The 144,179-nt window shown below is 42.4% G+C and overlaps 2 protein-coding genes, 1 non-coding gene and 1 pseudogene across 11 annotated transcripts in view; 2 read left to right on the forward strand and 2 right to left on the reverse strand.

Moving 5' to 3' along the window:
* The first annotated feature begins 450 nt into the window (after positions 1–450).
* Positions 451–19,215, forward strand: LOC129859849 (uncharacterized; annotated as a pseudogene).
* Positions 19,216–32,964: 13,749 nt separating this feature from the next.
* On the forward strand, positions 32,965–112,819 carry LOC129859847 (carcinoembryonic antigen-related cell adhesion molecule 5-like). Of its 9 annotated transcripts, none has more exons than XM_055930020.1 (12): positions 32,984–33,162; positions 71,050–71,337; positions 71,797–72,063; positions 72,613–72,879; positions 108,479–108,748; positions 109,112–109,210; positions 109,303–109,323; positions 109,437–109,457; positions 109,732–109,764; positions 109,854–109,889; positions 110,258–110,311; positions 110,427–112,819. In XM_055930020.1, the coding sequence occupies exons 1-11, from the start codon at positions 33,096–33,098 to the stop codon at positions 110,305–110,307; spliced, it is 1,419 nt and encodes a 472-aa protein (XP_055785995.1). In that variant the 5' UTR covers positions 32,984–33,095; the 3' UTR covers positions 110,308–110,311; positions 110,427–112,819. The 9 variants fall into 9 exon arrangements, with proteins under 9 accessions (XP_055786002.1, XP_055786003.1, XP_055786000.1 ...); XM_055930019.1 differs by lacking the exon at positions 32,984–33,162 and adding an exon at positions 63,314–63,473; XM_055930021.1 differs by lacking the exons at positions 32,984–33,162; positions 108,479–108,748; positions 109,112–109,210; ... (4 more) ...; positions 110,258–110,311; positions 110,427–112,819 and adding exons at positions 63,302–63,473; positions 73,388–73,456; positions 75,879–75,905; ... (3 more) ...; positions 86,247–86,330; positions 86,471–90,886.
* On the reverse strand, positions 98,606–98,681 carry trnaa-ugc (transfer RNA alanine (anticodon UGC)). The gene has a single exon. It is a non-coding gene; the product is annotated as a tRNA-Ala (tRNA).
* Positions 112,820–140,458: 27,639 nt separating the features above from the next.
* Positions 140,459–144,179, reverse strand: part of LOC129859852 (sodium/potassium-transporting ATPase subunit alpha-1-like) — a 14,170-nt gene continuing 10,449 nt past the window's right edge. The window contains exons 13-22 of the mRNA XM_055930030.1: positions 143,960–144,096; positions 143,601–143,751; positions 143,274–143,442; positions 143,029–143,183; positions 142,802–142,925; positions 141,943–142,088; positions 141,695–141,825; positions 141,497–141,598; positions 141,199–141,290; positions 140,459–140,696 (exon numbers count right to left, since the gene is read on the reverse strand). Of these exons, the coding sequence (XP_055786005.1) occupies positions 140,668–140,696; positions 141,199–141,290; positions 141,497–141,598; positions 141,695–141,825; positions 141,943–142,088; positions 142,802–142,925; positions 143,029–143,183; positions 143,274–143,442; positions 143,601–143,751; positions 143,960–144,096 (1,236 nt within the window). The 3' untranslated portion in view covers positions 140,459–140,667. The remainder of the gene's footprint in view (positions 140,697–141,198; positions 141,291–141,496; positions 141,599–141,694; positions 141,826–141,942; positions 142,089–142,801; positions 142,926–143,028; positions 143,184–143,273; positions 143,443–143,600; positions 143,752–143,959; positions 144,097–144,179) is intronic.

Below are 144,179 nucleotides of genomic sequence, written 5' to 3' on the forward strand. Positions count from 1 at the left end.
AATGTTTTAGTCTGCATGCCATATAGGCATATGGATGAATGGCTATATGCTGTTGATTAAAAATATCTCTTACACTCAGTGGACAGGAGGAAAATTAAATAAACAATAGTTATTCATTTACCTTTAAATATTTCAGTATTGCCAAGTTTTGTTACATTATAGCAGAGATTCTATCAATTCTAAATTCTATATATGTAATTCTGTGCGTAGTAGCCAAATATACACACAGGGAGGCGCCAAAGACCAGGTATGAGTAGGATTACAGGAATGAATATTCCAGAAGGGGTTAGAAAAAATGCTTATTAAAGTTATTATAACATATAAACATAATGCAATGTGTTTGTATACCATATGATTCCATTGCAGCTATTAAACATAATTTACAAGTTAAATTAAACTTTATTTTATTTTCCACCAAGAGGTAATGAATAGGGAGGAACTAAACCACATTTTACTTTCACTTTCACAGCCTCATGAAATACAATATCAGACGTAGTTTAGGCTATAAACCACATAATTGTTTAGCATATCTCATTTGAACTTTTATTTATTATCTAAACAAACTAATTAGCAAATATGTCCAAACTAACGCTCATCGGATTGTGCTTCTGGCTTTATGTGGCGCAAAAGTTCGTTTCCGGAGGTAAATTTAATCGACCCGCAGGGTCGAACGTAGATTTAGGTCTACCTAATATTTGAAGAATGGTTTTAAACGACGTATATGTGGGTTACGTTACGGACCGCACCCTTCATATTCGGTTTAGCTACACACAGAGCCAACTTCAGGAAGTTATCAGATGTTGAATCATGGCCTAACCAAGGCTAAAACCTACAGAAGGGTCTGCGTGATCATGGCAGGCCCGGCGTTATGAGCGAGCCTTAGGGGGGCCCATCCAAATAAAATATTGAAATATTGATCATTTATTTGACTGAGACGCACGCCGACAGAAAGACCCATCAATCTCAGATAAAGAATCCGAGCGAGCGAAACAGCGCCCCTCTGTCTCTGTAGGTGTAAACAATGTATCGGATTCTGTCTGGACCAAAAGAGTATGGCATGTTATACTATTTCTGTCCAGACAGCGTCAGATCCATAGGCTAGATATAGGAGGCTGGCTTCCCCTAAAGTATTTACTAGGCAGCAGCAGCTCTTCCTGGGGTCCAAACACATTAAGGCACTTACATTACACAAACAACAAAGATAAAACAGTACATCATATAACATTATTACACCACTACAATACAAAATGTATAATACCACCATACAACAATATTACAATGTACATCTGTGTAGAGTGTGTGTGCTAACATTTGTGTGTGTATGTGTGTGTCTGTACCTGTGTGTGTGTCTCTCTACGGTACCTGCTGTTCCATAAGGGGTATTTTTATCTGTTTAAAAAAATCTGATTCTACTACTTGCATCAGTTACCTGATGTGGAATAGAGTACCATGTGGTCAAGGCTCTATGTAGTACTGTGCGCCTCCCATAGTCTGTTCTGTACTAGGGGATTGTGAAGAGACCTCTCGTGGCATGTCTTGTGGGTTATGCATGGGTATCTGAGCTGTGAGCTGGTAGTTTAAACAGACAGCTCAGTACATTCAGCTTGTCAACACTTCTTACAAAAACAAGTATTGACGAAGTCAATCTCTCCTCCACTTTGAGCCAGGAGAGATTGACATGCATATCATTAATGTTAGCTCTCCGTGTACATTTAAGGGCCAGCCATGCTGCCCTGTTCTGAGCCAATTTTAATTTTCCAAAGTCCCTCTTTGTGGCACCTGATCACACGACTGAACAGATTGTTTTGCCACAGTTATATAATTACTCCTGTTTAAATAAGAACATTCAAAATACTTCACCAGAGAGCATGACTTAGCCACAGAGGATCATTAAAATACTTTACCAGAGAGCATGACTTAGTAACAGAGGGTCATTAGCTTCTTTAAAAAAAATAGCTGTAGATTGTTTCAAATCACAAGTGAATAAGTGTATGCCTATTTTGGAATCCCACAATTTGGGCAGCGGGCGTGGCAATATGTCTGGGGCGGTAGGTAGCCTAGTGGTTAGAGCGTTGGGCCATTAACCGAAAGGTTGCTGGATTGAATCCCTGAGCTGTCAAGGAAAAAATCTGTCGTTCCGCCCCTGAAAAAGGCAGTTAACCCACTGTTGCCCGGTAGGCCGTCTTTGTAAATAAGAATTGGTTCTTAACTGACTTGCCTAGTTAAATTAAGGTAAAATAAATAAATATAAAGACTGTAAACTCTCCTTCCAGACTCACATTAAGCATCTCCAATCCAAAGTTAAATCTAGAATCGGCTTCCTATTTCGCAACAAAGCCTCCTTCACTCATGCTGCCAAACATACCCTCGTAAAACTGACTATCCTACCGATCCTTGACTTCGGCGATGTCATTTACAAAATAGCCTCCAACACTCTACTCAGCAAATTGGATGCAGTCTATCACAGTGCCATCCGTTTTGTCACCAAAGCCCCATATACTACCCACCACTGCGACCTGTATGCTCTCGTTGGCTGGTCCTCGCTACATATTCGCTGCCAAACCCACTAGCTCCAGGTCATCTATAAGTCTTTGCTAGGTAAAGCTCCGCCTTATCTCAGCTCACTGGTCACCATAGCAGCACCTACCCGTGGCACGTGCTCCAGCAGGTATATTTCACTGGTCATCCCCAAAGCCAACACCTCTTTGGCCGCCTTTTCTTCCAGTCCTCTGCTGCCTATGACTGGAACGAATTGCAAAAATCGCTGAAGTTGGAGACTTATATCTCCCTCACTAACTTTAAGCGTCAGCTGTCAGAGCAGCTTACCGATCGCTGCAGCTGTACACAGCCCATCTGTAAATATCCCATCCAACAAACTACCTACCTCATCCCCATATTTGTTTTTGTTTTTCTGCTCTTTTGCACACCAGTATTTCTACTTGCACATCCTCATCTGCACATATACACTCCAGTGTAAATTGTTAAATTGTAATTACTTCGCCACCATTGGCTTATTTATTGCCTTACCTCCAAACTTCATTTGCACACACTGTATACAGATTTTTCTATTGTGTTATTGACTGTACATTTGTTTATTCCATGTGTAACTCTGTGTTGTTGATTTTTTTCGCACTGCTTTGCTTTATCTTGGCCAGGTCGCAGTTGTAAATGAGAACTTGTTTTCAACTGGCCTACCTGGTTAAATAAAGGTGAAATAAAAAAATATATATAACCCACAACAGTCTATATAACACAACAGACAGCAGTCTTTATACCGCAACAGTCTGTATACCGCGACAGTCTGTATACCGCAACAGTCTTTATACCGCAACAGTCTGTATACCGCAACAGTCTGTATACCGCAACAGTCTGTATACCGCAACAGTCTTTATACCGCAACAGTCTGTATACCGCAACAGTCTGTATACCGCAACAGTCTGTATACCGCAACAGTCTGTATACCGCAACAGTCTGTATACCGCAACAGTCTTTATACCGCAACAGTCTTTATACCGCAACAGTCTTTATACCGCAACAGTCTGTATACCGCAACAGTCTGTATACCGCAACAGTCTGTATACCGCAACAGTCTGTATACCGCAACAGTCTATATAACACAACAGACAGCAGTCTGTATACCGCAACAGTCTGTATACCGCAACAGTCTGTATACCGCAACAGTCTGTATACCGCAACAGTCTTTATACCGCAACAGTCTATATACCGCAACAGTCTGTATACCGCAACAGTCTTTATACCGCAACAGTCTATATACCGCAACAGTCTGTATACCGCAACAGTCTGTATACCGCAACAGTCTATATACCGCAACAGTCTGTATACCGCAACAGTCTGTATACCGCAACAGTCTGTATACCGCAACAGTCTGTATACCGCAACAGTCTGTATACCGCAACAGTCTTTATACCGCAACAGTCTGTATACCGCAACAGTCTGTATACCGCAACAGTCTGTATACCGCAACAGTCTGTATACCGCAACAGTCTGTATACCGCAACAGTCTGTATACTGCACAACAGTCTATATAACGCACAACAGTCTATATAACGCACAACAGTCTATATAACGCACAATAGTCGATATAACACAACAGTCTATATAACGTAGCAATTTGTGACAAACCATCAGTAGAGTTGAAAATGTGATGGAACCCATTTAAATTTGTATTTTTCATTTGGTACATGGGAATTTATCTGCAACAGTTATTTTAATGTAAAGTGAAAGGGAAGGGGGATACCTAGTCAGTTGTACAATTGAATGTATTCAACTGAAATGTGTCTTCCGTATTTAACCCAACCCCTCTGAATCAGAGAGGTATGGAGGGCTATGTACACTACCTCATCACTCAAAGACTTTTATCAGCAAAAAGTCAGTCTGATGGAAACATATCTCTGGTGGGAAAATGTGATTATTGTTTCATGCAGACTTTAGAATAATATCATGAAAATCTGTCGCAGATTGGATGGAAACCTAGCTAGTGATATGATAGTGAACAGGGTGTAGACAAAGTCTTTATTCTGTAGTGTAGTCTAGATACATTTCTGCTCTAGTGGTGGTGGTGAGGGGGGACATACTAGTCAACGTGGCCAGACTACATAGACCAGATATACCCAGCAAGCAGAATTCAAGATATAAACAGTAAAGGTTGATAATAATGTCAGTTCAATGCCAATAGGGTTAGGACTACATATTTATACCCTAACCATAATGTATTACCCTGGATACATTGATACTCTGATACATGTATGAAATGTCTGCTTTTCCAGAGGATCTTTATCATAAAGTGGGAGGTGAGATCCTGTTGACACCGGACAAATCCACAGTGCCTGACCCCATCACAAGCATCCTATGGAAGCATGGGAGGAACAAGGTGGCAGAGTGGGACAAGGGTTTTGGTGGTCTGGACATCTATGGTGCCTTCAAAGAGCGTACAACCCTGAACCAGAATACTGGAGAGCTGAGAATCAGTGGATTGATGAAAACAGACAGTGGAGTTTATTCTGTGGAGTTCAACAGCAAACTGCTTGACAAGAGATATAAACTATCTGTTATCAGTAAGTGTTTCTATGTGTGTCTGTGTCTGTGTCTGTGTGTGTGTGTGTGTATGTGTGTGTGTGGTCATGTAGAAACAGCAGGTTATGTATTGTAGTGCCTCACAAACATTTTCCCAAATTATTCCTGTTTCTTTCCTCTATTTACAGAGTCAGTCCCCAAACCCACAATCACTTCTTCCTGTAACGCCAACAAAACCTCCTGCACTCTGACCTGTGAGGGCGACACCACTGATGCTGAACCAGTCACCTACAGCTGGAAGTGGGGGAGGGGGCATGGGAGGTTGTAGACAAACAGCTGATTGTTTCTAAGAGCGACACTGGAAAATCAGCCAATGGTTACAAATACACCTGCAAGCTGAAGAATGTTGTTAGTGAGGAAGTCAGTGAGGTGTTTGGTCCAGGTGAGTGGACACTCATATATTTAACCTTTATTTAACTAGGCAAGTCAGTTAAGAACAAATTCTTATTTTTAATGACAGCCTAGGAACAGTGCCTTGTTCCTGCCTTGTTCAGGGGCAGAACGACAGATTTTTACCTTGTCAGCTCAGGGATTCGACCTTGCAACCTTTCGGTTCCTAGTCCAACACTCTAACCGCTATGCTACCCTGCCGCCTCATAAGTGTGTTACAATCTTATGTATTGATATGTCAGTAACACTGCTAGTGTTGTAGGACATTTTGAATGCTGCACCATGTTGAATTCCTGATCAACTCCTGTCAAAGTATCAATACAAAATGTGTTTTCATTTCAGAGTCTTCCAGTATCGGTGCTGTTGTTGCTCTGGTTGTCTGTCTCATTGTAGCATTTGCTGTCTTAACAGGTAAGAACAGCACATCTATAGTAACAGAGCACTGTACATGTACATATTTCTGAATCACAGATTGACATAACAGCAGCAACATCAGTGAGCTATACCCCCTGAAGGGGATACCTGTTGTACCTGTATTTACAGTACTGTTCAGGCTACTGCTACAGTCAAGACAAGGGGTTAGATGCACCACCTGCTGTAGGGCACAGTCTTCATAATGTGTCACAGGGAGGCACCAATTTGGACAGTGCACAGTATGGATTAGTCTAATCTGAATTAATCAGCAAAAAGTATGGTAATTACTTTGTGTTAACCTAAAAGTATGTTTATCGTACTGTTAGGTTCTAATTCTCAGAGAAAAAACTTGACGGACACTATGAAAGCTTAAACCAAGTTTATTCATCCCAGAGGATCAATACAGCTGCATTAGACAAAAACATATTCACACAAGCACGGATATTTAATCCTTTCTCCTATGCTGAGTCTCCTCCTACACTTCTGAACAGCCAATGCATCTCTGTTGCCAGACAGAACCTTAGTGATATCTGTTCTTCCTCACTTCATCTGACCTGACCTCTGCCCCAAAGTGCTCACTCCTCCCCAACTTACAGCTGTCATGGTGACTGGTACCAGACTGTGTCTCTTTTCCTCCCATAGGATCCCTGATGACTAACAATAACAACCTGACATAATGTAAATGTTACCCTCTCTCCTTCAGTGACATGAATAAGAATATTTCATATTCTCAGAACCCAACAGTACAATGGATATTGCATAGATGTGAAATCGCTGGCTAGGTTATTTTACCTTTGTTATAAGCTCCATCCATCCTGTTTTTTTTCAATCGAGTGGCTCAACAGGCAACTTTTACTTTCACAGAAAGCTCATGTCTGCTATGAAGGCTGAATACATAGCCACAGTCAACATACTACAAAACTGTTTGTTTCAAACAAACTAGAAAAATGACTTCAAATAAACGGCTCACAGTGCCTCAATGAAGATAATGTGGGCCATGAAACCACAGATAGCCATTCATTTCCGATGGAAGAGAAGCGACATGTGCGAGGGACAGTTGGTAGCATGGCCGAGGGTCGTGAACAGGGCGGGACCAAAGTTGGGAAAGCTGAACTTTATGCAAATACTTCCCACCATCGCGGCGTGCTTGAAGTACATCACAACACACACAAGTCAATAAAACATCATGTTAGAAAACTGCTAATAATAAGTAATGGGTAGAATCTGAATTGTTTACTCCTTGCATCCTCTCTCCTCGCTTCCTTCTCAAAACCCATTGGAGGAGAAGGTCAGAGGGGAGGGACCTCTGGCTTTCTCATCCAATGGGTTTTGAGAAGTAGGAGAGAGGATGCAAGGAGTATGCCATTGAGATTCTCCCCTAGTCGCACCAGTATGCTACATTTTTGATACCATATCGACCCATCCACTAGAACTGTAATATGTGACTGTGCCTAAGGCCTATCTGCAGGTCCATAAAAGGATGGTTCATTTTGGCTGTGTGTGGCTTTACCATAAGAAGTAGGGAGGTTCCAGGGTTGGGTAGGTTACATGTAATCAGTTACTCCCTCCACTTGGTATAGCAGGGTAGCTCAAGAACAATCATTTAAAGTACGTAAATAAGTAGACAAATCATTCACATCCTGATTAAAATACAACATCTGTTTAGAGTATTAGATGGCATGGCTCTGAGAGCAGCTGCCAGCATGGTGCCTCTTCTTTCACTTTTAGAAAGCAGAGAACAGAGAGTGACAGTTTGTTTTGCCGGTCAGCAGTTTAGGCTGGTCGCCGATTGCTTTGAATCTGTTGTAATCTGATAGCCAGGGAATTGGGAGGTGCGGGAGCCCTCCTATTTGGTGACCATTCGAAACCAAAAGCTATTTTATAGCTATTAAAATAGGTTTTGATAGCTGTTGCCTAATTGGTATCTTCATTCATTCGGCCCAGGAGGCTAATACATAAGTATTCAGATCAGTGCTTTGTTGAAGCATTTTTGGCATTGATTACAGCCTTAAGTCTTCTTGGTTATGATGCTACAAACTAGAGGTCGACCGATTATGATTTTTCAACGCCGATACCGAACGAAGGAGTGGCTTCGTAAGAAGCATTTCAAGGTCCTGGAGTGGCCTAGACAGTCTCCAGATCTCAACCCCATAGAAAATCTTTGGAGGGAGTAGAAAGTCCGTGTTGCCCAGCAACAGCCCCAAAACATCACTGCTCTAGAGGAGATCTGCATGGAGAAATGGGCCAAAATACCAGCAACAGTGTGTGAAAACCTTGTGAAGACTTACAGAAAACGTTTGACCTCTGTCATTGCCAACAAAGGGTATATAACAAAGTATTGAGATAAACTTTTGTTATTGACCAAATACTTATTTTCCACCATAATTTGCAAATAAATTCATTAAAAATCCTACAATGTGATTTTCTGGATATTTTTTTCTAATTTTGTCTGTCATAGTTGAAGTGTACCTATGATGAAAATTACAGGCCTCTCTCATCTTGGTAAGTGGGAGAACTTGCATAATTGGTGGCTGACTAAATACTTTTTTGCCCCACTGTATATACACTGCTCAAAAAAATAAAGGGAACACTTAAACAACACAATGTAAATCCAAGTCAATCACACTTCTGTGAAATCAAACTGTCCACTTAGGAAGCAACACTGATTGACAATAAATTTCACATGCTGTTGTGCAAATGGAATAGACAAAAGGTGGAAATTATAGGCAATTAGCAAGACACCCCCAAAAAAGGAGTGATTCTGCAGGTGGTGACCACAGACCACTTCTCAGTTCCTATGCTTCCTGGCTGATGTTTTGGTCACTTTTGAATGCTGGCGGTGCTCTCACTCTAGTGGTAGCATGAGACGGAGTCTACAACCCACACAAGTGGCTCAGGTAGTGCAGTTCATCCAGGATGGCACATCAATGCGAGCTGTGGCAAAAAGGTTTGCTGTGTCTGTCAGCGTAGTGTCCAGAACATGGAGGCGCTACCAGGAGACAGGCCAGTACATCAGGAGACGTGGAGGAGACCGTAGGAGGGCAACAACCCAGCAGCAGGACCGCTACTTCCGCCTTTGTGCAAGGAGGTGCACTGCCAGCGCCCTGCAAAATGACCTCCAGCAGGCCACAAATGTGCATGTGTCTGCTCAAACGGTCAGAAACAGACTCCATGAGGGTGGTATGAGGGCCCGACGTCCACAGGTGGGGGTTATCCTTACAGCCCAACACCGTGCAGGACGTTTGGCATTTGCCAGAGAACACCAAGATTGGCAAATTCGCCACTGGCACCCTGTGCTCTTCACAGATGAAAGCAGGTTCACACTGAGCACATGAGCACATGTGACAGACGTGACAGGGTCTGGAGACGCCGTGGAGAACGTTCTGCTGCCTGCAACATCCTCCAGCATGACCGGTTTGGCGATGGGTCAGTCATGGTGTGGGGTGGCATTTCTTTGTGGGGCCGCACAGCCCTCCATGTGCTCGCCAGAGGTAGCCTGACTGCCAGAAGGTACCGAGATGAGATCCTCAGACCCCTTGTGAGACCATATGCTGACACATGCACATTTGTGGCCTGCTGGAGGTCATTTTGCAGGGCGCTGGCAGTGCACCTCCTTGCACAAAGGCGGAGGTAGCGGTCCTGCTGCTGGGTTGTTGCCCTCCTACGGCCTCCTCCACGTCTCCTGATGTACTGGCCTGTCTCCTGGTAGCGCCTCCATGCTCTGGACACTACGCTGACAGACACAGCAAACCTTTTTGCCACAGCTCGCATTGATGTGCCATCCTGGATGAGCTGCACTACCTGAGCCACTTGTGTGGGTTGTAGACTCCGTCTCATGCTACCACTAGAGTGAGAGCACCGCCAGCATTCAAAAGTGACCAAAACATCAGCCAGGAAGCATAGGAACTGAGAAGTGGTCTGTGGTCACCACCTGCAGAATCACTCCTTTTTTGGGGGTGTCTTGCTAATTGCCTATAATTTCCACCTTTTGTCTATTCCATTTGCACAACAGCATGTGAAATTTATTGTCAATCAGTGTTGCTTCCAGGGCCTCCCGGGTGGCGCAGTGGCCTAGGGAGAGTCTTTGGGTTCGCGCCCAGGCTCTGTCGCAGCCGGCCGCGACCGGGAGGTCCGTGGGGCGACGCACAATTGGGCTAGCGTCGTCCGGGTTACGGTGGGTTTGGCCGGTAGGGATATCCTTGTCTCATCGCACTCCAGCGACTCCTGTGGCGGGCCGGGCGCAGTGCGCGCTAACCAAGGGGGACAGGTACACGGTGTTTCCTCCGACACATTGGTGCGGCTGGCTTCCGGGTTGGAGGCGCGCTGTGTTAAAGAAGCAGTGCGGCTACGTTGGGTTGTGCTTCGGAGGACGCATGGCTTTCGACCTTCGTCTCTCCCGAGCCCGTACGGGAGTTGTAGCGATGAGACAAGATAGTAATTACTAGCGATTGGATACCATGAAAATTGGGTAGAAAAGGGGCTAAAATAAAAAAATAATAATAATAATAATAAAAAAAAAATCAGTGTTGCTTCCTAAGTGGACAGTTTGATTTCACAGAAGTTTGATTGACTTGGAGTTACATTGTGTTGTTTAAGTGTTCCCTTTATTTTTTTGAGCAGTGTATATATCATACACACACACACACATTTTTGTAATAATAACAATTGCAACAATACTGAATGAACAATGAACACTTTTATTTTAACTTAATATAATACATAAATAAAATCAATTTAGTCTCAAATAACATGAGAACATATGTTAAAACGAACCACCAGCTTTCATGGGTCTTCAATATTCCCAGTTAAGAAGTTTTGGGTTGTAGTGCAGAAAGCAGAGCTTGTCTGCATGTTCCCCTGTCAGTCTGCTCCTCCGCGAAACACAGACCTTATTTGAAGTAGATCAATACATTCTCTGGAAGACATGAACGGTAAAATAACGAAGGAACCCCTTTCAAATTCAGCCGCAAGTTATTACAGGAATTATAACGCGTCGACTATTTCTCTCTAAACCATATACCTTTAACTAATCCGGAAACTATCACCTCGAAAACAAAACGTTTATTCCGTTCCGTATTTTATCTAACGGGTGGCATCCATGAGTCTAAATATTCCTGTTACATTGCACAACCTTCGATGTTATGTCATAATTACGTAAAATTCTGGCAAATTAGTTTGCAAAGAACCAGGTAGCCCAAACTGTTGCATATACCCTGATTCTGCGTGCAATGAACGCAAGAGAAATGACACAATTTCACCTGGTTAATATTGCCTGCTAACCTGTATTTCTTTTAGCTAAATATGCAGGTTTAAAAATATATACTTGTGTATTGATTTTAAGAATGGCATTGATGTTTATGGTTAAGTACACATTGGAGCAATGACAGTCATTGATTGATAGTTTTTTATAAGATAAGTTTAATGCTAGCTAGCAATTTACCTTAGCTTACTGCATTCGCGTAACAGGCAGGCTCCTTGTGAAGTGCAATGTAATCAGGTGTTAGAGCATTGGAATAGTTAACTGTAATGTTGCAAGATTGGATCCCCCGAGCGGACAAGGTTAAAAATCTGTCGTTCTGCCCCTGAAGGCAGTACTGAATGGAGAGGCAGAACGTTCCTAGGCCGTCATTGAAAATAAGAATGTTTTCTTAACTGACTTGCCTAGTTAAATAAAGATTAAATAAAGGTGTAAAAAAAAATACTGATTTCCGATTGTAATGAAAACTTGAAATTGGTCGACCTCTACTACAAACTGGGCACACCTGTATTTGGGGAGTTTCTCCCATTCTTCTCTGCAGATCCTCTCAAGCTCTGTCAGGTTGGATGGGGAGCGTTACTGCACAGCTATTTTCAGGCCTCTCCAGAGATGTTCGATTGGGTTCAAGTCCAGGCTTGGGCTGGGCCACTCAAGGACATTGAGACATGTCCCGAATTCACTCCTCCATTGTCTTGGCTGTGTGCTTAGGGTCGTTGTCCTGTTGGAAGGAGAACCTTCGCCCTAGTCTGAGGTCCTGAGCAGTCTGAAGTGGGTTTTCATCAAGGGTCTCTCTGTACTTTGCGCCGTTAATCTTTCCCTCGATCCTGACCAGTCCCCTAAGTTCCTGCTGCTGAAAAACATCCCCACAGCATGATGCTGCGACCACCATGTTTCACCGTAGGGATGGTGCCAGGTTTCCTCCAGACTCGACGCTTGGCAGTCAGGCCAAAGAGTTCAGTTTTGATTTCATCAGACCAGAGAATCTTATTTCTCTGGTCTGAGAATCCTTTAGGTGCCTTTTGGCAAACTCCAAGCGGGCTGTCATGTGCATTTTATTAAGGAGTGGCTTCCGTCTCGCCACTCTATCATAAAGGCCTAATTGATGGAGTGCTGAAGAGATGGTTGTCTTTCTGGAAGGTTCTCCCATCTCCACAGAGGAACTCTGGAGCTCTGTCAGAGTGACCATTGGGTTCTTGGTCACTTCCCTGACCAAGGCCCTTCTCCCCTGATTGCTCAGTTTGGCCGGGCAGCCGGCCATTCTTAAATTTGTTCCATTTAAGAATGATGGAGGCCACTATGTTTTTGGGGACCTTCAATGCTGCTGAATTTCTTTGGTACACTTCCCCAGATCTGTGCTTCGACACAATCATGTCTCGGAGCTCTACAGACAAATCCTTCTACCTCATGGCTTGGTTTTCCCTCTGACATGCACTGTCAACTGTGAGACCGTATATAGACAGGTGTGTGCCTTTCCAAATCATGTCCAACCTATTGAATATACCACAGGTAGACTCCAATCAAGTTGTAGAAACATCTCAAGGATGATCAATGGAAACAGGATGCACCTGAGCTCAATTTCGAGTCTCATAGCAAAGGGTCTGAATACCTATGTAAATAAGGTATTTCTGTTTTTATTTTATTATAAATTTGCAAACATTTCTAAACCTGTTTTCACTTTTGTATTATGGTGTATTGTGTGTAGATTGATGAGGACATTTTTTTATTTAAACAATTTTAGAATATGGGTATAATGTAAGAAAATCTGGAAAAAGGAGACGGGGTCTGAATACTTTCTGAATGCATAGTATGTGTACATTTATTTTGCAACATCAGCGGAGTGGTCAGCATGTTAGCTCCCTTTAAAAAAGCATGTATATATTTTGTGATTCTTGTCATTCTTTGAGTTTGTCTTCATGCGTTCTTGTTGATTGTAGGCCTGGGTAAGATCTTTGATGTATGCCTTTTACTTCAATGCATGTGTAGGATTTATCGAGCATAGTTTGCATTCGTCGTCATCTGTTTAATTCACTGGTTACTTTCACATTGATTTGAAGTCGGCCTGGTGCAGGTACTGTATGCAGGTTGTTTATTGGTGCTCTCAGAAATGATGTCTTCTTATTGCAGCTTAAACATGTAAATGTGGGTGAAGTCACACTCAATAGCGGACAGAATGGTTAATACACAGACTTGTACTTTAAGAGGGGTTATTTCTCACTCTGTTAAACCTAACACATAAGATACAGAACCATGGATCAACTTGAAAAATACAATTATAATTTTTTTACTCCTCAGGAATTTGGTTGTGGAAGAAAAAGAAAGGTAGGCTAATTCTCTCTTCCTGTCTCAATTCTTCATACTCACTGCTTCACAGAAAATTCAGAACATTTGGATTCCAGTGAAAGCAAAGCACAATTTGAATGAAAATGTTAATAATGGCTTACATTTTTGAGTTCCTATTTCATCTCAGGATATCCCCAAGACACCTGGATCAACTTTTTGAGAAAGTATTTTGGTAGAATGTTTGGTAAGTGTTACCTTAATTAGACTGATCCATATTCAACCTGCTGACAGGGTTCCCAAAGTAATACACACACAACATTATTCATGTACTGTACTATATACACTATATTCACAACCTTCCATGCACTACACACATACCTCATCTCAGCACAGAACAGTAGTGTTGTTTTTGTCCCGTTCCAGAAAACTGTTTTAAACTAGGTGTGTGTGAGAGAGAGAGAGACAGAGAGAGAGTCCACAGCTGTAATCCCACAACCCAGAATATGTCCAAGTTTTCTCATCATAACCTTATGCAAACTTTAAAGGACAAATACCTCCTAAATTCAAGGAACCTCTTCTACTCTATTTGCTGTAAACAATGTTAATGGATGGTGTAACTTTACAAGGGATGCAGGCAACAATCAGAATTAATACTTATTTTCCACCATAATTTGCAAATAAATTCATTAATAATCCTACAATGTGATTTTCTGGATTTTTTTTTCTCATTTTGTCTGTCATAGTTGAAGTGTACCTATGATGAAAATTACAGGCCTCTCATCTTTTTAAGTGGGAGAACTTGCACAATTGGTGGCTGACTAAATACTTTTTTGCCCCATTGATTGCAATTTTATTTTAATTCTGTTGATGACTGATGGTAAGACACAGTGGAATGACTTGAATTCTGCCACTGAGCATCCTTTTCATTGTCATCCAGAAGTGAACACAACAAATACTAATATGGTTTGTGTATGAGAATGCTAATCTCAACTTTTCTCTCTTGTCTTCTCAGTTAAATGCAGTGACGGAGTCCAGCCAGAACAAGGCAAGTCATCCAGTTCATTTAAGACTGTATAAACAGAAGTAACTTCTTAAGTAGCATTTGATGCAATAAGAGAAGCTGTAGTAGATGTTTAACAAAACAGGGGAAGAGAACACAGACAAAACTGAAAAAGGGCAGGAGAATGGAGGTGCGTATGAAGCTTAAGTGGATAGTTTACCCGGTAACAGATCTGGAATCAGTGCTCCTGCAGTTACAGTGAACTCCAACCATATTTGTCCTGATGATTTGATTCCTGTAACTGACTGATCCTGAAAAGCTAAATACATTATATTTTGTTGTATTATAAGTATAGAGGGAACTGGGGTGTCAAACTCATTCCATTAAGGGCTTAGGTTTTTGTTTTTTCCTTTCAATTAAGACCTAGACAACCAGGTGAGGGGAGTTATTTACTAATTAGTGACCTTAATTAATCAATCCAAGTGCAAGGGAGGAGTGAAAATCTGCAGACACTTGGCCCTCTGCGGAATGAGTCTGACACATGAAGTGGAAGTATTGTGTTATTCTCTTGGCGCGACTACAGTTGGGGAGAATGAGTGGACAATGGTGAAGAAGAGTGGAGTAGAAAAGGCTGAAGTTGGAAATGAACAGCAGTTGATGGTTGGAGTGTGATTCACAAGCAAGGATGTTTTTTTGTTGGGGTGACCCGTTTGCGGTCTCAGAGATTGTGAAGGACGAATTGTTTAAAGTGGAATCGGTCAGAGTGACCAGGAGCGGTATGATGTTGATTTCGCATTTCAAAAGCACAAAAGGAGAAGCCTCTGTGGCTCTACAAGATGTCGATGTATGATGTGGAAAGCTAGGGTTTTCAGAGTTGGGCTCTGGTTAAAGGTGTCATCTCTGGTGTCTCGTTGGACATAGAAGCTGTGTGGTTTAGGGATAACATTCCAGGAGTGGTAGACGAATGTCGCTTGAATCGAATGATAGACAAAAAGAAGGCGCAAAGCCTATCGGTTTGATTGGCGTTTGATGAAGTGGTTCTCCCGACTTATGTAAAACCTGATTATGTGAGTTGTGCGGTGAGACGCAGTAGTTAGAATCAGGGCTATCCAGCAGGTCTCCTATGTGGAGGCAGTGAAAATAGCTGAATGAGTAAGTAGAGAAGAGGTGGTAGTGGATGTCCGACAGTCTGCAGTGAATGCCATGCAGGAGAAGGATCCCGACACACAAACAGTGAAGGTGGACTTTATTGCATTTATAGCGCAAGTGATGAATTGCACTAGTCAAGTGAAGAATAAAATCAAAGCAGTTAGACATTGTGAAGGGGGCAAATAGATTTCTAGATCTCCAGGACTTTACAGCCAAAATTTTACAGGGAGTACTGAATGGAGAGGTCCCCCCCCCCCCCCCCCCTCCCAGGTTCCCCAGCCTGTGTAGGGATCTGAATAGACATTTAAATCTGACTGAAGGTGTACAGTTTTTTGTTTGAAATTCAGGGTAGTAGTGTGAATTCGGGGAAATGTCTTTTGGTAATTAGTATGAATTTGTTAATGCAAAAAATATTTTGAGTTTATTTTTTACTACCCTGTACAGTAGGTGGCGGCAATACACCTTATGAGTGTATTCTTTCAGAAGAAGAAGAGTTTGTCCCTGTGTCCTCATTGGCAGATAAACCTAGCGGATCCAATAGTCTTAAATATGAGTCAAAGCCTGATGGTAAGAAGACAGTGGTATTCTCCTGGAATTCTGACACTCAGCATCCTTTTCATTGTTATCCAGAAGTGAACACAACAAATAAGTATATGGTCTGTGTATGAGAATGCTAAACTCAACTTTTCTCTCTTGTCTTCTCCTCAGCTAAAGGCAGTTCATTTAAGACTGTATAAAGCAGAAGTAACTTCTTAAGTAGCATTTGATGCAGTAGGAGAGGCTGTAGTTGTTTTCCTTCTGTGTGATTCTGCTGAGGGGTTTTGCTACTGTCCTCTAAAACAGGGGACAACATTGCTGACAAATTACAGGGGAATGGAGGTGTGTATGAGACTTAAGCAGACAGTTTACCCGGTAACAGAGTGCTCTGGCAGTTACAGTACACTCCAACCATATTTGTCCTGATTCCTATAACTGACAGATTCTTAAAAGCCAGATACATTATACTTTGTTGTATTACAAGTATATAGGGTTCATCTAGATCTGGGGTGGCAAACCCATTCCATGAAGGGCTTAGTGTCTGCAGGTTTTTTGTTAAGATCTAGGCAACTAGGTGAGGGGAGTTGTTTACTAATTGGTGACCTTATTTCATCAATCGAGTGAAGACCCGCAGACACTCGGCCCTCCGTGGAATGAGTTTGACACATGTTCTAGAGGGTTACTAGATATTATCTGATTAAGGAAGTTTGTCCTTCTATTAGCAGCTCATTAGCAGCTGAAGCCAGCAGATCCAACAGTCCTAAAGATGAGTCCAAGCCTGAGTAAGAAACAGTGGCGTTCACCTGGAATTCTGCCATCTACTATGTTGTTGATTACCTTGAGAATTGTTAAAGCAAGTGTGTGTTCCAGAAAAGACAAACTAGGAAATCCCTGTACTGTTTGAGTGTTGTAGCTTATGAGGGTGTGAAGGGAGACCAGGGATGTGTGTGATTTAAGTCTAACTCTTCTGGAAGAACACCTGTTGCATATATAACATAAGACCAAGAGTTTTTCCAGACCATGTGACCTGACCAGGAAAAACTCCTGCCCCTAGTCATTAGTAATGTTTTGTCTCATGAGCTCTTTCCTCTGTTGCTTCCTTCCAGCTGGTGGTCTTCCTGGTGGGGTAACTGAGGACCAGAAACATGGGGTTTGAAGGCTCTCACTACATAACTCCATATCTGTTACATTGAGACAAACGACCAAGAAGAGGAACATGTTTGAACTGTTGGAGACGTTTTTAATGAAATGTAAAATGAAGGAAAACAACGGGTGAACATTGCACAAAGTAACATGCAATCAGATGAAGTACAGTGAGCTACAAAGTATTGTCAGTGACATATTTTGTTGTTTTGCCTCTGTACTCCAGCACTTTGGGTTTGAAATTAGATAATGACTATGAGGTTAAAGTGCAGACTGTCAGCTTTAACCCGATATGGATGAGAATACCCTCAAATTAAAGCTGACAGTTTGCACTTTAACCTCATTTGTTGGATCATTTCAAATCCAAAGTGCTGGAGTACAGAGCCAAAACAACCAAAAAGCATGTAACCGTCTCAATACTTTTGGAGCTCACTGTACTTCATCAGATTGAATGCAAGTTACTATGTGCAATGTTTGCCTGTTTTCCGCTCACTGTATAATGTGATGAACAGTGTACTTTATGAACTTACAGTACTTCAGAAATATGAGGGCAATATTTGTATTTCAGAACATTTTGATGATGGACCAAAAAGTATCTTATACTTTGTGGTAAATAACTTTGTAGATTCTTATCCTTTCTCAGTATTCATGCCTCGTCTTTACAAATCTCAATCCATTTGTGCAGGTTGTTTGAAGCCATAGTATCAACCATTTTGTGGCTGTATGATACCTTTTCAGGTATTTTCTCCAGAGTGCTTTATGCCAATCCACTGCACTTTCTGTTTTAAATCACAGCTTGTGAATGTCTTATCATTTCATAATTTACTAATTCTTAAAGCCTTCACTTGACTTATGTCAAGGAATTTGTACAGGTTGTTATTGTTTTAATTATAAGGGCGAGAGCCCCGCAATACTGAGATGTATTACTAACAAGTTTTAATGCCTTAATATTTTAATGTTGTCTTCATCAAATTACAATCTGGTAAATATCTGTTTTCACAATAGAATTTTGTCACTAGGATTTTAAGATATATATTTTTTTCTCTATCTGTACATCAGTCTGTGATGGACCAATTACAGACCATAGTAAGGGGTAACACTAGTTGCCACCAGATTGTTGAGAACATTTGTTGGGCAAGACCACTAACCTGGTATATCCCAGGTTTTAGTTCTGTTACTGGTATGTCTCATGTAGTTCTGTTACAGAAGATGTTATGAATTAAGACCAGCCACATTGCTTTCTTTTAGGACTGGACTGTTCTAAAATGGAGTCCTGGCACATGCAAAAACCTGTACTTGTACAATCATTGTATGTATCGCTGTTTAAACTCCAGACCTCACACCGTAGTGATGTGTTGATGACTGAATGATTGTGTTGTACACAACATCTGAACACCAATTCTGTTTCAGCACTTTGTCTTAAGATTGGGAAAAAATACAAACTTGATTGGTGAAAGCAATACAGAGGAAGGTCCATATAGGGCTGGGCTGAACCATCACCAACATGCATATCCCTATCTGAACCCTTCAGATCTGTGAATACGGAGTTGGGGAAAGGGACTAGTTGACACTAGACTTAGAGATCAGTCTCGTTGCAAGTACTGGAGGACTTCTCAGCCAGGTTCACCAAACGGATCACACAACAGGACTGACGATTCCGAAATCAAGTGTCCACTCCTTCCTCATGAAACATGTTGCTGTGAAAAACAAATGCACATTAAAGCGCAGTGTGTTTATTTTATCTGCAACAATTGAATTCCACCCTGTATGTCCTGCCAATCCTTTGTGAATTTGAGGTGTTTGATATTTATATTTTTCAATGAAGGAGTTGATGAGTTCTATGTTTGATTTTATTAATTTGACCTCTGACATTGATCAAATTTTTTTCAAACCTAAATGTGTGTGTTTGTGTGTCGGTCTGTGTGCCTCTATATTAAACAGCAGTCTGTGATGCAGTGCCTCACCAGCATTTTTTTTCCTGCTTTGTCTTAGTCTCTCTCCTGGATTTACAGAAGCAGTCCTTAAACCCACAATCACTTTTGCCTGTAACTCCAACAAAACCCTGTGCCTTACCTGTGAAGGCACCACCACTGATGCTGAACCCATCACATACAGCTGGAGAGGGGTTGTGGGAGGTCTTAGACAAACAGCTGATTGTCTCTAAGAGTGACACTGGCAAATCAACCAACGTTTAAAAGTACAGCTGCAAGCTGAAGAAGTCAGCGAGCCAGTTGGACAGGTGTTTGGCTCAGGTGAGTGGTAATGATAGGCCAGGGTGGTAGGTGTCCTAGTCATTAAGATCGTTTGGCCAGTCACTGAAAGGTCACTTGTTCGAATCCCTGAGCCGACGAGGTCAAAAATGTCTGTGCCCTTTAGCAAGGCACTTAGCCCTAATCACTCTGGATAGGAGTATCTACTAAAGGACTAAAATGTAAATAGGCCTGATTATCAATACTGATTATTACATATAATAAAAATAGTTTTAATCTGTATTAACTTCAGAGTCAGTGTTGCTACTGCCATTTGAATTGCTGTCGGTGACCGTACACTACTTGGTTTGACCACGTGCATTGGTGTTCATAGACATTTGACCAGTAAGGACAATACATTCTTAGTATTTAGTAACAGAGCACTTGCTCATAGAAACTACTGTAGTTCGATGATTTGAGGTGGTGCAGGTGAACATAACAGTAATAACAGTAACATTCACCCTCTTGCTCGTTAGTAGGCTATCTTAATGATGTGGTATTGGGTAGATTAGATTTGTGTTTTGGGATTTTCGATGGCTACAAGAGTCACAGTGCTCAAGTGAAACATCTTATTGTCAAAATGTGGGGTTAGTAAGTGCTAAGTTATAGGTGAGGGGGAGGGAGCAAGTAGTACTACCAATGTCTACATTTAGCTGACAACCAGTAATTCTGAAGGTGATACTGGTTCTACCTGTATTTACAGTAGTGTTTTTTATTTCACCTTTGTTTCACCAGGTAGACTAGTTGAGAACAAGTTCCCATTTGCAACTGGGATCTGGCCAAGATAAAGCATAGCAATTTGACACATACAACAACACAGAGTTACACATGGAATAAACAAACATACAATCAATAATACAGTTGAACAAAAGAAAACAAAAAGTCTCTATACAGTGAGTGCAAATAAGGTGAGATAAGGGAGTTAAGGCAATAAATAGGCCATGCTGGCGAAGTAATTACAATATAGCAATTAAACACTGGAATGGTAGATGTGCAGAAGATTAATGTGCAAGTAGAGATACTGGGGTGCAAAGGAGCAAGATAAATAAATAAATACAGTATGGGGATGAGGTAGGTAAATAGATGGGCTGTTTACAGATGGGCTATGTACAGGTGCAGTGATCTGTGAGCTGATCTGACAGCTGATGTTTAAAGCTAGTGAGGGAGATATGAGTCTCCAGCTTCAGAGATTTTTGCAGTTCGTTCCAGTCATTGGCAGCAGAGAACTGGAAGGAAAGATGACCAAAGGAGGAATTGGCTTTGGGGGTGACCAGTGAGATGTACCTGCTGAAGCGCGTGCTACGAGTGGGTTCTGCTATGGTGACCAGTGATCTGAGATAAGGCGGGGCTTTACCTAGCAGAGACTTGTAGATAACATGTAGCCAGTGGGTTTGGCGACGAGTATGAAGCGAGGGCCAACCAACGAGAGCGTGCAGGTCGCAGTGGTGGGTAGTGTATGGGGCTTTGGTGACAAAATGGATGGCACTGTGATAGACTGCATCCAATTTGTTGAGTAGAGTGTTGGAGGCTATTTTATAGATGACATCACCGAAGTCGAGGATCGGTAGGATGGTCAGTTTTACGAGGGTATGTTTGGCAGCATGAGTGAAGGATGCTTTGTTGCGATATAGGAAGCCGATTCTAGATTTAATTTTGGATTGGAGATGCTTAATGTGTGTCTGGAAGGAGAGTTTACAGTCTAACCAGACACCAAGGTATTTGTAGTTGTCCACGTATTCTAAGTCGGAGCTGTCCAGAGTAGTGATGCTGGACGGGTGAGCAGGTGCGGGCAGTGACCGATTGAATACCATGCATTTAGTTTTACTTGCGTTTGAAGCTCGTCTGGAGGTTAGTTAACACAAAGAAGGGCCAGAAGTATACAGAATGGTGTCATCTGCGTAGAGGTGGCTCAGAGAATCACCAGCAGCAAGAGCGACATCACTGATTGATACAGAGAAGAGAGTCGGCCCGAGAATAGAACCCTGTGGCATCCCCATACAGACTACCAGAGGTCCGGACAACAGGCCCTCCAATTTGACACACTGAACTCTATCAGTGTCAAGCCCTGACCATAGAGAGCCCTTGTTTCTCTATGGTGTAGTAGGTCAGGGCATGACTGGGGGTATTCTAGTTTAAAATGTCTATGTTGTGTTCTAGTTTATATTTTCTATGTTGGTGTTTTGTATGGTTCCCAATTAGAGGCAGCTGGTAATTGTTGTCTCAAATTGGGGATCATATTTAAGTTGCAATTTTCCCACCTGTGTTTGTGGGATATTGTTTTGTGTTTGTGCATGTGCACCACGTAGTCACGTTTCATTGTTCGTTTATTGGTTTATTGTTTTTGCTTAAAGGTTCACTTTGAAATAAATATGTGAAACTCAACATCCGCTGCACTTTGGTCCCTTTCTTACGACAACCGTGATAGAATATCCCACCAACAAAGGACCAAGCAGCGTGAACATGAGGTATGGGAGTTTTGGACTTGGGAGGACATGAGAGGACACGAGACCCTTCCTTGGCGGGAGTCGCCAAGGAGCATAGGGGGACAGCGACAACGCCGGGGACCGGGGCCACAGAAACACCAAGATTTTTTTTTTTTGGGGGGGGGGGTGGGGGGGGACATGGAGCTGGCAGCTGTGCAGAGGGAAGAGCCAGAGACCATCAGGGAGGCGATAGAGAAGTGGTCGATCGACCCAAGGAGAGTACCAGAGCCTGGGAATCGATGGAACAGTGTGAGGAAGGATACTGGAGAATGGAGTTAGCTCGGAGTATGTGGCAACCCAGGCGTTTGGAGGAGCGGCTCCACACATCAGATCTCCAGTGCGCCTCTCCAGCCCGGTACGTCCTGTGCCCCTGCTCCCCGCACTCGCCCTGAAGAGCCAGAGACCGTCAGGGAGGCAATGGGGAAGTTGAGAGAAAGAGATGAGAGAGATGTTGTGCAAGTGTGTTCTGCTCAACATCCGACCAGAGGATCCGGTTAGCAGTCTGGTGCAACCTGGGCCGGCTCCACGCTTCTGGCCTCCAGTGTGCCTCCCCAGTCCGGTCCGTCCTGTGCCTCCTCCTTGCACTCACCCTGAAGTGCGTGTCACCAATCCGGTGCCACCTGTGCCGGCCCCACGCATCAGGCCTCCAGTGCGCCTCCCCAGTCCGGTACGTCCTGTGCCTGCTCCTCGCACTCGCCCTGAAGTGTGTGTAACCAGTCCAGTGCCACCTGTACCGGCTCCACGCACTAGGCCTCCAGTGCGCATTCACAGTCCAGAGCTTCCGGCGACGGTTCACAGTCCGGAACTTCCGGCGACGGTTCACAGTCCGGAGCTTCAGGCGACGGTACACAGTCCGGAGCTTCCGGCGACGGTACACAGTCCGGAGATTCCGGCGACGGTACACAGTCCGGAGCTTCCGGCGACGGTACACAGTCCGGAGCTTCCGGCGACGGTACACAGTCTGGAGCTTCCGGCGACGGTACACAGTACGGAACCTCCGGTGACGGTCAACGGTCCGGAAAGTCCAGGCACGGCGTCCAGTCCCGCTCCATGGCCGGAGCCTTCTTCTGCGCCGGTGCTCAGTCCAGGCACGGCGTCCAGTCCAGCTCCAAAGCCGGAGCCTTCCTTTGTGCCGGTGCCCAGTCCAGGCACGTCGTCCAACCCGGCTCCATGGCCGGAGTCCTCCTTTGTGCCGATGCCCAGTCCAGGCACGGCGTTCAGCCCGGCGCAATGACCGGATCCGGGGTCTGGGCGGGGGCTACGACCTACACCGGAGCCGCTACCGACACTAATCACCCCCCCTACCCTCCCCATTTGGTTTCAGGTGGGGGGGGGGGGGGGGGGGGTACTGTCACGCCCTGACCATAGAGAGCCCTTGTTTCTCTATAGTGTGGTAGGTCAGGGCTAGGGGGTATTCTAGTTTAAAATTTCTATGTTGTGTTCTAGTTTATATTTTCTATGTTTCTATGTGTTTTGTATGGTTCCCAATTAGAGGCAGCTGGTAATTGTTGTCTCTAATTGGGGATCATATTTAAGTAGCTATTTTTCCCACCTGTGGTTGTAGGATATTGTTTTGTGTTTGTGCATGTGCACTACGTAGTCACGTTTCGTTGTTCGCATATTAATTCATTGTTTTTGCTTATGGTTTCACTTTGAAATAAATAGTGGAACTCAACATCTGCTGCGCCTTGGTCCCGTTCTTATGACAACCGTGACAATCAGAGAAGTATTTCAGGTGTGCATGTTGCTTATTGGTGCTATCTGATGTGTCCTCATTATTGAAGTACCTGGTTTGAGCCAAGGTAGGGGCTCGGAGAGGGACAGAAGCTATACTGTTACATTGATGCTGTTGACCCGGATCAATGGTTGCTGCGGAAAAGGAGGAGGCCAAAAGGGGGGTGAGTGTAACCGATGTGAAATGGCTAGCTAGTTAGCGGTGGTGCGCACTAATAGCGTTTCAATTAGTGACGTCACTCGCTTTGAGACCTTGAAGTAGTTGTTCCCCTTGCTCTGCAAGGGCCTTGGCTTTTGTGGCGCGTTGGGTAACGATGCTTCGAGAGTGACTGTTGATGTGTGCAGAGGGTCCCTGGTTCGGGGCGAGGGACGGAAACTATACTTACATTGATGCTGTTGACCCGGATCCCTGGTTGCTGCGGAAAAGGAGGAGGTCAAAAGGGGGGTCAGTGTAACCGATGTGAAATGGCTAGATAGTTAGCGAGGTGCACGCTAATTGCGTTTCAATCGGTGACGTCCCTCACGTCACTAACGATGCTTTGTGGGTGTCAGTTGTCTATGTGTGCAGAGGGTCCCTGTGCATGAGCATGCTTAGAAGTAGGCCTACCTGGCCTGCTGCACGGAACTGGAGGAAAGTGCCCATTTGGCAATGTCTGATTTCTGATTGTGTTAATTCACCATGTCCACCACTAATAAGCTGAGCTTCATTTTTTCTTCACCTCATACATTGTAAATTGTCTGTTTTTTTAACATCCATTGGAAATGATAGTTCCTCAGTACCTGATTTTTTTTCCAACACTCGATTATCAAAATATCATGATCTGATGATTCTGTATATCCAGCAGAAACGTCTGTTCTGAGCTCACTGGTGCGGGAAACTGGGCCCGGAATAGGCTTGTTGATACAATGGTACAAGTTCGCTAGAGACAGCCAGTTGGTGATTTGATACAATGTTGCGCTTCACAAGCAGTAGCTCAATAGACAGATAGAAAGGAAGGCAGACAGGCGGAGTAGAGAGATGAATGTGATTGAAAGAACCAACATTTTCATCAGGATATTTTCCACTGTTTTAATTGTCGGTTTAGGTCTATCTATCTTACTTAGTGTAAGAAATTGTAATAGATATTGGTAACTTGTTTTAACAACTTCTCAACACTAGCTATACTTGACACAACATGCACCCATCCCCCACTATACCCCCACTCTTCGTACCCTTATAATAACCACAGACCCACACACACTCCCCTCCCCCATGAACAGGCACCTGTTAAAACAAACGCACATGCATTCTGCTCGAGGTTGAGACTCTAAGACAAAGAACTGTGTTAAGAGCCAATGGAACGTCGACATCAGGCCCGGACAGGACTACCCACGACCCAGATCGACCAATCGGAAGGCCAGACTACAAGATCAACCTACTTTACTTGTTGCATATATAATCAGCACAACATGTTTAGAGGTCTCTTCTCCGACGATTCCATAAGAATCAGACAGAAAGGGGCCGTGCTGCACGCTTTGCCAAATATCTTTACCTTGAATAAATTGCCTTAATTAAACCATAATCCACCTCGTCCTATGTCTCAACTTGATCTCCTGTCTCCAGTAAATGTTTTATCAACATTAGTTGATGATGGACGTTATAGGCCTGCTGCTGCATTGTCCAAAAGATTGAGTTCTATGCGCTCATTTCTTTAGCAGCCAATGGACCACAGTGTCTCAATGGACAGAGCTGGGGCCATTTAAAGTCCTGAGGAGAGTGAACGAGGTATGTTACAGGTTACAGCTTCCCCCCCGATTACTGCATTAACCCCTCATTCCATGTGTTTCTCCTCAGGCCGGTGGTGGCTGGCCCGCTCCAGGAGTCTGAGTTACGGGAGGTTCCTCCGCCTCCTCTGGACATCGAGAGGGCCCCGGCGTACTCCGTTCGTTCCATACTGGATTCGAGACGTCGGGCAAGGGGCCTTCAGTACCTCGTGGACTGGGAGGGGTATGGCCCGGAGGAGAGATGCTGGGTTCCGGTGGAGGACGTGTTGGCGCGCCGCTGGAGCCACGCGTCATGGGGGGGGCACCGTCACGACTTCCGCCGAAGTCGGCTCCTCTCCTTGTTCGGGCGGCCATCGACGTCACCGGCTTTTTATCCATCGCCGCTCCATTTCTCATATGTCCATTTGTTTTGTCTTGTTCCATACACACCTGGTTTTCATTCCATAATCAGACTGCATGTATTTAGTCCTCTGTTCCCCTCCATGTCTGTGTGTGTAATTGTTTATTGTTATGTGGAAATTGTCAGGCGCCATACTTTTTTTAATGTTCCGTGTTTTTTGGCACGTTATGTTATATGTGCTGTCATTTTGGACCGGACTTAAAGTGCGCCTGTTTACTACACTCTGCTCTCCTGCACCTGACTTCGCCTCCCGTACACACCCCCTAACACTCACCCCCTCCAAAGCCCCACCAGATGTCACTTGCCAACAATGGAAACAGCTTGAGTGTCACGGCCGTCGTCTAGGTGGAAATGACTGGACCAAAGCGCAGCACGATGAGCGTACATTTCTTTTTATTTGAAATGAATGTCGCCAACAAAACAACAAAACAAGGAAAAAAACGTGAAGCTTAACTTGGGCAATAGTGCCACTAACAAAGATAACTACCTGTTAAAATATTTTTATCATGGATTAAGATAAATGATTCAATAATTCTACCCAGAAACTTAACCATTAGGATTAGAGGTTATGTAGCATGGACAAGGGGTAATTAAAAATGATAACCATTGTGGAAGGAATGTATGTGTGTGCCGAAAGAAAGCAAAGAGACTCCTTTACCTATGTTTGAACCGACCCAGCTATAACTCTGTAGAGATAAGATAAGACAGGGAGAGCCCCTCCAGGTTTTCCGTATCTGGGGGGGACTGGAACTGTCAGCTGAGTGGTAATAAACTGTGGTGAGACTTCAGGGGATAATCCAAATATAGTGTGTATGTATGTGCGTAGTTTAAGGAAAGGTATAAAAGGAACGTTTTTGTAGATGCACGTCAGAGCTCTCGCCAATAAAATTGTTTGACTAATTTTGAGATGGGAATTCTTTCTGTTTCATTTAAACTACAACTTTACAACCTCTGGGGTTCAGACCTAAAAGGATAATTGCAATTTATGAACATTAATTACAAAATTATATAACACTACCCACAAATGCGAAAGGAAAAAAGGCTGCCTGAGTACGATTCCCAATCAGAGACAACGATAGACAGCTGCCTCTGATTGAGAACCACACCCGGCCAAACACAAAGAAATAGAAAACATAGAAATAAAGAAATTAGAATGCCCACCCTAGTCACACCCTGGCCTAACCAAAATAGAGAATAAAAGCCTCTCTATGGCGTGACATTGAGGAGCTAAACCACATTTTACTTTCACTTTCACAGCCTCAGGAAATAAAATATCAGAAGTAGGCTATGAACTGAAAAGATGGCGGAGGCGGACATTGATGTGGAGCGTGAACATAATGGCGTTGGAGTCAAGGAGATTTGGAATATTGTCCAAAAGAATGGAAAAGTAGCTAAGTAGCATACAGTGATAAGAAGGTCCCTTCTCATCCTGTAGAAGTACAGTTTGTAAATGAGGAGCAGCTGATTGGATTACCAATTTTGAAGAATCCATTTGATTGATGCTTGTTGGATGAATCGTATGGTGAATGAAGAAAAAGTGAAGTCTATCTATTCTTTTGTTTTTTGATATGGAGTCTCTCACTACTCAAGTGCAGTTAGGATATATCAACTACAGAGTCAGAGCATTTATCCCAAGACCAAGTGTTTACAGAAGGGAGAAGCCGAGATGTTCAAGTTGTGGAAAAGATAATATCATGTGTTTTTAAAGTGATGAAAATTGGTGGTTCGCACTGGTGTTACAGGGCGAGTACGGGGAGAAGGAACAGTGCGTACAGGGCTCTGGAGACACACAGGAGGCTTGGTGCGTGGTGTAGGCACTGGTGGTACTGGGCTGGAGACACGCACCATAGGGCTAGTGCGTGGAGGAGGAACAGGGCTCTGGAGACGCACTGGAAGCCTGGTGCGTGGTGTAGGCACTGGTGGTACTGGCCTGGAGCGGGGAGGTGGCGCCGGAAATACCGGATCGTGCAGGCGTACTGGCTCCCTTGAACACTGAGCCTGCCCAACCTTACCTGGTTGTATGCTCCCCGTCGCCCGACCAGTGCGGGGAGGTGGAATAACCCTCACCGGGCTATGTAGGCGAACCGGGGACACCATGCGTAAGGCTGGTGCCATGTAAGCCGTCCCGAGGAGACGCACTGGTGGCCAGATGCGTTGGGCCGGCTTCATGACATCCGGCTCAACGCTCAATCGACACCATGCGCTCTACTGCGTAACAGGTGTCTGCCCGTACTCTCGCTCTCCACGGTAAGTACAGGGAGTAGGCGCAGGTCTCCTACCTGACTTTGCCACTCTCCCTCCCTCTCCCTTTTGGGGTTTACTCACAGGCTTCCTTGCTTGTCGCGTACCCTCATAACTCCGGTTCCTCTCTCCGGTTGCCTCTGCTCTCCTAATCACCTCCAGCTGTTCCCATGGGAGGCGATCTCTTCCAGCCAGAATCTCCTCCCATGTGTAGCAACCCTTGCCGTCAAAAACATCCTCCCATGTCCACGAGTCCTGTTTTTTTCCCGCTGTTGCTGGTTCCTCTCACGCTGCTTGATCCATGGTTGGTGGGTGATTCTGTAACGGCTGTCCTCCTCCTCTTCGGAAGAAGAGGAGAAGTAGGGATTGGACCAAAGCTCAGCGAGGAAAGTGGACATAATGAAGTTTATTAAAGAAAAGATGAAAACCGAAAACACTTCAACAAACTACAAAATAACAAACGAACGTAGACAGACCTGAACTATGAGAACTTACAAATAACACGAAGAACGCACGAACAGGTACAGACTACAACAAACGAATGAACAAACAAACCGAAACAGTCCCGTGTGGTGCAACATACACAGACACGGAAGACAATCACCCACAAACAAACAGTGTGAACAGCCTACCTTTATATGGTTCTCAATCAGAGGAAACGTCAAACACCTGTCCCTGATTGAGAACCATATAAGGCTAATTACCACTAACCTAAACATAGAAACACAAAACATAGAATGCCCACCCAAACTCACGCCCTGACCAACTAAACACATACAAAAATAACAGAAAACAGGTCAGGAACGTGACACTAGTGGACTATACCGATATGACGGCTTGATAGACAATGGAAAGGGTGGGGACAGATAAAAAGCGGAAAGACTAAATGAACCCACTACACACAGTTGATAGTTAAATTTATTGAAATGCTATTACTTTGCACATGAACGGCCGCTCATTCAAAAGGAATTGCAATGTACATATTTACGCTTTTATGCCATTGTTGTCTCTCTGTTGAAATCACCTGTCCGTCTGCTGGAGAGTAAGTCGATAGAAAGTCTCGGGTTGTGTTAAAAAGGATACATCAGGCATACCAATGGGTATCGCATAGAATAGACGCTTCCGCGGTTGTCTGTATTCTTGTCTTCGGCTACGCATATTTCCAGCTGCAGACTGGTAAAAGCGTTGTCTAGGATGTGCTCCTTCTGTAGCAATGTTTTAGAGTTGAACAATTTCTCGCTGTGTAGCCAACACTACACACTGTCTGATCTCCTTGGCCGATATAGTGGTAGCCATTTCAACGTTGGGACTTCGTTCCGGCGTTCTCTGACTCAATGTAAAATTTGTAGGAAGTGGGTTTTATACACTTCTGGAAAAGGGCGGTCCATGACGCCGACATAATGTCTGGGCTCACGTGGGCGTGGCAACTGACTTGGTTAATACTTCACATGAAAAACAATTCCCTCATTTAGAAGGGTACCATCACATTACATCATCTCACAAATAGTTTCATATTTAATCATTAATTTTATACAACATTCAGGTAGAAAACGAATAACTGAGGGATGTACACTTCCAGAGATACCGTTATATTGTCCTACTGCCTTTCCTGATGTCACAAAATAAAACAATTTCGACAGGATTGTTCTTTAAATACCCACGGACAATTCCTACATTCTCAAAAATAGAAATATTGTTTAATTCTCCAATTTTGGTGATGAAGAGTTTTGGCAAGAGAAGATACTTTTGTCACTCCCTGATCTGTTTCACCTGTCCTTCCTTGTGATTGTCTCCACCCCCTCCAGGTGTCGCTTATTTCCCCCAGTGTATTTATCCCTGTGTTTCCTGTCTCTCTGTGCCAGTTTGTCTTGTATGTTTCCAAGTCAACCAGCGGTTTTCCCGTTCTCCTGCTTTTTGCATTCTCCTTTTTCTAGTCCTCCCAGTTTTGACCCTTGCCTGTTTCTGGACTTTGTACCCGCTTGCCTGACCATTCTGCCTGCCTTGACCACTCTGCACCGTCTCCTCTGAACAGTTGATGTTTCTGAGGCTGGTAACTCTAATGAACTTATTCTCTGCAGCAGAGGTAACTCTAGGTCTTCCTTTCTGGTGGCGGTCTTCATTAGAGCCAGTTTCATCATAGCGTTTGATGGTTTTTGCGACTGCACTTCAAGAAACGTTCAAAGCTCTTTACATTTTCCGAATTGACTGACATTCATGTCTTAAAGTAATGATGGACTGTCGTTTCTCTTTGCTAATTTGAGCTGTTCTTGCCGTAATATGGACTTGGTCTTTTACCAAATAGGGCTATCTTCTGTGTACCATCCCTACCTTGTCACAACACAACTGATTGGCTTAAATGCATTAAGAAGGACAGAAATTCCACAAATTGACTTTAACCTGTCTAGGATCAGCGTGGCGCTTGCGGCACCCCCCCCCCCCCCCCACTGAAAAACCAGTGCCGCGAAATTCAAAAAAAATATTTTTTTTAAATATTTAACTTTCACACATTAAAGTCCAATACAGCTAATGAAAGACACAGATCTTATGAATCCAGTCAACATTTCCGATTTTTAAAATGTTTTACAGGGAAGACACAATATGTAAAGATGTACATCTATTACCTAAAAACACATTAGCATAATCCACCATCTTTTATTTGTCCACCAACACCAGTAGCCATCACCAATTCGGCTAAACTAAGATATTTATAGCCCCTAACCAACAAAAAAACTCATTAGATGACAGTCTGATAACATATTTATGGTATGGGATAGGTTTTGTTAGAAAAAAGTGCATATTTCAGGTATATGGCATAGTTTACAATTGCACCCACCATCACAAATGGACTAGAATAATTACAATGAGCAACGTGTTTACCTAACTACTAATCATCAAACATTTCGTAAAAATACACAGCATACACGAATCGAAAGACACAGATCCTGTGAATACAGACAATATTTCAGATTTTCTAAGTGTCTTACAGCGAAAACACAATAAATCGTTATATTAGCTTAGCACATAGCAATTAGCAGCCCAGCATTGATTCTAGCCAAAGTGAGCGATAAAAGTCAACATCGCCAAAAGATATTAATTTTTTCACTAACCTTCTCAGAATTCTTCCGATGACACTCCTGTAACATCACATTACAACATGCATATACAGTTTGATCGAAAATGTTTATATTTAGCCACCAAAATCATGGTTAGACAATGTGAAATGTAGACAAGCTGGTAAAGAAAACGTCCTTGCGCCACTTAGACAGTGATCTACTCTTATACATAAATACTCATAAACGTGACTAAAAAATATAGGGTGGACAGGGATTGATAGACAATTTAATTCTTAATACAATTGCGTTATTACATTTTTTAATTTATCCTTACTTTTCAATACAGTTTGCGCCAAGCGAAGCTACGTCAAAAAACATGGCGTCCTAAGCCACTAAAATGTTTCGACAGAAACACGATTTATCATAATAAAAATGTCCTACCTTGAGCTGTTCTTCCATCAGTATCTTGGGCAAAGGATCCTTTCTTGGGAGAAATCGTCTTTTGGTGGAAAGCTGTCCTCTTGCCATGTGGAAATGTCAACTACGTTCGGGATGAACTGAAAAGCGTGCCCAACTTTTCACATCGTTGCAAAAATAAATGTCCCAAAATCGCACTAAACGGATATAAATTGCTATAAAACGCTTTAAATTAACTACTTTGTGATGTTTGTAACTCCTATAACGAGTGAAAAGATGACCGGAGAAATATAACAGGCTAAACTAACGCTTGGAACAGGAGAGGGTCGGTGTCTTCCACGCGCGTTACGCAGCAAGAAAAGACTTGCTAGCTAAAGGTTTTTTTCATTTGTAGGGCCTGTGAACGAGCAATCGAGCCCGTTGGAATCGTCATCACGTAAAGGCATCCAGGGGAAGACGTAAGAAGTGTCCGTATAGTCATAGCAACGACAGAGCCCTTTTAAATGACTTCAGAAAAGTGGCCAACGTTTCTCAAATCTGACTCCATGTCAGGGAAATTGCTGTAGAATGGGCTCTGTTCCACTTAGAGACAAAATTTCAACTCCTATAGAAACTATAGACTGTTTTCTATCCAATAATAATAATAATATGCATATTGTACGATCAAGGATTTTGTGGGAAGCCGTTTAAAAAATTAGCCACATTAGCATAAATAGTCTAAACAGCGCCCCCATCCCCAACAGGTTAACAAGGCACACCTGTTAGTAGAATTGCATTCCAGGTGACTACCTCATGAAGCTGGTTGAGAGAATGCCAAAAGTGTGCAAAGCTGTCATCAAGGCAAGGGTGGCTACTTTGATGAATCTCAAATATAAAATATATTTTGATTTATTTAACACCTTTTTGGTTACTACATGATTCCATATGTGTTATTTCATAGTTTTGATGTCATCACTATTATTCTACAATGTAGAAAATAGTAAAAATAAAGAGGTGTGTCCAAACTTTTGACTGGTTCTGTATGTTTCAGTAGGATTGGATTTTGGGCATTTATAGTAATGATTATCAGTGGTACTGCAGGGATGGAAAGTAAGTCGCAGAAAATAGAGGTTGTGGTGACAACTGCAGAGAGGCATTTGGGTCTGCGAGACTTTACATCAGAAGAGTTACAGGGTGTGTTAAGTGGTAGTGTCCTATCCTTTCAGGCTGTTGGCCTGAAGTAGGACTAAATATATTTAAATAGGTGAGTGTGGTATTTTAGTGTGAGTGTAGTGTTAGATTAGGGGGAATTTTGTTATTTATTTGAGCAAAGTTTAAGGAAGTTATACCCCAGTCTAGTAGGTGGCGGTAATGCAACATGTTTTTGTTTTTTTGGATGCCAACCGCCATTAAACCTCAGCGAAGAAGAAGGCAATGACTGGCACAGTTTTTTTAGCACATCTCATTTTAACTTAATTTGTTTACATATTAAATAAAAGTAACTAGCAAATATGCTCAAACTAACGTTCCTTGGATTGTGCTTCTGCTTTCGTCTGGCGCAAAAGGTGGTTTCCGGAGGTAAGTTGAACCGACCGGCCTACGTAATATGTGTGCTATAGCTAGTGTGCTTATTGTATAGCCTAGCCTACAACATTATCACATGTTTGATTGTCATGTACAATAGGTATAGGATATGTATCAATGTGCCTTATGAACACAATATGCGTTGCAAATTAAAGAACAAGCGCAGCCGCCGGGGTCGGGAATCAATTCAATGAAAAAAACACATGGCTATCTGAACTCAAAAGCTTGTATAGAGATTTTCAACATGGACAGTCAGAATGGTTGTAAAAAAGCCATGTGGGTTTGTATGAGTACAGCACTCTTCTTATTCCGTTTAGCTACGCACAGACCAATTTGGCCAAGGCGTAAGCCTACAGAAGGAACTGGGTATGCATGGATGTGTGTATACTGTAAATAATTTCTCAACTTGTTGCCTTAAAAGCATTTAATACAAGGGGTCCTCAAATGGCAGTCTTTAAAGCATATACCTATTCTCACAGAGTTTGGATGCCCTGCAGTGAAGGCTGAGTTTTCTGTGCTATTATTGTCACAGTAATATAATCATGAGATTAGACTACTAGAATGGTCCTGAACGTTCTTATGATGGTCCATGTTGGTCAGGGTGTTGGTCAACCATGGTTTTGCCTTTTCTGTGATATTGTGTAAAACAATAAATGTGAAAAATGTATGTGTGTTAGCTTAGCTAGCCAGACAGTTTTAGAGGAATGACTCCATACATTTTTCTAATTTACTGCCAATTACCATTAAAATAATGCAGTCAATCCACAGCCATACACCAGCTGGAATCAGTTGATGATAGGACTTAGACAAGTTGTAAATGCAACAAGTACTGATATTGTATCATATAATATATATACTACCGTTCAGAAGTTTGGGGTCACTTAGAAATATCCTTGTTTTTGAAATTAAAGCAATTTTTTTGTCCATTAAAGTTACATACAGTGTAGACATTGTTAATGTTGTAAATGACTATTGTAGCTGGAAACGGCAGATGTTTTAATGGATTATCTACAGAGGCCCATTTATCATCTGAAACTCGTCAGCCTTCATTTCTCAGAACAAGAATAGACTATTTCATTTGAGAAATTGCCAAGAAACTGAAGATCTTGTACAACGCTGTGTCCTACTCCCTTCACAGAACAGCGCAAACTGGCTCTAACCAGAGTAGAAAGAGGAGTGGGAGGCCCCGGTGCACAACTGAGCAAGAGGACAAGTACATTAGTGTCTAGTTTGAGAAACAGATGCCTCACAAATGAAGCATTCAATTCTCTGGCAACAGCTCTTATTGGACATTCCTGCAGTCAGCATCCCAATTGAATGCTCCCTTACAACTTGAGAGATCTGTGGCATTGTGTTGTGACAACTGCACATTTTAGTGGCCTTTTATTGTCCACAGCACGAGGTGCACCTGTGTAATGATTCTGTAACTTTGAGGGATTATGACTAGAGGTCGACCGATTATGATTTTTCAACACCGATACCAATTATTGGAGGACCAAAAGAAGTCTTCTTTTTTTAAATATTTATTTTATTTATGTATTTGTAATAATGACAATTACAACAATACTGAATGAACACTAACTTAATATAATACATCAATAAATTCAATTTAGCCTCAAATAATGATACATGTTGAATTTGGTTTAAATAATACAAAAACAAAGTGTTGGAGAAGAAAGTAAAAGTGCAATATGTGCCTTGTAAAAAAAGCTAACATTTAAGTTCCTTGCTCAGAACATGAGAACATCTGAAAGCTGGTGGTTCCTTTTAACATGTCTTCAATATTCCCAGGTAAGAAGTTTTAGGTTGTAGTTATTATAGGACTATTTCTCTCTATACCATTTGCATTTCATATACCTTTGACTCAGTCAGACTGCTCTATCAAGTATCAAATCATAGACTTAATTATAACATAACACACAGAAATACGAGCCTTAGGTCATTAATATGGTCAAATCCAGAAACTATAATTTCGAAAACAAAACGTTTATTCTTTCAGTGAAATACGGAACCGTTCCGTATTTTATCTAACGGGTGGCATCCCTAAGTCTAAATATTGCTGTTACATTGTACAACTTTCAATGTTATGTCATAATTATGTACAATTCTGGCAAATTAATTACGTTCTTTGTTAGGAATAAATGGTCTTCACACATTTCGCAACGAGCCAGGCGGCCCGAACCCTGCATATACCCTGACTGCTTGCACGGAACGCAAGAGAAGTGACACAATTTCCCTAGTTAAAAGAAATGCATGTTAGCAGACAATATTAACTAAATATGCAGGTTTAAAATAATATACTTGTGTATTGATTTTAAAGAAAGGCGTTGATGTTTATGGTTAGGTACACATTGGTGCAACGAGAGTGCTTTTTTCACGAATGCGCTTGTTATAAATCATCACCCGTTTGGCAAAGTGGGCTGTGATTCGATAAGAAATGAACAGGCACCGCATCGATTATATGCAACGCAGGACAAGCTAGATAAACTAGTAATATCATCAACCATGTGTAGTTAACTAGTGATTATGTTTGATTGTTTTTTATAAGATAAGTTTAATGCTAGCAAGCAACTTACCTTGGCTTCTTGCTGCACTCGCGTAACAGGTGAGTGCAGGCTCCTCGTGGAGTGCAATGTAAGGCAGGTGGTTAGAGTGTTGGACAAGCAACCGTAAGGTTGCAAGATTGAATCCCTGAGCTGACAAGGTACAAATCTGTCGTTCTGTCCCTGAACAAGGCAGTTAACCCATAGTTCCTAGGCTGTTTATTGAAAATAAGAATGTGTTCTTAACTGACTTGCCTAGTTAAATAAAGGTTTAAAAAAAAAAGGTCCACAATCGGTGTCCAAAAATGACGATTACCGATTGTTATGAATAATTAGGGCCGATGTCAAGTTATCGGCCATTCCGATTAATCGGTCGACCTCTAATTATGACATAGCTCCTCTAGTAGTTTAATAGGATCTCTAATATAATTAAGTGATGATGCCAGAGAAGCCGGTGTTTGGAAGATATTTTGGCACGCGTGTCGAGGTCCAGCAAACTGTGCCAATAAATCCTCAACACATGCTTCGAGGGCATTATCACTTTAATACAACAGGTTACCAAGATATTCAAATAATGATTGACATATTTTCATTGACTTTATTTTGATTGATTTCTTAATACTATTTCACCCTTCCACAAGAGAAAGTCCTGAAACAAATCTAGGGTGTCTACCCAAGCCGGCTGGTCATTCGTTCTATTTGTTCGGTTGCCAGAGACGCGACCCAGTCGCTCAATCTTTTTGTTCTGTAGCTATGGACATACATTCGTTCTAAATGTTCCATTGCCACACTGGCTGGCAACGTTCTTATTCTTTGCTTGCTAGCTAGCCAACTACGGCTAACTTAGTCACGTCAAACAGTGCAGACAGAAAAAAACAGTAGCTGCATTTGTTTAAGCTGTTTTCTAGTGACATTTATTTGGATATATCCATAACAATGATGTAATGATGCAGGATTTTGCCTGGCATAGAAAATGTACTCTCTTGTTACTGTTGTACTGTTGTTCAAAAGAGCTAGCCAACAACACAGCTCACACAATAACTTCAAACTGAAGCTGGAAAGACTGCAAACTAGCCTCACTTTGTTTCGTTATACCTTTTTTAAATGTACATTTCTTTGTATATATTCATAAAAATGATGCCAGCTGATTCATGATTTTGACTGTCTGAGAAACACTGCCTGCCTCTCTCTCGTCCCGACCCCTACACGTTCATTACTATGGTACAGTTGGAGATCACTTTTGAATATTGAAACAATGTTGCAAATGTCAGAGAGATGGACAGTAAGGTTTATACAAATCTGAGATAATGTCTACATGCTTTTTATAGTGGGGATCAAGTGTATATCTTCCCTCCCTGGGATGAGGAGACAGTGGATTGCGCAGTCAGATGGAACAGAGTAAATAGGCATTTTAATATCATAGATTTAGCCGATGGTAACTTGTGCAATAGACACCGTCTGGAATGTGCTTTTAACCAATCAGCATTCAGGATTGGACCCACCCTTTGTATAATAGTGGACAGCCTCAGAGGCAGGGTTTACCCAAAGATTTTAATCTGTGGTGTAGTCTAGATCAATTTCCACTCCAGTGGTGTTACTGAGGGGGAAAATGCTGGTAAAATGGTCAGACTACATAGACTAGATACACCCAGCAAGCAGAATTCTAGATATAAACAGTAAAGGTTGATAATAATGTCAGATCAATGCCAATAGGGTTAGGACTACATATTTATACCCTAACCATAATGTATTACCCTGGATACTCTGATACATGTATGAAATGTCTGCTTCTCCAGAGGATCTTTATCAAGTGGGAGGTGAGCTGGTGTTGACACCGGACAAATCCACAGTGCCTGACCCCATCACAAGCATCCTATGGAAGCATGGGAGGAACAAGGTGGCAGAGTGGGACAAGGGTTTCGGTCTGGACATCTATGGTACCTTCAAAGAGCGTACAACCCTGGACCAGACTACTGGAGAACTGACAATCAGTGGATTGATGAAAACAGACAGTGGAGTTTATTCTGTGGAGTTTAACAGCAAACTGCTTGACAAGACATATACACTGTCTGTTATCAGTAAGTGTCTCTGTGTGTGTGTGCCACTATATGAAACAGCAGCTACTGCAGTGCCTCACAAGCATATCCCCAAATGATTCCTGTTTCTTTCCTCTATTTACAGAGGCAGTCCCCAAACCCACAATCACTTCTTCCTGTAACGCCAACAAAACCTCCTGCACTCTGACCTGTGAGGGCGACACCACTGATGCTGAACCCGTCACCTACAGCTGGAAAGTGGGGGAGGGGGCGTGGGAGGTTGTAGGAAAACAGCTGATTGTCTCTAAGAGCGACACTGGCAAATCAACCAATGGTTACAAGTACATCTGCAAGCTGAAGAATTATGTTCGTGGGGAAGGGGAAGTCAGTGAGCCAATTGGACAGGTGTTTGGCTCAGGTGAGTGGACACTCATAAGTGTGTTAGTCTTATGTATTGATATATCAGTAACACTGCTAGTGTTGTAGTGCAGCATTCAAAATGTCCTATGTTGAATATCTGAAACTCCGGTCAAAGTATCAATACAAAATGTTTTTTCATTTCAGAGCCTTCTGAAATTGATGGTGGGGTTGTTGGTGGTGTTGTCGTTACTATTGTAGCGCTTGTTGCCATCATCATAACAGGTAAGAACAGCACATCTCTATAGTAACAGAGCACTGTACATGTACATAGTTGTGAAGCACAGATTGACATAATAGCAGCAACAACAGTGAGCTTTACCCCCTGAAGGGGATACCTGGTCTACCTGTATTTACAGTACTGTTCAGAGGTACTGTATGCAGGTTGTTTTATTGGTGCTCTCAGAAAATGTCTGTTCTTATTGCAGCTTAAGCATGTAAATGTGGGTGAAGTCCTACTCAACAGCTGATAGTATGGTTCATGCAGACTTGTACTTTAAGAAGTTGTAAAATATTTGTATATTTACTCCTCAGTTTGGTTGGTGTGGAAGAAAATGAAAGGTAGGGTGATTCTCTGGCTCTTTCTGGTCCAACTCTTCATACTCACCGCTTCACCAACATGTTAGACAATGTGCATTTCATTTCATTGAAAGGGTCTTAATAATGTATTAATGTATGCACACTCCAACACTCAAGCATATTTTACAACTGCAGTATTTGTGTTTAGTGAATCCACCAGATCAGAGGCAGTAGGGATGACAATGCATTATATTGATAGGTGTGTGGATTGGACCATTATGCTGTCATGCCTGAGCATTCTAAATGTAATAAGTACTTGTAGGTGTCATGGAAAATATATGGAGTAAAAAGTAGATTATTTTCTTTAGGAATGTAGTGAAGTAAAAGTTGTCAAATATATAAATAGTAAAGTACAGATCCCCCCCCCCCCCCCAATTAAGAGAAGAATGAAGAAATAAATAGAAAAAGGGTGTGTGAGTGCACAGTAGTAATCTCATAACCTTGTGCATACTTAAAGGGAAAATACAGTTGAAGTCGGAAGTTTACATACACCTTAGCCAAATACATTTACACTCAGTTTTTCACAATTCCTGACACTTAATCCTAGCAAAAATTCCCTGTCTTAGGTCAGTTACGATCACCACTTTATATTAAGAATGTGAAATGTCAGAATAATAGTAGAGAATTATTTATTTCAGCTTTTATTTCTTTCATCACATTCCCAATGGGTCAGAAGTTTACATATACTCAATTAGTATTTGGTAGCATTGCCTTTAAATTGTTTAACTTGGGTAAATGTTTCGGGTAGCCTTTCACAAGCTTCCCACAATAAGTTGGGTCAATGTTGGCCCATTCCTCTTGACAGAACTGGTGTAACTGAGTCAGGTTTAAAGGCCTCCTTGCACGCACACACTTGTTCAGTTCTGCCCACAAATTTTCTATAGGATTGGGGTCAGGGCATTGTGATGGCCACTCCAATACCTTGACTTTGTTGTCCTTAAGCCATTTTACCACAACTTTGGAAGTATGCTTGGGGTCATTGTCCATTTGGAAGACCCATTTGCGATCATGCTTTAACTTCCTGACTGATGTCTTGATGTTGCTTCAATATATCCACATAATTTTCCTCCCTCATGATGCCATCTTTTTTGTGAAGTGCACCAGTCCCTCATGCAGCAAAGCACCCTCACAACATGCTGCCACCCCCGTTCTTCGGCTTCCAAGCCTCCCCCTTTTTCCTCCAAACATAACGTTGGCCATTATGGCCAAACAGTTCTATTTTTGTTTCATCAGACCAGAGGACATTTCTCCAAAAGGTACGATCTTAGTGTGCAGTTGCAAACCGTAGTCTGGCTTTTTTATGGCGGTTTCGGCGCAGTGACTTCTTCCTTGGTGAGCGCCCTTTCAGGTTATGTCGATATAGGACTCGTTTTACTGTGGATATAGATACTTTTGTACCTGTTTCCTCCAGCATCTTCCCAAGGTCCTTTGCTGTTGTTCTGGGATTGATTTGCACTTTTCGCATCAAAGTACGTGCATCTCTAGGAGAGAGAACGCGTCTCCTTCCTGAGCGGTATGATGGCTGCATGGTCCCATGGTGTTTATACTTGCGTACTATTGTTTGTACAGATGAATGTGGTACCTTCAGGCGTTTGGAAATTGCTCCCAAGGATGAACCAGACTTGTGAAGGTCAACAATTATTCTTCTGAGGTCTTAGCTGATTTCTTTTGATTTTCCCATGATGTCAAGCAAAGAGGCACTGAGTTTGAAGGTAGGCCTTGAAATACATCCACATGTACACCTCCAATTGACTCAAATGATGTCAATTAGCCTATCAGAAGCTTCTAAGGCCATGACATAATTTTCTGGAATTTTCCAAGCTCTAAAGGCACAGTCAACTCAGTGTATGTAAACTTCTGACCCGCTGGAATTATGATACAGTGAAGTTAAATAATCTGTCTGTAAACAATTGTTGGAAAAATTACTTATGTCATGAACAAAGTAGATGTCCGACTTGTCTAAACTATAGTTTGTTAACAAGAAATTTGTGGAGTGGTTGAAAAACGAGTTTTAATGACTCCAACATAAATGTATGTAAACTTCCGACTTCAACTGTACATCGTAAATTCAAGGAACCTCTTCTACTCTGTTTGCTGTAAACCAATGTTGAATGACCAATCCTAGGGTAAACACTGCTGTAATTGACAGATTCTTAAAAGTGAAATACAACACATTGTGTATTGGGAAAGGGGGATAACTAGTCAGTTGTATAACTGAATGCATTCAAGTATAGGAGTTTTTCTTTCAAAATGATCTGATTAGAGAAAGTTTGTCCTTCTGTTCTCATCAGCAGCTGAAGCCAGTGGATCCAATAGTCCTAAATATGAGTCAAAGCCTGAGGGTAAGAAGACAGTGGCATTCACCTGGAATTCTGCCACTTAGCATCCTTTTCATTGTCATCCAGAAGTGAATACAACCAATGCTAATATGGTCCGTGTATCAGAATGCTAAGGTCAACTTTTCTCTCTTCTCCTCAGCTAAAGGCAGTGATGTAGTCCAGCCAGAACAAGGCAAGTTATCCAGTTAATTTAAGACTGTATAAAGCAGAGGTACATTCTTAAATAGCATTTGATGCTGTAGGAGAGAGGCTGTAGTTGATGTCTTCCTTCTGTGTGTGATTCTGCAGAGATTACGGTTCCGCTAACGGTCAACCACAAAACAGGGGAAGAGGACGCAGACAAACCTGGAAAGGGGCAGGAGATTGGAGGTGTGTATGAAACTTAAGCGGATAGTTTACCTGGCAGTTACAGTGAACTCCAACCATATTTCCAACTGACTGATTCTTAAATGATAAACGTCAATGGTCAGAGACCATTGACTACAGCTCAGCGTTCAACACAATAGTGCCCACAAAGCTTATCACTAAGTTAAGGACGCTGGGACTAAACACCTCCCTCTGCAACTGGACTTTCTGACGGGTCGCCCCCAGGTGGTAAGAGTAGGCAACAACACATCTGCCATGCTGATCCTCAACACTGGGGCCCCTCAGGGATGCGTACTTAGTCCCCTCCTGTACTCCCTGTTCACCCATGACTGCGTGGCCATGCACGACTCCAACACCATCATTAGGTTTGCAAACGACACAACAGTGGTAGGCCTGATCACAGACAATGATGAGACAGCCTCCTCCTATAGGAAGGAGGTCAGAGACCTGGCCATGTGGTACCATGAAAACAACCTCAATGAGAGCAAGACCGGTTGCATCACCGCCTGGTATCCGATCGTAAGGCGCTACAGAGGGTAGTGCGTACGGCCCAGTACATCACTGAGGCCAAGCTTCCTGTCATCCAGGACCTATATACTAGGCCGTGTCAGAGGAAGGCCCAAAAAATTGTCAGACTCCAGTCGCCCAAGTCATAGACTGTTCTGTCTGTTACCATACGGCAAGCAGTACCGGTGCGCCAAGGCTAGGACCAAAAGGCACCCTAACAGCTTCTACCACCAAACCATAAGACTGCAGAAACATTTAATCAGATGGCCACCCAGATTATTTACATTGCCCCCGCCTTTGTTTTTACACTGCTGCTACTCACTGTTTATTATCTATGCATAGTCACTTTACAAATTACCTCGACTAGCCTGTACCCCCACACATCGACTCGGTACCGGTATCCCCTGTATATAGCCCGGTACCCCCTGTATATAGCCGTGTTATTGTTATGTAATTTTCTTCTTCTTTTTTCTTTATTTAGTAAATATTTTCTTAACTATTTTTTGAACTGCATTGTTGGATAAGGGCTTGTAAGTAAGCAATTCACGGTAAGGTCTGTTGTATTCTGCAGATGTGACATCAAATTTGATTTGAAATACATTATACTGTTTATAAGTATAGAGGGTTCATCTAGAATTGGGGTGTCAAACTCATTCCATGAAGGTCTTAGTGTCTTTTATTCTTTCAATTAAGACTAAGACAACCAGCTGAAAGGAGTTATTTACTAATTAGTGACCTTAATTCAGCAATCAAGTACAAGGGAGGGGCGATAACCTGCAGACACTCAGCCCGCCATGGAATGAGTTTGACACGTGATTTAGAGGGTTACTAGAAATGATCTAATTAGCAGCTGAAGCCAGTGGATCAAACAGTCCTAAAGATGAGCCGAAGCCTGAGGTAAGACAGTGGCATTCCACCATGTACTATGTTGTTGTTTACCTTGAGGATTGTTAGAGCAAGTTTGTGGTCAATAGACCAACTATGAAATCCCTGTACTGTTTGTTGTAGTTTGAGGGTGTGAAGGAAGAGCAGGGATGTGTGTGTGCTTGCCTGCATGTATGATTAAGTCCAACTCTTCTGTTGAGTGGTTTCTTGCCAGAAGCCACCCTGATGGAGTAGAAAGACCACCAGTAAATAATGCAGAATTTTAAGATGGTAATTATGAGTCTGAGAGATCAACCACTACATTTATTAAGAAAGCATTAGGAAGTGCTCAGTGTTATTATGTTTGGGATGATCAACATGTGGTATTTTTCATTTTAATTTGGATCCAATGAAAGAAACAATGAAGCCTGATTGGTGCTGGTTTTTCTTAAAGGAAAGGAAGAACACCTGTTGTTGCATTTATAACATAAGACCAAGAGTTTTTCCAGAACAAGTGACCTGACCAGGAAAAACTCCTGTCCCTAGTCATTAGTAATGTTTTGTCTCATGAACTCTTTCCTCTGTTGCTTCCTTCCAGCTGGTGGTCTTCCTGGTGGGGTAACTGAGAACAAGAAAAATGGGGCACGTGTGTGTAATGATCATGCTTCTTGAAATGCCACACCTGTAATGTGGAAGAATTATCTTGGCCAAGGAGAAATGTTTACTAACAGGGATGTACACAACATTTGTCCGGAATAAGGTTTTTGTGAGTATGGAACATTTCTGGGATCTTTTATTTCAGCTCATGAAACATGGGACCAACACTTTACATGTTGCGTTTATATTTTTGTTCAGTGTATAAATGGTAAATGAAGGGAAACAGGCAAACATTGCACATAGTAACTTGCATGCAATCAGATGAAGTACAGTGAGCTCCAAAAGTATTGGGTCAGTGACACATTTTGTTGTATTGGCTCTGTACTCCAGCACTTTGGATTTAAAATGATACAATGACTATGAGGTTAAAGTGCAGTCTGTCAGGTTTAATTTGAGGGTATTGTCATCCGTATCACGTGAACTCTTTAGAAATTGCATCATGTCTTGTACATAGTACCCCCCCCCCCCCTCATTTTAGGGAAGCAAAGGTTTTGGGACAAATTCATATTAAAGTAGTGTAAAGTTTAGTATTTGGTAGCACGCAATGTATACATCAAGCTTGTGACTCTACAAACTTGTTGGATGCATTTGCTGTTTGTTTTGGTTGTCTCAGATTATTTTGTGCCCAATAGAAATTAATGGTAAATAATGCATTGTTACTTTTATTCTAAATAAGAATATAATGTTTCTAAACACGTTTACCTGACTATGGATGCTACCATTGATTACTGATAATCCTGAATGAATCGTGAATGATGACGAGTGACAAAGTTAGCCAGTCTGCACTTTTAACCTCATAGTCATTGTATCATTTAAAATCCAAAGTGCTGAAGTATAAAGTCAAAACAACCAAAAAAGTGTCACTGTCTCTACTTTTGGAGCTCACTGTATAATGTGATGAGCTTTATGAATTTATAGTACTTCAGAAATGAGGGCAATATTTGTATCTCAGAACATTTTGATGGGGGAAAAAACAAGAGATTATCTTCTACTTTGAGGTAAATAGCTTTATGGATTCTTACCCTTTCTCAGTATTCATGTCTCATCTTTTCAAATCTCAATCCATTTGTGAAGGTTGTTTTTGTTCGAAGCTGTAGTATCAATAACTTTGTGGTTGTATGATACCTTTTCAGGTATTTTCCCCAGAGCGCTTAATGTAACCCACTGCACTTTCTGTTTGAAATCACAGCTGAATGAATGTCTTATATAATTTCACTTGACCTATGTCAAGGAACTTGTACAGGTTATTGTTTTATTACCCAGGCCTGAGAGGTAGAGCTCATCTACCTTGTAAAGAGAGAGCTCTGCAGTACTGAGATGTTTAATTACTAACAACAATGGTGCATGTGTATTTAAAAAAAACATGTTTATGCATTAATATTTAATTTTGACAAACAGTGTTCGTCTTCATCAAATTACCCTCAGGTGTGTATATCTGTTTTCACAATAGAATTTTGTCACCTGAATTTTAGGACATTTTTTCTCCTCAAATATATTCTACATCAGTCTGTGATGGACCATAGTAAGGGGTACCACTAGTTGCCACCAGATTGTTGAGAACATTTGTTGGGCAAGGCCACTAACCTGGTATATCCCAGGTTTTAGTTCTGTTACTGGTATGTCTCATGTAATTCTGTCACAGAAGATGTTATGAATTAAGACCAGCTCACATTAATCTATTGTGGGACTGGACCAAGACTGTTCTAAAATGGAGTATTGGCACATGCAAAAACCTGTACTTGTAGTGATGTGTTGATGACTGAATGTTTGATGTCCATGTACACATCTGAACACCAATTCTGTTTCAGCACTTTGTCTTAAGAATGTATTTTTTCCATACTTGATTGGTGAAAGCAATACATATAGGGCTGGGTTCAGACATCACCAACATGCATATCCCTATCTGAACCCTTCAGATCTGTGAATAGTGCTCTGGGGAAAGGGACTAGTTGACACTAGACTTAGAGATCAGTCTCGTTGCATGTACTGGATGACTTTTTTATTTATTTTTAAAACTGAACCTGTTTAACACGGCAAGTCAGTTCAGAACGAATTCTTATTTACAATGATGGCCTAGGAACAATGGGTTAACTGCCTTGTTCAGGTGCAGAACAGATTTTCCCCTTGTAAACTCTGGGATTTGATCTAACAACCTTTCAGTTACTGGCCCAACGCTCTAACCACTAGGCTACTTCTCAGCCAGATTCGCTTAACGGATCACACCACAGGACTGACGAATCCTAAATCAAGTGTCAACTCCTTCCTTGTGAGACATGCTGCTGTGAAAAACAAATGCACTTGAAAGCGCAGTGTTAAATATATTTTATCTGCAATGATTGAATTCCAGCCTGCATATGCTGACAATCCTTTGTGTATTTTGAGGTGTTAGATATTTATATTTTTTCAATAAAGGACTTGAGTTCTATATTGGATTTTATTATTATGACCTCAGTGATAAGGTCGATTTTTTTTTTTTTTTTCTTTTCTTTTTTTTTTTCTTTTTTTTCTCCCAAACCTGATTGATGAAAGCAATATACAAGGCCGTGCCATTGCCACAAGGAGGCGCCAAAGAGTTATACACGACTAGTCAGGGACTTTGGGGGAAGGGTGGAGAATCTAGGGGCTACATTGTAACAATTAAGAAATGTGTGTAGCCTGTAATCTAGGCTGCATTGAAATAATGTACATTTTAGCCAACAAATTCTTAGCCACACAACAGTCCAGTTTCATTATCAAGAAGTTATCTAGTAGCAAGCTGAATTTCACCTCATAGGCTACGAAAAGGGAGCTTTCGCAGAAATATAACCATGTAATATAGACTAGGCTACTGCAATAGCAGCGCTAAACAGAGTTTGACAAAATATCAATGCAATAATCTGCGCCATTAAACGGTACAATTTGTTTCTTGTGTATTATCCATATGGAGGACCAAACCTGTAATTAGAATATAAAAAAAAAAAAAAAAAAATGCCCACAAATAGATCAACCATGAATAAATGCATGTATAATTGGGTGAATTAATGCACACATAGATAATTTAAATAATTAATCCCACTCATTGATGTTTTTATTTTTTTCTGTATTTATTCCTCCAATTTGATAATTAGGGGTGTCAAGCGAACATATGTGGGTATTATCTAACACACCATTGATTGGTCAATGCCACGGCACGTTGCTTGATTACATTGGCCTGCATTCAGTGTGACAAAAGAGTTTAAAGGCCATGTTTAGCATTAACCCCCCCCCCCCCCCCCAAACAATTTGCAGCACATAGCAATCTCTATCAATGTCACTTTTTTTGGCGAAAGTTGGAGATCTAAAATATGTTATTTTGCTTTGCCCCACACGCACCATAAAATTACACAAAAAGAACAAATGGAACATTGTCCTTGCTTGACATAGAAACAGGTGAAGAGTTCTGGACCACTGAGCCATTGACTGCCTGCATCATTTTAATTGAATTTTAAAACGGAATGCAAAATTCATATAGAAGGATTTGGTGGTATTTTGCCAGCCAGGAAAGGTAGAGGAGCACAGAGAATCACTCCGTTTTAAACAGAAGCTTCTGGCAGTTTCTGAAGCCAATGTGGAATGTTGAATTAATTTTTTTCCTCAGAGTTTGTCTCTAGCGTTTGAATGGTTTTGGCTATAAGCTACTATGACCCCATACCTGAAAGCTTAGACTCTCTGAAACATGGACCTTCAACATTCCACATTGGCTTCATAAACCACCAGAAGCTTCTGTTTACCTTAGAGAGCGTTTTATTCTTTTATCAGTTATCCTCTACCTTTCCTGGCTGGCAAAGTACCGGGATGTTGTCTCTGGTTTTTGATCTGAATTTAGATAACTGAATTTGAACGCATCCGAGAAGTTTAATATATGAAACTTTGATCAACTTGAAATAATAGTTTCTAAACTTGATGCAGAAACAATAAATTCAATATCTACCATACTGAATATTTAAATATTAAATTGAAATATAATTTTAAAACTAAATGAATATTCAATTCAGTTTCAAATCATGAAATACAAGTTCAAATGATGAAATCTATGATAAGTCAATTGGCGCATTACAAATAAAAATTCTAAATTATGGAATGAGTTTTTTTTTTTTTTTCCAATGGCGCTGTAGGCGAAATTATGTTCCCGACGTGTTCATTTTGAACCATCTCATATATACGAAGGTGCAAACTCTGTCTTCCTGGGGGGGGAATTACTCAGCACTGTCAACACTTTCTTTTCAACAGTTAACTTTTACTGCCTCAGAAACCCGGATCCGGGATCACCCCCCACCCCCCCACACTGATTAGCATCACTAGCATAGCGTCACATTTAAATAGTAGCATCTAAATATCATTAAATCACAAGTCCAAGACACCAAATGAAAGATACAGATCTTGTGAATAAAGTCACCATTTCAGATTTTTTAAATGTTTTACAGGGAAGACAAAATATGTAAATCTATTAACTAACCATGTTAGCAAAAGACACCCTTTTTCTTTGTCCACCATTTTTTCTCAACACCAGTAGCTATCACCAATTCGGCTAAACTAAGATATTGATAGCCACTAACCAAGAAAAAACCTCATCAGATGACAGTCTGATAACATATTTATGGTATAGGATAGGTTTTGTTAGAAAAATTTGCATATTTCAGGTATAAATCATAGTTTGCCATTGCAGCCACCATCACAAATCTCACCAAAGCGACTAGAATTACTACAGAGAGCAACGTGTATGACCAATTTACTCATCATAAAACATTTCATAAAAATAGACAAAGCATAGCAATGGAAAGACAGATCTTGTGATTTCAGACAATATTTCAGATTTTCTAAGCGTTTTACAGCGAAAACACAATAAATCGATAAGTTAGCATACCACATGTGCAAACGTCACCCCAGCATGAATTCAAGCCAAAGGGAGCGATATCGTTATCATCGCCAAAAGATATACATTTTTTCACTAACCTTTTCAGAATTCTTCCGATGACGCTCCTGTAACATCATATTACAACATACATATATTGTTTGTTCGAAAATGTGCATATTTAGCCATAAAAAAACGTGGTTATACAATGAAAATAGTAGCAAATCAAGCCTCAACATGTCAGACGCCATCTTTCATAGTGATCTAGTTTAATCGAAAGCTAATCATATACTTGACTAAAAAATACAGGGTTGACAGGAATCGAAAGACAAATTAGTTCTTAATGCAATCGCTGATTTACATTTCTAAAATTATCCTTACTGTGCAATACAGGGTTCGCCAAGCGAAGCTATAGCAAACAAAATGGCGGAATTTGCGTTTAAAATATTTCGACAGAACAACGATTTATCATATTAAATATTTCTTACTATGAGGTGATTTTCCATCAGATTCTTGGGCAATGTATCCTTTCTTGGGTCTAATCTTCTTTTGGTCGAAAGATGTCCTCTGTCCGTCGAAATGCCCACTAACGTTCGACCGGGACCCCGAAACGTGCCCAAAGCTTCAAAGAGCATCACATAGAAATTCCTCAAAATCGCAATAAACGGATAGAAATTGCTATAAAACGGTTTAAATTAACTACGTTATGATGTTTCTAACTCCTATATCGAATTAAATTACAGACGGATACATTTCACGTTGATAACCGAGCCTTTGAAAATGGCATCCCGAGGTCCTCTTCTGCGTAATGGCCAGAGTCGAAAGGGGGGCTACCCTCACTCCTTGGCCTTTTATAACCTCTGAGAGCTACGCAGAAAGCCCATTCCACTTCTCATTGGTTACTGACATCCAGGGGAAGGCGGGTGCAGTTCATGTCGTTCCATAGAATATACACAGACTTTTAAAACTGATCTGAAATCAGAGCTTCGCTCTCAGACCATCGCAGTACCTGTCATGGATTTCGCTGTAGAAAGAGTTCTGGGTCACCCACAGACAAAATTCCAACGGCTATATAAACTAGAGAGTGTTTTCTATCCAATAGAATTAATAATATGCATATTGTACGATCAAGAATTGAGCACGAGGCAGTTTAATTTGGCGACACCCAGAAATAAAAGATGCTAACTGCGCCCCCTATTGACAAAAGGTTTTAAGGCATGAAATGGGTCATTTTAATATCAAGGAATATTTCACTTTCTCTGGTCATATAGGAGTAACAACATGAATTTGTGCAGAAATATTATGGTGCGACTCGATCTTCGCCATCAACTGGAAGATGGTGTCCATTTTGGTCAGTGTCAACTGATGTTATGGGTGTAAAATGTCATGATGCCGTCTGTTGGTAAATGTTCATTATTGCAACACCAGTGTGCTTAATATACCCCGGATGTATTGCAATGTGCTGAACAAGTGGTTATTCGCATCAATGACTCGTCATTTAACATCCAAACAGCGGAGGAAAGAGAGAGTGGAGGGACTTTGAAAGGCGGACTCTGATCAGGCTGCTTCTCTCTCCCTCCGCTGAGACTGATCAGGCTGCTTCTCTCTCCCTCCGCTGAGACTGATCAGGCTCCATTTTTTATGTATATTTTATTTCACCTTTATTTAACCAGGTAGGCTGAGAACAAGTTCTCATTTACAACTGCGACCTGGCCAAGACAAAGCAGTGTGACAAAAACAACACAGAGTTACACATAAACAAACGTACAGTCAATAACACAATAGAAAAATCTATGTACACTGTGTGCAAATGTAGAAGAGTAGGGAGGTAAGGCAATAAATAGGCCACAGAGGTGAAATAATTACAATTTAGCATTAACACTGGAGTGATAGATGTGCAGATGTGAAGTAGAGATACTGGGGTGCAAGAGGAAAAATAATATGGGGATGAGGTAGTTGGGTGTGCTATTTATAGATTGGCTGTGTACAGGTACAGTGATCGGTAAGCTGCTCTGACAGCTGATGCTTAAAGTTAGAGGGGGAGATAAGTCTCCAGCTTCAGTGATTTTTGCAATTCGTTCCAGTCATTGGCAGCAGAGAACTGGAAGGAAAGGCGGCCAAAGGAAGTGTTGGCTTTGGGGGTGACCAGTGAAATCAGCCCAGTAAAATAAAAATAAAAGCTAATTATTTAAATGTATGCTCACTCAGCTGTGCCTCAAGTAATACACCAACTGATCTATTACCGGTGTGATCATGTAGCCTACCGGTGTGATCATGTAGCCTACCGGTGTGATCATGTAGCCTGCCTCAAATGTTGATTGTAAAATTGTCAGAAGAATAACAATGCATTGTCAGGGGAGTTCAAGCAGAGCCAATATGCGGGGAAAATGTTTTAGCACTATAGCGGGGTTGGTTGTTTAGCAACAAATCGACACATCCACAAGTATGAGGAAATCAGATTGGATTGGCTTAGATTGCTGACAACATGTAAGCTTTATTTAGTCTCCAATGATCATAGAAAACATAAATACATTTTCACAATGAGCACTTGTTTTCTCTCATACATCTTTACAGTTCTTGGTTAGCTAGCGAATTTTAGCCATATTAGCGTAGACATGACATGAGACAAAACACCTCTAAAACAAGACATGGTATGAAGAACAAGATAAAACGAGCTGAAACGAGCAACTTATGATTCCCCACATGGTAGTTTCTTGTCATTCTTGCTAGCAATCTGGCCATACAGTAGAGGGGAAATTAAGGTTTTTGGTTTCTGTTGTTGTTGCTCTGCGTGATTTTCATACTCCCACATAGTTAACAATCAACTTTGGCAATCAAAATGTAATATATTGTTTTTCCATGACAATTTGTGTCAATCTTTTGGAAAAAATCTATCGTTTGTATGATTATATTGACATAATGTTGTACCACAACACAGTGCTTTTAACCTGCATGCAAATATCATTTTGTGCAGTTGTACATCCCCGTTGTATATTAATTGTAATATGTATGTGCTGTGTATACTGTATTGTCTGTGTGTGATGTATTAATGTATGTAATAAATATTTTATCTTGAAAAATGTAATATTCTATGTAAAACACTGTAGCCGGCAATTTTTGTGATGAAATAAACAACTACTGCTACAGGCAGGAGGTTAGATGCACCACCTACCATATGGCACAGGGAAGTGCCACACAACTGCACAGTACGGTATAGACTCATCTGAGTTGAGTAAAATTAATAGTAATTACTTTGTCAAACATATGTTTAGCCTTTGATGGATATTTTATTGATTTGAAGTCGCTAGCTAGGTTATTTTGCCTTTGTCATAGGCTAAAGATGGCGTCGACAAAGAGGGCTGCTTCGCTTCCAGCTCTTAGGGAACTTAGCAGTATTTTGTTTTTTTTATGTATTATTTCTTAAATTGTTAGTCCAGAATTGTTTTTGTGTTATTACATACAGCCGGGAAGAACTACTGGATATCAGAGCGGTGGTAACTTACCAGCACTACCAGCATCATACCAGGAATACGACTTTCCCGAAGCGGATCCTTTGTTCGTACCCCCCAGGGCAATTGAACTGATTCCAGAAGCCAACCCAAAACAACGCCGGCGAAGGAGAGGTACTCTGAATGGTGTTCTAGTCCGACCTAGGAGGCGCACACACCACCCACCACTTCCGAGTATATTACTCGCTAATGTTTAGTCTTTGGATAATAAAGTTGACGAGCTCAGAGCGAGAGGATCTTTCCAGAGAGACATCAGGGATTGTAACATACTCTGTTTCACTGAAACATGGCTCTCTTGGGATATACTGTCTAAGTCGATCCAGCCAGACGGGTTCTCAGTACATCACGCAGACAGGAATAAATATCTCTCCGGGAAGAAGGGAAGGGGTGTATGATTCATGATCAACGACTCATGGTGTAATTGTGATAACACACAGAAACTCAAGACCTTTTGTTCATCTGACCTACAATACCTCACCATCAAATGCCGACCACATTCTTTCCCAAGATAATTTTCTTTGGTTATAGTCATGGCCGTGTATATCCCCCTCAAGCCAATACCACGACGGCCCTCAAAGAACTTCACTGGACTTTATGCAAACTGGAAAAACACATATCCTGAGGCTGCATTTATTATAGCTGTGGATTTTAACAAAGTAAATTTGAGGAAAAGGATTATGAAATTCTACCAACACATTGTCTGTAGTACTCGCGCAGCTAAGACACTCAACCACTGTTACTCCAGCTTCTGGGAGGCCTTCAAGACCCTCCCCCACCCTCCTTTCTGCAAATCTGACCACGACTCTATTTTGCTCCTCCCTTCCTATAGGCAGATCTCAAACAGGAAGTACCCATGCTAAGGACTAGTCAACGCTGGTCTGACCAATTGGAATCCACACGCAGACTGGGATATGCTCCGGGTAGCTTCAGAGAATAATATAGACCTATACACTGATACAGTGACTGAGTTTATCAGGAAGTGTATAGGAGATGTTGTACCCACTGTGACTATTAAAACATACCCTAACCAAAAACCATGGATAGATGGCAGCATTCACGCAAAACTGAAAGCAGGAACAACCGCATTTAACCATAGTTGCAAGACTCCTCTCTGTTAGCCTTTTTTTAAGTAGGGCCTACATGATTAATATCACACGAACACTGCCCTTACTTACCTCGAGTCCCGTGTGGCTCAGTTGGTAGAGCATGGCGCTTGCAACGCCAGGGTTGTGGGTTCATTTCCCACGGGGGGACCAGGATGAATATGTATGAACTTTCCAATTTGTAAGTCGCTCTGGATAAGAGCGTCTGCTAAATGACTTAAATGTAAATGTAAATAACAAGGTGACTGGGAATATGGCAGAATACAATGTAACTATTCCCTCTGGAAAGGCAATCAAACAGGCAAAACATCAGTATAGAGACAAAGTGGAGTAGCAATTCAATGGCTTAGACACAAGATGTATGTGGCAGTGTCTACAGACAATCGTGGACTACAAAAAGAAAACCAGCCACGTTGTGGACACCAACGTCTTGCTACCGGATAAGCTAAACACCTTCTTCGCTCTCTTTGAAGGTAACACAGTGCCACCAACGCAGCCTGCTACCAAGGACTGTGGGCTCTCCTTCTCCGTGACCGACGTAAGACATTTAAGCGTGTTAACCCTTGCAAGGCGGCGGGCCCAGACGGCATCCCTAGCCGCGTCCTCAGAGCATGCGCAGACCAGCTGGCTGGTGTGTTTACGGACATATTCAATCTCTCCCTATCCCAGTCTGCTGTCCCTACATGCTTCAGGATGGCCACCATTGTTCCTGTCCCCAAGAAAGTGAAGTTAACTGAACTAAATGACTATCGCCCCGTTGCACTTACTTCTGGCATCATGAAGTGCTTTGAGAGACTAGTCAAGGATCATATCACCTCCACTTTACCTGTCACCCTAGACCCACTTAAATTTGCTTATCGCCACAATAGATCCACAGACGATGCAATCGCCATCACACTGCACACTGCCCTATCCCATCTGGACAAAAGGAATAACTATGTAAGAATGCTGTTCATTAACTATATCCCAGCATGCCATAGTACCCTACCAAGCTCATCATTAAGCTTGAGGCCCTGGTTCTGAACCCCGCACTGTGCAACTGGGTCCTGGACTTCCTGATGGGCTGCCCCCAGGTGGGGAAGGTAGGAAACCACCCCTCCACTTGGCTGATCCTCAACATGGGGCCCCACAAGGGTGCGTGCTCAGCCCCTCTGTACTCCCTGTTCACCCATGACTGCGTGGCCATGCACGCTTCCAACTCAATCATCAAGTTTGCAGATGACACAACAGTAGTGGGCTTGATTACCAACAACGATGAGACTGCCTACAGAGAGGAGGTGAGGGCTCTGTGAGTGTGGTGCCAGGAAAATAAAATCTCACTCAGCGTCAACAAAACAAAGGACATGATCGTGGACTTCAGGAAACAGCAGAGGGAGCACCCCCCTATCCACATCGACGGGACCACTGTGGAGAAGGTGGAAAGCTTCAAGTTCCTCAGCGTACACACCACTGACAAACTGAAATAGTCCACCCACACAGACAGTGTGGTGAAGAATGTGCAACAGCGCCTCTTCAACCTCAGAAGGCTGAAGAAATTTGGCTTGGCACCTAAAACGCTCACAAACTTTTACACAAGATGCACAATTGAGAGTTTCGTGTCAGGCTTATCACCACTCGGTACGGCAACTGCACCGCCCGCCACAGCAGGGCTCTCCAGAGGGTGGTGCGGTCTGCCCAACGTATCACCGGGGGAAAACTACCTGCCCTCCAGGACACCTACAGCACCTGATGTCACAGGACAGCCAAAAATGTCATCAAGGACCTCAACCACCCGAGCCACTGCCTATTCACCCCGCTATCATCCAGAAGACGAGGTCAGTACAGGTGCATCAAAAACAGCTTCTATCTCAAGGCCATCAGACTGCTAAATAGCCATCGCTAGCACATAGAGGATGCTGCCTGTATTCATAGACTTGTAACCACTGTCCACTTGAATAAATGTTACACTAGTCACTTTAATAATGTTTACATATCTTGCATTACTCATCTCATATGTATATACTGTATTCTATACTATTCTACTGTATCTTAGTCTATGCCGCTCTGACATTGCTCATCCATTTATTTATATATTCTAATTACGTTCCTTTTCTTAGATTTGTGTATATTAGTATATGTTGTGAAATTGTTAGATATTACTTGTTAGATGTTACTGCACTGTTGGAGCTAGAAACACAAGCATTTCGCTACACCCGCAATAACATCTGCTAAAAACATGTATGTGACCAATAAAATTGTATTTGATTTTAAATCCAACATATTGTTTGCAAATGAGTGGCTCAACAGGCAAGTTTAAGTTTTACTTTCACTTTTACGTCAGTCTGCTAGGTAGGCAAGTTAAAGACATAGCCACAGTGAGTAACATACTACACGACTGACATACTACACGACTGTAAGAAAATGCCTTTTTCACGGCAACGATACGCTGCGCAGTTTCATCAAGTAGGTTATTCTGTTGCACAGGCTGTTGTCTGGGTGGCGGAAACTCTTCTTTTAAAGAGGCACTCGTTTTTATTACAAGTTACTGGTCTGTTGTGTGCTGAATACAAACAAGGATATCACAAGTCAATAAAACACAATGTTATGAAACTGATAGTAAATAATAAGCCATGTTTGCAAATAATAAGCCATGTGGCTTAAGCATAATAAATAGGGGGTTTCCAGGGTTGGGTTGGTTGTAATCAGTTACTCCCCAACCCTTGGGGTTTCCACTTCTGACTCCCAATGATGACATATTCTATTGGCAAGGAGAGATATTTTAACAGCTGAAATGGTGCATGGTAACCCTCACTTATCCCCTTTATTTTGGCATCAGTTTATTTTAAGGGCTATACATGAACCACACAACATAATTCCCACATACATGTAAACTGACAACTGTTATTGTGGTTCATATGTACAGTTGAAGTCAGAAGTTTACATTTAAACTCAGTTTTTCACAATTCCTGACATTTAATCTTAGTAAAAACTCCCTGTCTTAGGTCAGTTAGGATCACCACTTTATTTCGAGAATGTGAAATGTCAGAATAATAGTAGAGAGAATTATTTATTTCAGCTTTTATTTCTTTCATCACATTCCCAGTGGGTCAGAAGTTTACATATACTCAAATAGTATTTGGTAGCATTGCGTTTAAATTGTTTAACTTTGGGTCAAACATTTTGGGTAGCCTTTCACAAGCTTCCCACAATAAGTCAGGTTTTTAGGCCTCCTTGCTCGCACACGCTTTTTCAGTTCTGCCCACAAATGTTCTATAGGATTGAGGAATGGGCTTTGTGATGGCCACTCCAATACATTGATTTTGTTGTCCTTAAGCCATTTTGCCACAACTTTCTGAAGTATGTTTAGGGTCATTGTCAATTTGGAAGACCCATTTGCGACCAAGCTTTAACTTCCTGAATGATGTCTTGAGATGTTGCGTCAATATATCCACATAATTTTCATCCCTCATGATGCCATCTATTTTGTGAAGTGCACCAGTCCCTCCTCCAGCACAACATGATGCTGCCACGCCCGTGCTTCACGGTTCGGATGGTGTTCTTTGGCTTGCAAGCCTCTACCTTTTTCCTCCAAACATAACAATTGTCATTATGTCAAAACAGTTCTATTTTTGTTTCATCAGACCAGAGGACATTTCTCCAAAAAGTACGATCTTTGTCCCCATGTCCAGCCGTAGTCTGGCTTATTTATGGCGGTTTTGGAGCAGTAGCTTCTTCCTTGCTGAGTGGCCTTTCAGGTTATGTCGATATAGGACTAGTTTTTCTGTGGATATAGATACTTTTGTACTTGTTTCCTCCAGTATCTTCACAAGGTCCTTTGCTGTTGTTCTGGGAATGATTTGCACTTTTCGCACCAAAGTACGTTCATCTCTAGGAGAGAGAACGCGTCTTCTTCCTGAGCGGTATGATGGCTGCGTGGTCCCATGGTGTTTATACTTGTGTACTATTGTTTGTACAGATGAACGTGGTACCTTCAGGTGTTTGGAAATTGCTCCCAAGGATGAACCAGTTGTGGAGGTCTATAATTTTTTCTGAGGTCTTGGCTGATTTCTTTTGATTTTCTCATGATGTCAAGCAAAGAGGTACTGAGTTTGAAGGTAGGCCTTGAAATAGATCCACAGGTACACCTCCAATTGACTCAAATGATGTCAATTAGCCTATCAGAAGCTTCTAAAGCCATGACATAATTTTCTGGAATTGTCCAAGCTGTTTAAAGGCACAGTCAACTTGGTGTATGTAATCTTCTGACCCACTGGAATTGTGATACAGTGAATTATAAGTGAAATAATCTGTAAACAATTGTTGGAAAAATTGCTTGTGTCATGCACAAAGTAGATGTCCTAACCGACTTGCCAAAACTATAGTTTGTTAACAAGACATTTGTGGAGTGGTTGAAAAATTAGGTTTAATGACTCCAACCTAAGTGTATGCAAACTTCTGACTTCAACTGTATCACGTTTATTGTCAATAGGGCTATGTAGGCCCATTTAGAGTGTTAACTAGTTCACTTTCGTGTATATGATGTCTGGTTTTCCAGATGAACAGCTTCTACAGAAAAGTGAGAGAGTTTCTTGTGTTGACTCCGGACAAGTCCACTATACCTGACCCCATCACATGCATCCTATGGAAGCATGGCTTGAACAAGGCGGCAGAGTGGGACAAGGATTTTGGGCTGTACACCTATAGTGCCTTCGAAAGCCGCACAACCATGGATCAGACTACTGGAGAGCTGAGAATCAGTGGCTTGACGAAAACAGTTCAACAGAATACTGCTTGACAAGACATATACACTATCTTATCAGTAAGCGCGTGTGTATGTGTGTACGGTATGCATGTGTGTGCATGTTGGTTCCTTTGCTTGCTTCACAAGAATTTTTCACAGCTTTGTCTATCTCCTGGATTTACAGAGGCAGTCCCTAAACCACAATTACTTATTTCTGTAACTCCAACTAAACCTGTTTTTAAACACAGCCTAATAGAGGTTAAAAGAGAGAGAGAAACAGAAAACACAAACAGATTGTAAAGAATGAGAAAGAGCGAAAGAAAGACAGAGAATCACAAACAGATTGTAAAGAAAGAGTGAGGAGTTACGACTGGAGTTTATATATAAATGCCTAGAATATTTCAATTTTGGGGAATCTCTTATAAAATGGGTAAAAATTATGTATAGTAACCCTAGGTGTAAAATAGTAAATAATGGCTACATCTCAGAAAGTTTTAAACTATCTAGAGGAGTAAAACAAGGTTGTCCACTATCGGCATATCTATTTATTATTGCCATCGAAATGTTAGCTGTTAAAATTAGATCAAACATTAATATTAAGGGATTAGAAATCCAGGGCCTAAAAACTAAGGTGTCATTGTACGCTGATGATTCATGTTTTCTTTTAAAACCACAACTAGAAACTCTCCACGGCCTCTTAGAGGATCTAGATACATTTGTTATCCTCTCTGGATTAAAACCAAATTATGATAAATGTACCATATTACGTATTGGATCACTAAAAAATACACATTTTACATTGCCATGTAGTTTACCAATTAAATGGTCTGACGGTGATGTGGACATACTCGGTATACAAATCCCAAAAGAAAGAAATGATCTCACTCCAATAAATGTTTATAGAAAGTTAGCAAAAATAGATAAGATCTTGCTACCATGGAAAGGAAAATACCTGTCTATTTGTGGGAAAATAACCTTGATTAACTCTTTAATCATATCACAGTTTACCTATTTGCTTATGGTTTTTCCTACACCTAGTGACCTGCTTTTTAAATTATATGAACAAAAAATATTCAATTTTATTTGGAACGGCAAGCCAGATAAAATTAAAAGGGCCTATTTATATAACGAATATGAATTCGGAGGGCAGAAATTATTAAATATTAAAGCATTAGACCTCTCACTAAAGGCATCAGTCATACAAAAGTTATACTTAAATCCAAACTGGTTCTCTAGTAGATTGGTACGAATGTCTCATCCTATGTTCAAGAAGGGCCTTTTTCCCTTTATTCAGATTACACCTGCTCACTTTCGGTTGCTTGAAAAGGAAATAATTTCCAAAATATCTTTATTTTTTAAACAAGCCTTAGAAAGTTGGTTGCAATTTCAGTTTAATCCACCTGAAAGGACGGAACAAATAGTACAACAAATCTTGTGGTTAAATTCAAATATAGTAATTCATAAAATAACTGTATTTATCGAAGAAATGTTTAAAAAAGGTATAATTTTTGTGAATGATATCATAAATAGGACTGGTGGAGTAATGTCACACATGCAGCTAACACAGACATATGGAAATGTCTGCTCTACCCAAAATTACAACCAATTAATTGCGGCATTACCACAAAAATGGAAGAGGCAGGTGGAAGGGGATAAAAGTAAGGAACTTGTATGTCGGCCTTATATTAAAGAACATAAATGGTTAAAGAAAAGTGTGATAAATAAAAACATATACCAATTTCATTTAAGGACCAAAAAACTTACAGCTGTGCCATATAAATTGCAAAATAGTTGGGAAGAGATTTTCGATGTACCCATTCCATGGCACATGGTTTATGAATTGATACGCAAAACAACGCCGGATTCAAAACTTCGAATTTTTCAATTTAAATTATTGTACAAAATTCTTGCAACTAATAGAATGTTATATATATATGGGGGATGCAATCTTCCCAGCTCTAGATTCTGCTGTGAGGAGGCAGAGTCATTAGACCATTTATTTTGGTATTGTCCGCATGTAGCTCGTTTTTGGTCACAGGTCCAGGAATGGTTGAAGAATTGCAACATTTGCGTAGAACTAACGCTACAGATAGCAATACTGGGGATTTGAAAAGCCATAGTCAATCAATCAATAATATAATCATTATTTTAGCAAAAAATTTTATTTTTAATTTACAATCCGTGGAAGCTATGAGAATAGGAAGATTCAAATCTTTTGTGAAGCATCACAGCACAGTTGAAAACTATATGGCAAATACAAATCCGAAATGGATGATGTTGGAAGATAGATGGGAAAGGTTGAGTGGAGCTGAAGGGTGGGACTAATAACAAGATAAACAATGTAGGGCATACGGGATCTGTGAAATGTGTATAGGTGCGGAGCTATTGTGAAATAGCACAGTTACAAGTGGAAATCAAACTGGATGGACAACAGAAATAGAGGAAGGACTAAGAACAAACAAGAGAGAACTATTATAAAGTAGACTGTGTCTGTAAAATGTGTATAAGATGTATAAATTGAAGGTAAAAACAGAAATGTTTATCAGTTTACTCCAATTGGGGGATCGGTGGTAGGGTTTGCGGGGAATAATAATAAAGGTATACTCTTTAAAAAAAAGTATGTATGTCTATGTAGGTATGTGTATGTATATATGTGTATATGTATGCATACGTGAATGGATATATATATATATTTACCCCAAAAAATATGGGGGATTGGAAATGATGCAGACAATTACATTGGAAGCAACATTCTTTCCGCAATATTAAGCTGATCCACCCCCCCCCCCCCAAAAAAAAGAAAGAGTGAGGGAGTGTGTGTGTGTGTGTGCGCACCACCACGTGTCCTCTGCTATGTGACATACTCATCCATTTCCATCCACAGACACAGAATCACAACCTGACGTCACCTGTAAATTGAACGGTACTATGGTAACTGTTCACTGCAGTGCTAAGGGTCCGCTGGTGGTGTACTGCTGGTCTTGGTCTAAACACCAGGGGGGGATGTGGAGCCAGGAGCAGACTGGACAGCACTACAACATCAAAGCCCAAGAGTCAGACAGACAGCTACACCTGTAAGGCCAGAAACCAGTCAGTGAGATCACACAGACCTACAACAGCAACGACTGAAAGGCCACAGCTAAACAAGATAGATAGTATAAGCAGATATGGGCGACATCAACAACATATGTTTTTGTCCAACTGACCATCCCCAACTGTTTCTGTATTTGAGTCTCCTCGGAGTTTGATGGAAATGTATTTTTCATATCAACAGTTGTATCTCTAGCTATCTCAAGATCAAAGAATGATTCCAGGTAAACAAAATATTCAGATTTAGAAAGTAAGAAAGTGAAAGTGTTTTTCTGAAATAGACTTTCATATGCTCTAACATACCTGGTTCTCTAGGTATGATAGGTTGAATGATATCCAGAGCAGGACAAAGAACAGGATGCTGATTGGCTGAAAGCCATGGTATATCAGATCGTATACCACGGGTATATGAAAAAACATTAATTTCTACTGCTCTAATTACATTGGTAACCAGTTTATAATAGAAATAAGTCACCTCGGGGTTTGTGTTGCGTCGTGCATAAGAACAGCCCTTAGTCATGGTATACTAACCATATACCACACCTCCTTGGGCCTTATGTCGTCCTGCCCCTGAGCAAGGCAGTTTACCCACTGTTCCCCAGGCACCGAACACGTGGATGTCGATTAAATGCGGAAGACACATTTCAGTTGAATGTATTCAGTTGTACAACTGACTAGGTATCCCCCTTTCCCCTTTACCCCTTTTTGTTCAGTATAACCAGATTACCCACACCAGCAAGGGTGTGATAACCAGAGAGAGTGAGGGAGAGAAGCAGCCATTACTAGACGAGGCAGGATCTACTAATAACACAGGTGATGTTGTGAGTAATAGCACGCTCAAACGAAATGACCAGAATCAGGGTTGGAATTCCAATGCCTTCCAGCATAGATCTCAAGTGAGGACACTGACTAAGGTATCTGGAAACGGAGAGGGGGAAAGAGAGAGGGAAGAGAGTAAGGGAGGGGAGGAGGCTATGTCATGGGCTCATCTGACCCCCTCCAAAGCCCAGAGATGGATACAGCCTGAACCACAATCAGGATACACTGTGGGGGACAGAGGATTATGGGAATGGATCTGACCAGGAGTCACATAAGGCAATGGTCTGAGTTTATGATGCAGAGACAGGGGGAGATGAAGAGAACGAGGGAAGACGAGATGAAGAGGCTAGAAGAGATGGAGAGGGGAAGGAAGAGAAAACACAGGATGAAGGGAAGGAAGAGGAGGAATCCAGCAGAGCCACACTCAACAGCCAGACTGACGGTCAGAGGTCTCCACCAACCCCTCAGAGAAAGAACAAATATGGAGCGTCAGAGATAGAGGTGAAAGAACCTAACTCCTCCCAAACAAACACCTCCATCCTGAATTCCCATACATCAAGACCCAAGGGGGGCCCGAGTGAAAACATTTGGAAAACCCTGATCCATAAGACACTATCATGGCTATCAGATGGGTGTAGAACAAGGAAAACAAGTGAAAACAATGGAAACCTAGAGGAGCAGTGGTCAGGTAGACAGAGAGGGAGGAACACCTGACCTATCAAGTCTGAGGAGACCCACTAACTCAGTGTCAGACAGTACAGACACTCCTGATAGAAGCAGTCCAGGATTGTCAGCTGGTCTCAGAGCCACAGCATGTAGGTACACTATCTACTCCAGTAAACTACAGTTCAGGTGCACCCTCTGGACCAGTAGACACCATCTCAGATACAGCATGTACACCAATAGAGAGTAGCTCAGATGCTCTGTCTACTTCATAGGGAAGTATAGGTAAATCCTCTGTACCAACAGAGACCAGTACAGCTACAGAGTCTGTACTAGAAGAAACCAGTTAAAATGCATTTCTTGAATATATGGTTTGTTTGATAAATATTTAGATTCTGTACAGAGAAGGTTTGTTTCTCTTCAGTAAACTCATCTCTCTTTATCTATATATTTGGAGTTATTATGTATCATGTTATTATCCTGTATGTGCTGTCATGTTTAGCCTAGGCTACTATCATTTTTATAAACTTTGAATAATGTGAATTATAATGAGATGTTGATTCATACAACAAGATGGGAAACATGTATTATATTTTGAGGAAAATATGTCTGTGTGAATGTTTGTGTGTATGTCTCATACAGTAGACCAATAGGTCAATGGTTATAGGCTGGTGAATCAAAAGCCCTCAGACTCAGTGGACAGGAGGAAAATTAAATGAACTATAGTTATTAAGTTAACTTTGAATATTACAGTATTGACAACTTTTGTTACATTATAGCACAGTGATCCTATCAATTATAAATGATATAATTCTGTACATTGTAGCCAATTATACACACAGCTAAAGACCAGGTATGGGAATTGAATATTCCAGACGTGGTTAGATTTTTTTATTTTTTATTAAAGTTATTATAGCATATCAACATAATGCAATGTGTTGGTATACAGTGTGATTGTATTTCAGCTATTAAACATGATTTACAAGTCAAATGGAACGTTATTTTCAACCAAGTGGTCATGACTTCAGAGGGAGGAACTAAAATCCACATTTTACTTTCACAGCCTCGGTAGGCTAGGTTATGAACCTCACAGTGTTTTAGCATATCTCATTTGAACTTCCTTTTATTTATTATATAAATGAACGAACTAACAAAAATGTCTAAACTAACGTTTATCAGATTGTGCTTCTGGCTTTATCTGGTGCGAACGGTGGTCTCCAAAGGTAAGTTGAATCGACTGTCGATATTTGTTAGGCTACTTGTTTGCTATTGTGTTCTAGTTGTATAGCCTAGTCTACAACATCACATCATAATATTTGATTATCAAGAACAGTGGGTGAACAATGAACAATATTGTACAGGGTCGTTACAATATGTTAGATCACGCGCCTTATGAACACTGCGATGCAGCCGCCGAGTGGGATTCATATCAAAGAAAATAAGAAACATGGCAATCTGAAATCATAAACGACATTATGGAGTGATGGACATAGCCTAAATACGCACTTCATATTGAAGAAACGACGTCTATGTGGGTTACGTTACGGACCGCACCCTTCATTTTCCGTTTAGCTACACACAGAGCCAACTTCAGGAAGTTATCAGATGTTGAATCATGGCCTAACCAAGGCTAAAACCTACAGAAGGGTCTGCGTGATCATGGCAGGCCCGGCGTTATGAGCGAGCCTTAGGGGGGCCCATCCAAATAAAATATTGAAATATTGATAATTTATTTGACTGAGACGCACGCCAACAGAAAGACCTATCAATCTCAGATAAAGAATCCGAGCGAGCGAAACAGCGCCCCTCTGTCTCTGTAGGTGTAAACAATGTATCTGATTCTGTCTGGACCAAAAGAGTATGGCATGTTATACTATTTCTGTCCAGACAGCATCAGATCCATAGGCTAGATAGATATAGGAGGCTGGTTTCCCCTAAAGTATTTACTAGGCAGCAGCAGCTCTTCCTGGGGTCCAAACACATTAAGGCACTTACATTACACAAAAAACAAAGATAAAACAGTACATCATATAACATTATTACACCACTAGACATCTACAATACAAAATGTATAATACCACCATACAACAATATTACAATGTACATCTGTGTAGAGTGTGTGTGCTAACATTTGTGTGTGTATGTGTGTGTCTCTTCACTGTACCTGCTGTTCCATAAGGTGTATTTTTATCTGTTTTTTAAAATCTGATTCAACTACTTGTACCAGTTACCTGATGTGGAATAGAGTACCATGTGGTCGTGGCTCTATGTAGTACTGTGCGCCTCCCATAGTCTGTTCTGGACTAGGGGATTGTGAGGAGACCTCTGGTGGCATGTCTTGTGGGTTATGCATTTTCCAAAGTCCCTCTTTGTGGCACCTGATCACACGACTGAACAGATTGTTTTGCCACAGTTATATAATTACTCCTGTCTAAATAAGAACATTCAAAATACTTAACCAGAGAGCAGGACTTAGCCACAGAGGATCATTAAAATACTTCACCAGAGAGCACGACTTAGCCACAGAGGATCCTTAAAATACTTCACCAGAGAGCATGACGTAGCCACAGAGGATCCTTAAAATACTTCACCAGAGAGCATGACTTAGCCACAGAGGATCCTTAAAATACTTCACCAGAGAGCATGACTTAGCCACAGAGGATCATTAAAATTCTTCACCAGAGAGCATGACTTAGCCACAGAGGATCCTTAAAATACTTCACCAGAGAGCATGACTTAGCCACAGAGGATCATTAGCTTCTTTAAAAAAATAGCTGTAGATTGTTTTAAAATCACAAGTGAATTAGTGTATGCCTATTTTGGAATCCCACAATTTGGGCAGCGGGCGTGGCAATTTGTCTGGCGTGGCAGGTAGCCTAGTGGTTAGAGCGTTGGGCCAATAACCGAAAGGTTGCTGGATTGAATCCCAGAGCTGACAAGAAAAAAAATCTGTTGTTCCGCCCCTGAAAAAGGCAGTTAACCCACTGTTGCCCGGTAGGCCGTCTTTGTAAATAAGAATTGGTTCTTAACTGACTTGCCTAGTTAAATAACGGTTAAATGCAACAAAAAATGTGATCTGATTGAGTTGTGGCTGTCAGTGAAAAGCATCTGAAATATGTGTGAAGGTAATGTGTCTTAAGTAAAATGTTTATGTTGCAACAAGAAGAGAAGGGGTGTGTGGCGAAGATATGGTGTGTCTCTCTCCAGAATGCACTCAGCTGTCTCCTACCAATTCTTGCCCATTCATTGTTTCATTGTGTGACTTGTTTGCCCTTTGATTGTATATTTTTTTAATCACTTCCCCATTACATATGTCATCTGTAGTCCTAGGCCTAGTTAATCCCTCGTCATTTGGTTACATTAATGACTGTTAATGCAAGTATTAATTAGAGTCGTATACTATTGTCAGAGTGGAAACGTTGTTTGCAGAATTCAGAACCTGCTACACTTTTGAGAAACAAGTTTTGGTTTATTTCATAACCATTATGAGTTTTGTCAATCTGGGTTGGGTTAAATGCAGAAGATACATTTCAGTAGAATAAATTCAGTTGTACAACTGACTAGGTACCCCCTTTCCTTTCACTTTAAATGGGGTATTGATCAAGATCAAAAGTCAAAAGGGCAAACAATTCACACAATATAACAATGAATGTGCAAGAATTGTCGGGAGACTGCGGGCTTATTCAGGACAGATTTTGTTGAGAGTGAACCCTCTTGCTCAGCCTCTTCCTCTCTGCTGAAACTAGCGAGCGAAACAGCGCCTCTTTGTCTTACTATATGTAGCCCATGTATCTGATACTGTCTGTCCAGAAAAAGTATGACATGCCTTACTCCTTTTGTCCAGACAGCATCAGATACATGATCTACACACACAGAAACAGAGGTGCGCTGTTTCCCTCGCTCTGACGCTTTGTCTGAGATTGATGATTCTTTCTGTCGGCGTGCGTCTCGGTCAAATAAATGATCAATATTTAAATATTTTATTTAGAGGAGAAGGCAAGGAGGTATGGTAGGGAGGGCAGGCCCCCATAACACCTTCCCTCCTTTATGCACAAATATTGATATAATAACCATCATATCGAAGTAAACTTGGAGTCACGTGATAATATGTTGTGTGTTCCTCCCACTATGACTCTGGAAGGTACTGTATGCAGTTTATTAGGCTACAGATGAAATAAATGATGATGATCTTCACAGGGTGGTGAAAGTGCAAGGCTATGAGTTTGATTCTCCTTTCCAATAAATATTGACATTCTTATTCTGGTGACATGACGATCGATGCTTTGCTGCCGTTTGACTAATAAAAATAATAATCGCTCTTATCCATAATAATGTCATAATGTAGATAGTTTAGCCCCACTGTAGCTGTTGGCTAGAGCACATGTGTCAAGACCAGATTGGGAACATTTACTATGTAACACAACAGTCTATAATACAGTCTATATAACGCAACAGTCTATATAACACAACAGTCTATATAACGCAGCAGTCTACTCTATATAACACAACAGATAACAGCCTATATAATTCAGCAGTCTATATAACGCACAACAGTCTATATAACGCACAACAGTCTATATAACGCACAACAGTCTATATAACGCAGCAGTCTATATAACGCAGCAGTCTATATAATGCACAATAGTCTATATAACATAGCAGTCTATAAAGCACAGCAGTCTATAACAGAAATTTGCATCCTGCAGCACTAATTCCACAAGGTTCTGGGACAATGTAAAGTCCATGGAGAATAAGAGTACCTCCTCCCAGCTGCCCACTGCACTGAAACTAGGAAACACTGTCACCACTGATAAATCCACGATAATCGAGAATTTTAATAAGCATTTCTCTACGGCTGGCCATGCTTTCCACCTGGCTACCCCAACCTTGGTCAACAGCTCTGCACCCCCCGCAGCAACTCTTTTCTCTGAATATATCAATGATGTTACTCTTGCTGCGGGTTATTCTTTGATCCACCTCTACGCAGACGACACCATTCTGTATACATCTGGCCCTTCTTTGGACACGGTTAACAAACCTCCAAACGAGCTTCAAATCCATACAACACTCCTTCCGTGGCCTCCAACTGCTCTTAAATGCAAGTAAAATGAAATGCATGCTCTTCAACCGATCGCTGCTCGCACCTGCCCGCCCGACTAGCATCACTACTTTGACGGTTCTGACTTAGAATATGTGGACAACTATAAATACCTAGGTGTCTGGCTGTCGTTCTGCCCCTGAACAAGGCAGTTAACCCACTGTTCCTAGGCCATCATTGAAAATAAGAATTTGTTCTTAACTGACTTGCCTAGTTAAATTAAGGTAAAATAAATAAATAAAAAGACTGTAAACTCTCCTTCCAGACTCACATTAAGCATCTCCAATCCAAAGTTAAATCTAGAATTTGCTTCCTATTTCGCAACAAAGCCTCCTTCACTCATGCTGCCAAACATACCCTCATAAAACTGACTATCCTACTTATCCTTGACTTTGGCGATGTAATTTACAAAATAGCCTCCAACACTCTACTCAGCAAATTGGATGCAGTCTATCACAGTGCAATCCGTTTTGTCACCAAAGCCCCATATATTACCCACCACTGCGACCTGTATGCTCTCGTTGGCTGGTCCTCGCTACATATTCGTTGCCAAACCCACTGGCTCCAGGTCATCTATAGGTCTTTGCTAGGTAAAGCTCTGCCTTATCTCAGCTCACTGCTCACCATAGCAGCACCCACCCGTAGCACGTGCTTCAGCACGTACAGTGGGGAGAACAAGTATTTGATACACTGCCGATTTTGCAGGTTTTCTTACTTACAAAGCATGTAGATGTCTGTAATTTTTTATCATAGGTACACTTCAACTGTGAGAGACGGAATCTAAAACAAAAATCCAGAAAATCACATTGTATGATTTTTAAGTAATTAATTAGCATTTTATTGCATGACATAAGTATTTGATCACCTACCAACCAGTAAGAATTCCGTCTCTCACAGACCTGTTCGTTTTTCTTTAAGAAGCCCTCCTGTTCTCCACTCATTACCTGTATTAACTGCACCTGGTGGAACTCGTTACCTGTATAAAAGACACCTGTCCACACACTCAATCAAACAGACTCCAACCTCTCCACAATGGCCAAGACCAGAGAGCTGTGTAAGGACATCGGGGATAAAATTGTAGACCTGCACAAGGCTGGGATGGGCTACAGGACAATAGGCAAGCAGCTTGGTGAGAAGGCAACAACTGTTGGCTCAATTATTAGAAAATGGAAGAAGTTCAAGATGACGGTCAATCACCCTCGGTCTGGGGCTCCATGCAAGATCTCACCTCGTGGGGCATCAATGATCATGAGGAAGGTGAGGGATCAGCCCAGAACTACACGGCAGGACCTGGTCAATGACCTGAAGAGAGCTGGGACCACAGTCTCAAAGAAAACCATTAGTAACACACTACGCCGTCATGGATTAAAATCCTGCAGTGCACGCAAGGTCCCCCTGCTCAAGCCAACGCATGTCCAGGCCCGTCTGAAGTTTGCCAATGACCATCTGGATGATCCAGAGGAGGAATGGGAGAAGGTCATGTGGTCTGATGAGAGAGAAATTTAGTTTTTGGTCTAAACTCCACTCGCTGTGTTTGGAGGAAGAAGAAGGATGAGTACAACCCCAAGAACACCATCCCAACTGTGAAGCATGGAGGTGGAAACATCATTCTTTGGGGATGCTTTTCTGCAAAGGGGACAGGACGACTGCACCGTATTGAGGGGAGGATGGATGGGGCCATGTATCGCGAGATCTTTGCCAACAACCTCCTTCCCTCAGTAAGAGCATTGAAGATGGGTCATGGCTGGGTCTTCCAGCATGACAACGACCCGAAACACACAGCCAGGGCAACTAAGGAGGGGCTCCGTAAGAGGCATCTCAAGGTCCTGGAGTGGCCTAGCCAGTCTCCAGACCAGTTCCCAATAGAAAATCTTTGGAGGGAGCTGAAAGTCCGTATTGCCCAGCGACATCCCCGAAACCTGAAGGATCTGGAGAAGGTCTGTATGGAGGAGTGGGCCAACATCCCTGCTGCAGTGTGTGCAAACCTGGTTAAGAACTACAGGAAACGTATGATCTCTGTAATTGCAAACAAAGGTTTCTGTACCAAATATTAAGTTCTGCTTTTCACACTGCAGTATCAAATAATTATGTCATGCAATAAAATGCAAATGAATTACTTAAAAATCATACAATGTGATTTTTCTGGATTTTTGTTTTAGATTCCGTCTCTCACAGTTGAAGTGTACCTATGATAAAAATTACAGACATCTACATGCTTTGTAAGTAGGAAAACCTGCAAAATCGGCAGTCTATCAAATACTTGTTCTCCCCACTGTATATTTCACTGGTCATCCCCAAAGCCAACACCTACTTTGGCCGCCTTTCCTTCCAGTTCTCTGCTGCCTATGACTGGAACGAATTGCAAAAATCAATGAAGTTGGAGACTTATGTCTCCCTCACTAACTTTAAGCGTCAGCTGTCAGAGCAGCTTACCGATCGCTGCAGCTGTACACAGCCCATCTGTAAATAGCCCATCCAATAAACTACCTATCTCATCCCCATATTTGTTTTTATTTTTCTGCTCTTTTGCACACCAGTATTTCTACTTGCACATCCTCATCTGCACATCTATCACTCCAGTGTAAATTGATAAATTGTAATTACTTCGCCACTATTGGCCTATTTATTGCCTTACCTCCATGCTTTATTTGCACACACTGTATACAGATTTTTCTATTGTGTTATTGACTGTACGTTTGTTTATTCCATGTGTAACTCTGTGTTGTAGATTTTTTTCGCACTGCTTTGCTTTATCTTGGCCAGGTCGCAGTTGTAAATGAGAACTTGTTTTCAACTGGCCTACCTGGTTAAATAAAGGTGAAATAATATTAAAAATATAACCCACAGCAGTCTATATAACACAACAGTCTATATAACACAACAGTCTATATAACACAACAGTCTATATAACACAGCAGTCTATATAACACAACAGACAGCAGTCTTTATACCGCAACAGTCTTTATACCGCAACAGTCTTTATACCGCACAACAGTCTATATAACACACAATAGTCGATATAACACAACAGTCTATATAACGTAGCAATTTGTGACAAACCATCAGTAGAGTTGAAAATGTGATGGAACCCATTTAAATTTATATTTTTCATTTAGTACATGGGAATTTATCTGCAACAGTTATTTTAATGTAAAGTGAAAGGGAAGGGGGATACCTAGTCAGTTGTACAACTGAATGTATTCAACTGAAATGTGTCTTCCGTATTTAACCAAACCCCTCTGAATCAGAGAGGTATGGAGGGCTATGTACACTACCTCATCACTCAAAGACTTTTATCAGCAAAAAGTCAGTCTGATGGAAACATATCTCTGGTGGGAAAATGTGATTATTGTTTTATGCAGATTTTAGAATAATATCATGAACATCTGTCGCAGACTGGATGGAAACCTAGCTAGTGATATGATAGTGAACAGGGTGTAGACAAAGTCTTTATTCTGTAGTGTAGTCTAGATACATTTCCACCCCAGTGGTGGTGGTGAGGGGGACATACTAGTCAACGTGGCCAGACTACATAGACCAGATATACCCAGCAAGCAGAATTCTAGACATAAACAGTAAAGGTTGATAATAATGTCAGTTCAATGCCAATAGGGTTAGGACTACATATTTATACCCTAACCATAATGTTACCCTGGATACATTGATACTCTGATACATGTATGAAATGTCTGCTTCTCCAGAGGATCTTTATCATAAAGTGGGAGGTGAGCTGGTGTTGACACCGGAGAAATCCACAGTGCCTGACTTCATCACAAGCATCCTATGGAAGCATGGGAAGAACAAGGTGGCAGAGTGGGACAAGGATTTTGGTAGTCTGGACATCTATGCTGCCTTCAAAGAGCGTACAACCCTGAACCAGAATACTGGAGAGCTGAGAATCAGTGGATTGATGAAAACAGACAGTGGAGTTTATTCTGTGGAGTTCAACAGCAAACTGCTTGACAAGACATATACACTGTCTGTTATCAGTAAGTGTTTCTGTGCGTGTGTGTGTGTGTGTGTGTGTGTGTGTGTGTGTGTGTGTGTGTGTGTGTGTGGTCATGTAGAAACAGCAGGTTATGTAGAAACAGCAGGTTATGTAGAAACAGCAGGTTATGTAGAAACAGCAGGTTATGTAGAAACAGCAGGTTATGTAGAAACAGCAGGTTATGTAGAAACAGCAGGTTATGTAGAAACAGCAGGTTATGTAGAAACAGCAGGTCATGTAGAAACAGCAGGTTATGTAGAAACAGCAGGTTATGTAGAAACAGCAGGTTATGTAGAAACAGCAGGTCATGTAGAAACAGCAGGTTATGTAGAAACAGCAGGTCATGTAGAAACAGCAGGTCATGTAGAAACAGCAGGTCATGTAGAAACAGCAGGTTATGTATTGTAGTGCCTCACAAACATTTTCCCAAATGATTCCTGTTTCTTTCCTCTATTTACAGAGGCAGTCCCCAAACCCACAATCACTTCTTCCTGTAACGCCAACCAAACCTCCTGCACTCTGACCTGTGAGGGTGACACCACTGATGCTGAACCAGTCACCTACAGCTGGAAAGTGGGAGAGAGAGCATGGGAGGTCTTATACAAACAGAGGAATGTCTCTAAGAGCAACACTGGCAAATCAGCCAATGGCTACAAGTACATCTGCAAGCTGAAGAATGCTGTTAGTGAGGAAGTCAGTGAGCCAGTTGGAGAGGTGTTTGGTCCAGGTGAGTGGACACTCATATATTTCATCCTTTATTTAACTAGGCAAGTCAGTTAAGAACAAATTCTTATTTTCAATGACAGCCTAGGAACAGTGGGTTAACTGCCTTGTTCAGGGGCAGAACGACAGATTTTTACCTTGTCAGCTCAGGGATTCGACCTTGCAACCTTTCAGTTCCTAGTCCAACACTCTAACCGCCGTGCTACCCTGCCGCCTCATAAGTGTGTTACAATCTTATGTATTGATATGTCAGTAACACTGCTAGTGTGTGGTCATGTAGAAACAGCAGGTTATGTAGAAACAGCAGGTCATGTAGAAACAGCAGGTCATGTAGAAACAGCAGGTCATGTAGAAACAGCAGGTCATGTAGAAACAGCAGGTTATGTAGAAACAGCAGGTCATGTAGAAACAGCAGGTCATGTAGAAACAGCAGGTTATGTAGAAACAGCAGGTTATGTAGAAACAGCAGGTTATGTAGAAACAGCAGGTTATGTATTGTAGTGCCTCACAAGCATTTTCCCAAATGATTCCTGTTTCTTTCCTCTATTTACAGAGGCAGTCCCCAAACCCACAATCACTTCTTCCTGTAACCCAGACAAAACCTCCTGCACTCTGACCTGTGAGGGTGACACCACTGATGCTGAACCAGTCACCTACAGCTGGAAAGTGGGAGAGAGAGCGTGGGAGGTTGTAGACAAACAGAGGAATGTCTCTAAGAGCAACACTGGCAAATCAAACAATGGCTACAAGTACATCTGCAAGCTGAAGAATGCTGTTAGTGAGGAAATCAGTGAGCCAGTTGGAGAGGTGTTTGGTCCAGGTGAGTGGACACTCATAAGTGTGTTACAGTCTTATGTATTGATATGTTAGTAACACTGTGTGAGGCCGTTGGTAAAATTGAATAAATGCAGAGTCAGGCGCAGGACACAGTTCTGAGTAATAATCCAAGATTTACTCAATCAAAGGTAAGATTCCAACAAGGAACACATACAATCAACAAAAGCACGAACAACAAGAACCCACATGACAAACAATAACGCACAAAACAGAGAGGGAAGCCAGATGGTTAAATAAGGTACATAATTAATGGAATAGAAATCAGGTGTGTATAATGAAGACAAAACCAAACGGAAATGAAACATGGATCGGTGGCGACTAGAAAGCCGGTGACGTCGACCGTCGAACGCCGCCCAAACAAGGAGAGGGACCAACTTCGGCGGAAGTCGTGACACACTGCTAGTGTTGTAGGACTTTTTGAATGCTGCACTATGTTGAATTCCTGATCAACTCCTGTCAAAGTATCAATACAAAATGTGTTTTCATTTCAGAGCCTTCCAGTATCGGTGCTGTTGTTGCTCTGGTTGTCTGTCTCATTGTAGCATTTGCTGTCATAACAGGTAAGAACAGCACATCTATAGTAACAGAGCACTGTACATGTACATAGTTCTGAAGCACAGATTGACATAACAGCAGCAACAACAGTGAGCTATACCCCCTGAAGGGGATACCTGTTCTACCTGTATTTACAGTACTGTTCAGGCTACTGTTACAGTCAAGACAAGGGGTTAGATGCACCACCTGCTGTAGGGCACAGTCTTCATAATGTGTCACAGGGAGGCACCAATTTGGACAGTGCACAGTATGGATTAGTCTAATCTGAATTAATCAGCAAAAAGGATGGTAATTACTTTGTGTTAACCTAAACATATGAAGACATAGCCACAGTCAACATACTATACAACTGTTGTTACAAACAAACTACAAACATGACTTTAAAGAAAAGGCTCACAGTGCCTCTCTGAAGACGATATGGGTGATGAAACCACGGAAAGCCATTCATTTCCAATGGAAGAGAAGCAAAGTGTGTGGGGGACAGTTGGTAGCATGGACGAGGGTTGTGAACAGGGCGGGACTAAAGTACATCACAACAGAAGTCAATAAAACATAATGTTAGAGAACTGCTAATAATAAGCCATGGGTAGAATCTGAATTGTTTACTCCTTGCATCCTCTCTCCTCGCTTCCTTCTCAAAACCCATTGGAGGAGAACGTCAGAGGGGAGGGACCTCTGGCTTTCTCAACCAATGGGTTTTGAGAAGTAGGAGAGAGGATGCAAGGAGTATGCCATTGTTATTCTCCCCTAGTCGCACCAGTATGCTACATTTTTAATACCATATCGACCATCCACTATAATATGTGACTGTGCATAAGGCCTATCTGCAGGTCCATAAAAGGATGGTTCATTTTGGCTGTGTGTGTGTGTGTGTGTGTGTGTGTGTGTGTGTGTGTGTGTGTGTGTGTGTGTGTGTGTGTGTGTGTGTGTGTGTGTGTGTGTGTGTGTGTGTGTGTGTGTGTGTGTGTGTGTGTGTGTGTGTGTGTGTGTGTGTGTGTGTGTGTGTGTGTGGCTTCACCATAAGAAGTAGGGAGTTTCCAGGGTTGGGTAGGTTACATGTAATCAGTTACTCCTAACCCTGGGGGCGTCCATTGGGTATAGCAGGGTCTGGCAGTCACTCAAGAACAATCATTTAAAGTAGACTAAAAAACTAGACTAAAATCATTGGCATGGCTTGGAGCTGCCAGCATGGTGCCTCTTCTTTCACTTTTAGAAAGCAGAGAACAGAGAGTGACAGTTTGTTTTGCCGGTCAGCAGTTTAGGCTGGTCGCCAATTACGTTGAATTTGATGTCAGCATTTGAACTCGGCCTTGTTAACCTTTTTGTAATCTGATAGCCTGGGAATTGGGAGGTGGGGGAGTCCTCCTTTTTGGTGACCATTGGAAACCAAAAGCAATTTCTTTGCTATTAAAATATAGGTTGTGATAGCTGTAGGCTAATTGGTATTTTCATTCATTCGGCCCAGTAGGCTAGTGCCATTTTGGTTTCATGTTTTGTTATAAAACTAAACACAACTGAAACAACTTCCCCAAAATACATGTCCTGTTTGTTTTATAAAGCTAGGCTACTTATGGTTTTTAGTCTGTTCGTGTTCTCTCCTACTGTGTCGTTGAAGACACTAATGACTTCCCACCAACATTGTCTTGTGCTCTTCCCAATTTCTACAAAGACCGTTGGTGGGAAGTCATTATAGATCTACACTGTATGTGCCGTTTGACAAAGGTGACTATAGTCTAGGGGGTCGGCAACCTTTTTCATCTGGAGAGCCTATTTACAGTTATAACTACCATTTCTAAAGTTCTGCGTGTCAGTTATGATTTTCATATACGCATTGTAGGCTACCTAACCATGCCCAAAGAATGTCTAACTGCCCACAAACTAAATCCTGATATAGCTGTCTACTAGACAGAGGCGCTGTCCATTCAGCACCACGCCACGGAGCTCCTCTATGCCTACCTGTCCTGAGGCGCTGTCCTGAGGCGGTGCTGAATCACTGACACAGCCTTAGGTTCCTTTAAAAAAGCATGTGTATATTTAGTGATTTTCGTAATTCTTTGTTTTTTTTTGTCTTGTTGATTGTAAGCCTTAGTAAGTCCTTTGATGTATGGCTTTTATTTCAATGCATGTGTAGGATTTATCGAGCATAGTTTGCATTCGTCGTCATCTGTTTAATTCACTGGTTACTTTCACATTGATTTGAAGTCGGCCTTGTGCAGGTACTGTATGCAGGTTGTTTATTGGTGCTCTCAGAAATGTCTTCTTATTGCAGCTTAAACATGTAAATGTGGGTGAAGTCATACTCAATATTTGACCAAATGGTTAATACACAGACTTGTACTTTAAGAGGGGTTATTTCTCACTCTGTTATAGCTAACATATAAGATGGATCAACTTGGAAAATAAAATATTTATTTTTTTACTCCTCAGGAATGTTGTTGTGGAAGAAAAAGAAAGGTAGGATAATTCTCTGTCTCTTCCTGTCTCAATTCTTCATACTCACTGGTTCCGAAAATGGTACAACATTCGGATTCCAGTGAAAACAAAACCATAACAATCCCACTAACACAGGTAGTAACACTAACACACCTTTTACATGGTACTTCTATGGGGCCATTTTGACAATGCAGATATGTGGAGATGTTGCCAGAAATGTGTTTCTCATATTATTATTGGTGGCATTTATTTGAAGAACATGTTTTAGTGACGTCTACATACAGTATGAGAAGGTGATTACTAATGTGAGTTTAAAGTTAGTGTGTGGGCTGGCAAATATAAAATGTGTATTATGCAGTTGGAATCTGCTTTAAATTTATTTTACCTTTATTTAACTAGGCAAGTCAGTTAAGAACAAATTCTTATTTTCAATGACAGCCTACAGTGGGTTAACTGCCTTGTTCAGGCGCAGAATGACAGATTTGTAACTTGGGGATTCGAACTTGCAACCTTTCGGTTACTAGCCCAACGCTCTAACCACTAGGCTACCCTGCTGTAATGAGATTGGTGTGGTGCCTAAATGATGTACTTGTGATGAGTATTTGAAATAACCTGCTGGGTTTTGGTTTATCTTTACATCTGTGCATTTTTCATGTCAAAATGTCACCAATAGAGATAACACTGTGGATTAAGATTGTCACTGTCTCCCCTTGCTAGTTTGTACTGTTGAAAAGCCAATTATTTCACAATCTTCTGCTCCATTTGATTTGCTTCGTGGTTGTCATTCAGGACGCTTTCAGTTCTGAGAACTGTTTCCATTTTGTTTTGTTTGATATGACTGTTACCAGTTTAGAGATGTGGATTGTTTCAGAACGTCTCAAGACCTTTGCAGGTTTTGTGTCTTTAAGAGCTTACAGTATTCATCTACTGCAGGGGTAGACAACCCTGGTCCTGGAGGGCTGCAGACACTTCATGTTTTTGATTTAACCACCTAGAAGACCAGGTGTGTTGAATTGAGGCAATCACTGAACTGATCAATTAGCTCAGTTGGTCTGGTGTGGTGCCTAGTTGGAACAAATTCCTGCAATACCTACTTTACTGACATTACTGTCCCCATGGGGACATGTTGTTGCAGTGTCATGTACATGTTTCAAGTGGCGTTTTAAATACAAAACAAATTGACAATACAACTTTCATAAGTTCCATACCAATAAAAAGAGACTAGCCTGCTGGCCTTACTGGGTCGATAGGAACATTAGCCCAAGCTATTTAGGAGGGATATCACACCTGGCACAAATGATTGTCTAGTTGTGTTTTTCCTGCCGAGGGGTGCCCTATACCTGCACCCAGAGGGGGCTAGTTCAAAGTGCGGCTACAGGGGTTGGCTTGGGTCTAAAATAATTTGCTGCCTTGCGGAGGGCCCTGACCTTAAAAATCTCATTCAGGCCTGTCTGTGTGACTCCAAGTACCTTGCTTGTTGTGGTGATAATCCTTCTCAGCATATTTATCTGGCTGACAGTGGCATTGCCAAACCAACAAACAATACAAAAAGTTAAAATACTCAGAGTGAAAGATTTGTAAAACAGAGTCAGTATAGTAAAGTCTACATTAAAAGATCCCAGATTTTGAGAAAGTACAGTCTCTGTTGACTCTTTTTGTAGATCAGGTCTCTGTACATTTACTCCACTGAAGCTTATTGTCCAAGAGGACACCCAGATATTGTTTTCCTCTACAATCTCAATGTTCTGACCGGTGATAGATGTTGCAGAGGTAGGTGTTGTATGCTTCCTGAAGTCCATGGTATTGAGGACCAAGTGTAATTCGTCACACCACTCTACAAAGGACCGGGCCATGTTGTTCCTCGTTATCGTGCAACAGGCTGATCAAGGCAGTGTCATCAGAGAACTTATCGAGGTGTCTGTCAGGATGGGAACTAGTACAACTATTAGTGTATAAGATTACAGGAGGGGTGACAAAACACATCCCTGAGGAGAGCCTGTGTTGGTGGTGCGCATGTCCCACACGTGGGGACCTACTTTGACCCGCTGTGACCTCTGGCTCAGGAAGTCCAACAGCCACAAAACCAGCCCCCCATCTAAGGAGAAGTCCCTAATGAGTGTCTGTGACAGAATGTAAGGCTGGATTGTGTAGAAAACAGAAGAAAAGTCAACAAACAAAACCCTGACAGGGGATTTGGCACCTTCTAGATGTCTATAGTTGAGGAGATTAAGAATGGCATTGTCAACTCCTCTGCTGGGCTGATAGGATAACTGAAATGGGTTGAGGAGCTTCTTGGTGGCGCGGAGAATGACTTCACAATTTTCTCAAAGCATTTCATTACTAAGGATGTCAAGACAACATGGAGGTAGTTGTTCAGCACAGAGGGATTAGATGTGTTGCTGGTGGACCAAGGATTGGAAAATGCCTGTAAAAACACCAGCCAATTGTTCAGCCCAGTGCTTTAACACATGTCCAGTTATTTTGCCTGGTCTTTAGTGTGAGTTACATCCAGGAACAACTTCACAACATCAGCCTGTTTAACAACAACCCTCTCAAACATTTGTAATGATTCTTCCATTTGTTTTACCTCTGATAACAAAGTCGTCAGATTCAAATCTTGAGAAGAAAACATCCAGTTCATTGGCCATGTTCTGGCCCTCATGTCTCCTAAGCTCAGCATTGTTTTCCCCCTGCCTATATGGAGGGCACTCGCCATGGATTTAATCCCTTGCCAGGCCAACCTTGAGTTATCTGAGGAGAGGGTTCTCTCCACCCTTTGCTTGTATGCCTCCTTGTCCACCAGTATCTGTCTTTTGGTCTCATGTTGTACATCTCTTAAAGCCTGTCTATTACCCTCCGCATAAACTTAATTCTCATTAAGTAGTGATTTTAGATATCTTGATACCCAAGGCTTATTGTTAGGGAAGATTTTACAGGTGTTAGTAGGTACAACTGACTCAACACAGAAGTTCATAGTCTGAAACAACACCTGTGAGTTCATCAAGATCAGAGCTGCTGTCCTCGTACCTCCCACATAGTACAGTCAAAACACCCTTGGAGATGAGTGATACTATTGTCGTTCCAGATGTGGACAGTTTTAACTGTAGGTTTCTCCCTCAGTATGTTGGACGGAGGTAGACATTATTGTGGTCTGATGTCCCCAGGGGAGGTCTGGTGGTGGCAGAGAAAGCATTTATTGTCCCAGAGCACAAATCAAGTCTTTATTTTTTTCTAGTGTGACATTTCACATACTGATGGTATGTGACCAGGACATTATGCAAAATACAGTTGTTAAAATCCCCTGAAATAAATGTGGGTGCGTCGGGGGAGATGGATTCCAGTTGCTGTGACAGATTATGAATCATCTCTGATGCTTTTGTTATATTAGCTTTTGGTTGAATGTATACAACGGTAACAAACAATTGGGGGAACCCACAGGGCAGATAGTAGGGTCACAGTGACACAGAAGCAGTTCAATGTCGGGGGTACGGAGTCTCTCTCTTACCAGTATTGATTTACACCACTGGTCCTTGACAAGCAGGCAGACGACCCGCCGTGATGTTTCACTGTGACGGTCAGATCACGGTCTGCTCTGACCAGTGTGATGCCGGCCGGCTCCACTTCCCTGGGCGGGACTCTGTCATCCAGCCAAGTCTCAGTAAACGCCAACAAACAGGCCTCCCGGTATTCGTGTTGAAAGCGCAGTCGTTGACAGCTCATCCGCTTTCCCCCTCAGTTACTGGGCATTGATCAGCAAGGTGGTGGGTAAGGGAGGTGGTGTCTGATTCCCCGAGTTTTCCACATTCGCATTTGGGTTTGTAATCCTCTCGCAGAAAATCAGAGATTAGATGGGCCATTGGGATATCCATCGTGTTTGAGTTGCGTTGTAGTAGAAACTCTTTGCTGTATTGGATTCCGCTGCTAGCAGCGTTTTCATCATTTAGTCCGTTTGTAGCGGGTATATACACGATCAACAAGATCAGTCCAACACCTCACCACTGTAAAACCATCGTTGATAGATGGTTTACAAACCAAGTGTACAAATTAAAAACAAAAGAACCCCACAACAAATGTCACACACACTCATCATTAAATATGTAGAATTATATAGCTGTCTACTAGACAGAGGAGCTGTCCATTCAGCACCACACCACGGAGCTCCACTACAGTATACCTACCTGTACCGAGGAGCTGTCCATTCAGCACCATGGAGCTCCACTATGCCTAACTGTACTGAGGAGCTGTCCATTCAGCACCATGGAGCTCCACTATGCCTACCTGTACCGAGGAGCTGTCCATTCAGCACCATGGAGCTCCACTATGCCTAACTGTACTGAGGAGCTGTCCATTCAGCACCATGGAGCTCCACTATGCCTAACTGTACTGAGGAGCTGTCCATTCAGCACTATGGAGCTACACTATGCCTACCTGTACCGGTTTGGTTGTTTCAGTTAAAGCCAGGGATGGAAACAACCAAACCACAGACAAGTCATCCAGCTAATTTAAGACATCATGAAGCAGAAGTAGCATAGATGCTCATCTGCATATCTCAGAATATTACGAGAACATACATTGATTGCCGTTTTATTTTAATTCTGTTAATTACTTTAAATATCAAGTCGCTGTTTAAGTCAATGACACTTGATGGTAAGACAGTGTCATTCGACTGGAATTCTACCACTTAGCATCCTTTTCATTGTCATCCAGAAGTGGACACAACAAATAAGTATATGGTCTGTGTATCAGAATGCTAAACTAAACTTTTCTCTTGTCTTCTCCTCCTCAGCTAAAGGCAGTGATGTAGTCCAGCCAGAACAAGGCAAGTAATCCAGTTAATTTAAGACTGTATAAAGCAGAAGTAACTTCTTTAAGTAGCATTTGATCCCGTAGGAGAGAGGCTGTGGATGATGATTACCTTCTATGTGATTCTGCAGAGGTTACGGTTCCACTAATGGCATCACCAGAAATCTGGTTTAACTCAATTAGGGACCTTTACTCACACGTGTGTGTGTGTGTGTGTGTGTGTGTGTGTGTGTGTTTGTGTGTCCAAAACAGGGAAAGGCAATGCAGATAAAACTGAAAAGGGGCAGGGGAAAGAAGGTGTGTATGAAACTTAAGTGGACAGTTTACCCGGTAACAGAGTGCTCTGGCGGTTACAATACACTCAAGACATATTTGTCACGGATGAGTTGATTCCTGTAACATACTGATTCTTAAAAGCTAAATATACTGAAAAAATATATAAATGCAACATGCAACAATTTCAACGATTTTACTGAGTTTCAGTTCATATAAGGAAATCATTCAATTGAATAAAATTCAGTAGGCCCTTATCTATGCAATTCACATGACTGGGTAGGGGCGCAGCCATGGGTGGGCATGGGAGGGCATAGGCCCACCTACTGGGGAGCCAGGCCCAGCCAATCAGAATGAATTTTTCTACACAAAAAGGCTTTATTACAGACAGAAATCAAGTTTAACCTTTCTAGGGTACGTGGGACGGTAGCGTCCCACCTGGCCAACATCCAGTGAAATTGCAGAGCGCAAAATTCAAAAATACTCAATTAAAATATTTAACATTCTTGAAAATATATGTTATACATAAAATTAAAGCTTAACTTCTTGTTAATCGAGCCGCTGTGTCAGATTTCAAAAAGGCTTTACGGCGAAAGCATACCATGCGATTATCTGAGGACAGCGCCCAGCACACAAAACATTACATACAGTTACCAGCCAAGTAGATTAGTCACGAAAGTCAGCAATAGCAATAAAATTAATCACTTACCTTTGATGATCTTCATATGGTTGCACTCACAAGACTCCCAGTTAAACAATAAATGTTTGTTTTGTTCGATAAAGTCCCTCTTTATATCCAAAAACCTCCGTTTTGTTGGCGCGTTTTGTTCAGTAATCCAATGGCTCAAAGGCAGTCACAACAGGCAGACGAAAAATCCAAATAGTGTCAGTAAAGTTCGTAGAAACATGTCAAACGATGTTTATAATCAATCCTCAGGTTGTTTTCAGTCATAATAATCAATCATATTTCAACTGGACAATAGCTTCGTCAATATAAAAGAAAAACAAGAAAGGTGCACTCTCGGTCGCACGCAGAAAACAGATCTGGGGACTTTCCAGGGTCCACTCACTCAGAGTGGTCTTACTCCCTCGTTTTTCAGAATAGAAGCCTGAAACAATTTCTAAAGACTGTTGACATCTAGTGGAAGCCATAGGAAGTGCAATTTGAGTCCTAAGTCATGGGATACTGTATAGGCATTCAATATAAAACTACAAACACTTCCTGGATGGATTTTTCTCAGGTTTTGCCTGCCATATCAGTTATGTTATACTCACAGACATTATTTTAACAGTTTTGGAAACTTTAGAGTGTTTTCTATCCAAATACTATTATATGTATATCCTAGCTTCTGGGCCTGAGTAACAGGCAGTTTACTTTGGGCACGCTTTCCATCCGGAGGTGAAAATAGTGCCCACTACCCTAGTGAGGTTAATCAGCGGTCTGTGTGGCTGGTCTCAGACGATCCCGCATGTGAAGAAGCCAGATGTGGAAGTCATGGGCTGGCGTGGTTACACAGTCTGCGGTAATGAAGCCGGTTGGACATACTGCCAAATTCTCTAAAACGACATTGCAGGCGACTTATGGCAGAGAAATTAACATTCAATTCTCTGGCAACAGCTCAGTTGGACATTCCTGCAGTCAGCATGCCATTTGCACCTCAAAGCTGCACAATTTAGAGTGGCCTTTTTTTTAATATATATATTTTTTAAAATGTATTTTCTCCCCTTTTCTCCCCAATTTTCGTGGTATCCAATCGCTAGTAATTACTACCTTGTCTCATCGCTACAACTCCCGTACGGGCTCGGGAGAGACGAAGGTCGAAAGCCATGCGTCCTCCGAAGCACAACCCAACCAAGCCGCACTGCTTCTTAACACAGCGCACCTCCAACCCGGAAGCCAGCCGCACCAATGTGTCGGAGGAAACACCGTGCACCTGGCCCCCTTGGTTAGCGCGCACTGCGCCCGGCCTACCACAGGAGTCGCTGGAGCGCGATGAGACAAGGATATCCCTACCGGCCAAACCCTCCCTAACCCGGACGACGCTAGGCCAATTGTGCGTCGCCCCACGGACCTCCCGGTCGCGGCCGGCTGCGACAGAGCCTGGGCGCGAACCCAGAGACTCTGGTGGCGCAGCTAGCACTGCGATGCAGTGCCCTAGACCACTGCGCCACCCGGGAGGCCAGAGTGGCCTTTTATTGTCCCCAGCACAAGGTACACTTGTGTAATGATCATGCTGTTTAATCAACTTCTTGATATGCCACACCTTTCAGGTGGATAGATTACAGTGTATTTGTAAAGTATTCAGACCCTTTGACCTTTTCCACTTATTCTTACATTACAGCCTTATTCTAAAATGGTTTAAATTCATTTTTTCTCATCAATCTACACACAATACCCCATAATGACAAAACGAGAACAGGTTTATAGATTTTTTGGAAAATGTATAAAAAATATAAAACAAAAATACCTTTATTTACATAAGTATTCAGAAACTTTGTTATGAGACTCGAAATTGAGGTCAGGTGCATCCCGTTTTCATTGATCATCCTTAAAATGTTTCTATAACTTGATTGGAGTCCACCTGTGGAAAATTACATTTATTGGACATGATTTGGAAAGGCACACACCTGTGTATATATAAGGTCCCACAGTTTACAGTGCATGTTAGAACCAAAGCCAAGCCATGAGGTCAAAGGAATTGCCCGTAGAGCCCCGAGACAGGATTGTGTCGAGGCACAGATCTGGGGAAGGGTACCAAAACATTTCTGCAGCATTGAAGGTCCCCAAGAACACAGTGGCCTCCATCGTTCTTATTTGAAAAAAATTGGATCCAGCAAGACTCTTCCTAGAGCTGGACGCCTGGCCAAACTGGACAATCGGGGGAGAAGGGCCTTGGTCAGGGAGGTGACCAAGAACCGGATTCTCCCAGAGTTCCTCTGTGGAGATGGGAGAACCTTCCAGCTGGACAACCATCTCTGCAGCACTCCACCAATCAGGCCTTTATGGTAGAGTGGCCAGACAGAAGCCACTCCTCAGTAAAAGGCACATGACAGCCCGCTTGAAGTTTTGCAAAAGGCACCTGAAGGACCCTGGTCTGATGAAACCAAGATTGAACTCTTTGGCCTGAATGCCAAGCTTCATGTCTGGAGGAAACCTGGCACCATCCCTACGGTGAAGCGTGGTGGCAGCATCGTGCTGTGGGGATGTTTTTCAGCGGCAGGGACTGGGAGACTAGTCAGGATTGAGGGAAAGATGAACGGAGCAAAGTACAGAGAGATCCTTGATGAAAATCTGCTCCAGAGCGCTCAGAATGGGGCGGACGTTCACCTTCCAACAGGACAGCGACCCTAAGCACACAGCCAAGACAACGCAGGAGTGGCTTCGGGACAAGTCTCTGAATGTCCTTGAGTGGCCCAGTCAGAGCCCGGGCTTGAACCCGATTGAACATCTCTGGAGAGTCCTGAAAATAGCTGTGCAGCGATGCTCCCCATACAACCTGACCGAGCTTGAGAGGATCTGCAGAGAGGAATGGGAGAAACTCCCCAAATACAAGTGTGCCAAGCTTGTAGCGTCATACCCAAGAGAACACGAGGCTGTAATCGCAGCCAAATGTGCTTCAACAAAGTACTGAGTAAAGGGTGTGAATACTCAAGTAAATGTTATATTAACATTTTTGATTTATTAGTACATTTTGAGGAAAAAAATAACACCTGTTTTTGCTTTGTCATTATGGGGTATTGTGTGTAGATTGATGAGGGGGAAAACTATTGAATCCATTTTAGAATAAGACTAATGTAACAAAATGCTGAGAAAGTCAAGGGGTCTGAATACTTTCCAAATGAACTGCATCCTGGCAAAGGAGAAATGTTCACTAGAAAGGGATGTAAACAAATTTGTGCATTTTTCTTTTTGCATATGGAACATTTCTGGGATCTTTTATTTCAGCTCATGAAACATGGGACCAACAATTTACATGTTGTGTTTATATTTTTATTCAGTAAATCTTAAAGGCTATTTATACATACAATTTGTATAAAACCCATATGGGTGAGACAACATCCCTCCCTGTGGCTGTATGAGAAGTGTATGATAAGGCTAATGTGTAATGTATGTTTTATGTTGAGTGTGTAATGTACAGTGTGTATTTTGTAAACAGCAGTACTGTGTGTCTAAGACCATTTTCCCCGTGGGACATTAAAGTTCCTCCTCTTCCTATACGCTTTATCTATAATTATATCACAATATTTTAGGTTGACTATAATTTCATTACACAATTTCTGATACATCACATGCCTTACTTTTATTTTCCGGCATCAGTAAAATCAGGAAGTGCATCATCTATGCCTCTACTGCCATTCAATCCAATTAGACTGGTTTTGGATTTCTCCCTGAATAAGATGTTTGCCATTTTTGCCCCATTCTGGAACTTTGAGGGATTGTGACATAGCCCCTCTAGTGGTTTAATAGGATCTATATTGATATAATAGTGGACAGCCTCCGAGGCAGGGTGTACCCAAAGACTTTAATCTGTAGTGTTGTCTAGATACCTTTCTGCTCCAGTGGTGGTGAAGGGGACACTAGTCAAAGTGGTCAGACTACATAGACCAGATACACCCAGCAAGCAGAATTCTAGATATAAACGAGAATATTTTTTTCTCAACCGTATATATTTTTAAAAGGCAAATACATTGTATATTCAAGGAACCTCTTCTACTCTGTTTGCTGTAAACAATGTTGATGGTGTAAATGTACACGGTACGCATAAAAAGGTAGGATGGAAACCTGGTTACAGATTCAGGTGAAAGTGGCGTTACACTGGAATTCTACCATCAAATATGTTGAGGATTGTTAGAACAAGTCGGGTTTAAAAAACATATTGTGGTGGGAGGGCTTGTCCTGTCTAAGAAAACACTGTCTGGGAAACACTGGTGGTTCAGTAGAGAGGCTGTCGTACTTGTTTTACCTTCTCTGTGCGTTTCCTCAGGGGGCGATGATAAGACTAAAACGAATGGCAGCGCTGCACCAGGGGGCGACCTTAACGCAGCTGAAAAAGGAGAGGCAAATGGAGGTGTGTATGAGAAAGGGATAGTTCACCTCAAGTCCCTCTGTATGCGTCAGGATAAATGTTCAGACCTCAGTCTCAAATAGATGGGAAAGACTGGCATCATCTTAAACTGTCATGATAACAGAAAAGGAATCAGTGCCATTGTTATTACAGCATTCTTGAATCACATTAATTCTGTTCCATTTCTCTAGTTGAGTTCTCCTGTTGTGTTTTCTTGCAGAGGGGTCCGTGCTGCTGAACGAAGACACGGTGAAGTACGACAATGGAAAGGGGGCAGCAGAAGAGAATTCAGCATTGTAGGACGGTAAGTTGGAGTGTGATAACAATGTAGACTGTTTTCACTTCATTTCCCTTTATTGTGCAATACTTCTGGTCAACTCACTATAAGTAGACTGTTAACAACTCTTGTTCCTAATGATTTATTCCTAACTGACATCTCTCTAGCCAGGGATCTGTGGACCAGAGGTACACAGAGGATCATGAAGACAAGAGAACCCACCGTCTCATCTGGGCTACCAGCACTGGATGACATGGTTGCCCCTCTGAGGTTGCGTTTTTTGTGGATTTACCTTTTTTGGGAAAGATCTGAATTTAATAATTATTGAGAATCATGGATTTAAAGGAACTGAATCTCTTTTTGACTATGACTTTTTGACTATTTAAAAAAATATATATATATATATATATTTCACCTTTATTTAACCAGGTAGGCTAGATGAGAAAAAGTTCTCATTTACAACTGTGACCTGGCCAAGATAAAGCAAAGCAGTGCGACACAAACAACAACACAGAGTTACACATGGAATAAACAAACATAGAGTCAAAAATACAATAGAAAAATAGAAAAAATAGAAAAACAAGTATTTGATACACTGCCGATTTTGCAGTGTTTCCTACTTACAAAGCATGTAGAGGTCTGTAATTTTTTATCATAGGTACACTTCAACTGTGAGAGACGGAATCTAAAACAAAAATCCAGAAAATCACATTGTATTATTTTTAAGTAATTAATTTGCATTTTATTGCATGACATAAGTATTTGATCACCTACAAACCAGTAAGAATTCCGGCTCTCACAGACCTGTTTGTTTTTCTTTAAGAAGCCCTCCTGTTCTCCACTCATTACCTGTATTAACTGCACCTGTTTGAACTCGTTACCTGTATAAAAGACACCTGTCCACACACTCAATCAAACAGACTCCAACCTCTCCACAATGGCCAAGACCAGAGAGCTGTGTAAGGACATCAGGGATAAAATTGTAGACCTGCACAAGGCTGGGGTGGGCTACAGGACAATAGGCAAGCAGCTTGTTGAGAAGGCAACAACTGTTGGCGCAATTATTAGAAAATGGAAGAAGTTCAAGATGACGGTCAATCACCCTCGGTCTGGGGCTCCATGCAAGATCTCACCTCGTGGGGCATCAATGATCATGAGGAAGGTGAGGGATCAGCCCAGAACTACACGGCAGGACTTGGTCAATGACCTGAAGAGAGCTGGGACCACAGTCTCAAAGAAAACCATGAGTAACACACTATGCCGTCATGGATTAAAATCCTGCAGCGCACGCAAGGTCCCCCTGCTCAAGCCAGCGCATGTCCAGGCCCGTCTGAAGTTTGCCAATGACCATCTGGATCATCCAGAGGAGGAATGGGAGAAGGTCATGTGGTCTGATGAGACAAAAATAGAGCTTTTTGGTCTAAACTCCACTCGCCGTGTTTGGAGGAAGAAGAAGGATGAGTACAACCCCAAGAACACCATCCCAACCGTGAAGCATGGAGGTGGAAACATCATTCTTTGGGGATGGTTTTCTGCAAAGGGGACAGGACGACTGCACCGTATTGAGGGGAGGATGGATAGGGCCATGTATCGCGAGATCTTGGCCAACAACCTCCTTCCCTCAGTAAGAGCATTGAAGATGGGTCGTGGCTGGGTCTTCCAGCATGACAACGACCCGAAACACACAGCCAGGGCAACTAAGGAGTGGCTCCGTAAGAAGCATCTCAAGGTCCTGGAGTGGCCTAGCCAGTCTCCAGACCTGAACCCAATAGAAAATCTTTGGAGGGAGCTGAAAGTCCGTATTGCCTAGCGACAGCCCTGAAACCTGAAGGATCTGGATAAGGTCTGTATGAAGGAGTGGGCCAAAATCCCTGCTGCAGTGTGTGCAAACCTGGTTAAGAACTACAGGAAACGTATGATCTCTGTAATTGCAAACAAAGGTTTCTGTACCAAATATTAAGTTCTGCTTTTCTGATGTATCAAATACTTATGTCATGCAATAACATGCAAATGAATTACTTAAAAATAATACAATGTGATTTTCTGGATTTTTGTTTTAGATTCTGTCTCTCACAGTTGAAGTGTACCTATGATAAAAAATTACAGACCTCTACATGCTTTGTAAGTAGGAAAACCTGCAAAATCGGCAGTGTATCAAATACTTGTTCTCCCCACTATATACAGTGTGTGCAAATGAGGTAGGATAAGGGAGGTTAGGCAATAAATAGGCCATAGTGGTGAAATAATTACAATATAGCAATTAAACACTGGAGTGATAGATGTGCAGAAGATGAGTGTGCAAGTAGAGATACTGGGGTGCAAAGAAGCAAAAATAAATAACATTATGGAGATGAGGTAGTTGGATGGGCTATTTACAGATGGGCTATGTACAGGTGCAGTGATCTGTGAGCTGCTCTGACCGCTGGTGCTTAAAGCTAGTGAGGGAGAAATGAGGCTTCAGAGATTTTTGCAGTTTGTGATAGACTGCATCCAATTTGCTGAGTAGAGTGTTGGAGGCTATTTTGTAAATGACATCGCCGAAGTCAAGGATCGGTTTATATAGTCAGTTTTACGAGGGAATGTTTGGCAGCATGAGTGAATGATGCGTTTTTTGCAAACTAGGAAGCGAATTCTAGATTTAATTTTGGATTGGGGATGCTTAATGTGAGTCTGGAAGGAGAGTTTACAGTCTAACCAGACACCTAGGTATTTGTAGTTGTCCACATATTCTAAGTCAGAATCGTCCAGAGTAGTGATGCTGGACGGGCGGGCAGGTGTGGGCAGGGATCGGTTGAAGAGCATGCATTTAGTTTTACTCGCATTTAAGAGCAGTTGGAAGCCACAGAAGGAGAGTTGTATGGCATTGAAGCTCGTCCCGGAGGTTAGTTAACACAGTGTCCAAAGAAGGGCCAGAAGTATACAGAATGGTGTCGTCTGCGTAGAGGTGGATCAGAGAATCACCAGCAGCAAGAGCGACATCATTGATGTATAAAGAGAAGAGAGTCGGCACAGTATTGTCTCTTATCGATGGCGGTTATGATATCGTTTAGGACCTTGAGCGTGGCTGAGGTGCACCCATGACCAGCTCGGAAACCAGATTGCATAGCGGAGAAGGTACGGTGGGATTCGAAATGGTCGGTGATCTGTTTGTTAACTTGGCTTTCGAAGACCTTAGAAAGGCAGGGTAGGTTGGATATAGGTCTGTAGCAGTTTGGGTCTAGAGTGTCTCCCCCTTTGAAGAGGGGGATGACCGCCGCAGCTTTCCAATCTTTGGGGATCTCAGACGATATGAAAGAGAGGTTGAACAGGCTAGTAATAGGGGTTGCAACCATTTCGGCGGATCATTTTAGAAAGAGAGTGTCCAGATTGTCTAGCCCGGCTGATTTGTAGGGGTCCAGATTTTGCAGCTCTTTCAGAACATCAGCTATCTGCATGTGGGTGAAGGAGAAATGGGGGAGGCTCGGGCAAGTTGCTGTGGGGTGTGCAGGGCTGTTGACCGGGATAGGGGCAGCCACGCGGAAATCATGGCCAGCCGTAGAAAAATGCTTATTGAAGTTCTCACTTATCGCGGATTTGTCGGTGGTGACAGTGTTTCCTAGCCTCAGAGCAGTGGGCAGCTGGGAGGAGGTGCTCTTATTCTCCATGGACTTTACAGTGTCCCAGAACTTTTTTGAGTTTGTGCTACAGGATGCAAATTTCTGCTTGAAAAAGCTAGCCTTAGCTTTCCTATCTGCCTGTGTATATTGGTTCCTAACTTCCCTGAAAAGTTGCATATCACCGGGGCTATTCGATGCTAATGCAGAACGCCATAGGATGTTTTTGTGCTGGTCAAGGGCAGTCAGGTCTGGAGGGCTATATCTGTTCCTGGTTCTACATTTTTTGAATGGGGCATGCTTATTTAAGATGGTGAGGAAAGCAATTTTAAAGAATAACCAGGCATCCTCTACTGACGGAATGAGGTCAATATCCTTCCAGGATACCCGGGCCAGGTTGATTAGAAAGGCCTGCTCGCTGAAGTGTTTTAGGGAGCGTTTGACAGTGATGAGGGGTGGTCGTTTGACCGCAGACAATGGGGTATTGTGTGTAGATTGATGAGGGGGAAAACTATTGAATCAATTTTAGAATAAGACTAATGTAACAAAATGTTGAAAAAGTCAAGAGGTCTGAATACTTTCCAAATGCACTGTATCCTGGCAAAGGAGAAATGTTCACTAGCAGGGATGTAAACAAATTTGTGCAGAAATCTTTAGAGAAATAAGCTTTTTTGCATATGGAACATTTCTGGGATCTTTAGTTTCAGCTCATGAAACATGGGGCCAACACTTTACATGTTACGTTTATATTTTTATTTTTATTCAGTAAATCTAAATGGCTATGTATACAGTACATACAATTTGTATAAAACCCATATGGGTGTGAGACAACATCCCTCCCTGTGGCTGTATGAGAAGTGTATCATAAGGCTAATGTGTAATGTATGTATTATGTTGAGTGTGTAATGTACAGTGTCTATTTTGTATACAGCAGTACTGTGTGTCTAAGACCATTTCTCCCTTGGGACATTAAAGTTAATCCTCTTCTTATACGCTTTATCTATAATTTTATCACAATATTTTAGGTTGACTATAATTTCATTACACAATTTCTGATACATCACATGCCTTACTTTTATTTTCCGGCATCAGTAAAATCAGGAAGTGCATCATCTATGCCTCTACTGCCATTCAATCCAATTAGACTGGTTTTGGATTTCTCCCTGACCAAGATGTTTGCCATTTTTGCCCAATTCTGGAACTTTGAGGGATTATGACATAGCCCCCCTAGTAGTTTAATAGGATCTATATTGGTATAATAGTGGACAGCCTACATAGACCAGATACACCCAGCAAGCAGAATGCTAGACATAAAAAGTAAAGGTTGATAATAATGTCTCTTTCAATGCCAATAGGGTTAGGACTACATATTTATACCCTAACCATAATGTATTACCCTGGATACATTGATACTCTGATACATGTATGAAATGTCTGCTTTTCAGGTTATCTTTATCATGAAATCTAATAAAATTTTATTGGTCACATACACATGGTTTGCAGATGTTAATGCGAGTGTAGCGAAATGCTTGTGCTTCTAGTTCCGACAATACAGTAATATCTAACAAGTAATCGAACAAATTCACAACAACTACCTTATACACACAAATGTAAAGATGAATAAGAATATGTACATGTAAATATATGGATGAGCGATGGCCGTGCGGCATAGGCTAGATGGTATAGAATACAGTATATAATGTAATGTAGGATATGTAAACATTATTCAAGTGATGTTATTTAAAGTGACTAATGATACTTTTATTAAGTCAATTTATTAAATTGGCCAGAGATTTGAGTCTGTATGTTGGCAGCAGCCTCTATGTTAGTGATGGCTGTTTAACAGTCTGATTGATGGCCTTGAGATAGAAGCTGTTTTTCAGTCTCTCTGTCCCAGCTTTGATGCACCTGTACTGACCACGCCTTCTGGATGATAGCGGGGTGAACAGGCAGTAGCTCGGGTGGTTGTTGTCCTTGATTATCTTTTTGGCCTTCCTGTGACATCGGGTGCTGTAGGTGTCCTGGAGGACAGGTAGTTTGCCCCTGGTGATGTGTTGTGCAGATCGCACTACCCTCTGGAGAGCCTTACGGTTGAGGCGGTGCAGTTGCCATACCAGATGGTGATGCAGCGCGACAGGATGGTCTCAATTGTGCATCTGTAAAAGTTTGTGAGTGTTTTAGGTGACAAGCCAAATTTCTTCAGCCTGCTGAGGTTGAAGAGGTGCTGTTGCACCTTCTTCGCCACTCTGTCTGTGTGGGTGGACCATTTCAGTTTGTCTGTGATGTGTACGCCGAGGAACTTAAAACTTCCCACCTTCTCCACTACTGTCCCGTCGATGTGGATGGGTGGGGGTGCTCCCTCTGCTGTTCCCTGAATTCCACGATCATCTCCTTTGTTTTGTTGATGTTGAGTGCTAGGTTATTTTCCTGACACCACACTCCAAGGGCCCCCATCTCCTCCCTGTAGGCCGTCACGTCGTTGTTGGGAATCAGGTCTACCACTGTAGTGTCGTCTGCAAACTTGATGATTGAGTTGGAGGCGTGCATGGCCACGCAGTCATGGGTGAACAGGGAGTACAGGAGAAGGCTGAGAACGCAACCTTGTGGGGCCCCAGTGTTGAGGATCAGCAGGGTGGAGATGTTGTTTCCTACCTTCACCACCTGGGAGGTGAGCTCGTGTTGGCGCCGGACAAGTCCACAGTGCCTGACTCCATCACAAGCATCCTATGGAAGCATGGGAAGAACAAGGTGGCAGAGTGGGAAAGGGTTTTGGTGTTCTGGACATCTATGGTGCCTTCAAAGAGCGTACAACCCTGAACCAGACTACTGGAGCGCTGAGAATCAGTGGATTGAAGAATACAGACAGTGGAGTTTATTCTGTGAAGTTCAACAGAAAACAACTTTGACAAGACATATACAGTCGTGGCCAAAAGTTCTGAGAATGACACAAATATTAATTTTCACAAAGTTTTCTGCTTCAGTGTCTTTTAGATATTTTTGTCAGATGTTCCTATGGAATACTGAAGTATAATTACAAGAATTTCAAGTGTCAAAGGCTTTTATTGACGATTACATGAAGTTGATGCAAAGAGTCAATATGTGTAGTGTTGACCCTTCTTTTTCAAGACCTCTACAATCCGCCCTGGCATGCTGTCAATTAACTTCTGGGCCACATCCTGACTGATGGCAGCCCATTCTTGCATTATCAATGTTTGGAGTTTGTCAGAATTTGTGGGGTTTTGTTTGTCCACCTGCCTCTTGAGGATTGACCACAAATTCTCAATGGGATTAAGGTCTGGGGAGTTTCCTGGCCATTGACCCAAAATATCGATGTTTTCTTCCCCGGGCTACTTAGAGCACCTTGCCATAAGGCAAAAGTGATAACTAAATAATAATAACTATAATAACTAGATAAAAGTGATAGCTCTGCCGGTTACAGTACACTCAAGACATATTTGTCCCAGATGATTTGAATCCTGTAACATACTGATTCTGAAAAGCTAAGTACAGTATACTGTGTATTATAAGTATAGAGGGTTCATCTAGAACAAACTCATTCCATGAAGGGCTTAGAGTCTACGGATTTTTGTTTTTTCCTTTCAGTTAAGACCTAGACAACTAGGTGAGGGAAGTTCCTTACTAATTAGTGACATTAATTAATCAATCAAGTACAAGTACACTCGACCCTGCGTGGAATGAGTTTGTCACGTGATCTAGAGTGTTACTTGAAATGATATAACTAGAGCTAGTTAGTGGCCCAGAATAGACATAACCAGGAAATCCCTGTACTGTTTTATTGTTGTAGCTTGTGAGGGTGTGAAGGGAGACCAGGGATGTGTGTGTGTGTGTGTGTGTGTGTGTGTGTGTGTGTGTGTGTGTGTGTGTGTGTGTGTGTGTGTGTGTGTGTGTGTGTGTGTGTGTGTGTGTGTGTGTGTGTATATGATTATGTCCAACTCTTCTGTTGAGTGGTTTCTTGCCAGAAGCCACCCTGATGGAGTAGAAAGACCACCAGTAAAGAATCCAGTATTTTAGGATGGTAATTATGAGTCTGAGAAAGACATCAACCACTACATTTATTAAGAAAGCATTAGGAAGTGCTCACATTGTTATTATGTTTGGGATGATCAACATGTGGTATTTTTCGTTTTAATTTGGATCCAATGAAAGAAACAATGAAGCCTGATTGGTGCTGGTATTCTTAAAGGAAAGGAAGAACACCTGTTGCATTTATAACATAAGACCAAGAGTTTTTCCAGACCATGTGACCTGACCAGGAAAAACTCCTGTCCCTAGTCTTTAGTAATGTTTTGTCTGATGAGCTCTTTCCTCTGTTGCTTCCTTCCAGCTGGTGGTCTTCCTGGTGGGGTAACTGAGGACCAGAAACATGGGGTTTGAAAGCTCTCAGTACATAACTCCATATCTGTTACATTGAGACAAACGACCAAGAAGAGAGAAACATGTTTGAACTGTTGGAAATGTTTTTCGTGAAATGTAAAATGAAGGGAAACAACAGGCAAATATTTCACAAAGTAACATGCAATAAGATGAAGTACAGTGAGCTACAAAGTTGTTACAGTTGATGAGGACAAAGGTAAGGAGTCAGGCGCAGAGAGCAAAGGTAACGGGGAAAACCACCTTTTAATGTCCAACCAGAAATACAACTGGTAACGTCAAAAAAACATAGGCGTACAACTCCAACTTGAATAAAGTCCAAAACTGGAAACATAAATCAAGTCTGTGGAAAAACCCCAATGGAAAATAGCAACCTCAACATACAAACAGAGAAACAAGCCCGCACAAACATAAACGGGCTAAACGAACTTCTTGAGAATACAGGGGGTGCTGTTTCGCATTAGCATAATTGCCTCTACAGATTAAACTGCCTCTTATTCAATTATTGCTGTTACTATATGCATATAACCATATACCATTGGATAGAAAACAAGCTATGGTTTCTAAAACCGTTCCAATTTTGTCTCTGAGTGAAACACAGGTCATTTCACAGCACTTTCCCTGAGCCAGAAGAAGATTGCAAGATGTGTATGCTCGCTTCAACGCTCTGCCTATATATGGTCATGCCACCTATGACCCGAAACACACTTCATTCTTCTTCCTCTGGGTGTCAGGAAGTTGTCAGAGGAGAAATTTTTTGTTTATCTTGTACTGACGTGAAATAAGACCTATTTCTTTAGCGTGACCGACAACTTCCGGTTTTCTGAAACGCGCGTTTTAGAGGTGCCATTGTCTTTTGTTATGCTGACGTTACGGATGAAAACTATCTCCGTCTCGAAGTTTGTTTGATACATGTGACCATATCACCGTAATGTATGTTTTTTCAATATAGTTTAATCAGATTATTCGAATTTTTTCGGGAGTTTTGCCGTGTTCCGTTCTTTGAGTTTTTTAACTTTGGACAGGGACCGTGCCAGTCGACCAGTACCCAGGCTAAATGAAGAGGGGAAGTTGCCATTGTGAATGGATTGAACGACTCATCAGGACTAAGGACACCTTGATCAACATTCTGATGAAAGATCAGCAATAGTAAGACCCAATTTACGATGTTATTTCATATATCTGTCGTGCATGTGAACTGGTCGGGCGCGTCCAGCTGGTTCTGGCTGGCCTGGTTATGCTAATTTAGCGCTACATTTTGTTTTCGCTATAAAACATTTAAAAAATCTGAAATATTGTTTGGATTCACCAGATGTTGGGCTTTCAATGTCTGTACGCTGTGTATTTTTTCTGAAATGTTTTAAGACAAGTAATTAGTTATATAACGTTGGTCTCTGTAATTGTTCTAGCTGCATCAGCACTATATCAGATTGCAGCTGCAATGTAGAACTGTGATTTATACCTGAAAAATGCACATTTAAAAAAAAAAAACTATGCTATACCATAAATATGTTATCAGACTGTCATCTTATGAATTTGTTTGTTGGTTAGTGGCTATCAATATCTTAGTTTAGCCGAATTGGTGATAGCACCTGATGGAGTAAGAAACTGTTGGAGTAAGAAAATGGTGTCTTTTGCTAACGTGTTTAGCTAATAGATTTACATATTGTGTCTTCCCTGTAAAACATTTAAAAAATCTGAAATGGTGGTTTTATTCACAAGATCTGTGTCTTTCATTGGGTGTCTTGGACTTGTGATTTAATGATATTTAGATGCTACTATTTAATTGTGACGCTATGCTAGCGATGCTAATCAGTGTGGGGGGGGTGGGGGGTGCTCCCGGATCCGGGTTAGGTACTCTGTAGAGGTTATAACACCACCCTAACAACCAAACAATAAACAGGTGAAATCAATTAGACAAAACCAAACGAAAAGGGAAAAAGGATCGGTGGCAGCTAGTAGACCGGCGACGACGACCGCCGAGCGCCACTCGAACAGGAAGGAAGGCCACCTTCGGTAATACTCGTTACAGTACCCCCCTCCTGACGCGCAGCTCCCGCAGCGCGCCGACGCCGGCCTCGAGGACGACCCGGGGGCCGAGGCGCAGGGCGATCCGGATGGAGGCGATGGAACTCTCTCAGCATAGATGGATCCAATATATCCCCCACCGGGACCCAGCACCTCTCCTCCGGACCGTACCCCTCCCAGTCCACGAGGTACTGCAGGCCCCCCACCCGACGTCTGGAATCCAGAATAGACCTTATCCTGTACGCCGGGGACCCCTCTATATCCAGAGGGGGTGGAGGGACCTCCGGCACCTCACCTTCCTGCATGGGACCAGCTACCACCGGCCTGAGGAGAGACACATGAAATGAGGGGTTAATACGATAATAAGAAGGAAGTAACAATCGGTAACACACCTCATTTATTCTCCTCAGGACTTTAAATGGCCCTACACACTGCGGACCCAGCTTCCGGCAGGGCAAGCGGAGGGGCAGGTTTCGGGTCGAGAGCCAGACCCTATCCCCCGGTGCAAACACGGGGGCCTCACTGCGGTGACGGTCAGCGCTCTTCTTCTGCCGTCTACTCGCCTGACGCAGAGACTCCTGGACGGCTCTCCAAGTCTCCTTAGAGCGCTGTACCCACTCCTCCACCGCAGGAGCCTCGGTCTGACTCTGATGCCATGGTGCCAGAACCGGCTGATACCCCAACACACACTCAAATGGTGACATGTTGGTAGAGGAGTGGCTTAGTGAGTTCTGAGCAATTTCTGCCCAAGGGATGTATCTTGACCACTCCCCTGGCCGGTCCTGGCAATACGACCGCAGAAACCTACCCACCTCCTGGTTCACTCTCTCCACCTGCCCATTACTCTCCGGGTGATACCCCGATGTAAGGCTGACCGAGACCCCCAAATGCTCCATAAACGCCTTCCATACTCTGGAAGTGAATTGGGGACCCCGATCAGAAACAATATCCTCGGGCACCCCGTAATGCCGGAAGACATGGGTAAATAATGCCTCCGCAGTCTGCAGGGCCGTAGGGAGACCGGGCAACGGGATAAGACGGCAGGACTTAGAGAACCGATCCACAACGACCAGGATCGTAGTGTTCCCCTGAGATGGAGGTAAGTCAGTCAGGAAATCTACCGAAAGATGGGACCACGGCCGTTGTGGAACGGGGAGGGGTTGTAACTTCCCTCGAGGCAGGTGCCTAGGAGCCTTACTCTGAGCGCACACCGAACAGGAAGAGACATAGAATCGCACATCCTTCTCCAAGGTGGGCCACCAGTACTTTCCCCTAAGACCTCGCACTGTCCTCGAAATACCCGGGTGACCCGACGAGAGTATACCATGAGCCCATCGAATCAATTGATCACGAACAGCGAGCGGTACATACCTACGCCCCTCCGGGCACTGTGGAGGCGCAGGTTCCTCCCTTAACGCCCGCTCGATGTCCGCGTCCACCTCCCATACTATCGGTGCCACCAACTTGGCCGCCGGAATGATGGGAGTAGGATCGATGGACCGCTCCTCTGAGTCATAGAGGCGAGACAGCGCGTCGGCCTTAGTATTAAGGGAACCTGGTCGATACGAGATAGTAAAACGAAATCTGGTGAAATACATGGCCCACCTTGCCTGACGCGGATTCAGTCTCTTAGCTGATCGGATATACTCCAGGTTACGGTGGTCAGTCCAGATGAGGAAAGGGTGCTTAGCCCCCTCAAGCCAGTGTCTCCACACCTTCAAGGCCTTAACCATAGCCAACAACTCCCTATCCCCCACATCATAATTCCGCTCCGCTGGCCCAAGTTTTTTCGAAAAAAAAGCACAAGGGCGGAGTTTAGGTGGCACACCCGAGCGCTGTGAGAGCACCGCTCCAACCCCAGCCTCGGATGCGTCTACCTCTACTATAAACGCCAAAGAAGGGTCCGGATGCGCCAACACTGGCGCCTCGGTAAACAGCACCTTCAACCTACAGAAGGCCCTGTCTGCCTCTGCCGACCACTGCAAACGCACCGGCCCCCCCTTCAGGAGTGAGGTAATAGGGGCTGCTACCTGACCAAAACCCCGGATAAACCTCCGGTAGTAATTGGCAAACCCTAAGAACCGCTGCACCTCTTTTACCGTGGTCGGAGTCGGCCAATTACGCACGGCTTTTACGCGGTCACCCCCTATATCCACCCCCGAGCTGGAAATGCGGTAACCCAGGAAGGAAACGGCTTGTTTAGAAAACTCACATTTACATTTAAGTCATTTAGCAGACGCTCTTATCCAGAGCGACTTACAAGTACATACATTCATACTTTTTTTGTACTGGCCCCCCGTGGGAATCGAACCCACAACCCTGGCGTTGCAAGCGCCATGCTCTACCAACTGAGCCACACGGGGCCCTCATTTCTCTGCCTTCACGTACAAGTCATGCTCCAGCAGTCGCCCAAGAACCTTGCGCACCAGAGACACATGCGCGGCGCGTGTAGCGGAGTAGATCAAAATATCGTCAATATACACCACCACACCCTGTCCGTGCAGGTCTCTGAGAATCTCGTCAACAAAGGATTGAAAGACAGCTGGAGCATTCTTTAACCCATACGGCATGACGAGGTACTCATAATGGCCCGATGTAGTACTAAACGCGGTTTTCCACTCATCTCCCTCCCGAATACGCACCAGATTATACGCGCTCCTGAGATCCAGTTTCGTGAAGAACCGTGCTCCGTGGAATGATTCCATCGCCGTAGCGATGAGAGGTAGTGGGTAACTAAAACCCACCGTGATGGAATTGAGACCTCGATAATCAATACACGGACGCAACCCACCATCCTTTTTCTTCACAAAAAAGAAACTCGAGGAGACGGGTGACATGGAGGGCCGAATGAATCCTTGTCCCAGAGCTTCCGTGACATATGTCTCCATAGCCAACGTCTCCTCCTGGGACAAAGGATACACATGACTCCTGGGAAGTGCAGCGTTTACCTGGAGGTTTATCACGCAATCCCCCTGTCGATGGGGAGGTAATTGGGTCGCCTTCTTTTTACTGAAGGCGATAGCCAAATCGGCATACTCAGCGGGAATGCGCACGGTGGAAACCTGGTCTGGACTCTCCACCGTTGTCGCACCGATGGAAACTCCTACACACCTGCCTGAACACTCATCAGACCACCCCTGTAGAGCTCCCTGTTTCCACGAAATCGTCGGATTGTGAATAGCCAGCCAAGGAATCCCCAGCACCACCGGAAACGCAGGTGAATCGATAAGAAACAGACTAATCCGTTCCTTATGATTCCCCTGCGTAATCATCTCCAAAGGAATTGTGGACTCCCTGACCAGCCCTGACCCTAACGGTCGACTATCTAAAGAGTGCACAGAAAAAGGGGGGTCTACCTTAACTAACGGAATCCTCAACCTCTGAGCGAGTCCGCGATCTATAAAATTCCCAGCTGCGCCTGAATCGACTAGCGCCTTATGCTGGAGAGAGGGAAAAAATTTAAGGAAACATATTAACAAAAACATGTGACCAACAGGAAGCTCTGGGAGAGTGTGGTGCTGACTCACCTGAGGTGACCGAGGAGTGTTCTGCCTGCCCTCTCTATTCCCAGATGAACTCCTCCAGCACCGACCGGAAGTGTGCCCTCTTCGGCCACAACTGGTACAGGAGGAGCCTCCTCCGATCTCCCTAGATGCTGCCCCTCCTAGCTCCATCGGGATGGGAGCAGGAGGGTCAGGAGATGGAACGGACAGGACCCTTTCAGAACGTCCGCGAGCAGCTAGCAGATGGTCTAACCGGATAGACATGTCTATTAGTTCATCCAAACTTAGCGTAGTGTCCCGACAAGCCAGCTCTCTGCGGACGTCCTCTCTCAGGCTACACCTGTAATGGTCTATCAGGGCCCTGTCGTTCCATCCTGCTCCAGCAGCCAAGGTCCGGAACTCCAGCGCGAAGTCCTGCGCGCTCCTCGTCCCCTGTCGTAGATAGAACAATCTCTCACCCGCCGCTCGGCCATCTGGAGGGTGATCGAACACGGCCCGAAAACGGCGGGTGAACTCCGGGTAGTGGCCCCTCGCTGAGTCGGCCCCGTTCCAGACCGCATTGGCCCACTCTAAGGCTCTACCCGTCAGGCAGGAGACGAGGACACTCACGCTCTCCTCATCCGAGGGAGCTGGTCGGACGGTAGCCAGGTACAGGTCTAATTGTAGCAGGAATCCCTGGCACCCCGCCGCCGCTCCATCGTACTGGCTTGGAGGCGTAATACGCAACGCGCTGGTACCGGGTCCCGCTGGAGGAGATGGTAATGGTGCTGGAGGGAGGGTAGGTGGGTTTGTAGGGAGACCACTCCTCTCCCAACGATCCATCCTCTCCATCATAAGATCCATAGCTGATCCAATGCGATGAAGGATGGACGTGTGATGAAGGACTCTCTCCTCTATCGTGGGGAGAGGGGTGGTCGCTGCTCCTGCTGGCTCCATTGTAAGGTGCGGGCTTCTGTTACAGTTGATGAGGACAAAGGTAAGGAGTCAGGCGCAGAGAGCAAAGGTAACGGGGAAAACCACCTTTTAATGTCCAACCAGAAATACAACTGGTAACGTCAAAAAAACATAGGCGTACAACTCCAACTTGAATAAAGTCCAAAACTGGAAACATAAATCAAGTCTGTGGAAAAACCCCAATGGAAAATAGCAACCTCAACATACAAACAGAGAAACAAGCCCGCACAAACATAAACGGGCTAAACGAACTTAAATAACACCACCCTAACAACCAAACAATAAACAGGTGAAATCAATTAGACAAAACCAAACGAAAAGGGAAAAAGGATCGGTGGCAGCTAGTAGACCGGCGACGACGACCGCCGAGCGCCACTCGAACAGGAAGGAAGGCCACCTTCGGTAATACTCGTTACAAAAGTATTGGTACAGACATCTTTTGTTGTTTTGGCTCTATACTCCAGCACTTTGGATTTGAAATTATACAATGACTATAAAGTTAAAGTACAGCTTTGAGGGTATTTTCATTCATATCGGTTGAGCCTATTAGAAATTGCAGCACTTTTTGTACATAGTCCCCCCATTTTAGGGGACCAAAAGTATTGGGACAAATTAACTTATGTGTATTATTGAGTCACTTTTATTCTAAATAAGAAAATAATGTTTTTAAACACTTTTACATTAACACGGACGCTACCATGATTACAGAATCCTGAATTAATCCTGAATAATGCAGTGAGGAGTGAGAAAGTTAGACGCACAAATATCATACCCCCAAAAATTGCTAACCTCCTCTGTTATTGTAATGGTGAGAAGTTAACAAGTCTTGGGGGTATGATATTTGTGACCATCTGCCTGCCCTGAGCTTGACCCTGAGCCTGCCTGCCATTCTGTACCTTGTGACACTGCCCTGGATTACTAACCTCCGCCTGCCCTGACCCTGAGCCTGCCGTTGACTTGTCGTTTTACCTACTCTGTTTGTAATAAACTTTTGTTACTTCCAACTGTCTGGGCCTTATCTTGAGGTCCGATAGTATCAATAACTTTGTGGTTGTATGATACCTTTTCAGGTATTTTCCCCAGAGCGCTTAATGCCAACCCACTCACTTTCGTTTTTAAATCGCAGCATGTGAATTTCAAAGTTCTTCAAACCTTCCCTTGACTTATGTCAAGGAATTTGTATAGGTTGTTATTGTTTACTTTTCTCAGAATACCCCCCCCCCCCCCCCAGGCAAAGTATACTGTAGGGAGAGAGTGTTGGTTGAGAGGAACCAGCCTTGAGAGGTAGAGCTCATCCTCATCTGCCTTGCAAAGAGAGAACTGAGATGTTTTATTACGAAGAGAGAGCTCTGTGGTACTGAGATGTTTTATTACTAAGAGAGAGCTCTGCAGTACTGAGATGTTGTATTACTAAGAGAGAGCTCTGCAGTACTGATATGTTGTATTACAAAGAGAGAGCTCTGCAGTACTGAGATGTTGTATTATTAAGAGAGAGCTCTGCAGTACTGAGATGTGGTATTACTGAGAGCTCTGCAGTACTGAGATGTTGTATTACTAAGAGAGAGCTCTGCAGTACTGAGATGTTGTATTACTGAGAGCTCTGCAGTACTGAGATGTTGTATTACTAAGAGAGAGCTCTGCAGTAAGATATTTTATTAATAACAACAGTGGTGCATGTGTATTTGTTTTAATACCTTTGTATTAAAATTGATATTAAATATTAAAATTGTCTTTGTCAAATTCCTTCAAATTACCATCTGGTATAAATCTAAGCATATCTGTTTTCACAATAGAATTTTGTCACCTGAATTTTTTTTACTTTTTTCTCAAATATATCTGAACATCAATCTGTGATGGACCAATTACGGACCATAGTAAGGGGTAACACTAGTTGCCACCAGATTGTTGAGAACATTTGTTGGGCAAGACCACTAACCTGGTATATCCCAGGTCTTAGTTCTGTTACTGGTATGTCTCAGGTAGTTCTGTTACAGAAGATGTTATGAATTAAGACCAGCCACATTGCTTTCTTTTAGGACTGGACTGTTCTAAAATGGAGTCCTGGCACATGCAAAAACCTGTACCTGTACAATCATTGTATGTATCTCTGTTTAAACTCCAGACCTCACACTGTAGTGATGTGTTGATGACTGAATGTTTGATGTCCATGTACACATCTGAACACCAATTCTGTTTCAGCACTTTGTCTTAAGAATGTATTTTTTCCATACTTGATTGGTGAAAGCAATACATATAGGGCTGGGTTCAGACATCACCAACATGCATATCTCTATCTGAACCCTTCAGATCTGTGAATAGTGCTCTGGGGAAAGGGACTAGTTGACACTAGACTTAGAGATCAGTCTCAGTCAGGTTCACCAAACGGATCACACCACAGGACTGACGAATCCTAAATCAAGTGTCAACTCCTTCCTTGTGAGACATGCTGCTGTGAAAAACAAATGCACTTCAAAGTTCAGTGTGACATCTTCTATCTGTAACGATTGAATTCCAGCCTGCGTATACTGCCAATCCTTTGTGAATTTGATATTTATATATTTTCTATAAAGGAGTTGAGTTCTATATCGGATTCTATTATTATGACCTCCATTCAAAAGGCACATCTGAACTATCTTTGTAGCAGGTGCACGGTAACAACTGAATAACATGAGAAAAAGAAGAAACCCGCACACTGCTCTTGGTAGTATCGTTGCATTTTATTAAGCTTTACGTATCGGCCTCAAGGTCTTCGTCAGAGATTTAGATTTTGTTTGTTGAGTGTTTTTCATTTGCACCCTAATGTAGACATTACTCCACCCACATCCTTTCAATGCATTGAATGAGGTTGAAGTCGAGGGAAAATAAACGTGATACCAAATATAACAATGTGCATTTCATAAGTATTCTAATAAAGTGTGTACATAAAATGTATGAATCACTTATGTAAAACCACAATGAGGAAATCAACCTATCAAGTAAGTTTCCATAAATCCTTGTGAACATACAGTGCAAGAATGAAGTCCAGAGTAGGTTGAAGTGGTGGAATTTGGAATTTCATCATTAAGACCTTTTAGGAATAATGTCTGGAGGGTGAAAATCCCAAAACATATTTTGCTCAGAGTGTTTACTGTATATCTCATCCCCTGTCTGATATCTTGACTTTCTCTATGCCACAAAATCTAAAGGTAGAAATGTCCTGTTTTTGGTCATTAAAATGTAATGTATAATCCCTGTCGTTTCTCCCGGTTGAACTTTTATGTTCACTAATTCTCTGTTTGAGAGAACGAGAGGTTTTACCTACATAACACAGCCCACATGGACATTTAATCATGCACATAACATGGGTGGAGGAGCACGTAGTAATGTAATTTATTTGGAACCGTTTTCCTGTGTGGGTGGCAGAAATATTCACACCTCATCATATTGCTGTAAAGCAAATGCACTTGAATATATCTGCCAAACCTTTGTGAATTTGAGGTGTTTGATATTTAGACTGTTTCAATAAAGGTCTTGAGTTCTATATTGTATTTTATTATTATGACCTCTGAAAGTAATAAAGTCGATTTTTTTCCTAATCTGATTGGTGACAGAAATATACAATGCCATGCTATTGCCATCCCGTAGGAGGCACCAAATAGTAATACACTACTAGGAAGAGACTCTTCGGGAGAAAGGTGGATATTCTATCTAGGGGCTACATTGTAACAATTAAGAAATGTATGTAGCCCGGTAACATTTTAACCATCTAATTTGTAACTATTTAAAATACATATAGTTGGCAATTGTAGCCATTAGGCAAACAAATGCTTGCCACACGACAGTGTAATTTAATTATTAAGAAGTTCTCTAGTAGGAAGCTGACTTTCACCTCATAGGCTACGAAAAGGGGGCTTTCTCAGAAAGACAAACACGTAATGTAACCCAGGCTACTTCAATAGCAGATCGGACGAATTGTCAACTAGATTTCAAAGAAAATGTCGATCTCACTTCTGACTGTCTTTCTTGCGGAAGCAATACTCTGCACAGTTTCAGGTAGGTTTTGTTGCGAATGAATTATCCATGGTTTTCGATAGTCGATATGGTTGGGAGCCCATTCGCAAATTCTAGTTTGTTAGTCATTTAGGCTGTTGTGTGCGTCTTAGAAACAAGGTCAAGAATAACAAACCACAGCCAGAACAACGGATGTGCTACACAAGCCTCAAAAATGGAGACCGTCGGAGTGAACTGAAGCTTTTACAATGTGTAGTAGTCTACCTATAACACCAGAATAATCGCATGAAAGTGGTAAAACAAATACGCGTTTTTAGGCCTATCGATAAGAAAAACGACCGCACATTTTACTGTAGGCTACACCCACTGGACACATACGTCATTTCAACGTCTATTCCACGTTGGTTCTGTCGAAACAACGTTGATTCAACCAGTGTGCCCAGTGGCACAGATGGACTTAGTGTGAGCTGGTTACATAGAGGCCTAACCAAAGTTCTTAAGTAAAAATACTTTAAAGTACTACTTAAGTATTTTTTGGGGGTATCTGTACTTTACTATTTATATTTTTGACTACTTTTACTTCAGTACATTCCTAAAGAAAATATTGTACATGTTCCCTGACACCCAAAAGTACTCATTACATTTTGAATGCTTAGCAGGATGGGAAAATGGATGGGAAAATGGTGCAATTCACACACTTATCAAGAGAACATCACTGGCTGAGTGTTGGAGTGTGCCCCTAGCTATCCATGCATTTAAAAAAACAAGAAAATGGTGCCGTCTGGTTTGCTTAATATAAGGAATTTGAAATTATTTTTACTTTTACTTTTGATACTTTAGTATATTTTAGCAATTACATTTACTTTTAATACTTAAGTATATTTCAAACCAATTATTTTTAGACTTTTACTCAAGTAGTATTATACTGGGTGACTTTCACTTTTGCTTGTGTTTTTACTTCTGTTAATGTGTTTTTACTTTTACTCAAGTATGACACATACAGATATCTCTAGCTTAAACAGACATATTTTGATTAATTTCTATTATGTTACTTAGATCGATGCACCGGTGCGTCAATCTACTCTAGGGGTTTATTCATGAGTTATAACTTCTTTCTCATTTCTAAATATGTGGCAGAAAACAGAACAATATGGTTGGAATATGTTCATGCAATGGGATGAGAAGGCGACAATAATCTGCAGGCCTTGTGTATACATGTATAGATAGATATAGGCTATCAGACTCCTAACCTGGATTGGCTACATCTCCTTGGTTCATCTCCTTGGTATTCTGTTACAAGTATGGCATATTGTCTGGTTTTCCAGGTGAACAGCTCTACAGAAAAGTGGGAGAGGATCTTGTGTTGACGCCTGACAAGTCCACAGTGCCTGACTCCATCACAAGCATCCTATGGAAGCATGGAAAGAACAAGGTGGCAGAGTGGGACAAGGATTTTGCTGGTCTGGACATCTATGCTGCCTTCAAAAATCGTACAAACCTGGACCAGACTACTGGAGAGCTGAGAATCAGTGGATTGAAGAAAACAGACAGTGGAGTTTATTCTGTGGAGTTCAACAGCAAACTGCTTGACAAGACATATACACTGTCTGTTATCAGTAAGTGTTTCTGTATGTGGACTTGTTTTCCTACCTTGAGTAGAAGTCGACCGATTATGATTTTTCAACACCGATACCGATTATTGGAGGACCAAATAAAGCTGATACCCATTAATCGGCCGATTTAAAAAATATATATATATATTTGTAATAATGACAATTACAACAATACTGAATGAACATTGAACACTTTTATAATAAACTCAATATAATACAAAAATAAAATCTATTTCGTCTCAAATAAATAATGAAACATGTTAAATTTGGTTTAAATAATGCAAAAACAAAGTGTTGGAGAAGAAAGTAAAAGTGCAATATGTGCCATGTAAAAAAGCTAACGTTTAAGTTCCTGATGGTTCAATATTCCCAGTTATTCAATATTCCCAGTTAAGAAGTTTTAGGTTGTAGTTATTATAGGAATTAAGACACGTCAACTATTTCTCTCTATACCATTTGTAGTTCATATACCTTTGACTATTGGATGTTCTTATGGGCACTATAGTATTGCCAGCCTAATCTCAGGAGTTGATAGGCTTGAAGTCATAAACAGCGCTGTGGGTCAAGCATTGCTAAGAGCTGCTGGCAAAACGCAGTAAAGTGCTGTTTGAATGAATGCGTACGAGCCTGCTGCTGCCTACCACCGCTCAGACTGCTCTATCAAATATCAAATCATAGACTTAATTATAATATAATAAACTTAGAAATACGAGCATTTGGTCATTAATATGGTAAAATCCGGAAACTATCTTTTCGAAAACAAAACGTTTATTCTTTCAGTGAAATACGGAACCCTTCCGTATATTATCGAACGGGTGGCATCCCTAAGTCTAAATATTGCTGTTACATTGCACAACCTTCAATGTTATGTCATAATTAGGTAAAATTCTGGCAAATTAGTTCACAGTTTGCAACGAGCCAGGCTGCCCAAACTGTTGCATTGCACTGAACGCAAGAGAAGTGACACAATTTCCCTAGTTAATATTGCCTGCTAACATGATTTCTGTTAACTAAATATGCAGGTTTAAAAAATATACATCTGTGTATTGATTTTAAGAAAGACATTGATGTTTATGATTAGGTAAATTTTTCGCAAATGTACTTTTGTTAAATCATCACCCGTTTGGCAACGTTGAAGTAGGCTGTGATTTGATGATGAATTAACAGGCACCGCATTGATTATATGCAACGCAGGACAAGCTAGTTAACCTCGTAATATCATCAACTATGTGTAGTTAACTAGTGATTATGTAAAGATTGATTGTTTTTTATAAGATAACTTTAATGCTAGCTAGCAACTTACCTTGGCTCCTTGCAGCCACAAGGTACTTTTGACGCTGCACTCGCGTAACAGGTGGTCAGCCTGCCACGCAGTTTCTTCGTGAATTGCAATATAATCGGCGTCCAAAAGGGCAGGTTACCGATTGTTATGAAAACTTGAAATTGGCCCTAATTAATCGGCCGACCTCTAATCTTGACCAGAATGTCCTGACAAGATAGGAAAACAAGAAAGAATCTGGGAAGTCAGGTCATTTAGCATGTCCTGAAAAGTAAAAATGCTATTTTAGGTTTAGGGTTTGGGGTTAGGGTTAAAGATGCACTCTCAAACTTTTGTATACTTTCAGCCAGTAGTTTTGAATGTGGTGCAAGCGTGCCAAAAGTCCTCCCTGTTTTTTTATACTACATCATCCAATTGTGTACTACGTCATCCAATTCGTATGATATGTTACATCTTGCAATTTTTATTTGTTTATTATTATAATAAATGTTTTTGTAATTTGTATGATACTGTATGTTACGAATACAGTTTGTACTATATGTTCTGAATTTGAGTGTGCTTAAGTTCCTGGAGTGCATCTTTAAGGTTAGGGGTAGGGTTATGATTAGGGTTAGTAGTTAGTTCAGTTTCGGGCTAGGGTTAAGAGTTTGGGGAAAAGAAAGGGTTTTGAATGGAAATTGATTTCCACTCCCCAAAAAGTCCTGACAAGTAACGAAAACATGGCTATGTGTCTGTTTGCATGTGTGTCTGACGTGCACAAAACAGCGAGTACAAGCACCCCCCCAAAAAAACATTGTTCTGTCTTGATCTCGTCTATTTTCAGAGGCAGTCCCCAAACCCACAATCACTTCTTCCTGTAACCCAGACAAAACCTCCTGCACTCTGACCTGTGAGGGCGACACCACTGATGCTGAACCCATCACCTACAGCTGGAAAGTGGGAGAGAGAGCATCGGAGGTTGTAGACAAACAGATGAATGTCTCTAAGAACGACACTGGCAAATCAACCAACAGTTACAAGTACTTCTGCAAGATGAAGAACTCTGCCGGGGAAGGTGAAGTCAGCGAGCCAGTCGAACTGGTGTTTGGCTCAGGTGAGAGGCCTCTCGTAAGAGTGACAACACTAAAATCAGCTACACCTGTCAATTCAAGGACCCTGTGAGCGAGGCCAGTGAAGTCTTTGATAAAGACCCATTTGGCCCAGGTGAAAGGCCACTCATAGTTGTTGTTACACTGCCCAGTATGTTGTTATAGCCTAAGACTACTACTTGTAATGATATGTATGAATCAGGGATTGTTGATAGGTGAGGTACTCAATATTAAGAAGGTGTTCCTAATGTTTGGTATAGTCAGTGTAGCTGAGGGATTTGGGAAGATGGAACAAAAGCATCTGGACTGGAAAGTTGTGTCATATTTTATTAAATGTTAATATTAAATGTATTCCTTCCTCACTGCAGATGGCTGGTTGACCAAGGCCAGGTTATTTGGTATTTCTGTCTTTGTTCTTGCTATTGCTGGAGTTCTATCGTTCATTCTTGGTCATAGAGCTAAAACAGGTAAGGACAAATTATATTTATTGCAAGTTTTACTTACACCAGTATGAGGTGGATTGTCTAAGTAAATGTATTCTTCTTTTTCTACACCACAGGAGTTTGGATCTATGAGAAAGGTAGGATGATTATCTGTCTGTCTGTCTGTCTGTCTGTCTGTCTGTCTGTCTGTAATCTTGGGTACTAGTTGTGATTTGATGAAAGTAATCCCTTTTTCCTTTTTTTCTTTCAGAATCAATGCCATGGAAAGGAGGTAGGAAACATGCATTACGTTTATTTTGTAGTAATGTTAATTTAAGTTCCATTAATTGTTTTGTAGTAATGTTAATTTAAGTTCCATTCATTGTTTTGTAGTAATGTTCATTTAAATTCCATTCATTGTTTTCGCTGCCATCACGATTCCTCACGATCATGTCCCTTTGCTCCGGTGGAAGGGAGATGACAATGTTACATGTGTATTACTTGCATTAGTAACTGTTGAGATTATTGACCTAATTGAATATCTCTTCTCTGTTTTCCATTACTAGAATTTTGGAAACACCAGAGAGAAGTGGGACCTAGTAAGTGTTTCCTTTACTTGACCACAACAAACAGGATCTGTTCTGTGTATAATAAAGCTAAGCTAAACTATTCTCTCTTCTCTCTTCAGCCACTGACACATCAAATGGAGTGTCTGCATCCACAGGCAAGTCATAGACTGCATGATGCAGAAATAGCACCAGAAGTATAATTAGATGTCTCTCAGGTGTCTCCTACTCTGCTGTTAACACAAACGCAGCTGAAGTGGGGCAGGGGAAGGAAGGTATGATGCCCAGCATCTTCCACTTCTATGTTTGATCTGAAGGGACCAAATAGGACTTAGGAATATAACTTTAACCTCCTAGGCCACCCAAATGAAAAATGTATGCATGCATGACTGTACAGTAAGTCACTTTGGATAAATGGCATAAACAGTATTATATTTAGGTGTTAGCAATATGGTGGTTGCTCTATCTAGCTTGGCAATGGGACTTCGGGCGCTCCAACTATCCTGTTTTGTTTGTTATTTTGCAGAGGAAGCCTTGGCGAGGAAAAATGATCATAAAGATGATTCAGTATTGTAGGACGGTAAGTTTGACTGTAAAATAATATATACCGCATCCACCTCATTCTCTAAATTGTGAACCAATTTAGGCCAACTCTACCAGTGTGTTACCAACTTGTTCCTACTGATGTGTTTTAGCTGTGGATCTGTGGGCCAGAGGATCACTGTGGATCAAGAGAAACAAACATCTAGACAACGAGCACTGGATGACAAAGGGAACGCTCTACCAATTTATTCTACCCATTAAAAGAATGTTACATCCCGATCTGAGAAATAGAGGTCAATTTGAGTTACAGATGTAGAGCTAAGCTGAGTTTGTTACTGCAGGAAAATTGTCCTGCAGAAAGGAAATTTTAATTATATGGATTATAATACATTTTTTATTTATAATACATTTTGTAGGGGTTAATATATTTTTTTGTATAGGAAAATCAAGTCAGAAGTTTCAAAGTGGAAATTACTAATTTCAGAAGCCCTTTTAAGCCTTGAGTACACTACAAGTTTTACATGCTTAGGGCCTCCCGAGTTGCGCAGTGGTCTAAGGCACTGCATCGCAGTTGCTAGCTGTGCCACTAGAGATCCTGGTTTGAGTCCAGGCTCTGTCGCAGCCGGCCGAGACCGGGAGACCCATGGGGCGGTGCACAATTGGCCCAGCGTCGTCTAGGTTAGGGGAGGGTTTGGCCGGCAGGGATGTCCTTGTCCCATCGCTCTCTAGCGACTCCTGTGGTGGGCGGGGCCAGTGCATGCTGACACGGTCGCCAGGTGTACGGTGTGTCCTCCGGCACATTGGTGCGGCTGGCTTCCGGGTTAAGTGGGCATTGTGTCAAGAAGCAGTGTGGGTTGGTTGGGTCGTGTTTCGGAGGACACATGGCTCTCAACCTTCGCCTCTCCCAAATCCGTACGGGAGTTGCAGCGAGGAGACAAGACTGTAATTATCAATTGTATATCACGAAATTGGGGAGAAAAATGGGTAAGAAAATAAATAAAAATAAGATATATAAAAAAAGTGTACATGCTTTGCAGGAAAGTTTTACAAAACAATTTGCAAAGTTGCAAAGTAAATTGCTAAACCTTACAAATTCTCAGGATCATAGACAAACCTATGACACCAATGACTACTACACTGAGTATGTTTACATGCACACTAATTATTCAATATTAGCTAATTAGTGTTAATACTCAGAGTTTGGCATTAGTCATGTCAACACCTTACTCTGATTTTCTTAATCGGTGTAAGGTTAAAAGCGAAGTAAGCATATGCCGCAATCTTTCTAATTATAATGGTATGTAAACACCTTAATCTCAGTTCCAGTGGTGTATTAATGGCATGTAAACACCTTCATCTGAGTTCCAGTGGTGTATTAATGGCATGTAAACACCTTAATCTCAGTTCCAGTGGTGTATTAATGGCATGTAAACACCTTAATCTGAGTTCCAGTGGTGTATTAATGGCATGTAAACACCTTAATCTGAGTTCCAGTGGTGTATTAATGGCATGTAAACACTGTAATCTGAGTTCCAGTGGTGTATTAATGGCATGTAAACACAGTAATCTGAGTTCCAGTGGTGTATTAATGGCATGTAAACACAGTAATCTGAGTTCCAGTGGTGTATTAATGGCATGTAAACACAGTAATCTGAGTTCCAGTGGTGTATTTGATCTGCACATGTGCTATCACCAGCAGCGTGAACCTCCTTTTCTGGCACAGGTGAAGTGAGTTCGGAAAATCTGAAAGTATGCATAGTTTTCACATGCAAACTTTATATAGTATGTCCAAACTCTGAATCAAATAGGCTTCCCAAAAATGATATGATCGATGTGATAGAACGTTTATGTTGATTGGTGATTTTCAGGTTGCCTGATTATGACCTGTCCACTGGATTGTAGAGGAAATCGTTCTTCTCGCAAAGCATGTAAACGTTTTAATCAAACTATAATATTAATCAGAGTATTAACACTAATCATATTATTGAATGCATATAAACATACCTGTTGTTACATGAAATACAGTAGTTTGCAAAAATACTTTATTTAAAGTTTGTGCTTATATAGAAATATGCAGTTGGTAAAGTGCAATTGCTCAAACTAAAGCCATGTGCCTTTAAAGCCTGCTCACACTTCTACTCTGCCAGTGTGTATCTCTGTGTGTATCTCTGTTCTTTATTAACCTATGTGAGAACAAGTTTACTGTAGTACTAGCAAACTTTGTCATTGTAATCTTAAAATGTGTGATGTGATTGTAAGATCACTGCCTTACCTCTCATAATCAATAATAGTAAAGTCAATTTTTACCCAGTGCTGTCTAATTGGAATGTAAATATCCTATCGTTTTACATGTTTATTTCCTGCATCTTAAACCAATGTTGATTTTGTGTTGAATGTATGTAACAGTATGTTGTATGTGTATATTTCTATAGAGACCAAGGCCTCAGTTTTGTACATGTTGTGAGAGTGAAGGCTGTCTTTTTAACAGAATTGTAAAACTGTCACACTTAGAATTTAGTAGTAATAAAGCAGTGGTTTTCTTTTTCATGATTTGAATGTGGCTGATACCATAGACACCCTACAGGCCTGTACTGTACCTGGCATTGCGTGGTATACCAAAGCTACTGGCAACGAACCCAATATATCTCATCGGCGTCGTTTCTAATGTGAGCAAATTAAGCATTGGACAGAACAAGCAAGAAGGTGGGCAGAGCCAAGCACGAGCTAGCAAGATCCTATTGGCACGTGTTTGCAAGCATTTGCATATTTCCGTTAGGGAATTCCTTTTCTCTAAAGTGTGTTTTGGGCAATATTTCAATTCGCCCTTGCATTCCTAAACAACAAAAACATTTGAAGCTTTGGCGAAGGGTCAAGTCTACAAAACGTAGTGATGCTTCAGATTTATACATCCGGTGAGACATCTGGCTCTTTCTATCTGTGGTGCACTTTGTGACAGTTGAATAAAGAAGTCTCTATTGCACCCCTTAGTCAACTCACACGATCATTGCATCATAAAAAGAGGACGGGTGTGGCTTAGTTGTTACTATCTGATCATGCTAGAACAGACGGAACATTCCAACCACAGATTCAATTTAACCGCTACCCCTAACCTTAACCATTACCCAAACCTTAACCCTAACTCTAAATCAAGTACCAAAAATGTACGTAGTTAAACATTAGTTCGAACAAAATCGTAACTTTAGTTCTTTCTAGCATGGCCATCTACAGTAGTAACTACAGACTTGTTTTTCGCCACACTCTCAGTTACTCACAGATGCCCCCTTCTGGATGTACAGCCAAAAGGACTATGGACAACGTTGTGGCCAGTTTGTGCTGTTAGATTATGTCTAGTTGTGTGCGTGTTTGTGTGTGTACCCACAATGCCTGCATGTGAGTTTGGAGCCCCACCTGTTCAAGCCTCTACCCCTGAATGACACTCACCTTGAGGGTCCGTTTCCCGCCCTCGGCTATCGATTAATAAACTACAAATGTCTTGATCTTCTGAAACTTCGGTTTCACCACACCTCCTATTCAGTTTTAATAGTAACCCTCTCATTTACCCTTCAAAGCTAAACGCCACAGTGTCCCAGAGTCCACTTGTTTATGACATCCTAGACTAAAGAACAAGGCTTTTCTGAACCTTTCCTGTCTAGGTTGATAAACAACCAACCTTCACAATTTGTGCAATCGTTGTGCTATTGCAGGACTAGTGTCAGAGTCCTTATAGTGATCTTTTCAAACTGACAGAATCTCGGTAACGGAATGTTCATTTCGGAGTAGAATTAATTGTTAAATGGAACAGATCCCTCTCTCTTACTTGACTGTAGACAGCTCAGACTCAGTTATTCAACTGAAAAATCTTCATTTGAAGGCCTAATAATACTTAATATGGACTTGTTAATAGATTAATAGATACCAGATGAGTTCTGGTCCAACAGACAGTATAGCCTACTATTGTACCACATGTTAAACTGTAAGATCAAGCCCAATGACATGCTGTATGCTTCACAGCCTCACACATTGACCTAATGTTCTAAGGTAACTGATTCAGAGTGAATATCCTTCATCTCTGTGACATTGTTTATGACCTGGTAGTAATGGTCTTTATTAATGTATAACTATGGCAGAGGGATCGGCAGGTTGGCTACTTTTATGGTACGTAGTTCCACTGACCCTGTTACAATAAAGATAACCTCGTCCCCAGGCTGGAATTACTGGTGACAGAGAGAGCGAGAGACAGAGAGAGAGAGAGAGAGAGAGAGACAGAAAGAGAGAGGGAGCCGGCTGGTGGATGAGACTACAATAAAGATAACTTGATGATAAGACTGAAAGAGCTTAAACAAGCGCTGTGTGTGTGTGTGTGCTTGAAGCTCTGACAGCGCTGCCCACTAACAGAACCATGCGTGCCAAGTGTGTGAGTACATGCTGTCTGTGTGTGTGAGTACATGTTGTCTGTGTGTGTGTGTGTGTGTGTGTGTGTGTGTGTGTGTGTGTGTGTGTGTGTGTGTGTGTGTGTGTGTGTGTGTGTGTGTGTGTGTGTGTGTGTGTGTGTGTGTGTGTGTGTGTGTGTGTGTGTGTGTGTGCGTGTGCGTGTGTAAAGCCCTGCCAAAGAGCACAAAGTGCTGCCCACTCACACAACCATGGCATCTGGTGGCTCTCTAGAGCAGTAATAATAAAGAGAGATATTCAGGAATGGGAGAGCCCAAACTGCACAGTTGTATCGTTAGTAATGCCAAGAAGCAGAGAGCGAGTGGGAGAGTGAGAAGGAAGAGAAACAGAGACAGAAGTGTATTTCTTTTTTCTACCAGGAGGAGGCAGTACTAAGCCAAGCTTTTGCACTGCTGGCTGCACCCATCAGTATGCACAGTGACTGGGAGTAGCATGTCAAACACACCACAGAAATAAACACGTTTACCCCCATACAAAAAGCACGAATAGATTAAATCTACACATTATTATTGTATACTGTAATGTTTTGTAATGATCATAGGATTTCCTGGAATCAGTCTAGACTCTAGAGACATAAACAAGGATTATGTAAAGATTATGTCCTGTAAGAAAGCAGGAAGTACACATGGGAGCCAACTGATCCATTTGTGTCACTCAGTGGGAGTTGATGTCTAATCCCTCTTCCCTTTCTCATTATAGGAATCAGTATGACAGCTATGAGCCATTGACCAACTCATCATTTTCAGCTGTTGACACCACAAAATCGACACTGGTGTCGACATCACAGTTCCACATGAATGACTGCCACGTCCACTCTGTCTCAAAATGTTTAACCCGGACACTGCATTTTAACTTGCTTATCCACTGAAAATGTTGCTTCCTCAACAGTTTCTTCAAACTGGTTTGTATATATTTAATGTATATATTATCTAGATATTAAACTGTCTTAATGACATCTCTCATTTCCTTATTACCGTAGTGCCTCCATGGTAACAGCGTGAGCATCCTTAGATTATTCCGCAGCCCACTAGTGAGCTAATCTAAAACCAGCATGGGAGAGACATACCTCCTATTATAACCCTTTGTAGAGGGAGTTTTTTTATGTTATTCTCAGAATTCTACCCCACTCACAGAATTCTGCATTCTACCTGCCCCTTCTAAGTGGAGCTAGATCAATGAATGCAAGGAATTCTCTTTCCAAAATTGTCAGGTTCCCCCCACCTCCTCAACATGATATGTATGCTGTTAAAAGCTGGTGTTTTAATTCTGTCTATCCGTGGAGGGGACATCTCACCATGGTCACTGAGCGATGGGCTGTACCTGCCATGGTGATATAGGGGGACCATGGTTGGGGGAATGGTATTGGAGCTGTTGATGTATTGGAGTTTGCTTCATGATGAGTGGTGAAATGATTATCCCAGACAGTGTGGAAATGTAATCCAGATACCGGTAAAATAATCATTGATATGCACATTTTTCATACCAAATAATTCATTAAGCTTTCATTATGTGTGTGTGTGTGTGTGTGTGTGTGGGTGTGTGTGTGTGTGAGAAAGAGAGAGAAGAGAGGGGTGAGAGAAATAAGGAAGAGAGAGGGAGATAGTTTAGAGATGATGAGACCATTTCCCACACATTTGGAGTGGCCCTAGTTATCACCTATAGCCACCTCCTACAGTAGCGTTCATCTCTCATAGAATGTACTGTATGTATCTAGCTATCACTTAATCGTTAAATCAAATTGTATTGGTCACATGCTTTGTAAAAACAGGTGGACACTAACAGTGAAATGCTTACTTACGGGCCCTTCCCAACAATGAAGAGAGGAAGAAAATATAGCTAATAGAAAAATAATAACACAAGGAATAAATACACAATGTGTAACAATAACTTGGCTATATACACGGGGTACCAGTGCCGAGTTGAAGTGCAGGGGTGCGAGGCAATTGAGGTAGATATGTACATATGGGTAGAGGTAAAGTGACTAGGCAACAGGATAGATGATAAACAGTAGCAGCAGCATATGTGATGAGTCAAAAGAGTTAGTGCAAAAAGGGTCAATGCAGATAGTCCGGGTAGCTATTGATGAACTATTTAACTAACTATTTAGCAGTCTCATGGCTTGGGGATAGAAGCTGTTTAGAGTTTTGTTGGTTCCAGACTTGGTGCATCGGTACCGCTTGCCGTGTGGTAACAGAGAGAACACTCTGTGACTTGGGTGGCTGGAGTCTTTGACAATTTTTAGGGCCTTCTTCTAACACCGGCTGGTATAGAGGTCCTGGATGGCAGGAAGCTTGGCCCCAGTGATGTACTGGGCCGTACGCACGACCCTCTTTAGCGCCTTGCGGTCGGATGCCAAGCAGTTGCCATACCAAGCAATGATGCAGCCAGTCAAGATGCTCTCAATGGTGAAAGTGTAGAAGTTTTTGAGGATCTGAGGGGCCATGACAAATCTTTTAGCCTCTTGAGGGGGAAGAGGCATTGTTGTGCCTTCTTCATGACTGTCTTGGTGTGAGAGGACCATCTTAATTCCGTAGTGAGGTGGACACCGAGGAACTTGAAGCTCCGTTGATGTGGATAGAGGTGTGCTCGGCCCTCCGTTTCCTGTTGTCCACGATCAGCTCCTTTGTCTTGCTGACGTTGAGCGAGAGGTTGTTGTCCTGGCACCACACTGCCAGGTCCCTGACCTCCACCCTATAGGCTGTCTCATCGTCTTCGGTGATCAGGCCAACCACCGTCGTGTTGTCAGCAAATGTAATGATGGTGTTGAAATCGTGCGCGGCCATGCAGTCGTGGGTGAACAGGGAGTACAGGAGGGGACTAAGCATGCAACCCTGAGGGGCCAACGTATTAAGGGTCGCATGGCAGATGTGTTGTTGCCTACCCTCATAGACTACTATCTCGGACAGAATGTGCTGTATGTATCTAGATATCACCTATAGCCACCTCCTGCAGTAGTATTCATCTCTCATAGAATGTACTGTATGTATAGAGTTCTGATCTGGCTGAGGGCCGTGGGCTGTGGGATTATGCAACATGACTAGGCCCCAGGAATCTGAGAGAGCCCTCCCATTGTTCACAGCCATGTGACAAAGGTCACGGTCAACTGCAAAGGCATGCCAACACAGGGGCCGGCCGGACTGTAGAAACACAGTGAGGAGGATGGAGAGGAGATGTTTCACATCGGTGCAGCTAAATTGAACGGGCAGGTTGCTCAGAGAACACTATGACAAGCAACAAGTGATTGAATGTTCTAGAGAGTAAGCCACAGAGATAGAAGTTTGACTCTCAGTGAGAATGTACATTTGTAGGAGATAGAGAGTGTGGGAGGTAGAGAGTGTGGGGAGGGAGGGAGGGAGGGAGGGAGGGAGGGAGGGAGGTAATGAAGATAAGAAAGTGTGTTCTACATTGCTCATTTATATGAATGGTATGAGGCTGTAGGGGAGAGTAGGAGGAAGAATGTGAGAGAGAGAGAAAGAGAGAGAGACCGTGAGAGACAAAGGAGAAAAGGAGAGAAAGCGAGTGAGAGAGAGAGACCGTGAGAGACAAAGGAGAGAAAGAGAGTGAGAGAAAAAGAGGGAGGGAAGAAGGAGAGGGTCCAAACTCCACAGAGCTTTCTTGTTAGTGTTGCCAAGGTCAGGTCATTTAGAACCCAACCTCCCTCACCAGGCACATATGGTTAACCCTTTCCTTGGTCCAGTTCCAACTTCCCAGCCCTGTCTATGGCTATAGGCCTGGCAATGATATGAAGGAGGAACTCGCTCAACTACTTTCTAGACAAAAAATATAATAATGGCTGGTTGCTAGGAGCTAAGATACCTTCAGTTATGTCCATATACAATTGTAAGGGCCAGCACTCATTGATGGAGTTGGAACAGTTTGCCCTTTTTTACACTGCATACTAAAGGCTACCTCTATCCCTCCCTCTCCTCGCCAGCCATTTTGCAACTTGCCACCATCTATCAACAGGTTGTAGATCAGCAAAGAGACATGTTAGCTAATTGCACTAACGGGTACAGCGAGCCTTGCATCAGGGCGACAGAAATCATAGTGTGGCGTCAACAGCGTACCATGGTTGGCACTCAACTGCTACAATATGATATGTATGGTGTGTGTGCGTGTTTGTGTGTGTGAGTATGGTGGTGGTGAATTCAGCAGCACTGCAGAGAGTAATCTGATCATATAATGAAAAGTCTTTCTAAATAGATATCGCTCTACTTAAAGCTCTCTTCAAAACTCAAGAAACAGTATGATTGATAACACAGAGGACTCAAATAAAATTAAGAAGAACAAGTATCACTTCTTTCCCAGTGGGTGCAATATAATGGTTCTTACATGGAGCTCGGGCCAGCTCGACCTTTCTCTGATAAGTGTTCAGCTAAGAGTCTGCGGTATCTGAACACTTTGAGTATTTAATTATTAATCTTTAATGTCCATAACAGCCTTAGCTCAGCTACACATACCGGTGTTTAAGCTACACTCTCTCTGGCTCTGGAGCCACTCAGCTCACTGGGAAACATGGCACCGGATTCTAGGCCCTGAGTGGGTGGAGACGGAAGAAGGAAAAATATGGCACTGAATTCTAAGACCTTGAGTGGTTGGAGACTGGAGAATGTAAAACATGGTACTGGAATCTTGGCCAAACTGGATCAGGTACCAAGTCTGCTGGATCATTAACAAATGTGAATGATTGGTTCAGTTGGCAATGGGATGGGAAATGGGAGAGGGGCCACTGGGTTTGCAATAAAGGCCTTTATTATGGCTAGCTCAGCATGTTAGCAACAGGACAGTTCTGCATTGGACCCAGATGGACTTTATGGCTTTACTGCTGCTACTGCATATCAGCTGCAGCTAGATTCACCACATGTTGCAGTGCCAGTGTTGCTGGATCCTTAAGGATGGCTAACGACCGGCTAACGACTATGTTCCAGAGACAGCGATGGGGATGGAGGGTTGAGAGTGGAAGCAGAGTTAGCAGTTAATTGATTACAGCTATATTAGTAATTGAGTACAGGGGCGGTGGTTGGCCTTGATGAGTTCGTACAGCACCAGACTTGCAGCAGCTGCACTGTTTCTCTGTCTCCTGATGTCTTCAACAACTCTCAGGGGAACCCCTAGCCCTCCAAGCTAGACTTCTATCGACAAAACACACCATGCATAACAACGCCCCTCTGCTTCCCTGGTTGCACTGCTCTAATGTCTGAAAGTTGCGTGTCTATTTGAGAGTTAGTGGATGGTAGATGGAGGGAAGGGACCCGAGGGGTTAGTTCAAGTGGGGGAAAAATTACCATCCGCAAGATTCAGTTGATTGGCTATTTAATATGCTGTTTGTTGGACAATATCATGTTTTTGGGAAATAGGAGACGATAAAAGGCCTATCAGGACCATTATTGATGGAAGCTATAATATTTGCTTCTGTTTAGAGAGACTTGAGGGAAACCTACAAGTGAGTGAGGTTGTGAAATTAAAAAAGTATACTGTTGATATCTCACAGTTCAATGAAGGTGCATGATGAAATGAAGAACAACTCTGATCTAGAAAAGATATTCAGCCATCTTCCTCCAAGAGATGCAACTGTAAATATTTTTTTGAGGAGGATGGAAACGTAAGGGTCCCCCCCATCCCCAACTTTCTGAATCCATTCGTTCTTTTCTTACATTTATTTGGAATAATATTTTATTTTAGCAGGAAAGATATTACAATTCATACATCTCCCAGTCAACTGTTTTTTTTTAAAGTAAAGGTAATCCATTGAGTCTATCTACCTCACTCTAAAAACCAGACTTTAGAATCTGAGTTATCCCTCTTACCCATGATTGTTGTTTAAAACTGGAAGACAACAACGGCCAGATATACCCAGCTTCAGTGTCAGTCTTATGTTACATAGAGAAGCCACATTAACTTTATGGTATCCTCTTGACATGGAGGTGCATCACCGGCATTGCTTGCTGTTTGGGGTTTTAGGCTGGGTTTCTGTACAGCACTTTGAGAGATCAGCTGATGTACAAAGGGCTATATAAATACATTTGGTTTGATTTGAGGTGGTTCCCCACCCACCCTGTCTCTCTACTCCCACCAAAACAGCCATTAGCACTAATGATAGTAATTGTTGAAATACGTGGGAATCCTAACAATACAGGTACAGTACCCAACACACAGCATCATAATCCCTAATGCGAGGGGTCTCGGTGTGTGTGTGTGTGTGTGTGTGTGTGCGTGTGTGTGTGTGTGTGTGTGTGTGTGCGTGTGTGTGCACCTGCATACTTGCATGTGTGAGCTGTGTGTGTCTATGTTTGTGTGTGTGACTGTACTTTACACAGGGCAATAAACCTCCACAGCCCAATCTTCTCGGACAAAGTAGCTATTGATTACCCTCAGCGAACAGCACCACATAATTCAGGTGATTTACATTATGAATTGGTGAAAACTGATCATCACAGTGGAAAACCCCCAGTTTGGTCAAACACACATCCTTGTGATTCCTTCTGAAATGAGCCAGTGGTGGGTATAGACGGTGGTGTGGAAGGGCTCAGCTGTAGCCTTCACCGTCCATTATCTGATCCTTTCATCCACATGGCGAGGACACCTGTGCCATCTCAGGAATACAATACAGGAGATAGGGGTGTTAAACGCAGACGTTATGGCTCTATATCAATGCCTTGTATGAAAACTGAATAAGTAGGAAATGGTGAGATGTTTCTTTTCTTTTTCTTACATCCCTCATCCACTCCATCTCATTCTGCCTCTCACTTTCAGTTTGTTACATTCCCTCATTCCTTCTCTCTCTGTCTGTTTCCTCTTTAATCTCCATCTTTCTTCTTTTCATCAACTGAAATGTTCTTCCTCATCACCATGCTTATCCAACTGATGGGGTCTAAATTGAATATTGACTGAGCTGATTATGCGTTCCTTACCATTTACAGAGAATAGAGGCGAACAGAGGGCTTGTCCCCCACCCCGGAGAAATAGTCTAGTTTGTACTCATTTCCAGAAGAGCAGAAGGGCAAGGGGTCTCATTTCCAGAAGAACGGGAGGGCAAGGCATCTCATTTCCAGAAGAGCGGGAGGGCAAGGCATCTAATTTCCAGAAGAGCGGGAGGGCAAGGCGTCTCATTTCCACAGTAGAGGTGTGTAGGTGGAGATGGAAGACAATGGGTACATCACAATAGTTCCAAAAGGTTTCCTTTATGATCACACAGAAGGAAAGGAGATGAGGATACAAGGAGAGGAAGCCACTGTGGACTATTGAGAAGCACCCTAGACTACTGGTGTCTTGGCCCTATATGATAACACAGCAGCACACTGGGATCATCCAACAACACACTCTCGTGGGCTGCTGCTGTGCTTCAATCCAGTTTGCCTTCGGGTGGGGAGAGCGAGAGAGAGAGAGAGAGAGAGAGAGAGAGAGAGAGAGAGAGAGAGAGAGAGAGAGAGAGAGAGAGAGAGAGAGAAATAGAGTGGGTGAGAGAGAGAGCAAGAGAGAGAGAGAGACAGAGAGAGAGAGAGAGAGAGAGAGAGAGAGAGGGAGGCTGTCACACTGTTCTACACCCTCTCCATTTCCTCTCCTATTACCACCTTTCTCTCTCTCTTTGTCTGTTTTCCTTCCCTCTTCTGACTCACTTTCTCGCTCTAATCTTTTTGTCAAATTACTTTGAGAACACAGACTTTCCATCGTTGTGTTGTGAGAAGAGAATGACGACCCAAGGAGTCCAGATTTGCAGGAATATTTCATGTAAAGTAGGAATGTAAAGGGAACACGATACCAATCCTGTCTGCTTATCAGAGAGCACACACGTTGTGGTGAACTATAACATAAAGCCCTGCCAGTGCATGTTTACTCCAGAGAGAGAATGTGAATGAGAGAGAGATAGAGACTGAATGAGATATATACAGTGTGTATATATATATATATATATATATATATATATATATATATATATATATATATATATATATATATATATATATATATATAGTGGAGGCTCCTCAGAGGAGGAAGGGGAGGAAGGAATTTCATAAAAATAAAATGGTAAAACATTGAAAAACTATACTAAATACATTCACGTCTCCAAATAATTGATTAAAACACACTGTTTTGCAATGAAGCTCTACAGTAGCCTCAACAACCCTCTGTAGGGTAGCACCATGGTGTAGCCAGAGGATAGCTAGCTTCTGTCCTCTTCTGGGTACATTAACTTCAATACAAAACCTAGGAGGCTCATGGTTCTCACCCCCTTCCATAGACTTACACAGTAATTATGACAACTTCCGGAGGATATCCTCCAACCTATCAGAGCTCTTGCAGCATGAATTGACATGTTGTCCACCCAATCAAAGGATCAGAGAATGAATCTATTACTGAAAGCATAAGCTACAGCTAGCTAGCACTGCAGTGCATAAAATGTGGTGAGTAGTTGACTCAAAGAGAGAGAAAGACAATAGTTGAACAGTGAAGAGGCGACTCCGGGATGCTGGCCTTCTAGGCAGAGTTGCATAGAAAAAGCCAGATCTTCAGTACCCTCCCCCCAAAGGTGCGGACTCCGGCCGCAAAACCTGACTCTAAAGGGGAGGGTCCGGGTGGGCCTTCCTTACGGCGGCGGCTCGGGTGCGGGCCCCTGACTGAAGACCCTCGTAGAGAGCACCACTGGACTGAGGGGCGGCTCTGGCAGCTCCGGACAGGCGGGAGGCTCTGGCAGCTCCGGACAGGCGGGCGGCTCTGGCAGCTCCGGACAGGCGGGCGGCTCTGGCAGCTCCGGACAGGCGGGCGGCTCTGGCAGCTCCGGACAGGCGGGCGGCTCTGGCAGCTCCGGACAGGCGGGAGGCTCTGGCAGCTCCGGACAGGCGGGCGGCTCTGGCAGCTCCGGACAGGCGGGCGGCTCTGGCAGCTCAGGACAGGCGGGCGGCTCTGGCAGCTCCGGACAGGCGGGCGGCTCTGGCAGCTCCGGACAGGCGGGCGGCTCTGGCAGCTCCGGACAGGCGGGCGGCTCTGGCAGCTCCGGACAGGCGGAAGACTGGATGGTAAGGGACCCTGGGCACAGGCTGGGGAATATCGCCGCCCCAAGGAAGAATATTCCCCAGCCTGTGCCCAGGGTCCCTTACCATCCAAAATCTTCTCCCATGTCCACGAGTCCAGATAACGCTGCTGCTCGATACCACGCTGCTTGGTCCTTGGTTGGTGGGTGATTCTGTAACGGCTGTCATTGGAAGAAGGTGAAGACCAAAACGCAGCGTGGTAAGTGTTCGTCATATTTAATAGAAACTGAACACTAAAAAGCAAAAACAACAAAGTGACAACCGAAACAGCTCCGTCAGGTGCAACACACACTAAACAGAAATGAATCACCCACAACACAAAATGGAAAACAGGCTACCTAAGTATGGCTCCCAATCAGAGACAACGATAGACAGCTGCCTCTGATTGGGAACCACACCAGGCCAAACACATAGAAAACCAACAACATAGAAAAAAGAACATAGACTGCCCACCCTAGTCACACCCTGGCCTAACCAAAATAGAGAATAAAAAACCTCTATAGCCAGGGCGTGACATGATGATAATGGGCCTCTCTACGCCTATGTAGATATTCCATTAAAAATCAGTCGTTTCCAGCTACAATAGTAATTTACAATATTAACAATGTCTACACAGTATTTCTGATATATTTCATGTTATTTTAAGGGACAATTTTTTGAATTTTCTTTCAAAAACAAGGACATTTCTAAGTGACCCCAAACTTTTGAACGGTAGTGTACGTTGTAAACTTTCATTCATAGGCTAGGTTGTAGGAACCTCATGATGGGTATAGGGACAATTAGAGTATCATGTAGTAGCCTAAACCTATCAATGTTACATTGAACTGGGTGAATGGAATATGAATGACAGTCATCCAATATGCTGTAATAGAAATAAGGCCATGCTTATACAAATAAAATTGTCCTCCCTTGTCATAAACATCACCGACCGCTACTGGTATATATATATAGACAGAGACAGAGACAGAGAGACAGAGAGACAGAGAGACAGAGACAGAGACAGAGACAGAGAGAGAGAGGGGATTTTCATTTAGTGAGGAAAGAAGGGTAATGTCAGGGATATGCAATACTGCATTCTTAAATACTGTCAGCAGAACCTGCAGCAAATATACTGCAGCCAAAATACTGCAGCCAAGGTACTGCAGCCAATGTACTGCTGCCAATCCCACAAGAACAAAGATATATCAATGGAGATATTCATCGCTGCGTTTAGACAGGCAGCTCAATTCTGATATTGTTTTCACTAATTGGTCTTTTGACCAATCAGATCCGCTCTGAAAAGATCTGATGTGATTGGTCAAAATACCAATTAGTGGCAAAAAGATCAGAATTATGCTGGCTGTGTAAACTCAGCCAATGAAGCCTGGAGACTGTCACAGAACAGCAAGCTGAACAAAAAAAGGAATATGATGGTCAGTCAAAAGATAGATGAGATGGCTATTAAATGAGAAACGTCTCAGGGGACAATAAGATAAGAAAACTATAGCCTACAGTTACTATCCTGCAGTAGATGAATTCAAAAGATTAAATTGTCTAATTTGAATGTGCAAAGAGATATTCACTCAGCCATTCTTGGAGAGAAAAAAAAAGTGTATTTGCCATTAAAAACCAATCTGTTTCAGTATTGCACACATCATCAGCACATGATGGATCCTAACACCTGCTGAACTGAGCTGAGCGGTGTTGGGTTGAGCGCTAACTGTCAGAACCATCAGTGGTGCCACTGAGCCAGCAGGGAGCTATCCTAGCACATTACATGAAACAAGCAGCAACCAAACTCTAACGTTGCCACAACGATGTCATAACCATCAGTGGTGCCACTGAGCCAGCAGGGAGCTATCCTAGCACATTACATGAAACAAGAAGCAACCAAACTCTAACGTTGCCACAACGATGTCACAACCATCAGTGGTGCCACTGAGCCAGCAGGGAGCTATCCTAGCACATTACATGAAACAAGCAGCAACCAAACTCTAACGTTGCCACAACGACGTCATAACCATCAGTGGTGCCACTGAGCCAGCAGGGAGCTATCCTAGCACATTACATGAAACAAGAAGCAACCAAACTCTAACGTTGCCACAACGACGTCATAACCATCAGTGGTGCCACTGAGCCAGCAGGGAGCTATCCTAGCACATTACATGAAACAAGAAGCAACCAAACTCTAACGTTGCCACAACGATGTCACAACCATCAGTGGTGCCACTGAGCCAGCAGGGAGCTATCCTAGCACATTACATGAAACAAGCAGCAACCAAACTCTAACGTTGCCACAACGACGTCATAACCATACAATAGTGAGATGGGGGAACAGATGTACAATGCAACGTAACTGTGTAAATGTTGGCAAAGTGAAATTGTCAGATTGGATTACCTGAGTATTCTTTATGTAGCTGTTCTCTGTCTATCTCTCTTTCTGTCTTTCCCCCTCTCTCTTCATCTCTCTGTCAAACTGCTAAAAATGTCTCAGAACAAAGTCATGTAATATTGATGATTTATGATCTTAAAATTTGATAAGTTGATTTACCCTCTCTTCTCACTGTCTCCTTTCCCATTTCTCTCTTTGCACACCCACCCACACACACGCACATGCACACAGACACAAACACACACTCACAAAGAATTATCGCAAAACAATCCAATCAGAACCAGTACCAGAGCCCTGGCAGCCCTGCTTTCCAGTCCAGACATCAGCCAGAGTTATTGTATTATTCCCATTAGTGAGGAGTCTAAGGATGTTTTATTGTGCCTCCACATTGGACATCAAGATTATTTAAGACAGTGGTGCCGCCGACAGAGAGACAGAGGGAGAAAGAGAGAATGTTTTAGCGGATGCTTTCATCAGAGGGAGAAAGCAAAGCAACACACCATAATACCAGTCTACATACAGATTGGTATTTCCTTGTTGCTGTATGTTAATTATGCTTTTCCTCTCTGTGTGTGCAGGCTGATGCACTGTGCTTTTTCTCTGTTTTTTACTCTCTTTTTTGTCTCTTTTCTCAATCTTTTTACTTTCTGTGTTTCCCATTAGTTTTATTTTTCTCTTTCCATTATCGGTCACCCACTTATTGTTCTCTAAATCCATATTTATCTTGTGCTCTCTCTCTCCCTCTCTCTGTTGTTGTCATGGGTGCCACCGAGCATCTTATTCAAATCAAATCAAACTTTATTTTTCACATGCGCCAAATAACAATAACGAGACTATATACAGGGGGTGGCAGTACCGAGTCAATGTGCAGGGGTATGGGTTAGTTGAGGTAATTTGTACATGTAGGTAGGGGTGAAGTGACTATGCATAGATAATAATCCCCACTTTACAATTGGCTCATTCATCCCCCTCCTCTCCCCTGTAACTATTCCCCAGGTCGTTGCTGCAAATGAGAACGTGTTCTCAGTCAACTTACCTGGTAAAATAACGGTAAAATAAAAATTAATAAATAAAAAAATCACAGCGAGGAGCAGCAGTGTAAAAAACAAATGTAGGGAGGGGGGGTGTCAATGAAAATAATCTGGTGGCCATTTGGTTAATTGTTCAGCAGTCTTATGGCTTGGGGGTAGAAGCTGTTAAGGAGCCTTTTGGTCCTAGACTTGGTGCTCCAGTACCGTTTGCCGTGCGGTAGCAGAGAAAACAGTCTATGACTTGGGTGACTGGAGTCTTTGACAATTTTTTGGGCTTTCCTCTGACACCGCCTAGTATATATGTCCTGGATGGCAGGAAGCTTGGCCCCAGTGATGTACTGGGCCGTATGCACTACCCTCTGTAGTGCCTTGTGGTCGGAGGCAGAGCAGTTACCATACCAGGCGGTGATGCAACCGGGCAGGATGCTCTCGATGGTGCAGCTGTATAACCTTTTGAGGATCTGGGGACCCATGCCAAATCTTTTCAGTCTCCTGAGGGGTGTTGTCGTGCCCTCTTCACGACTGTCTTGGTGTGTTTGGACCATGATAGCTTGTTGGTGATGTGGACACCAAGGAACTTGAAACTCTCAACCCACTCCACTACAGCCCCGTCGATGTTAATAGGGGCCTGTTCGGCTCGCCTTTTCCTGTAGTCCACGATCAGGTACTTTGTCTTGCTCACATTGAGGGAGAGGTTGTTGTCCTGGTCTCTGACCTCCTCCCTATAGGCCGTCTCATCGTTGTCGGCCTACCACTGTTGTGTCGTCAGCAAACTTAATGATGCTGTTGGAGTCATGTTTGGCCACGCAGTCGTGAGCGAACAGGGAGTACAGGAGGGGACTAAGCATGCACACCTGAGGGGCCCCAGTGTTGAGGATCAGCGTAGCAGATGTGTTGTTGCCTACCATTACCACCTAGGGGCGGCCCTTCAGGAAGCCCAGGATCCAGTTGAAGAGGGAGGTGTTTAGTCCAATGGTCCTTAGCTTAGTGATGAGCTTTAGTCAGACCCCTTCTTCCACCAATCATGTATTATTCACGACTCTGGCACACATAGAAATTAATACACATCTCTATGGTAGTAGAGCATGGAGTCTAGGGTGGATGAGACTGGGTATCAGAGCTGTTGTGGCTCTGTTGTACCCTGCTGCTATGTGGGCGGTGCATACAGGCTCTCAGATCCACAGGAGGTTCTTGTGTGTTGGTAGGAAATCTATTTGGTAGCACTTTACTTAAAGCCAGCATGGATAATGCAGTATTACAGTGTATATGGCCCATTATAATGTTTTTAGTATCAATGCAAATGCTGCATTTCTATCTGGCAATGGTCCAAAATACTAAAAATGGCCTCCAATGGATTATGATTGCATACTATATCATTAAACATGTTACAACTTTAATAGCAAAAAAAAATATGAAATTAATTCTCAATTTGTAAATGACTGCCAGACGCAACAAAGTAACATAATATGAGAAATGGGAGGCACATTTCTTTGTTTATTTTCTCATTTAATTTTAAAACAGATTCAGTCTGCTAGTTGGGTATAGGCCACACACAGTCCCAGCTCCTGCCGTGCTGGCATGCCGTTAACTAGCGACCCTGTCCAAAACTAGACCTCCCATCACCACACTGGGCACACAACAACACACACACACACACATCAGATGGCCTGGTATAAACAAAGGTCTATATAGTAGCTTCTACAGTATGTGGAGGATGGATGTAATGATGCTATTGATAAGCCCTTCTCATGGTGCCTGAGGAGATTGATCTATGGTATTCTATTTTATTGTCTTGTATTGTCTCATGAGTGTGTGAGCTGAGACGCCAATACAGAATATCAGTTATTTTATGTGTCCTTGTATTTCCCTGTTATTCCTCATCTATACACCCAGCCAGACAAGGTGAGACTCTGTGAGCTCCCTGGGCAGGCCATACAGAGATAAAAATAACTATATTTCTTTCTCTCCCTACTCGCTCTCTCTCCTACACGTTCACAACACCCAAGCACAGACGCGCGCACGCTCACACACACACGCACTCACAGACACTCCTCTCTCCCCTTCCCCCTCACAAATACACACACACTCCCTACTCGCTCTCTGTAGAACATAAAACAGTTCCACTGCCACAATCTCTCAGCTTTGGCCCAGATACTCTCTCTCTCTCTCTCTCCACCTTATCATATGCTTGATGGTAACAGATGGTGGACGTGATAATTACCAAACACAGACCAATAGGGAAAGTCTCTGCGGGACGCGCGCTCTAAAATAGCACTGCATTCAACACCACGTCTGCTCCTAGGCTCTAGGAAGCATAAAGCGAGGACACTTCTGTCTCTTAAACCAACCTGATTTATGCCTGCAAGACCCCTGGCTGGTGACGGGCACTACTGTCCGGGGAGGGTTATTAAGGCAATAGAAACATGCACGTGCACACACACACACACAGCTACACACATTCGCAGACGCAGAGAAACAGAGCGTAAAAGCTGGCCCTCCTCCTCGAGATTCAGCTGCCCTCTTCACAAACACTTCGGCTGGTGGAGGATGGTGATTTCGATTTCAGAACACTCTTAATAAGAACCACCTACTAGCACACAGGTCATAGGCTCCAGAGGTGCTTCTCTAAATCAACAAAAATATGTCCCTTGAGAAAACACTGATTACTTAAAGCCTCTACAACAACACGGTTAAAACCCATTCACCTGGAATACGTAACATGATGTCTTGTGTTGAATCAGCAGAGTGCAACATCGTTAACCCGTGACTGATACATGTGGAGTTGCCTCACTGACAGCGTAATCCAGCATGGTGAATTTCACCAGTGGGCTATATATATCATCATTATAGCATAACTAATAAGAAAACTCCTGTATAATACAAAAGAGGTGAGTGTTCCTCCTCCCATCCCCCCGAGCAGTAGCCACTATGCTATCAACATTTCCTTCATCTATGAGAAATGAGCACCAGTGTGTGTGTGTGTGTGTGGTGTCTACGTGTGAGTAGAGTGTGTAGTGTGAGTGGCCCCCGGGGGCTGGTTTACCTGCCTGCTGTCTGCACCTCTGGCTCAGTGCCATTTTGAGCCTCCATTTGAATACAGTGATCCATCCCATCTCGCTACTCCCTCACATAGTCACCTAAATAGTGTGTCACTCACGTGTTTTTGTGGGTGTGTGTGTGTCGATTTGTATTGTGTTTTCCATTTACAGGGGCAAGGAAGGAACACATCTGAATAAATTACCTGTTTGACTCCACGCAATCCTTATTTTAATAATGTAGCATCAATAACATACCGATTTGCTTTCAGCTAGAAGCACATTGCTGTCTTTTCAAACGTCTAAAGTAAAGTTATCCCATTATCATATAATCATACATTGTCATTGTGGTGACATTTTGTCAAGGGAACTTTTTGCTATCTAATGCCCCTTGTAGATTGCAGTTTTCTGGTTCTTGTATCATATTTATCCTCAGGTATGCCTACTATACAGCCTATAATTAACAATTAGTAGGCTAAGCAATACCATGCGCTAGCCTACATCAATACAGTGTGATTATTTTTATGATGTGGGATTACTTGTCTTTATGTAAAGCCTACTTGTGAGGTGATCTGATAGGCAATTTTCCATAGAAAAGGCTATATTCTATTCTATCCATGTGATGTTATTACTTAGGCCTTCTTGAATTTCTGTTTTTATTCTCCATTCTCTGTATGTGGTCAGCTTCTTCCATGACTTGCGTCCTGTCCAGCTGTTGATTATCCATCTCTCTTTCCCTCTCTTCACAGGTTCGGTCCTTAGAAAACCCAGCTGCGAGCCTCAGAGGATTCCTGCCGGGAGCTTGGACGACTCAGGTGACACAGGTGACTCACAGCGAGTTGTAAATACAACGAAAACACCCTCACTACAACGGTATCACTGCTATTACTACGAAAATGTAATGGGTTTGTGGAAATGGCAGTTGGTGGCGAAAGTAGAGCGTTTTATTTTAGAGTAGCCTACTCTCGAGTGCGACGTGCTACCGCCATTCTCCCATCAACAGCGGCTGTGAGTGAGACAATTAAGTGTAGCCTAGAACGGTCAAATCAGCGTACGCGCAATTATATATATATATTTATTTATTTTAAATGTAACCTTTATTTGGCTAAGCAAGTCAGTTAAGAACAAATTCATATTCATAGCCTACCGGGGAACAGTGGGTTAACGGCCTTGTTCAGAACGACAGATTTGACCTTGTTGACTCGGGGATTCGATCCAGCAATCTATCGGTTACTGGCCCAACGCTCTAACCACGAGGATACCTGCTGCCTCTCAGTAGACAATGGACCTGATCGGACAGCACAGAGCTTCTGCTCTTTTCTGTCCATAAAAAACAAATGGATTAGTGTAAGAGGCAGGGCAGGCCAGGAGCAAGGAAGGAGGGTGTGGTCAAGCAAGGCATCCCCCGAGGCTAAATGCCCTAAGGTTTTTATCAGAACAGGCGTAGGTTAGTTACCTTTTTCTTTTCCCGACATGAGTTTGTTGTGTGTAAAAAAAAAAAAAAGCTTAATTAAAAGTATAGCTCACAACTGTGCGGGGGGAGAGGGGTGGGGGTGCTAAGGAGTGCATTCACATATATCTACACACTTTCATGCACACACAATTTTTGGGGGTTGTAATTTGTATTTAAAAATTCACCTCTGCTCTGTTAAATGATAGTGTCTGACTTCGAGGGTGTCTGACTTCATGATGGATGAGTCAAGAAAAGAATACCCCGGCATGACATGAATTATGTGAAGTGAGTCCGCTGTATGTAACAGTTTAACTTTAGTCCGTCCCTCGCCCCGACCCGGGCGCGAACCAGGGACCCTCTGCACACATCAACACTAAACTCTATCTACTAGCTAACATTAGCTAACTAAATACTTTCCCAGAATAGCTAGGTGGCTAGACAGGGCTAATGTATTTCATTTGACACCCTCGTTTTATAAATGGTCAAAACAATAGTTAAACAACAATTTCTCAACTTTTCCTAATAATACTAGTAAGCCGGCCAGTCTAATTCCATTTGATAACTTGTCCAAATTGTTCTTCTTATCAAAATGTTGGAAATGTGTGTTTTGTATTCATAGACTTTAGAAGTCTGCCAAACATAATGGCAGTATCTCACACAGAATACACCCCTTTTCTTTGAAACCCGTTTCTATCAAATCAGTTGCTACCTTTCAGATGGGTCCCTTGCCAATAGACCTGTTATCCCCTGGCAAAATCCAGAAATCTAATTTCATCTCCCCTCATACAATCTAATGAAGGTTACTACCAGGAAACCACAGCGATAGTTCCAAGAAACTCAGGAAGCAAAATATTATAATGTGAACAGAAGACCCACTTTCAAAACCGCCTAATCCTTGTCAAATCAGTTATAATGGCTGTAATAACATATTGCATGTCTATTACCATATCAATTACATGAAATACATCAGACATGTTTGTTAATAGCCACTCGGGGTGAATACATTGTCCGTGATGATCCACAATGGTGCACAATCTGCTGAGCAACTACAGTAGATTGCCTTGTTGTTTTTCTCCGCTCATTGCTAGTCACAGAGAGAAGCCCCGCTCGCATGCAAGGCCTCTTGGTGGGAGAACGAGACCAGCACTGCAATAATGAACAGCCCCAGAAAGACAAATGCTTCCAGTCCGGGAGAAGTGAACCCTGTTTTCCCTACTGCCGCTGATCAGAGCTCCACAAGAGCTCCATTGTTTTGGTGCAGCTCCCCTTTGCCATGGTTCCGCTGCCATTGCCAGCCGGCTAAAGCTACGTTTAGCCAGGAAACAACCAACAGAAGCTCGCCTTCCACCTTTGGAAGCAGAGCTGTGCTGTGGCTCAGTTTTTTCGATGAAAGGCCTGCTTAACCAAGAGCTTTGGCGAGCACATTGGAAAATGTTTGGGCCAGCAGGGATGACGTCTGTGTAGTTAAGATGAACAACTCGTACCGAGATCCTATTCATCGCTCCCACCAGTGTCTCTCCAGATAGACGCTACACGCTACTAGAGGATCTTTAAGATACAGCTGATGTTTTTTCTCCATGAGGTAACCATGGAGAACAAAGTCTAAAAGCTTGTTTATTCTGCCTGTGTTACGATTTCCAATCCATTTCAAATGTGACGCTCTCATTATAGGAAATTAGAAATTCAAATGGACTGTGCAGGCCAGGTAGTTAGCGGCAGCGGGGGGGGAAAAACCAAGCTAGCGTTAATTTAATCATTTCTCCAAACCTCTCAGCTGCAGGAAATGTAAGACCCTCCAGCTTTTTGGGCTGGCATCCTCCTCTCCTTTCCATCTCCCCTTCTTTCTTCTGGGCCTATTTCTTTTCTTCCTGACGTTTTTCACATCCTATTTAATACGGTCTGGAGGACCGCGATCATCTACTTCTTAGTTCCTGTGCTCCATCATTGACTGGTTCTGTCCCTCTAGGGAGGAACGCCTGCTGTGTTGCAGTGGGACGGATGTGGATTAATTCTGTCTCTCTGTCTTACAGTCGGATCCAGGGAGATAGCTCAAATCCTGCTCTGATAAAGGCTATGTCCGAGGCAGGACAGTCCAGAGCCTGACAGGGATTGTGTTGATTCTGTGAGGCATACCATAGAAGGAAATTTGGTCACCCCAGTTTACATATTGTAAGCATGTCCCATTAGAATAGGCCTACTTAAAATCCATCCTTCCTTCCCCTTCTTTGAATGAATGATTGATCTGACATGACTGGATTGATGAAAGCTATGTAGTGGAACCCTTGCTTTCACCTGTCCAGTTAGTCAATGCTTTCACCTATCCAATTAGTGATAACTTCAAGGAAGGAAGTTGGGAACGAAGGATGAGTTTTTAAAGTATTCAACCAGGGCCCTTGAAGCTTATTTGGGGCACAATAACATTTACCATCCATTTCCCTTTGTACCGTGTACTTAAAACACCCTTAGAGAGATTGTCTACGGTGCTCGTTTGACACAGACACTGTGTCAGTTTCTCTTTAAAGTTTCAGCTCCATTTTCTTTTACGAGTGTAGAGATGAGAGCAGTAAACCCAATCTCCTCCCCGAAGGCACACTACAGCCCATTAGCACCACTGTCTCCACGGTAAAGAGAGCTCTGAAGAGTGGAGGGAGAAAGAGAGAGAAACACATCCACAAACACACTGCCTGTAAGATTAAGATCTCTTTATTGGTCAGTTGCACACATGGTCTAATCGAAATTTGGCTTTCGCTTTTATCCCAATCCGGCCGAAAGACACACGTACACATACAGGTTTTGGAGATAGCCCCCTGGGTAACCACAGAACAGGGACCCGTGCTCATCAGAGCTCCCTCATCATTTTCTGCCTCATTTGAGCCTTTTAGAGAAAACATTGGACACTCAGTCTGTAGGTCGACTGCAACAGGAGACATTGTTGTTAGCTACAGCCACTTCTTGTCTCACTACACATTTCATCTATAGTTACCCTATGGCTCAGAGCTCTGTCCCTCTAGGGAGGAACGCCTGCTGTGTTGCAGTGGGACGGATGTGGATTAATTCTGTCTCTCTGTCTTACAGTCGGATCCAGGGAGATAGCTCAAATCCTGCTCTGATAAAGGCTATGTCCGAGGCAGGACAGTCCAGAGCCTGACAGGGATTGTGTTGATTCTGTGAGGCATACCATAGAAGGAAATTTGGTCACCCCAGTTTACATATTGTAAGCATGTCCCATTAGAATAGGCCTACTTAAAATCCATCCTTCCTTCCCCTTCTTTGAATGAATGATTGATCTGACATGACTGGATTGATGAAAGCTATGTAGTGGAACCCTTGCTTTCACCTGTCCAGTTAGTCAATGCTTTCACCTATCCAATTAGTGATAACTTCAAGGAAGGAAGTTGGGAACGAAGGATGAGTTTTTAAAGTATTCAACCAGGGCCCTTGAAGCTTATTTGGGGCACAATAACATTTACCATCCATTTCCCTTTGTACCGTGTACTTAAAACACCCTTAGAGAGATTGTCTACGGTGCTCGTTTGACACAGACACTGTGTCAGTTTCTCTTTAAAGTTTCAGCTCCATTTTCTTTTACGAGTGTAGAGATGAGAGCAGTAAACCCAATCTCCTCCCCGAAGGCACACTACAGCCCATTAGCACCACTGTCTCCACGGTAAAGAGAGCTCTGAAGAGTGGAGGGAGAAAGAGAGAGAAACACATCCACAAACACACTGCCTGTAAGATTAAGATCTCTTTATTGGTCAGTTGCACACATGGTCTAATCGAAATTTGGCTTTCGCTTTTATCCCAATCCGGCCGAAAGACACACGTACACATACAGGTTTTGGAGATAGCCCCCTGGGTAACCACAGAACAGGGACCCGTGCTCATCAGAGCTCCCTCATCATTTTCTGCCTCATTTGAGCCTTTTAGAGAAAACATTGGACACTCAGTCTGTAGGTCGACTGCAACAGGAGACATTGTTGTTAGCTACAGCCACTTCTTGTCTCACTACACATTTCATCTATAGTTACCCTATGGCTCAGAGCTGTGTTACACCTAAACACCTGAGCGCTGGCTTCTTGCACTTGTCAAATAAAAAGCTTTGTACATTACAGGAGGCTGCTGAGGGGAGAACGGCTCATAATAATGGCCAGAACAGAGCAAATGGAATGGCGTCAAACACCTGGAAACCATGTGTTTGATGTATTTGATACCATTCCACTGATTCTGCTCCGTTTATTACCACGAGCCGGTCCTCCCCAATGAATGTGCCACCAGACTCCTGTGTTGTACATTGTATGTAGCCACGTAGTATCTGTTTGAAAACAATAACAAACAGTTAGTGCAGCACTGCAACCGCAAAACCGTAAAGAAAAGCTACTAGCGTGCCTCAGGAAACAAATGGGTATTGAACTTCAGATTGTTGACTCAAGACTGCATTAGCCCATTGAGTTAAAGCCTAGGCATTAGCTTTGGGAGCTATAACTAATCTTAATTTCCCAAGCAAGGCGACTCATCACGCAAACTGAACCTGCTCCACTATACACACGGAATAAGGGTGGCTGTCTGTGCAGCATGGCAGCAGGCTATATAAGGACAGTAGACCGTTTATCTTATCCACAGCGAGGCCCAGCACCAGACAGAGCTCTTTAACAGAGCCAGCTGAGGGGTCTGGATGAACATAATCAGATGGGCCAGGCTACAGAGGGACAGCCAGACCATGCAGTTATTGGATTGGGTTCTAACAGATTTCAGGAACACTTTTAGTCTGGATTGACTTCATATCAATCATATCATAGTCTTAATTATCTCATAGTAAATCATGTCATAATCATATCACAATCATGCCATAATCATACCATAGTCAATCATGTCATATCATAGTCAATCATGTCATAATCATATCACAATCATGCCATAATCATACCATAGTCAATCATGTCATAATCATATTATAGTCATATCATAGTCAATCATGTCATAATCATATCACAATCATGCCATAATCATACCATAGTCAATCATGTCATAATCATATTATAGTCATATCATAGTCAATCATGTCATAATCATACCATTATCATATCATAGTCAATCATGTCATAATCATATCATAATCATGCCATAATCATACCATTATCATATCATAGTCAATCATGTCATAATCATATTATAGTCATATCATATCATAGTCAATCATGTCCTAATCATGCCATAATCATATCATTATCATATCATAGTCAATCATGTCATCAGATTGGATTTGATGATAATCATGTCGTCATATCATAGTAATAATCATCATAGTCAATCATGTCATAATCATATAATAGTATAATCATATCATAGTCATAATAGTATCATAATCATATCATAGTCATAATAGTATCATAATCATATCATAGTCATAATAGTATCATAATCATATCATAGTCATAATAGTATCATAATCTTATCATAGTCATGGTGGTATTAGTCAGGCAGACTAGAGATAGAGGCATGTAAAGGATATTTATATCAGAAGAGGTTTATTTTAACCCTCTTTCTGCTGCCCAGAAGTCAAACAGTGATTAGAGAGGCTAAAGCCGCCTTTCCCCTCCAGTAGCCAAGTATTGATTATCACCTGCTGCCTCGACACGCAAACTCCAGGATACGGCTGGAGTCTCTGACTGGGGGGTTCTGGAGAACCGGAACCCCTGTAGATGATGGAAGAGCAGGCAGGCAGGGCTGTGATTTAGAATGTGATGCAGAAGGGTCAGAAAGAGATTAGGCCCAGTACTCATGGGAAGCCAACTGTTCCAACTGTACCAATGTGCAATTCCATTGACTGACTGAGTTCCATTTGGCTGTTCAGTCTAAGGAGAAATGTAGGCCTAGTACAGAGGAGGAAGTAGCAGTCCCTCTCCAGACTGAGTGTCTATTGCTTTATTTCAAAGCCTAAATGAGGCAGAAAATACTGAGGGAGCTCTGATGAGCACTGGTCCCTTTTCTGTGGTTGCTCAGGGAGCTACATCATGTTTGTGAATGTGTTTCACTCTTTCGCCCGCCACTCTCCAGAGGTGTTTACTGTGTAGCCAGTGTCGTTAATGGGCTGTAGGGAAGAGATATGGCCCACTGCTCCGATCTGCACTCATTAAAATGAAGCTAATATGTTAAAGAGAACCAGACACACACCATTTTTTAACAGCACACACCTTAGTGCAGTAAACTAAGCACACCGCATAGTGAGATGTTGGTGCTTCGATCAAAGCAATACCAAAAGAGATACCATATGATTGCTTATGACCTTATGACCTGACCTGATCTGTCTAGCCGATATGTAAGTTGTTGCTTGAATGTAAAAGGTGCTCCTATCTGGCCTTTCCTGACCTTAAACGTTTTCAAACACAAGATGTCATCAAGCAGCATACGCTCTGTTCCCGATAGAGGTGAAGTTATTTATAGAATCTGAATCCCTTGAGTGTTATGGAACGCTGAGTGCCTTAAAATGTACACATGAAGTTCCAATGAAAATCAGGAAGCGATAGGAACTACCAACGACATGCTATTGATGACAGAAAGGTTTCAGAAAATTCCAACTATGACCTTCAGTGACTATAACCACTAGACTACACTATTTAACAATATATTTTTTAAACTATTGTTCTCATTCTACTATTTTTCCTGATGATATTTGCAGATTGATATATGAATGAAACCACATTCCTTCTCTCAGTGTTGTTTAAACATTCTACCCTTCGATAGGCCTACACGAATGGAAATAATCTTGAATGGGGCTGTATTCGGCCAAATCACTATAGAAACCTCAAATTTCACACGGTGCAGGAAGTCGGTTTGTTTCCATGCCTACTGTACATACAAGCCTTAACTACCATAGAACTGAAATGGGGCTGATCTAGAATGGTCATTCTCATTCATTGAATGCAGAGTTCCGTGTGGAAGTTTATAATTCAGTATGTTTTTCAGTGCAAGAATGTAGTTGGCTGACATTTTGGTAGGTCTGTGTTAAATCAAGTGGAATTTCTAGCCATGTCTGTTTTACCTATTTCTAGCCTCACTCTTCTCACCCCTCTCATTTTTGGCCTCTTTCCAGACCTGCTAAAGACCTGCCAGAAGCACCCCTGGGACATAGAACTTCTTTACGTAAGTATAACGTTTTTTTCACTTTACATTAAAGGATAGTTCACCTCAGTGGTGCCAATGTTTTCTATTCATTTGAATCCTGAGACATTTACACAACAGATGCCGTGGGATTTGGAGCTCGACTATAGGCCACATTTGAGGCATGACAAACTTTGGCTTTGGAGAATGAACTGTCCCTTTAACTGGTAGCCACATAGGCCGTCCTATGAGAGTAAGGGAGGTGTGGAGATTACGCAGCGCTGTCAACCCACCCGCTGTCACGCAGCCTGACCAGAGACGGGAGAGAGACATCCCACTCCCAAATTGTTTCTAGTTCATAAACAGTCAATGAACTAAGCAGACACAGCTGCTATCATATTGGTGTCTATGGGAGAGTCACCCCTTAATACTGGACTGTGACAACAACAAAAAATCAATGGTAAGACATCTTCATTTATCCACCATCTTTGCCCAGACATAAAGTCCAGTTGGGACTGGCAAAACTGGACTGTGCACTGACACCCCAAGCTTGGGGATTGTGACAGATTTCTTTCCTTGTGGACAAGGACTGTCGTCTCAAGCGTCTTCCACTCCACAGACAGACGGGATGTGAAATACCTACTTTAGCTAGGTTCAATTGTAGTGTGCTTAGTCTGAGTGGGGAGTTATCAATGAAATGTTTTCTGAACAGTAGGTAGCTTAGCTTCTTATTTCGATAAGTCTGGTTGCAGCTGTCGACAAACAGCCCTGTAGATAATGTAGCCTGCAGTAGATGTACATGTTCTTAGTTGACAATGCTGCAGAAGTGGTTGTTCCTTTCACGATTTCTATGGCAGGAACTTGAACTAGCTGTTAATTATTTTACTTTTATGTAAACTAGGCAAGTCAGTTAAGAACAAATTCTTATTTACAATGACAGCCTACCAGGGAACAGTGGGTTAACTGCCTTGTTCAGGGGCAGAACAACAGATTTTTACCTTGTCAGCTCGGGGATTCGGTCTTGCAACCTTACGGTTACTAGTCCAACGCTCTAACCACTAGGCTACCTGCAGGAGGGATGTTCACAGAGAAATCAGGAGTTCTCCTTCTCTTGGTCATGTCATCAGTGGGACTAGGGGTTTACCACTAGTGGGTGGATAAAAAAAAATATATGTTTAGCTTCATTCCCAAACCACAAGCGTAGGATATTGGATTAGGCATTCCATAGCTACTTTATTTAAAACACCCACCCACAGGAGAGCATTGCTACTGTAAGCGTTATACAGTGGGTTTGAATGAAATATACATATTAAGCCACAATGTTATCAGCAGGGTTTTTATACTCAAGTGCTGCCAGTTGATAAGTCTTGCCTTGTGCTTCTGATAGAAGGTTGCTCTGACACAGGCTTGCTAGTGTGTGTAGATAGTGTTTAATGTCAGGCAGTAGATGGATAACAAAGTGTGATGTGAATGGGTCAAAAGGTGACATGAAATACAGTCTACATTCTGCACTACAATGACAGTGAACAACTAGCTGGTGTTAGTTGACTGCACACTGAAAGCAGTGCTCATGGTTAAAACAGAGTGAGAGAGAATCTCCAGGAAGGATAGGAAAAGAATGACCTGAAGATCTGTTGATGCTGTGTTTATTGTGGAAAGTCTCCAAGTTGCAATGAGGAAACGTGCAAGCACACATGCACAAACCATAGACACCAAAGTGGGAGCTGACTGAAAGTTTATTTATATTACTGTTAAAAACATGTATAAAATTGGTCCTGTTCCAGAAACAAGGCACACAATGTCTCCATCTCAGTGTTTTAGTATCACGCATTCCCTATATAAAAACACATCCAAATTTTACAGAACTTAAAATTCCGAGCAGCAAGACAACCATGCAAGAACTTGAGCGATGCAAACTGGATGCTTTCTAGTAGTACGTCTCCCTTTCCACCCAACCTAAAACAGAGAAGATAGAAAACGGGATTTAGAGATCAACTACCTCTGGTAAACAGGTGGACTAAGGAAGGCTGTAGCATACATAAACAATGATCACGTTAACTATCAGTGTGTAGTTCAGACGATCACTGAGGAAGACAGTCAAGTGACCGACGTCTTTAACATCAACTTAGTCTCTGATAGCATACAGGTTTACTCACATCAAATGCATTATATAAAGCCATTTTTACATCAGCAGTTGTCAATGGAGTGGACTAGACTCCCAAACTTGTCTGTGTCCACTGTCTTGCACTGACTAGTGCATCTGAAAAATATGTTGCTGCTTAAAGATTTACAGACTTCGCTTGTTTGCCAGATAGTAAGGCTGCATATTTAGGTAGCTTTATCTTCCTGAGAACGAGGGAAAAGCTTGTGGTTTTGAGAGCCAAACTGAAGACCTTAAGACTTGTATGAACAAGTACTACAGATAGTCACAGTAATAACTAAAGGGATTTAGCCTCACCTCCTGGGCTGCGTCGGATGATCAGTTTTCGGATTTCATCATAAATAAAGATGAGGAGAGAGTATGGGAAGGCGCAGAACCACCAGCTGGGTCTAAGGAGAAAAGAAAAACAAAACATAAAACAAAAATAACAGATCTGAAATGACTCCAGACCAGAAGGCGCCAAGAACAGATCTTAACATTTTAAGCAACACATAGCTAAGCTTAATAGAAGTCCTCCTAGAGTTAAGTAGTTTTGATACTACAAATAATGTTTTTAAAGAGATGAAGTGTACCTAACTGAAGGGTCTTTACTTACTTGAGTGGGTACATTCTGAGGGCGATGCCCATTCCAGGACAGTAGGACAGGAAGGCGGCCAGGGCAGTTTCCTCAAACAGGCCGAAGATGAGAATCTTGTTCCTGAGGAGGACAGAAGAAGCATTTAAAATCAAGTAATTTCTTTGACAACAAAAACAAACAACAACCGATGCTCTTCAAAATGGCCACGGAACTCACCTCATTCCTTGTTGGAAGACTGAGTTCCTCCTGGTCTTACAGATGATCAAATCAGCCCACTGTACAACAACAATACTGGCGAAGAATGCTGTGTGGCAGGTGAACTCCACAATCTTTCTCTGTTCATAAGTCTGTGGGAAACAGTCAGCAACAGAGGGAGAAACAGTCAAAACACAGTCAGCTAATCATCTAGAAATCAGACCAATCAACAAGGCTTGTGGAAACCACATTGGTGTCTGCATACTCACCCACTGCTGGCCATAGCTATCCTCTAGGTCGTTGCAAAATTTGTTGTCCCAGTCCACACGAATACCTAGCAGTCTGGAGGGCAAGAATCCGTTCTCAGCAAGAATCACAAAGTATGTGAAGAACCCAGCCAAAGCCTGGATCATACCTGTGGAGAGATGGGGAGACAGGATCAGATGGGTGCCTTTGTATCAGATTCTATCCATGTCATTCTGTCTGTTGGTTTTCTGCTGCATCAATCTTCAAAAAAAAAATGTTTTAAGTTTGATTGTCACATACACCGGATAGGTGCAGGAGAATGTGTTGTTTTACAGGGTCAGCCATAGTAGTAGGGTGCTCCTGGAGCTTATTAAGGTTAACTGCCTTGCTCAAGGGGGTGGCGACAGATTTTTCACCTTGTCGGCTCAGGTATTCGAACCAGCGACCTTTCAGTTACTGGACCAACACTAACCGCTAGGCTACCTGCCACCCTACAGTGATTCCCAAGGAGTACCACGTTGGTGGGAGAGGTTCTCGACCCATGATATGATGCAACCGCAGTATGTGAATGCTGTCCATATCAGTGTTTCCTCTTAAGGAAAGTCCCGATTACGTGGAAACCTCTGGTTTAAACCTATTTTTGGCTCCATCACCAAAGTGTGAAACTCTTGAGCCAGAGACATCCCATAATCACTCAGAGACCCCTTCTCTTATCACCAGGGAGGCTATTTCTGGCACATACCGCACTTCCAGCTGATCCCAAAACCACTCAGTCAACTTAAGAGTCTAGAATCCAGTTTGAGGTGTAAGATATTAATCTTTCATCTAAGAATGAAAATACTTTGTTTTGCGCAAGTCAGGCTTTGTGAAAAGGGGTCTTACCGATTTGACCGTAGGCTATGCTGATAAGTCTTTCATTCACCAGTTTGTCTGTTTTGGAGTTTCTGGGCTGTCTCTTCATGATGTCACTCTCGGCAGCTTCGTAGGCCAGGGAGATGGCGGGGACCTGGAAAGTTGAGGACGATTTCAACAATTAGAATAAAACTGAACGGTAAACAAAGATTAAAAAAAAAATATATATATATATCTTAATTATACAAATCCCTTACCATGTCAGTTCCCAAGTCGATACAGAGGATGGTGACGGTTCCTAGGGGCAGTGGAATGTTTGCGATGATGAAGAAGAGGAAGGGTGTGATTTCTGGAATGTTACTGGTCAGGGTGTAGGCGATGGACTTTTTCAAGTTGTCAAAGATCAGACGGCCTAGGAAAGGTACATGCATAACGTTAGTGAAAATAATGCAGAATAGAAGGAACCCCAAACATTCTACATCCACTGAAATGCTGCTTCTACCTTCTTCGACACCAGTCACGATGGAGGCAAAGTTGTCATCCAGGAGGATCATGTCTGCAGCCTGCTTGGAGACGTCAGATCCAGAGATACCCATAGCAACACCGATGTCAGCCTTCTTCAGAGCAGGAGAATCGTTCACACCATCACCTGTCACAGCCACAATAGCACCCTGTGGATAAGGAGGAGAGGTGTTTGAGTCTATGGAGAGAGAAGTCGAGAGAACTGGTGAACACATTTTTAATTTTAAAGGAATTTGTCTACGCTACATTCACTCTGTTTACCTCTCGTGAGATAGGCCTAGTGTCTTTAAGTTGAGCTGAATATTACCTGGCGCTGGCAGCCCTCCACGATAATAAGCTTCTGCTGAGGAGAGGTTCTGGCAAACACAATCTCTGTGTGATATTTCAGGATGTCGTCCAACTGTTCAGCGCTCAGGTCCTTGAGGTCACCGCCATGGACCACACAGGCCTTGGCATCCCTGGGAAAAATGTACCCTTTATTTATGGAAAAGCCCACTGATATGAAGACATTTCTATAATGTCTATAAGCGCTCATGAGAAGGACCTGACATTCAAGCCTGAATGAAATCTTTGGAAGAAGGCCTTCAAAAATGAATAAATGTATAGAAACTGCAGGAGTTTAACTGTTGTTTCCAATAACAGAACTTAAATATTTTTTTGCATTACCTAGGGTCAACTTCATTGACTGGAATGTTCAGACGAGCAGCAATGTCCTCAACAGTCTCGTTTCCTTCAGATATAATTCCCACACCCTTGGCAATGGCTTTAGCAGTGATGGGATGATCACCAGTGACCATGATAACCTAAGGGAAGGAAGGGAAGAGGAGTGGTCTGATCACAGTGGCTGCTATGTGGATTGACTGAAGAGTCGTGTCAAGTATTACAT

This window comes from Salvelinus fontinalis, chromosome 7 (assembly GCF_029448725.1).
Source record: "Salvelinus fontinalis isolate EN_2023a chromosome 7, ASM2944872v1, whole genome shotgun sequence".
Classification (NCBI taxonomy): Eukaryota; Metazoa; Chordata; class Actinopteri; order Salmoniformes; family Salmonidae; genus Salvelinus; species Salvelinus fontinalis.

Coding starts and splice junctions, on each gene's coding strand:
- LOC129859847 (XM_055930019.1), top strand. CDS start 63,389: ATGAACGAACTAACAAAAATGTCTAAACTAACGTTTATCAGATTGTGC. Junction 72,880..108,478: donor TGGAGAGGTGTTTGGTCCAG/GTGAGTGGACAC, acceptor GTCTATTTTCAG/AGGCAGTCCCCAAACCCACA. Junction 109,458..109,731: donor ATCAATGCCATGGAAAGGAG/GTAGGAAACATG, acceptor TTCCATTACTAG/AATTTTGGAAACACCAGAGA.